Source organism: Cornus florida, unplaced genomic scaffold (genome assembly GCF_030987335.1).
Source record: "Cornus florida cultivar Cherokee Brave unplaced genomic scaffold, ASM3098733v1 CherokeeBrave_3.0.0_Hap2_Chr11, whole genome shotgun sequence".
Lineage (NCBI taxonomy): Eukaryota > Viridiplantae > Streptophyta > Magnoliopsida > Cornales > Cornaceae > Cornus > Cornus florida.
The window spans coordinates 109,819,423-109,960,092 of NW_026775581.1; the positions used below are offsets into that span (position 1 = coordinate 109,819,423).

The window sequence follows — 140,670 nt, forward strand, 5'->3', positions numbered from 1 at the left end:
GTGGCCCTCTTAGGGTTCTCTCATCTGCTTGGGGTGGGAAGACTTCGGTGGGGGAGAGTTTAGAACATGCATCCAACGATTTTCATGTAGTTGAGTGCATGTGGGACTCGTCCATCACAAGAGAGAATCCATATCCACTGAAAAGGGCTGGCAAAAAATTTCCATTTCAGAGATTCGAACCCTAGACTTTTCACTTTGAAGGAGAGAAAATATTACTAGATTATTATCCTTAATTAAGAGACGAGATATAAGTAGATTTTCTGTTTGAAAAGGATTTGTGGCATATTACTGCCATCTAATTCTTATCCGGACGAGAAAATTAGATGAATTCATTTGAAGAATGATGTTGGCATAGAAATTATTGGCTTTATGGTTGGATGGTCACTCTCTCCAAACTGATCTCTTTCACCTAACTCGATGAGGTTACATTATCCATGAGTGCGTGAGGGAGAGAGAGATTAAACTCTAAAGAGCTTATAATCAATTCAAAGTCTTCCTTTTTTCTTACACAACTTTCTTATTTATTTATTTATTTTTCTTTCTTTTCTTGGGCCACGCCTAAATGATAAGAAGCATGCTTCATATCAACCATTTTTTTTCCATCTCTCCTCCTCTAAACACCTGGTTAATCAAGATTGCTGGAAAGGTTAGAGTGAATATAAATTTTTATAATTAAAAAAATGAAAATTAAAGTACAATCATTTGACTATGAATCTTAGGTTTTTAGGAATGGCTACCGTTGCCCACCATGGGTGAATGATGCTCAATAAGATTAATTTAAAACAGGATTGGGTTGGTGCAGTTTCAGACTTCAGTACCAACAACAACATTAGTACTAAACATGTCAACATTCACAAAATGCCCTGTGTTTCTTCTCTAAAAATAATAAAACAGAAACTGTTACATTTCTCATTAAAGCCGACAGGAGCTTATAAACCAAGTTTGATACTTTTTTTCTTTCTATTCTTTTTATTTATTTTTTAACTGCACCAAAACAAAAATTTAACCTAACCAAACCAAAGAATGCAACATGGGACTGAAAAAACAGACACCATGACAACCAGAAAAGGCTCAAAGGTAAAAAATCATGTCAATTAGACGGCAAGGTAGAGAATAGATCTATAAACTCATTATAGGTACATGTATTAGAAACATTATTTTTTAAAATGCAAAGCGAAAAAAATACTCTTAATGTTTTAATTTTGGACAAATAACACATTCATGGTTTATTTTGGGTATATAACTCCTTAAGTTTGAAAAAATGAATAAAGAATGACTTATGTTGTGACACATCTATAGTTTATTTTGGGTATATAACTCCGTTAAATTTGAAAAAATGAGTAAAGAATGACTTATGTTGTGTATATACGTCCGTTAAATTTGAAAAATGAGCAAAAAAGGGGGTTTGAAGTCAATGTTATTATATAAAATTTCAAAAACACCCTTATCTTTTTCTATAATGCCCTTATAAGGGCAAAGTGAGAAAAACACCCATAATATTTACATTTTGGGCAAATAACTCCCATATCCTTTTTCTTTTCTTTATTAATTAACCCGAGGTATCCGGGATGGCACGAACCCCTATGCTATGTTCGGTAGGAAGGAAAGAAGAGGGGTGGAAGGAAAATAGGAAGGAAGGAACAAATTTATTTTGTTCGTGGAGATGATATAAGGAAAGAAATAATAATAAGAAGAATGAGTCATCCTTCTTCCTTCACAAATTTTCATCTACCCAAATATGGGAAACGCTTAATCTCTTCCCTAGAGATGTCTCGTCACATTCAATTTTTTCCCTTTCACTAAATAGAGCATTAGGGTCCCTCAACAACTTGACTAATCCCTAAGGACCAGAAAAGGTGCCTCCCCACCCAGGCCGGGTAAGTCACTACAGGGGTAACAGAGGCTAACTACAAAGAACACCTAGCGGGACTCGAACCCCAGACCTTGGGCTTGCTAAGCTCTAAAGTCTAGTGAGTAAACCGCTGAGCCATATCCGAAGTGGATCCATATTCTTTATTTTGAGTACATAAGTATGTTAAGTTTGAAACAATATGACAAAGAAGCGCTTGATGTCATTGTTTCATTAAAAATTTATTCATGTGTGTGTGTGTGTGTGTGTATATATGCATACACTTGTCACATTTAATTAATTTTTTTACTTATTTTTTATTCATTGAAGAATACTTTAGTCTTTCCAGCATTCAGGTTTTTATTTGCACCAAAATTGAATGTTAAAGAAGTTTATAACGTATAAGGGGTTATATACTCTATATATGTACTATAAAGGTATTTTTTACTCGCAACCCTATATTATATATATATATATATATATATAAAGAAGGACAATTTAGTTATTTCAAATTTAATAAATTTTTTTACTTATTTTTTTTTATTTAATTATAGAGAGATACTCTAATTTTTTCAGTATTCAGGTCATTGTTTGTTCCAAAATTAAATATTAAGAACTTTTTAAAAACGCTTAGGGGATTATGCACTCTATATACATACCACAAAGATGTTTTTGACTCGAAACACTTTTTTAAAACTCAAAACAACCCAACTTAGATTGGGAAAGTTTATACAAGTAAATATTTACATGAATTTTAGTAAAACTGAAGATAATAATAATATTATTAGGGTAAAGTACAGTCACACCCCCTGAGATTTGACAAAAGAGATACTTAGAGGAAACTTATCTGTTTTTTGGACGAAAACACCCCCTGAAGGTTCAAAAATTGACAAAAACACCCCTTTACATGAGAAATTGACCAAATTACCCTTTGACTGTTTATGAGACTTTTTTAACATTACAATTTAATAAATTGAACCAATCTACCCTCATAAACAATTTATGCATAAAAAAAAAAACTTTATATTGTTCACTTTTTTTTTTTTTTTTTTTTTTTTGTTATTTACTTTATAAATGTCCCAACTTCTAAAAAATGTAGACGTCTAAAATGATTTTTTGATCCAATACATATATTTCAAATAAATTATATTTTGTTATTACTTCTTTTCTTTTCTTTCTTTTTTTTTTTTTAAATTAAGATGCTTAATTCTTTCATCTAAAAAAATTAAACCAATCTCTTTTTCTTAAAAATAAAAAATATGATACCAGTATAACTTTATGCATCTTAAATTATATATCAAATATTATGCATTTCCTAAAAAAAAAAAAAAAAAAAAAAAAAAAAAAAAAATTCTGCATGCATAAAGTTGTACCGGTACCTATTTTCTTTTGTGCTGGGAAATGCATAATATTTGATATATAATTTAAAATGCATAAAGTTATACTGGTACCATATTTTTTATTTTTGAGGAAAAGAGATTGATTTAATTTTTTTAGATAAAAGAATTAAGTATCTTAATTTTAAAAAAAAAAAAAGTAATAACAAAATATAATTTATTTGAAATATATGTATTGAATCAAAAAATCATTTTAGACGTCTACATTTTTAAGAAGTTGGGACATTTATAAAATAAATTTAAAAAATTAAAAAAAATAAAGTGAACAATACAAAGTTTTTTTTTTTTTTACTTTTTTTGTATGCATAAATTATTCATGAGGGTAGATTGTTCCAATTTATTAAATTGTAAAGTTAAAAAAGTCTCGTAAACGGTTAAAGGGTAATTTGGACAATTTTTCATGTAAATTGGTGTCTTTGTCCAATTTTGAACTTTCAGGATGTGTTTTTATCCAAAAAAAATAGGTAAATTTCTTCTTAATGTCTTTTTGCCAAACCTCGTGGGTGTGGCTACTTTATCCTTATTATTATTATTATTATTATTATAAAATAGGATTTCCCTCCTTGTACAATCAAAAAGCTGACACTAACACTCTTCCTTCCAAGAATGGGGGTAAATCTTCTGACAAGGACCGTTTGTTTAGGCGGGACCTATTTCCCTCCATGCCCTCTCTCATTCTCTTCCTTCCTTTGCAATGAGGGTGTTAGTAGTTTTTCTTTCTCCTGTCATAATGACAGCAACAAGCGCGCATAGCCTCACACATTTTGCCCAAAAAAAGGCCATTGTTGCCCTCTACAATTCTTCGATTAAAACATTGGCGTCTCCAGCCGACAATCGTTTTGTTCTCTTCTGCTTAGCTTTTCCATCAACACTATGGCCAATCAAAAAAGGTATGATCTTCACCCAATTCCTCGTTTCAAAATCTGTCATGTTTAGATGAAATGAATTGCAAAATATTGTCGATTTTTCTCAGTTTATCTGTTTCTTCTCGGTATACCTTTTGGATTCAAGGTTTTGGTGAGATAAATTTGTAGTGGTTATTTTTTGCTTTGAAACTGAAAATTTGTGATCTTTGAAGTTTTGTGTTTATATTTATTAAATTCAATTAAGAAAATAAAATGATTTTATTGTTGTTCCTATGACTGTTTTTTGGTTCCTTTACATTGAGTTTTCATTTCTTTATTTATATCTTGCATTTTTTGTGATAAAGATGTTGTCATTATCTATGGATATATTATTTTCTGAGATTTTTGTTTTATCATCGCAATACATTTATTTTTGTTGAAATTACTGAATTAAATAAATTAAAAGATTGATTTTTTTTTTTTAATTCTTGTGTATTTTTCCTTCTCTCTCTCTTTTTAATTTTTTTTTAATGATGAAGTTGGTAGGTCAAAAACCAATTGAAGAAAACATGTTGCTGTGTCCTTTTGTTGTAGAACCGAAAGATTTTTTACACTAAAAGAGTAAAATTTCTCAAAATTCTTGAATTAAAGGTTCCAAGGGTTGTAGACTTCTTGGTCATTATAAGTTTATTTAATCTTTCCCCGAATTTTTTCTTTAATTTATTATCATTATCGCCGTAATCCTTTTTAAGGAAGACTTTGATTAATAAAGGGATCCTAGATGGAGTTATTTTGGATTTTCAGATGAAACTGTGTCATTTTTTTCATGTTTAGATGCATCGATAGTTGAAATCTTATTTCTGATGGGTCTATCTCTTCATTTTCAGGGGAAAAAAATAATATATAGTGTGATGGCAGTTTTTGGTTTTTTTGGTACTAAACCATTTTGATCTTATTTTCATAAAAAAAAAAAAAAAAATTGTTGGCCCTCGTATTGTTGGCTTGAAATCTGAATGGCGGTCATATCAAACAAGTCACACTGTAGATTTGTTCTTAAAGTTTGTGCGCTCTTCGAACCAATCATAGACTTTATTGAGATAGGTGGGATTCCCCCTCCGAGAACCGTATATGAGAATTTCGCCTCGTACAGCTCAAGCAGAAACACCAAAATAATAGTTGCACCGTATATGTAATAGAAAGTTTGAAATTTCTTAATCTCTGATTTCATCTTTTCTGAAGATACGAAAGAATAAAAAAATAAGAAAGCTCTTCTTTGTGGTGATAATGCCAAAATATCAAGTTGGCTCAGTCGTCGTTATCTTGATCCTTACGGGCCTCTTGAATCTTCTCTTTTCCTATTTTTTTTGTTTTTGTGTGTAATGTCGTTGATGGAAAAACAGGATTCTGATGGCTCATTCAAGTTTTGAATTTAAATTAGATAATTTTGGTTAATTTTTTAGATAATCTTCGAATATGTTAATTTGGATGAATTGTTTTCTGATTTATTTATGGAGATGCTTGTTAATGAAAAAACATGTTCCTTTTGTATTGTATCCTTTTTTTCTTTTTTCTTTTTTTAATTTATTATATATCCATTTTTAATCAACGTGTTGGTTGATGAAAAACATCTATGAAGTGATATGCTGTTCCTGTTCTCATTTCTTCTGATGTGAATGTTCTTCTATATCCATTTTTAATGCTGATTGGATTTGTAGAATCTTATACTTGGCCCTTTAATTTCCAATGATTAATTCAACCCAAATGATAGTACTTGTTCTAATCTAATGGTGTGACTTCTAGTATTAATAGGTTTGAATTTTTTTATAATTATTATTATTTTCCGTGGACTTATCTTCTCGCACCTCTTCCCTGGTTTTTTAAGGGCCAAGGTACATGTTAACAAGTTTATATTGTGGCACAAAGCAAAATGAGAGGTTGTTTTTTGTATTATTTTTAAGTTAGTAGTCCTGTTTTTGCTGCGTCTCCAATGGAATTTGAAGTTCCCTTGAGATATTATCCATAAACCTACTCCGTCTTTGATTTTCTTCATTACCATAAATGAAGAAAATATAAATCTTAGTTTGGTTTTTACCAAAGGGTTCACATGACGATGCACAATTTGCTCACAACGCATGTCACTTTCATAAACAGAGGGTTCCAACATACCAGTATGAGCTCCAAAACAGAATTCGTGTTTACCATCATGCTCCAATTCCTGAACAATAATTTGAACACTCTAATCAATAGAACTCACCTTAGTCTCAACAATGCCAATCAAAGCAATAGTATTTTTGGCAACAAAAGTCCTGACTTCCTGTTGTTTAAGGGAGACCCCTAATGTTCTAGGATGCAAAACTAATCATTTCAGATAGGGCATTGAAATAAGACCCTTCCCCTCTATGGCAACACTTGAGAAATTAGGACTTAACCTTTGTCCTTATCCGAGGTCTTCTGTTTGAAGGATGATTCTGCCTCAATATTCAAGTCTCTCAACATAGTTTCATCACCTTTTCATGGTCAAGTTTCTCTTTTCCCTTCCTAGACAGTACCTTCCAATATTCTTCCCTCAGTGTCCGGGCCTCATCAGCCGTTTTGTCCACTCACAACAGAAGTGCACATATGAGGCTTCCACTGGTATACGACCTTATCTTCCTGAGTTGTATCCTCCCTTAGTCATGTATAAAGTGAAGGACTCTATCAAATCCTGATTCACTTCAATTTCAGCATAAATATTTGCCTAACTGATCCTTTTTATATCCTTTGTCAGAACATCTGCATAAAGTGGTCTCACAGCAGCAGTTAGTAGTCACATTATAGTGCAGCCCTTTGGCATCCCAGTACTCAACAGGAACATTGAAGAATTTGATCGTGATAAAAAAAATTAAAAAATTCAATCTGAATCATTTGGTTATATTTAGTGACCTGCGCCATTTCTTCAATATAATGGGTCTCACTGCAAAGTGTCAAGGTCACAAGGAACAGATTTGACAGCAAATCTCTAGCATTGATGTTGCTAAACGGAATGAAGGAAAATCCATTTTTCATTTGAGAGCACTCTTCCAGTAACTCCTTGTCCCAATACGTAGTATTTACTGATTTCACTAGAGAGTAAGGAGATTTTTTTATAAATTGATAAAATACTCGACATGACATTTCTCCCAATCTTTCCCTCCTCCTAATGCAATCTCAGGAGGGGTTTTCATGTGCCATCTCTGTGGTGAACCAAGGATACCCCAACTCTCAATGAGCGGAATCTGAGGATTCACGCACCACTTCATCTATGCTATTTTCCATAATTGCACCTACCAAGTTGCCACTAAAGCTAAAAAAATTTCATGGATCTCATCTAGCATGGGATTCTCCTTCATAAATGCCTCCTAAACCTCTCATCAGTAGAATCTGGAGTAGAACTCCTGTCGGTATTGTGTATTTATGTTTATTTTTATGTGAGAGGTTGTTGGAAAGTTGTGTAATTTTGATACTCTAAAAGATGTTTCTCGATTTATTAATTTGATAATGATTTTTTTTGTTTTTTGAAGGAAGAGCTGGGATGGAGGAGGAATTGCAAAACTGAAGGAAAGTACGACAATTTCCTTATTCATGCTTTCCTTTTTGGATGAAATAACCTTAAATAAACTATTTAATTTTATTTTTCTTTCATTTGGGTTTCCTGGTCCTTCACATAGTGCTTGGAACTGCACTGATCTTATTTCGCGTATGAAATGGTCTGACATAGTTTGCGAGTTTGAGTTCTATCAAAGCTTAGAATCAGAAGTCTAAAAAGTCTTTTAATCCTTGAAGGATAATTTTAATGAGTCATGCAATGAAATTATGGAAGGATAATAGAACAAAGACTAAGAAAGGAATTTATAGTGTCTAATAATCAATTTGAATTTATGCACTTCCACGATGTTCGGACTATCATGGCCATTAAGTCAGTCCATTGTGTTTTTCATTCTTCCTTATCTTTTCGTGCAAGTGATTTGTAGCATTTGACTGGTAGTTTGTTCCATTCAAAAACATCATTATGGTCTTTGGTCAGGAAGTAAACAACAAATGAGATATCATAATAATAATAACCAAGGTGGTTTTCTGAATCCTGAGAGAGGTTCATTTGATTGCTGTCAGAACACATTGATTTTGTTTGTCTCTTGTATTACTTATTAGTTGGATTTGGTTTCACAAAACAGCCAAACACCCATCACATGCTTCTATTGATTTATTTTTCTCGATATTAGGGGCATGAGATTAATTAATTTTTATTATTATAATCAAAACTTCATTGTTTCTTGTTTTCCATTATTCAGGATGATAGGCTTGTGAATTGTCCAAGCTCAACTAGTATCCACCTCATAATTATATCAAAATTTGGTAACTGCTTTGATTCGAACTTATAACAAACTCTCAGAGAACTCTCTATATATCTCTTTCTGAGAAATCAGTTCTTCTCGCCTGCAAGTGTTCTTCACAAATTTTATCAGTATTTCCTCACCTTATAGTAATGGCTGAGGAAACAGTTGATACCCCAGTCACAGCGGAAACAGTTGATACCCCAGTCACCGCGGAAACAGTTGATATCCCAGTCACCGGGGAAACAGTTGATGCCCCAGTCACTGTGGAAACAATTGATATCCCAATCACTGTGGAAACAGTTGCTATCCCACCTCTCAAGAAAATTCAGCTTGAAGATGGTCATGGGAGAAGGAATTTGACTGGAGACGTAGGCATGCTTTTCAATGGAATAAGGATCTTACCTCGTTATCTCACTGGTTCTCCAGGTTCCTGCCATGATTTTTGTAAATATGGGACGAAACATGAGTCCGAAACAAAGCCAATGAGTCCCAAGCCAAAAAGGATCATAGCTAGACCAAGTGAAGGTGAATATTTGGCTAAGACTGTTAATTCAGTGCCGAGAAAGAAGAAATCAGTATCCAGTCCAAATAAGAAATCAACAATCAGTCCAAAGCCTTTACCTGATTCCAATAGCCAGATACCAGACAAAAAACAAGTCACGAAGAAAGAAGTTCCAGCATCAGCCAAGAAAGCTGCTGTTTCTTCAAAACATGTCTCATCACCTAGGAAGGGCATGGAGGTTTCTACAAAAGTTGCTAGTGATGTGAAGCCGAAGCGTTTGCTCATGAAGTCATCCTCTCTCCCAAACCCAAGACATTTAAGCAATAGAAGAGACGGTGAAATCATTATACCCAAGAGAACTGAATCTCTAAAAATGAGTCCACTGGGAGTTTCAAGCAATAGAAGAAAGAGCAATATTGGTGAAAATAACAAAGTGCAGTCCCCCAAAACGAGAAAGAAAAATAATTTGATGCAACAAACTGTTCCTTTATTTCCCAAATCAACTGTGAAGAGAGTAGTTTTGAGGCAAAATTCAGAAGACTACACAAATCTACGAAAGGTGGCTCTTCTGAAAAATCAACAGTGTGAAAGAAAAGCCGAACCTGAGGAACCCAACGATGAAACAGTTCTGGAGAAGACATTGTATGTTATTGAAACAAAGCCTGATAAGCTTACTATGGAACTTGCTCAAAGTGATAGTGAAGTAGCTCATTCCTCTCCATCCCTATCTCCATCCTCTGAGGACGAAAGCTTGGGATTTGATCAAAACGGAACACGCGCCTCTCTGTCACCCCCATCGTCCGAGGACAAAATTTCAGGACAAACTCAAACTGGTATTTGCACTACTCAACCCTCTTCACGCTCATCTCCGTCTTCTGAGAATAGAAGATTGAGACGTACTAGAAGTGCAATCCATAACACTCGGTCGTCTTCATTATCATTATTGTCATTGCCCTTGTCTGCATCAGAGTCCTTGAAAACTAAGGAAGTTGGCCTCATCTCTGAACACATTGAAAGTAAAAAAGTGGAGAAAAAGAGCAGGTCCAGAAGGGTTGGTAGAGTTGGCTCTGAAGATAGAGATCGCTCACCACGAAAGCTCAATTTCAGGAGAGCAAAGTTGGTTGATGTCAATCATGAGAACAATGATCCAAGGAAACTCAGATTTAGGCAAGGAAAAGCACTAGGTGAGAACCAAAATGGCAAGGCTGATACAAAAAGGAGAATCTTAAGGAGGTCAATTTCCGATGTTAAGCCAATCGCCACTAAAGCAGAAACTGTGGAAGTTGTTCTTCGACACCAGGATGTGGAAGACAAGAAAGATGTTCAAAATTTGTTTAATGAAGTAATTGAAGAGACTGCAAGCAAGCTCCTCCGGGACAGGAATAGTAAGGTCAAGTCTTTGGTGGGTGCTTTCGAAACTGTGATCTCCCTCCAGGATACCAAATCCGCAGCGACAGCTAAGACAAACTGAGTTGCTCCAAGGTTTGCCTCATTCCTTTTAACATATAGCAGTTGCTCATAATAATCCTTAAGTGATTGGAGTTTTCAAGGTGATATGTGAGTGAACTCACAACCTTTGTGACAGCATAAATTGCGTGATTAGATTCATTAGAGTTGAGATAGCTTGGATGAGACTGACTTGTCTTTGCTGTTAAGTGTATTGATTTGCTGAACCATTTACTCTTTTTTTATTTATGCTTTTCTTGTTTAAATATACAGACTATTGTCATTTATTTATTCGTCCTTCACAAAGAAGGAAAATTTAATCGTGTATGTATTTTGTACAAAAACAAGTCCATATGGCTGTTGACACTATTTGTATAATGATGCAAGTGTTTATTTGTATAATTGCTTATTCTTCACTTTCTGAATGTATTAGAAAACTATGTTGCCTATCCATTGTTCAGCATGAATTTCAAGGTATATTGTGATATTTATGTATTGTTCAAACACAAATCTGCCTCACTATTCCTACGTGCAATGTGACTGCGGAGGTTAGTAATCACATGTTATATATATATATATATATATATATATTGCTGTTGAACTTTCACCACAATGAAACCAGGGAAAGGTCTTGATTTTAGATACAACTCGAAAGACCTGCCTAGAAAGGCATTTATGGAACTGATAAAAATGCCTAAGAATTTTCAAAAAAAAAATTCTGTGCTATGACTTCGTTGCACGTTCATTCTAGGATTTTTCAGTTCCACAGCAAGTTCACTAGGATATCATTTGCAGCATTTGCTTACATTGTGAATTGGCAAGAATTTTGATATTATTTCCTAACCAAAAAATAAAAAAATAATACTATTTTGCACTTGGAATCAGTAATAAATATTGAAAGTTATGAAGTGCGGATATGGACATGGGACTAGCATTTCCAAATTTTGGATATGTTGAGAAAGTACCTAAACCTGTATACGTGGCATTGAGGATACGATACGAATACGTCTCCCTTATAAAACACTAGTGGATAGATATAAAGTATCGATTCATATAAGTCAAATATAAAAACATGTGATATCTAAAAACTATACTAATGAGATGTTTTTGTTGCTGTAACCAGAAACAGAGCCAAAGTTGACCGTTAGTAACCGTTAGTTTTTGAATCTGCATAGCAGAATTGGTTGCTCAGCCTTGGGCTTGGGCCTGGATTGTTACATGTTATACGTTTCGTATTCTCTTAACATTTGAAAAAAAAAAAATAAATAAATAAATAATAAAAAAGGCATAATTATATATACATTTGTCGTATTTTATCATCCTTGTCAAATACTCATGAACTCATATATCTTAACAAGAATATTCCCATAAAACTAAAATTTAAACTATGATTTTGGGAAAATACTCAAACAATTTGATTTTTGGCATTCATGATAAAGATGAAAAACATTTAATCTAAAGGCAAAAAAGTTATTAAATGAGTCAGATGACGTATATTTTTTTATTTTACAAACTGTAAAACGATAATAATGACCCTATAATTTTCAGTTCTCCATCTTCCTTCCTCTCAAAGAACCAAAATTCTTTATTTAATTCCTTCCACCATCCAATTCCTTTCAAGCTTGTAAACTCTTGGTTTAAGGTTCAGTCTATGAATGTCGTAGATTGTAACTAAGAACTTTAATCTTGTCTCCTACATGAAATTGTAACTTATTATCATTATATTGATTCCGCTTAAAAATAAATAAATAAAATAAAAATTCGCTTAAAAGTATTTGTTTACTTGTTTTTTTTGTTTGTTTGTTTTGCTTAATACTATAATCAACTTTAAATTATAAAGTCAAAATCTAAGTAATGGTGAGAGAGTCACCCTTTCCGATCAAATCACAAAGTTGATTGTCACACCAGAAATATTTACTTGGCTCTCGATGGTTTGACTATACCCCGCAACACACTTTGAACCAAATATTTAACTAAAATTGGATGCAATTAAGTTTCGTGATTGAATTAGGTTAGAGACTTAGATAGAAGTTAAAAGATGAGAAAATCACCCTTACAAAAGAGGTGTAATTTCCTCAAAGTGTACAAAATGCCCCAATATTTTATTGCATCCAGCCAGCTGTGACAAAGAGCCAATGATCCTTTGCTCTCCATTTATAGGGAACACATTGATTACATGTGGTCAGACTTAGCTCTAGTATTCAACTCTGATCAAAATCTTATTGGATTTTAATGTGAATAGTTTTAGCCATTTTATACTCAGAGCAATACAGTAGTAGTAGCTAGGCTGTACCCGATTAGGATCAAGTGGAACCCACAAATCTATATGGCATTATATATTGGTCCATATATATGTACATGTTATGACCATGGCATATATGTGGCTCACATTGAGATGCCTATATACATCACGATCCCACTGGGACACCTCATGAACTGTCATGTCAACCAAATTAGTAACATAATAAATGTTGTGGAATTGTGATGGGGATGTACATCAGTCTCATAGAACTTTACTACTTTGGTATTACTGTGACATATGGATAATAATACTCCTATTTTACATGAATTAGAATAATCATTTATGCAACTAATTGTTTTCTTTCTTTATCTAGCTATTTTTCCGGTGCTTCAATTAAATGTTGAATGCTTACTCCATTTAATTGACAAAGCAAGTAGTGTCCAAGAGAATTTTCTTTTAAGTAAGATGACAAAGTTTTCAACAACTTATTTTAGAATAAGTATATTTTGTATCATTTAAAATAAGTATGTCTTTGTCAACATGCGACAAGAAACCGTCCACACTCTTTCTCTCCATCGTGATAAACGCTTATTCATACTTTTCAACAGCCTATCGCAAGTTGTATGATAGTATCTCGTGAAATATTGTGATTGAGACGAGTTGATTCCTCAAACAACTCTTCAAATGTAACGTGATATATAATTATATAGATATATACACACACACACACACAGAGGTAAGGACCTAACATTGGACTAGTGGGCGTGGATGCCCCCACTGAATTTTTTATATTTTCATTTTAAATTTTAATTTTTTTAGAATTTATGAAGATATCCCACTAAAATTACAATTCGCCCCACTAAATTCTTTTTATACTTTAAATTTTTGAGAATTTATGAGCATGCCCCCACTAAAATTACAATTCGCCCCACTAAATTCTTTTTTTTTTTGCAATTTATACTTTAAATTTTTTAAATTTTATGAAAAAAAAACCTCATTGAAATTACAAAAATCAACTCAATATATAAGTTTGACTCACAAATTAAAAGGCCGCCCCATCACAAAAAATTTTAAATCCATAACTGTATATACATGTTATATTTGGCGACACTGTCAAGGGTGATTAATTTAGAGTTCCCCGATCAACAGCACAACGCATGGATCATGGATGATCGCTAATTCAAGCTCAGAGGTGACCCCATTGACAACTATATATGCAGAGAGTACTATATAATTAAGGCATTAGATATATACGATCACCTAATTGGTCCTTGTGCATGCTCTTAGGCTCCAATGTTTTTGAATGAGAATTGACTTCCAACAACTTTGTTGGTACCACAAGGAAATCTAGCATGTAGTCGCTATTTTAATTAACATGTTGGAAGAATGTCGGTACCGCTACAACGCTCTTATTTAAAAATTAAGGTCCCAAAACTTCCATTATTAGTGACATGTGTGTGTGTGTGTGTGTATATATATATATATATATATATCTTGCTGATTTTTCTTTCTTCCTCGCTAGCTAATGCTGCTTTGTAACTGTGGCAATGCAATTTATTATTATTAATTTTTTTTTTCTTTGGGTAAAGTAGACAATGCAACTTGCAGCCAATGAATTTGCAAATACATCTATCACTTTCTATATATATATATACATTCAGTCATCTTTTTCGGTAAAGTGACATGTCAATCATCTTCCAACCTTGTCTTGGGGTACATTTTGACCTTGTTTTTCCTTTATTTTCAGTGAGTACATGTTGTCCTCTGTTTTTCTTTTCAATTTATTTATTGTCTGGATGTTTCTAACATACTGAGCTATATTTTCCATAGATTTGTCACCGAGACCATCTACCAATTCTTTTGCAGCTTTGCTCAAACAGGTGAGATGAGAGCGCGCAAGAACATTTACTAGTTATGGATGATCTGTCTTAAAATAAAACAGCAATTATATATTTGAGGGAATGATAAACATTGTTAAATAAATAATTAAATAAAATACAGAGGAACTATATTTATATATACACACACATATGAATGTACTTGCTTCACAGACGAAACAAATAAGTAAAATCAAATAAAAACAAAAAAAAAAATGTAAGTTTTGGGTAAATCAACAGTAAATTTTAACATAAAACTAAAAGCCTGCACCATATTATTCCAAGACAAATATATGGATCAATTACACCAGAGGCTTGTATATATAATCTTAATTTATTAAATATATAATTGATTTTTCTTAGATTTTGCTAATTCCTTGGACAAGATAATGCTTGCAACTGCCTCAGTCCTCTTGGCCATGGTTTGACTGCAATGAGCTTCTTGTTGCCTGCGGCCTCTGATTGACTTGTTGCTGGTAAAGCGCTGCCATCTTGTTATAGAGGTCCATATTCATGGATTGCTGCAAAAACAATATATCAACTGATTAAAAACGTTTAAGCTATTGAAACATGTGTGTGTGTGTGTGTGTGTATATATCAGTAATTAACAGGAAGTAGATTAGAGCATTGTTTGTGATGTGTTAGAAGCAAATTCAGTATATTACTTCTATTGAAAAAGCCAATGGTACCTACTTTCTTCTAAAGAATAACTTCAAATGATCACAGACACACACACACTCTTAAATTATAGACCATTATCAATATCACTAGTGTGTGGTCACATACTTGTGCTAGAAACGCGCAATATGGATTGTTGAAAGGAGCTGAAGTGTTGGTGGCTGCATTAGCATTTGTTCGCGCTGGAGTTTGCGTTGGAAGCATAGGAGGCACCATAAAAGGGGGTGGAAGGAAGGTGGGAGTTGCAGCGGTGACAGGGGTTGGACGGATGAGAGGAGGGAGAGACTGAGGCGCGGAGCGTGCCATGGCACTCATTTCCAGCATTCCCATGGTGCCCCCAATCCCAACCCCGCCCATGCCCATCCGTGCTAGGAATTGAGACATCTGAATTTGCTGCTGAATTTGCTGCTGCATTTGATCCATAGGCATCATCATTTGGGGCATGCTTCTTACACTCATCATGTTAACTTGTGCTTGAAGTTGTTTCAAGTACTCAATCACCTCATCAAGCATTGAAGCTTTATCAGTCTGCAATTCACAACCAAATTAAAATTATAACACATGCTATATATAGACCCTTTGAATTAAATTTACTCGATAATAACAAAAAAAAAAAAATGTTACACAAAATTAAGTTGGAAGAGAAATTATGTTACTAATTCTCACCTTACTTGCATTTGGAACCAGCTTCTGCAGAGCTTTCATTTTCTGATTGATCCTGTCTCTACGTCTCTACATGATTGTCATAAGACACTTGAGTTTATCAGTGGCTTTTTGATAATTTTCCTGGCTTTACTACAATTAAATAATGGAATTAAAAAAATAAAAATAAAATCATGATTAGGCTTAAGTATTTATCGCAGCCAGATTGGAAGCTATGATTGTTACCCGCTCTGACTGATTATGTATAGCAGCAGCACGCCGTCTTGTTGGGTTGGAACGACCTGTTTCTGCTCTGGTCTCCGGTTCTCCCTCCCGGTTTTCCTATTGAAAATGAGAAAATTAAAATTGTCAAGTTATGCATGAAAATATAGTACTCTTAGAAGTTTAAGAGGGTTGGTAAAGCAAAAATTAAAGAATTAAGTAAAAAATTGAAAGACTTAACTATATCTGTTGAATTTAAGCTTAATATAACATGAATATGTTTTGTTTGCAGTACTTCTTAGTTTGGTTCAACATATTTAGCTAATTTCTAGTTTTATCAACTATTCATAAAAGTGGAAAATTAATTAACAATAACTTTGGCATAAGTTTCATAAATTACTTTTACTTTTAGTTATTTTCTATCTTTAGAAATTGTAGTAGTACTTTCTATGAACTTAAGTACTCAAATAGTAAGCTCTTCAACTTCTCAAAAACAACTGTCCACATAATTGGGCTAATATTTAAAGGTCTTATAATAAATCAAAACACAATTTGATGCTAAGAAGTTGTCATCAAAACATGCAAATGCTTACTTTCTATTCATGTTTGTCACATATAGTTTGTTTTGCTTCCTTAAAACACTCTCAATTATGTAAGACTATCTAAAACTGCACATGATCCAAATGTTCACTAGTCATTAAAAAAAAAAAAATTCCCAAAAATGAAACTATACATTTTCATCAAAATATAAATAGAATTAATAGTATTCTTACCGATCCACCATGACAACCTGAATCCTCATCGGTGTTCCTAGTCTTCAAGCTCTGGGGAGACTCGAACGAAGCCCATGTCATCGCGGTTGTATCGTTGTCTCTACAAAATGCTGTGCTAGCACTAGCACATGCACTGCGGTCCGTAATGTACTCATGATCTAGCATGCTGCTGCTAAAATTTAGTCTACTTTGGTCCGATTTCGAATGCATCCGCTTTTTCGCGAAACCTTGATCCATTTGCATCTTCCCTGAACTTTCCGACCATTTTCCGCCAGAGGATGCCACGACGGAGCTCATATTGGCCGGATTCCGGTGATCTTGCGCTAAGTTTATGTTGTGGCATGTTGCTTGGTGGACAATTGACTCTAGTGTATCACCTGACCTAACCCATGTGGGCTTTGTCAAGGGAGGAGTGGGAAGGAGCCCACCAAGCCCATGCATGGCTAGCTGGCCATTTTCCCATGTAAGTTCTGTAACTCCATAATCAGACCTGTGTTTCAAATGCACATTTGAGTGTGAATTAAAATAATTCTATGATGAAATGTAAATAAAAAAATACTAAAACAATAATTTCATTTGTTATATATAAATGTTTTAATTTTAATGAGAGTGGATTGATGCAAGAGTATAAGTAAGAAGAAAAGTATTGTTGGTTGTTCACTTCAGTTTTTTTTTTTTTTGGGTAGGTATTTGTTCACTTAAATTAGTAAGTCTTACTATTTAAAGAAAAGATGGTTGTTAATCTGAAAATAAGCACATAATATGGTTGTGGAAAAAGGTAAAGAAAAGATTCTTTTATAAAGTCAAAAAAAGAAACTACTTCAGATGAGAAGGGAATAAAAATATTGAACAAAATTAGAAAGTAAGAATTTCACAGTTTAAGGGTCTTTGAGAACAATATATAAAAAAGGAAGCTAGAAATCAACTAATTAGCATGAATTAATTTCTTAAAATGGATAAAGAATTGGAGGATGGAAAAGAAAAAATTGAAGTTTAGTGGTGTAAATGAATCAAGTCTTCTTTCTTGTAGTACTTACCAGAGAGAGAGAGAGAGGGGAGGAGGAGAGAGATGTAATATTGATGCAATGACTTGTAAGAATGCATTAACAGAGACTGAGGACATGGAAATATTTATAAAATGAATTGAAATGCCTTGGTAAAGCATAAAATTAATGGTATAAGATGAATAAAGAGGAAAATGGAATTGAGAAAGCAGAGAGTACTGAATAAAAAGAAGCTTGAGACTATTTAGAAAAAAATAAAAAATAAAAAAAAAAACAGAAAAATTTCAGATATATATAACACACACATGTTAGTACTTAAAGAGGAATTTCTCCAAGCTAAATAAGCCACCAAAGAAAAGAAAGCTGGAGAGGGTTTTAAGATAGCTGAAAGATGCACTCAGAGAACTCCATGTGCACTCAAAGAGAACTCCATATGCACTGTGTGTGTGTAAGAGAGAGAGAGAGAGAGAGAACCACATATATATGATCACATACAAAAGCTAGCGATAGAAAAGAATTTAGGAGCAGTTGTGCATACAAGGGGACAACATGGCTTGGGTTCTGCTGGCTCTGCACGTGAGAGGATTTGTTCCCCTCTTCTCCTCCTACTTGTTCTTGTCTTTGGTGCCTTAGATTCCAATTAGGCACTACACACTGACTACTACTCATCATGCAATAATCCTACTACCTCTTTCTCTCTCCAACTCTCTGATCAATAATATTGAGTTTGGAACACTTCTCTCTCTCTCTATTATTTCTTTATATACCCTTCATGGTCCCAATTTGGTTGTCACAAAAAATTGATAGAGATTATACATACAACGTGTGGTAGCAAGGAAAGGCCAGAGAGAGATTTGGATATGCTCTGGCTTTACCCTCACTATACACTTGGGTGTCTGTGTCAAGGATATTTATGTCTTTTGTCTTTTCTTCTGTCCCATTTGGATCACTCCTTCTTGGTGGGGACTTCAATAGCTCAGCTATGCTCCTTTAGGAATTTACCAAAAAGGATAAACAAATCAAAGATACAGTACCATTGAATTTTATGCATGTACTCTCTGATTTGATTCAGACCATTGAATATTAATTAATTAATTAAGGAGACTTTTTGTTGCTCAATAACGAGAATTGAAACTAAAGTCAATCATCTCCACATGTCTTTAATTTGCATCACCATTCTTTCAACACTGTGGCTAAGAAGTATAGAATGCTTAGACATGCAGTTGTTTAATCTTAGCAAATTTAATTGCCAAAGTGTTTCATTCCAAATATATAATTGTGGATTTTTAAAAGGTCAAGATGATTATTATCTTTTAAGAAATAGTTTGGAGTACATACATATGTTCATTACTTATATATTTTTTTTGTTTTTACATTAGAAACTCACACACTCAATTATCACTATAGAAACTTGAATATTTATATTTCACTTTATTAGTTTCAAATTTAATTGCCAAAGTGTTTCATTCCAAATATATAATTGTCGTTTTTTACAAGGTCCAGATGATTATTATCTTCTAAGAAATAGTTTGGAGTATATACGTTTGTTCATTACTTATATTTTTTTTGTTTTTACATTAGAAACTCACACACTCAATTATTACTATAGAAACTTGAATATTTATATTTCACTTTATTAGTTTGGTGTTGATGAGTAATGTGAAGCTTGATAAATCAAAATTCAATTATGCAAATCTAACTTGAGGGATATTTTAGTATTTTGGCCTGAATTTTTTGAGAAGTATTTTGATAATTTTGACACTTGTTATGTTACTGAAATTTAAGGATTTGTTATATTACTAAAATTTAAGGATTTTTATTCATTCTAATCATTTTTTATCCGTACCTTTTTATCATCATAGTAAAATTTTTACATATCCAATGAGGTAACTCTAATTTTAAGTCAATTAAATAAAAATTAGTATATTCTTCTTGTATGATTAATCTATATATCTTTATTTTTTACTTAAATGCGCAACTGGTGCAAAATTCTAGAAGCTTTTGGAAAAATAGAGATAAGACTCAAAAGTTCTGTCCCATAGTTTGGAGTTTGTTATGGTCAACCCTTAAAAAATTAAATTCATTTGTCTGCAAACCTTGCAACAAATCCTTGTATTAGTGGCCTACATTCTGACTTATGCGTAAAATGAAAGTTTCCCATTGACAATGGACGACGACTAGCAATGCTAGCTACTGCATTATACAAACATACATTACAAGTCTACTAGTATGGACTTGACTAGCAAATTAGCAACGCTATAATATTAGTATTTTATTTATGATACACATGAGCTTAATTTATCCAATAAATACTCATACGAAACAATTAATCAGCATAAGTTGCATAACCCCATCTCAGAAGCATAATGCCTTTGCTTGCTTCCTCTAAAGTGAATTACATCTTGCCGATAAGTAGGGATGGAAACGTGTGGGTTTAAAATATATCTCTTTTCTGTCTCTTCCGTAATTAAGTTTTTTTTACTTTGTCTTTATCCGATTTAAAATTTAATTTAATATATATATTTTTTCTATTTAGTGTTTTCACTCAAAATTTTAAAAACTCATATTTGGAAATATAAACCAAATGAATGGAAAAGTTTCTATATAACATAAGATACACGGAGTATAAGGATAAAATAGTATTTTTACATTATAAATTGACAATTTTGTATTATAAATAAGGCCTATATTCGTGCGAGTTTTCACTTAACTTATTTTCGATCACTAAGTCACACGATTCTTTTCAATAAGTGTCACTCTTACGTTTTAAGTGCGCTCTCGCTCAAATTTTCATGGTTTATGATTTAATTTTATCGTTTTAAAATTTACTCTCATTCTCACTTTATGTGATTTATTTCTATCAATCTTCAAAATGGTTTTAGAGACAAAACGGACTATTTTGTCATCTTACCGACAAGACGTATTTGATGTCCCGAAATGAGCAGGCGCACTCATAACCATCCTTGGAAAAACACGAGGAGGCTGTTTCATGTAGCCATCAAAGCAGGACCATGGTGAGATCGCTGTTAACTTGACTATGATGAAGAGTCTAGAAATTTGAAGATGACTCTAGTTACAGTGTTATTACCATATAAGTAGCATATGGTAATTTCTTTTACTACTACTAGCTTATTCATTTGACCATATATATAAGAGTTTCCAATCATTTAGATGTCACATCAGACTTAAAAAAAAAACGTCCATATTTTCGGCCCTTACTGCTCTCTATACCAGACATTGGAATATGAAGCAGTGAGCACGTAGAGTTGAGGCTGTAAATGGTCCTCCATGTGGGCATCAATAATTTTCTTCCATTATAGCTCATAATAAAGAATGTCAACGTCCCAATTTCATTTTCTCTTTAATGCTTAGAGGCAAAAACTTAATTTTCTTCATCTAACAAAAAAAATAAAAATAAAAATAAAAAGACCTTCAGAAAAAAAATAATAATAAATTCAGTTACATCTGATAATGATAATGTTTTTATTCACTTATTTCTGCCTATATTTGTATGTGAGTCATGAGTTCAAGAGGTAAAGCCACTCCAAGTTTACTATATATGGAAAATTTGCATGTTTTTAAGATTTTAATGAATTGAAAAAAATACATGCATATAATTTTGTTGTATTTAGAGCACTAAATCAGCACTTTAAAATTAGAATTGAAAAAAATTCTGTTTAAAATCTAAATTAAGTGTCAATTTAGTGCTTTCAAACATAACGTTATGTACTTTGTGTAAATTTAACACGTTAATTCTGTGAACAACTTAATATAATCATTAGAATTAATGATTTTTTATATATAATTATACATTACGATAATTTTTGTTGGTCCATCTAGGTAGAGAGGGACCTCATAGATTAAGATTCTACAATTTATTTATTTATTTAAAAAAAAAATCAATTTTATAGAGAAACAGAGTCGACCTCAGTTCTAATTGTTCTGTTTCTTTAGGCTATGTTCGGCCTAAGGGTGTCAATTTTTACCGCCCTGTTAATAAATGATATGGGAATACTTTTTATACCGTTGGGACGGATATGGATACAAATTTTGTACCCGTCGAGGATCACGGGGCGAGTAAGGGTTCAGTATACATATCCTAGGGGCCCCGCCCCGCATATAACTATATTTAATATATATATATATATATATATATATATATATATATATATATATAATATTAATAAGTTATTTTAGCGGCTTACCCAATTACCCATCTCTTACAATCCTAATTTGGGATGTAAACTTGGTATTAAATTTGCTTTGTTTTGGTTATGGTGGAAGTTGGAGTTTAGAACTTCTTGTGATTTGGTTGTATTAAACTTTTATTTTTGTTTATTATATTCTTTGAATTATTTTATGTGCATGTTATTTTTTTTATTTTTGTTGGGATACATAATTTTATTTATGTTGTGCCATTTCTAGGCTTTGCACATTTAAATAGCAGGAGTTTAAGTTCCAAAAAGTGGAAGAAAAAAATTTGTTAGCGGGGCGGGCACAGTATTTCCTAACGGGGCGGGGCTGGACATGAAAATTCAACCCGTCGCGGGTCTCAGGGCGGGCATGGACTTGACAAAAATTAAAAGGGGCGGAGCGGAATTTAGGGAAACCTGCTCCAAACTCGCCTTGTTGCCATTCCTAATTCGGCCCATGGAATTGAAGTATTAAAATTGGAGAAAAGTGATTAAACCTGGAAAAAAAAGTGATTAAACACTCTTAAAAAAATAAAAAAAATAAGAACGATACTAATATGTGATCTCAATTTATACGGTGTGGTGAAGTTGGCATATGTTAAAAAATTTAATATTAAGAATCATGAATATATATGAAGAGTGTCCTTTTCCTTTTTTAATCAATAAAATCAATTGAAGCATTTGGAGTTCTAAGTTTTCATGATTTCTTCTTTTTATAAATAAAATAATAATAATAACAAGAAAATTGAAGATTTTTGGAAAACTGCCATTTGTTTTGTCCAAGATGGGCTGCGTTATGTTGGGCTACCTTTAACCATTATTGGGCTCAAATGTCTGCAATTGTTTGCTTCATTACGGGCCTTTCTATGGACCAGTCCATTTATGGACTACTGTACAAATTACATACTGATTAACATTACAAAAAAAAAAAAAAAAAAGAAAAAAAAAGAAAAAGAAAAAAAGAAAAATCGTTTGCCCGCCTTTTGAAGCTTGTACCTCCGCTTCGAATGTCATCTTTCCCCTTCTCTCTCTAGATGAAACCCTAACATGGAGATCACCGAAGAGCAGAGAAAGAGAGCCGAAGCAAACCGTCTAGCGGCCCTAGCGAAGCGCAAGGCAGTCGCAGAGTCTGCTTCTGCTACTACAGTGCAAGACTCGTGGAAACTCTTCAAATGCCGAAAGGTCTCTCTCGAACACAACACCAGTTTCCCAAAACCTACAATGCCCTCATCGTTCGACCCGTTTCTTCAACCCCATTTGCCGGAAAAATTTCGGGTCAGGCTCGAAATCTGCTCTCCTGATTCCTTCTATGTCACGCCCGAGGCTATCCAGGGTTTTACCTACCCTGGTGAAGCCGCTTGCTTGGAAAAATTAAGAGATTGCCTTTCGAATGTAAGAATTTCTAATTATGATATATCAGACACACACATATAATTTTACATATTTATGTGTGTGATAGTGTATATATAGTGTTCTTGACCACATATTACATCTGGAAATGCTGGAAGTGTCTTGATTTCGTGTCAATTTCTTTTATGTTGCATTTGAGAAATGCAGTTCAAAAGGGGCCGACATGGTGCTCCCAAACATAGTTTTTCTTTTTTACGGTTTAGGGTTTTACTTACATTTTTGCGTCCATTGATTAATTTAGTTATAGAATAATATTGTTTAGGTTGAATAACTGCAAAATTAAGTTAACTATCTTCACTGTATAAACGATCCTATTTGGTCAAATACCTAGCGACAAACTCATATGTTCCTTTCATTACGGTATTTCTGAACAAGTTCTTGGATAACAATATTGATGATGTGAATAGAAAAGTGACTTCAAATCTCGAAGGGCAGGAATACAAAATAAGTGAATGAACTGAGATATTTTTCTAGTCCTAATAGGATTCACTTACGAGAATATAAGGGGAAGACAACTCGTGCTGTCCTTTCACTCATTTGGATTCGGATGTGGATGCAGACCTTTATTTGGGCAATCTTGAAATGGATAGCGAGATTTTTCTAACCAGCTTAGATTTGTGTCAAGGTTTCAGACAGAAAGGAAATAAGATAAGCATGCCATGTGGTTTCTTTTTGCTCAAATTATAATAAATGCCTCAAAGACTGTCTAACATGGGTTTTGAATTTTGATCCCAAATTATTTTCTCTGTGGCTTTAATGAAAGTTAAGTATCATGATGGTCATTGTTACAGAGTTTTGAATAGTTCAGAATTTGGTTGATCCTATTCATTTTCATAGCTGCTTTAATTGTACTCTTCTTTTGCTTGAACTGTGAAAATCACATGCATAATCAATTGTGTAGGGAATTTTTGTTAATAAGTTAATTGCGTTGGGAAACTGATCATTTGTTTATTTATAACTTTTTGTTAGGTTGTACCATCACACTATACACAAAACCATGGTGGAGGAAAGGCTTGTGTTTATCGACTTACTGACTATGATGCGGTTCTGAGATGTTTGAAGAACTCTAAGGGCTTTGAATATGAAGAAATACCTTGGGTAACGCTTAATGTTGTCGAAAGACTTTCACATTCCTTCGTTGCAGGGCGATGGATGCCCTGCAGGCCAGAACATTTATCTGAAGAGAAGGTTGATGAATTGATAAACAACCTTCCAAAAAAGTTGCTAGATGCACTGCTGCCTTTCCAACTAGAAGGTGTGCGATTTGGACTTCAAAGGGGTGGTCGGTGTCTCATAGCTGATGAAATGGGGCTTGGGAAAACACTTCAGGTAACAATAAAATTTTACAAGCATTTCCTGTTCCCAATTTGTGATAGTGGAACATTCTTCTATTTTTGAGTGATGTTTATTTGCGTGCAAGCATTTCATGTTCCTAATTTGTTAAATAATTTGCGGATAAGCTAGAAGCACAGATACGAACACGGGATACGGGTACGATACGACACGGACATTGTGATACCTCAAATTAAAAAAAAATTAGGATACGAACACGACAAGGATACGGCAATAAAACAATAATATATTTTTATTATATATAAAACATTATTTTTATCTCAATTTCCCCTCCATTCATAACCCATTTAAATTAGTATCACTAAATATTTCAAATTTATTAAAAAGAATATAAGGGTACAAAAGCTCAAAAATTAATTCAGATACAAATAAATAGACATATCTTTATATCCAAAAGGTACAAAACTTAGCTTTGTGACCAAACATTGATAAAAGGTGATAAGAATGTAATCTTATCTTCTCTTTCTTTAACGCACGTCTGGCCTCTCTCTTCCGGTTGTTCTTTTCTCTTGCTCCATCTCTTCAGATCTCTCGGGCTGGAAATCAAGTCTTATCCACCAAAAACTTCAGTCTCTATTTTGTACCATGATTTGAATCTTGAATATTCTATTGATATTAAATATATATAACCATCTATACAGATATCATTTTCTTCTATTGGTTAAGAATAAGCCGTGTCCTCTAGGTGTCTCCGGCGTGTCGTCCGTCAAATCCCTTTCCTATTTAAAAATAAATAAAAAATGGACACGGCTGCAAGGTGTCAGACATGTGTCCAAGCTTCGGACACGCGTGTCCGTGTTGGACACTTGTTAGACACTGGTACGCTTACCCCAAGTCGCGTGTCGGTGCTTCATTGCAGATAAGAAATCTAGAGGAGTGATCAAGTTTTATATCATTTGGTATGCGTCATACTAAATGTGAATAATTTTCAGAACGTATTGAGATCTTGAAATGAGTACAATCCTATTGCATAGATTTTATTGTAATGTTACAACATTTGTAGAAGCATATCTAAGGTAACTGTACGTCTTTAGGTTGATACTGGATGCATGAAATTTATGGAGTACTCAAAATTCTCATGGATTGTATTATTATTTGAATATTGCAAGAGATTGCATTGTTTAATGAAGGAGGAAATCACCTTCTGATATATTTGGCTCAGTGGCCCTTTTGAGTATTCACATGATTGTCAGCCTTTTATTTTGGCCTTTTTCATTGTAGATTAACATGTAAATTGGTGAATGTTTGTGCATTAGGTGCCCTTGGGAAATTTCTGTCAATTAGTTGTTGATTTTGGAATCATTTAATAAGTATCTGGTATCTATTTTACTTCTGATATTTACAGCCAATGCACTTATAACGGTTTCTCTATAACAGGGATCATAAACTGGTTCAAACTAGAATTATCGCCCATCTTATACACTCTGTATTATCTTTATCATTTACATGAACTTATCATATATTATTTAAGATTTTCCACACTAAATTTATATATTTACATGTCAAACAGAGAGTATCCAGTTTTCTCTCATGTACACCATGTGATACATATCCCTCCAATAAGAGGTCATGATATGTTGCTAAATTATAATCCCCATTTGTTTTCAGGCCATTGCAATAGCATGCTGTTTCATGAGTGAAGGTTCTGTTCTTGTTGTTTGCCCAGCTATTTTGCGGTTTTCATGGGCAGAAGAGTTGGAGCGTTGGGTTCCTTTTTGCTTGCCTTCTGATATACATCTAGGTACTACTTTGAAATTCAGGGTTTTCTATCTTATTTATATACTTACCTTTTTAATTTTCCTCTGATGTGGAAAAAGTGGTATAATTGATCGGCTCATTGAACTGTTACCATTCTGCCTTGGTGGTTATGATTTGTTGTGAGTAATGCAGCCAAAAAGGTACGGATTTGCTGTTTGTTTGCTGCAATATGTGATAATCTACTCTTTTGGTGAGGTTCTAGCTCTATAACAAAATAAATAAGCAAAAGGAAGCAGTAAGGTTGAACATATAATTCATCCTACAAACCTTTAATTTGCAACCTTAGAATTAATTGAAAAGCTAGTTGTGAAGTTAAATCAACACAAGAAGGCAAGAACAAAGTTAGATAGGAAACTGAAGGTTGACATCACACCTGATAATAACCCAAAGCCCAGTAGACTAGTTGTCCTACTTGACTTTTACGTGAGTCAAATCTGCTCCTGCATCGGTTAGTTATATTGAAAACTAATTCTGAGAAAACTATTAGGTCATAACCCTAGGTTCTGATTAGAGTTCCGCAAGATCCGTGATCTAGACCTAGATGGGGGGTGAATAGGTCTCTATATTTTATCAAAATTTACTCTTAACAACCTACCTTTAACTGAATTTTGAATTTTAATTAAATAAACAGAAATTTAACAGTCCACTCAATTAACAAGTAAATAGATTAAACCTATCATTGTGATAATCATGCATATAGCAATAATAAAGCAATTCAATCACACATAGGACACTAGATTTTACTTGGAAAACTGAAATGGGGAAAACCGAAATGGGGAAAACCAAGGGCATCCAGACAGATAAAAAGTCACAATGTAGAGAGAGGTTTTATACTAAGCTACCATACTCTAATACAAGGATCCCTTAGCCCCTTCCAACTCAGACATATGCAGGACCAACCCCAAATCCTTCAGCTGTTGGTACATTGATAAATTTCGCTCGTCACAAACTTTGCTTCTCCACGGATCTTCTATCTCCTTGTCAGTAACATTGAACTGTATACGTAAGTTTTTTTTTTTTTGTTAAAATCCTTTCAGTGTAGTGACAGATACTTCGACACTCACCGATCCACTCACCATGCTAGATTTTTTATGATTGATGCAAAAGCACAAACCCAAGTAGTCAAGGGATTACCAGAGAGCACAAGCAATATGGATGAAAAGCTTATATGCAAAAGTATGCCCTAGAACTTTCACTAGCTATTCTCTCATTTTTTCTAAACAATGCATGCCTTTAAATAGAGAATAGAGTCAGAGAAACATAGGGTCTTGGAGTGGCGTAGTTCAAAAATGAAACTCAGAACCATAGCTACTCGATCAATCAAGCCAAGTGTTGATCGATTGACACAAGGCCATTAGGAGTTGGTGACTTAAACAATATATATATATATATATATATATATATATATATATATATATATATATATATATATATATATATATTTGTTTTGCTTTAATTGGCTGCTTGATAACTCTTAAGTCTTTTATTTGCTAGATTAGTCTTTTTGTTGCTATTTTGATGCAATCTCGAATTATATCTCGTTAATTAGTTCTTTTTCTTATTGATTGAAAATAAGATATTTACTCTAAGGGAGCTTGGAGGAGGACCTCAGTAGGGACACATTGAGATCTTAATATGTAGTACATAACGTGATCATCTTTTTCTTAACAAGGGAAAACCTGGTATACCTGCTTTAGCTCATTTTCATGTATCTTTCTCAAGCGGCAAAATAAATATTTAACTAAACAATATATGTTATAATGGCCGCCCAAGCTGGTATTCAACACCTACTAAAAAAAGGAGATCCGAGAACATGTGCCGCCAAATCTTTGTTTTTGCTTTATGTTTCAATTGTGTCATTTCAGAAGTGAAAACTTTATGCTACATAATTTCTTCTATGGTCAATACTATTGCTAAACTGCAAAACGTCTACTGCAAGTGGACTTGTTTTGCTGATTTCTAATGGTGCACTTGGTATAAAAGTTTTTATTGTCTTTGAGATTTCACGATTTTCAGCTATACACGTATTTATATTTCCATTAATGTGAAATTTACTTTTGTCTTCCATTCAATGTTATGAATCTTTTGATATTTCTTATGAATTTAATTCTTTTCCAGTTTTTGGTCATCAAAACAATCCTGCACATTTGAAAAGATGTCCAAGAGTTGTTGTTATTTCTTACACGATGCTTCACCGTTTACGACGAAGCATTTTGGAGAGAGAATGGGCAATCTTGATAGTAGATGAGTCACATCATGTTCGTTGCACGAAGAAACCATCAGAATCAGAGGAGGTGCTTGATTCTCTCTTGCCTGTTGGCAAAACACACACACACACACATATATATTAATTTATGTTGCGTTGCTTGCTATTTTTAAATGTGAAAGGAAAATTGTTTACTTACAGAATTTTTATTTTTATTTTTTATCTGAGGCCCTTAGAAAGACCTTCACATACAAAGAGCTTTCATTAATCTTTTGGGTATCTTACTTTTGTCTGCTAACAATTTCATATATATCAGAAATTGGATAATGGACCTAGTTGGCAAAAGACGTAATTGACTCCAAAAGAAGAAGTTTTGGGTTTTGGCTTACTCAAACCGAGAACCAAGATCTATATTTATATACAAGAATAGGGTATCTACGTGATCTTATCTATGTGATCCCATAATTATAGGGATCTTACGTAAAACACTCAATAAAAGGCGAAAAACAGTTAATAAAAATAAAATAATAATAATAAAGATATTTCAACACTCCCCCTCAAACTGGAGTGAAGATATCAATCAAACCCAGCTTGGTAATCGAGGAATGAAGCAAAGGTGGACCAATAGATTTGGTGAACACATCGGCCAACTGATTAGAGGAACGAACAAAGCACGGCTTGATAATTCCCGAACAAACCTTCTCTCTGATAAAATGAATGTCTACCTCTATATGTTTAGTCCTCTCATGAAGAACAGAATTTGAAGCAAGCATGGTGGTTGACGTATTATCACAAACAAGTCTGAGGACTGTTTTTCACCTAGCCCTAGCTCCTCCAAGAAAGATCGAAGCTAGAGAATCTCACAAGTACCCTGAGCCATGGCACGATACTTAGCCTTTGCTGAAGATCTCGAAACTACAGGTTGTTTTATACTTCTCCAGGATATAAGATGGTCTCCATAGAGAGTACAGAAGCCAGATGTGGAACGTATGTCAGTCTTGGACCCAGCATAGTTTGCATCACTGAAACAGGATAGCCCAACCTGTTTGCTAGAAGAATGGAATAATCCAAGTCTAGGACAGGACTTAAGATATCGAAGAATATGATATACCGCATCCATATGAGTTGTACGAGGAGCATGCATAACTGCTCACAAAACTAACCACAAAAGCCAAATCAGGATGGGGGTAAGATAAATCAATCTTCCTACCAAGCGCTGTTACTGCGAGGGATTAGAAAGGAGATCTCTGGACTTAGCCAAGATCTTCAGATTAGGATCCATAGGAATGGAAGCAGGTTTACACCCAAGCATACCCGTGTGTCGAAGAAGATCCAAAACATACTTCCTTTGCGATAAATAGATACCCTGCTTAGATCTAGCAACCTCAATTCCTAAGAAATATTTGAGCTGCCTAAGGTTTTTCACATCAAAAGCTTTAGCCAATTGAACCTCCAGTAATGATATCATCAACATAGACAAGCAGAATGATACATCGACCTTTGGAGGAACGGTGGATAAAACATGTATCGTCAGAATGATATCTAACAAACTCCATGGATATAATTACATCACTGAAGCATCTGAACCAAGCTCTGGGAGATTGTTTTAATCCATACAAGGACTTCCGCAATTGCAGACCTTTCTAGCATACTCCCCCTCAGCCTGAAAACCGGGTGGAGGATCCATGTAAATAGTCTTAAGAAGATATAACTATTAAGGAAAACATTCTTCACATCAAGCTGATGAAGAGGCCAATTGTGAGAGGCTGCCAGGGAGACAAGCAAACGAACTGAGGTCAATTTAGCCACTGGAGCGAAGGTATCATTAAAGTCTTTACTAGGAATCTAAGTAAACCCTTTGGCCACCAAAGAGGCTTTATACCGATTAATAGACCCATAAGCCAGATATTTAACACTGAATACCCATTTGCAACCAACAGTCTTTTCAGCAGGAGGGAGAGATTCAAGCTCCCATGTTTCATTATGCTGCAAAGCATCCATTACTACCTTCATAGCAGACATCCAATTGAGATTCCGGAGAGCCTCATACAACTTTCTGGGAATGGAAATGGAATCAAGTTTGCCTAGAAAGGCTCAGTAAGACCGTAAAAGATCATCATAAGAGATATACTGCGAAATAGGATGCTCAGTACTATAAGTGAATCCAAATCGAGTAGGGGGTTTGCGGTCCCAAGTGGGGTATCGAGACTCAGGAACAGGAACAGGGTCAGGGCAATGTAAAGGAGAGAGAGATGTACCTAAACCTGAATCTGAGGAGGATGACGACAGTGGAGGCGGAGCACGAGGGCGGTGTGAATAGACCTACAAAGGGAGTGAGGAAACCACAAGAGAAAACTCTTCTTGAAAAATAGGAAGAGGACAAGCAAGAGGAGAAGCCTCTCGATCGAGAGTAGAAGTTTCCTTCAAGATAGTGTTAGAACCATAAAAAGAGCTATGCTCATGAAAGGTGACATTAAGAGAGTGATACATGTGTTTGTTTGCTGGATCATAACACCGGTAACCTTTTAACATGGAAGAGTATCCTAAAAAGATACATTTAATGGTCTTGTCATCAAGTTTAGTACAAGAAGGCTACGATTCTGAACAAAACATGTACATCCAAACACCTGAGGTATGATGGAAAAAAGAGTAATATCAGGCTGAAGCACTTGTAAGGGTGCCTTACCATTTAAGACTCTACTAGGGGTACAATTAATGAGAAAAGTAGTTGTAAGAACTGTCATGTGCCAGTATGACTTTGGCACATTCATACCACTTAAAAGACATCGAACAACTGACATTAGTTGACATTAGTTGGGAAAGTAAGTTGATGAAGAATACTCTGTTGGTTAAGTTGAGACCGAAACTCATTGGAAACATATTCACGACCATGTCAGACCTAATATTCCTAACAACAGTTTTATATTGAGTTTTGATCATTTGGAGGAATGAGTAAACAAGGGAAAAACTTCAGATTTCTTTTTAAGTAAATATACCCATGTGCAACGGGAATAATCATCAATGAACGTGACATAGTAACGATGCCCCAAAAAAGCAGTAACAGGAGAAGGAACCCACACATCAGAATGTATGAGATCAAACATACTAGGTGCACGATGCATATGAGAAATATAACTGGTTCTAGTATGTTTAGAAAGCTCACAAATCTCACATTGAAACTTATTATCCTTACAAGCCATTATTAATGAAGGGAAAAGTAGACCTAAATACTGAAAGTTTACATGCCCAAGGCGAGCATGCCATAAACTTAAAGTCTGAAAAGAAAAATCATAAGACCTGGAAACTGGAAGAACAGAGGCTTGAAGGCTTTAAGCAAGTGGAGGTGTTGGTGGAGGATCCCTAAAGTAGTAGAGGCCATCGTGCTCATATCCCCGGCCAAGAATCCTCCTCGAGCACAGGTCCTTTAAAACATAGTAATGAGGAAAGAAAATCACTGTACAGTTTAGTGCTTTGTTAAGTTTGCTAACAAATAGAAGAATGAATGCAAAGTTAGGAACATAAAGAACAGATGACAAAATAATATCCCGGGGTAGATGAACATCTCCTTTGCTTCGAATAATGGTGGTTGACACATTGGTAGACTAACAGCCTGATTAACAGGGGTAACGGGAGTAGAAAATAATGACAACTCACTAGTCATGTGATCATTGGCTTCGGAATCCAGAACCCAAGTAGGTTTTCCCGCTTTAACATGATAAGTAGAAGGAGTACCTGTAGCTATAGTAGTTGTGGGAGTAGAAGAGCCGGCCCTGGTAGATAAGGCTCCAAACTGCTCCTGAAGATGACCAATCTGGGATCGTAACTCTTTGAAGTCTTGAAAAGAAGATGGTCTGGGAGGAGTTGAAGCAGAAGGGACAACAATCAGCGGAGTAGTATACCCACCAATAGTATTGGCTACTGCGGCAGTGCGGCCACGACCTGAAGATAAAATGTCCTTTTGGCTAGAATCACTCATATTACCAAAATAAAATAAGGCTAGTCCACATGTCGAAGAGGGACGAAAGAGAAAAACAAGACCGGAAAAATCGGCACTTTCCTCCAAATATGTTGCCGAACAAACATCGGCAGTCCACAAAGGAAAAAAAAAACACCAGAAGGACCCATAAAAAAACCTAAGGGAATTCTCCTAAAAAAGGAGTCAAAAACAGAGGGTTACTCGAGGGGTCCGGCGCAATGGCTGGGAGGAGAGAGGGAAAATGGAGAGAGGGTGAGAGAAGGTGGCGGCGTTGGGGAGGAAGATGGGGAGGCGAAGATATTTGTTTCGCATACCAAAAAGAAGAAGTGTTGGGTTTTGGCTTACTCAAACCGAGAGCCAAGATCTATATTTATATACAAGAATAGGGTATCTAGGTGATCTTATCTACGTGATCCCATGATTATAGGGATCTTACATAAAACACTCAATAAAAGGCTAAAAACAGCTAATAAAAATAAAAATAATAATAATAAAGATATTTCAACAAGTCCCTCTCTCCTCCTGATTTCCTAGATTTATCTTTGCCTAGTAAGCAGATTATCTGGTGTAGTTTGGGTGCTAATTGCTAAACAAATGACTGACCGCTAATCTTTTGTTTGTTTTTTCTTGTACTGATTTTTGATCAATAGGTCAGAGTAAGACTCTATTGTTGCTTTCCAGTGGGATATATTGCATGCTTATGAGTATTGGGCCTATTGGCATGCTCCAAATACATTTTAGTCATAAGTTATAACTGATATGTTGTCTTTACAAACATTATGTACATGAATGGGTAAAAGTCAATGAAGGACACTGATGGAAGCAATGCAGTACATAAGGATACAGTTTATTTTATTTTATTTTATTCTTTCCTTTTTCCTGCGACGGGAGGTATGGGGGTATCCAAGTAATTTCCATGATTTAATACATGTAATATATAAAAGATGCATCTAGGATTTCTAGAATGGTTTGTCACACTACTACACGTAATTTTGATAGGCAAACATTAAACACTTTCTGATGAGAAGAAATAAATGTAATCTTCTCCTTTACCCTGAAACATTTTTTGTCATCACCCTTTATGTAGTTAATTTACTAGATATATCAAAATGAGAGAATCAAATCATTTAATCTCATTATTGATTGGAACCTTGCCATTATTGGATGTAAAGAATTTTGGGGAATAGTGTTATATTGTCATTTAATTTTGGCCCGTTATAGATAGTAGCCTGTATGTATTAATAATTTAATATTGGTGATACATCATAAAGCAACACGTATCACAATTTTTAATGGTACCATATGATGCTCGAGATGACTCCTCTGGATATTGTTTGTTACTTTGACTTGTGTGCAATTATTCATTCAGACTGAAACCTGCAAGAGCTAATTAATTTTGAGCCAGATGTGTTGGATTTTCTTGCCTGTTCTGTAGCATTGGGTGGAAGTAGGTTTGCCAATGGTTGGATCTTTACTTGAACTAGGTTTGATCCTTTAGATTTATTAATTAGGCTCCAATCTGTTAACTTGATAGTGGATAAAATTCCATATCAAATTGGTCTGTGAATTGATGGATTTACCTTAAATTTGGGTAATATAGTTGGATTATTATTTAATCAAATTGGGAAAGTTAATAATAAATAGAAACTACGATAGTATTTAGAAGATCTTTCTAACGCCAAAAGTCCTTTTTTCTGACACTAAAACTCCCTTGTTAGGATGATTGTGCTGAAACATTTTTTTTTTCTACAAGGAATTCAAAAGAGAAAAGGTGTGTGATGGATGCATTTTTTTTTATATTAATGGATGCATCCTATAAAAGTTCTTTAACCACTGGAATAACTTTAGATTGACATTGTTACCCTTTTCACTCATAATTACCCATATTGCATTAAATATAAAATAATTATGCTTAGTAATTTTGTTCCTCTCTCCTTTGACTCACTTGATTGGGGCTTCTGTAGGAGGAGAAAAAGATCATATTCCTTATGCTCCATTTGGTTGGAGGGATGGGAAAATGGATGGAAGGGAGAGGGAGAGGGATGGTTGAGGCATTCCAAAGGAAGGGGAGATGTCTCCCTCACCTTTTGTTTAGTTGGATGGAAGGGGTGACACCTTTTTTTTGTTTGGTTGGAAGGAAGCAAAGAAGAGTTTTTATATTTTTTTACCGGTATACCATCATTATACAAGCTCATAAAAAGTAAATATTCATTCCATATTTGTAAATAATTGAAGGTTAAATTTGGTATTACATATTTATAGGGTAGTTTTTCTCCCCTTCCCTCCTCTTTTCCGACCAATTTTGGATTGATGAAAAACCATGGGCTAGGAGGGATGCTTCATCCTTCATTCATTCCTCCATCTCTTCCCTTCCTTCTAACCAAACAAGGGAAGCTTTTTCTTTTTATTATTCCTCTCTTGTATCCTTCCTTCTAACCAAACATAGCATTAGTTCCTTACCAACCATGCAAGAACTTTGCCAACTCATTACCTGTTTCTCATCTCCCCAATCTTAGTTCACTTCTTTCTGCAAAATTCTCTCTTGATTGCTGAGAAAACAAAAGGGATCCAACAATACAATGGTGAGTGGATGGGATCAACTCAACCAACTCCCTTGCTATTTTGAGTGAATAACATCACCTAAAAGAATAATATGTTACTATAAGACTTCTCCTTAGGCATCTGCGGTGACGTTGAGGGAAAAATTACCAATTTGAGAAATTCATTTTTGTTCTTTCTTTTTTTGCACTAAAAAAGAAGCAATTTTTTTTTTTGGATTAGTAAAGATGTATTAGAAAGTGTTCAAAAGGGGAACGTGTCCCAAGAGCTATACAAGAGCTGAGAAAACAGAAAAAAGGGGGGAAGGGGAGGACCTATGGACCTAAAGACCCCAAAAAGTCCATGATCTCATCAACAGAAGCACAGTCTCTCCCCATACCCAACTAAAAAGAGAACAAATAATAGAAAACTTCAAAACCCAAATGGGGGTCTCCTACCCAACAAAGGATCTTCTATTCCGCTCTTTCCAGAGGCACCACCAAATACAAAGGGGGGTTACCCTCCAAAAATCGCGAACACGAGCTCCCACCCTTTGGCCCCTTCAAAATATCGATCAATCCCTGTGAGGTCCATGGCATAACCCACTGGACGCCAAAAAGACCCAAAAAAAGACTCCAACAATGATGAGCCACGGGGCAATGCAAGAGAAGGTGATCCACATACTCTCCATCCAACATACATAGACAGCACCGGTTGACAATGACTTGTCTTCTCTTCCTGAAATTATCCAGAGTCAAGATCTTACCCCAAGCAACAATCCAAGCAAAGAAGGACACTCTAAGAGGAGCCTTCGAATGCCAAACCGTTTTCCACGGGAAAGTGGTATCGTGAAAGCCAAAAAGGCAAAAAAAGAAGGACCGAACCTGAAAAGTCCCCTGCGAAAAAAGCACCCAAATCAAGGAATCCGAACCAGTGCCATCCACCTCTTGTCTATACAAAAGGTCCAGCAAGCCAGTGACGTCATCCAACTCTCAATCTTGAAAGGATCGCCGGAAATGTACATCCCAAGATGACCTACCGCTATCAATACGATAGCAGTCAGTAACCGAAGCATGTCTATCCATAACAATCCTGAACAACCTTGGGAACAGGCAAGACAAAGGACGGTTCTTGCACCAAGGGTCCTCCTAAAACCGGACATTCCTACCTTCTCGAACTCTGAATCTAATATGCTTAGAGAACTCATCCCAACCCTTCCCAATGGAATGCCACACCCCCACGCCAACAGCATATCTGACTGGCCTAGCAGACCATCCCCCTCTCTCCTCCCCAAACCGATATGAAACAACATTCCTCCGTAATCTATGTCTTTCACTGCCAAACCTCCAAAGCCTAGGAGTGCCTTGTTGAAAGGGGCCAATCTCCTAATCCCTAGATCTTCTAACTTAAAGGGCCTGCAAACCTACTCCCACTGATCAAGATGATATTTAAACTCCTCCTCCCGACTGCCCCAAAGAAAATTTTGTTGAAGCATCTCAAGTCTTCCGACAACAGAAGAGGGGATTTGGAACAGCGAAAGAAAATAAGTCAGAAGACTGGATAAAGTGCTCTTCACTAACGTGACTTCTCCACCCTTCGAAAGATATTTCTTTTTCCACCCAGCCAACCTTCTCTCAAAACGCTCAATCATCGGGTCCTAACTTCCTACCCTCCTTGACGAGACACCCAGAGGCAATTCCAAATAAGAAATAGGGAAGGAGCTCGTCCCACAACATAAAACAGCTGCAAGAGAATCCACTTCTTGAACCTCCCCTACAGGGACAAGCACACTCTTTCCCACGTTGACTTTCAACGCAGACACAGCCTGTAAACAAACTAGTACACATCTAAGTATCTCAATTGGGACACCTCTGCCTCACAAAAAACCAAAGTGTCATCCGCAAAAAGCAAGTGAGAGATCTCCAATTGATGAGCTGCCTTTGGACTAATCTTGAAGCCTCGTATAAGCCCTAAGGTCACAGCCCTCCTCATCAACCTACTAAGAGCCTCCATAACAATAATGAACAGGACAGGGGAGAGAGGGTCCCCTTGCCTCAAGCCACGAGAACTGCCAAAAAACCCAGAAGGAAATCCATTAGCCAACACCGAAAATTTGACAGACAAAACGCATGTTTCAATCCATCTCCTCCATCTCTCTCCAAAACCCATCCTCTCTAACAAATAGAACAAAAAGTTCCAGCAAACATGATCATAGGCTTTCTCGATATTCAGCTTACACAGAACTCCAGGAACCAGCTACTAAGCCTAAAATCCACACATTCACTGTCAATAAGAGAACCTCCCTCAATCTTAACGCGAGGACTTTAGCTACAAGCTTATACAAACACCCAGTTAGAATAATATAGGTGTGTCAGAAGCTCCACCCTTTTTACGAATAAGAGCAATAAAAGAAGTATTCAGCGACTTTTCGAACTTCCCATTAGAATGGAACTCATGAAAAGTACCCATAACCTCCTGTTTGACCACCTCCCAGCTCTCCAAAAGAAATCTTATAGTGAAACCTTCTGGGCCTGGGGCCTTATCACCATTACAACTCTTCAAGGCCCTCAAAACCTCCTCTTCCGTAAATGGGCTCTCTATCCCATCCCTATCCTCGACTGAAACAGAATAAAAGTGAAGGCCATCAAGCCTTGGCCTCCAGCAAAGAGGCTCAGTATATAACCTTTGATAGAAAGAATCGATCCCCGCACGCACCTCCTCTTCAGAAATCAACAACAATCTGTCCACACGTAATTGCCCAATGTGGTTGCCCCTCCTATGAGCATTAGCAGTTCGATGAAAGAACTTTGTATTACGGTCTCCCTCTTTGAGCCACAAGTCCTGAGATTTCTGTCACCACGAGTTCTCCTCCAAAACCACAATCTTAGCACATTCAGCTTGACAAGCTGCTTTCCTATTGCGTTGAGGCTCACCAAGACCACCCACTGCTTCCAATCTATCAAACTCTGCAATGTCAGCGAGGGCCTTATTCTTCCTCCACTCCAAATTAACACCTCCTTATTCCATCTTTTGAGTTTATTCTTCAGAAGGCGAAGCTTTCCTTCTAAGATAAAACTCGACGTTCCCACCACCATGTCCTCCTCCCACCAAGACTGCACCATACCCTGAAAATCCACCGCTCTAAGTCACTTGTTCTTAAATCTGAAAGGGGTACAACGTGGTCTCAAACCTCCACAGTCCAAGACCAAAGGAATGTGGTCCGACGTCACCCTAGCCAAAACAGCCTGAACAACGTTCGGGAACTTCTCCTCCCACTCTCCAGATATCAAGAATCTATCCAGGCGTGAAAGAGTAGGCGTCTCCCTACCACTGGACCAAGTAAAATCAACTCCCTCTAAGGGAAGATCGATAAGCTGATGTCCATCAATAAACACTGAAAAATGGATCATAGCTGGAGTCCATGGACCACTCGTAGATCTCTCCGATGGGGATTTAACCACATTAAAATCACCTGCCACACACCAAGGAAGAGACCACATCCCTTTCACCCCACTCAGCTCCTCCCACAGCGCAGGCTTCTCACAGTCATCCACCGGCCCATAAACACCAGAGAAGGCCCAAGAGAAGCCATCCTCAGCCATCACACAGGCACAAGGCAGAGAGAAACGCCCCCTACAAACATCCACCTTTGCCATCCATCTCCTATCCCACACGAGAAGAATGCCTCCAGAGGTCCCTACTGAATCCAGACCCTCCCACTCAACGAACCTACTACCCCAAAGACTCTTAACCACTCTATCAGTCATAGAATCAATCTTTGTTTCTTGAAGACACACCAGGTGAACCCCCCATTTCCTCACTGCCATCTTCACCTCCTTCCTTTTGCCCGGGTCATTGAGGCCACAGACATTCCAATATAAAAGTCGTAGCTTCATGAGGAAACAACACCACCCACTTCCCCCTTACCCCTCCCTCCCTCCTTACCGCTGCCCCTTTCCTTCTCCCCCACAAGTTTCCCATCATAGTTCACGTTAGAACAGAGATTTCTCAGCTCCCTTTCCCCTCTTGGAGGGATGAGACTTCTTCCTTTTGTTCCTCCTTCTAGAAAACTAAATCATCTCCCCTTCTCTCCCTTCCACCGTAGCGTGAAGAATTGTTGAGGCCTGATCCCGATTGCCCTTACAAGAGACACTCAACAGATCACTAGTGGCCCCAATGTTTGCCAAAACCCAGTCTTTGCCTAAGACTCCTGCCTATCAATATCACTGCCCATACCCTCCGGACGCACAACCGCCAGAGGATCAACTAAACCTAGATCAGAGTGACCCTCCTCCTCCCACAAGATCATATCAAGAAACCTACCCTGATTATGGGCAGTGACCTCCCCTCCCTCAGCCTCCTCAACCTCATCAAAACAAGACTTCTAGTCAATAACACTGTCCACCCCACCGTCTTGAGCACCAGTGAAAGGATCTTGATCACAAGGAGGCAAATCATCTGTCAGACACCTATGCTTCTGTAATTCCTTCACCAGCAAAGAGGTTGAATCCTCACTAAGAGTTATACGGATAGTCGGATATCATTGCCCACGTATACAGTCATCATATCTGGCAAACAAACTGTCTGAGATGAGGCCAGTGCAACACCCTTGGGTAAGCACAAACCAGCATGAGTCTTAGCCAACCCACCTAGCTCATCCCCATATGTACCACACTGAAACGAAGAGGAGGAAAATCAGAGCAAGAGTCATCCTGCCCATCACAGTTACGTTCAATACCTACATCCACAAACAAACTGATCGTCCCATCCCTTTTTGACGGTCCAAAAGTCCCACACCCGGTAGAATCAATGTCCAATATCTCATCATCATACTCCACCTTTACCACTGGCGATAATTTCCGAGACTTTCCACCAAGATCCTACCCCACCTCGTTCCTCTCCATCCCACAAGAAAGAGTAGAAAAAGAAGGAGCTCCGAGGAAGAGAAGAAGGGTACATACCAGTTTCGGGAACCACCTTGCGGGCGACCCATTTTTGTTTCTCATTTTTGGTCCATCTTCTACTGGACTGATGCGATCTACTCGAAGAATATCCATCTTCCTTGAAGGATGCACAACTGCCATTGTCGTCGTCACAAAGAGAGCCCGAATGAAGCAACCCAAATCTATTCCCATAAATCAAATTCTAACAACACTCACCATGTCGAAACTTCTTCGATCCCTACCCAACACCCTTCTTTTTCTTTATACTCACGTTTACCCAATTCTCCTTCTCCGTCTTTCACCAGACTCTCAAGTCCTCCTTCAGCTGTGCCGAGTCTTCAAGATGGCCGTGAGACTCAAAGTTGGGAACCATTGCAGAAAATTGGTTGGGTTGCAAGCTAGAGATCGAAACAGATAAGGACCTATTTGGGCCCCAATTCACCACCCTTTCATTAGAATGATTGGCTTTAACCAATGCAGGCTAAGGAACAAAATTTGGTCCAAGAGACTTGGGCCTATCATGCCCAACCCCACATAAATCCCTCGACCCACCCTTCACTGCCCAGAAAAACGAAGTTAACCCAAAAGACTTAGGCCTAACATTCCCCACCTAACCATCAACCCTCGAATCAACCTGCACTGGCCCACGCTGAATTGGCCCAATCCTACCATGCCCATCAGAAAAGGAATTCAAGCCTCCCTAACCACATGTGCCTCGTCATGTGCTAAATTAGCTGTCCTCCACCCACAACGGGAGGCAGCCTTTCACCATCCACGTGTCCCACTGACCTCCCTCCCTCTCCCACTCGCCTTTGGCGTATGTCTTGCCACACGTCCCTGTCCTTGAATCCGAAGACCTTGCCGATCCATTCTCTGAACCTCCGGCTCGCTCCCAGACTTGCGAGACAGGCGTACCCTTCTACCCGTTGCCTCCGGTGGCCTCAACTCATTGTTTCTGGCGCAGGACATGGAAACCAGCACAAGTGAAGGAGCAACTTCCTCTGTTAAAGAAATTCGGAAGGCCCACTGTCCGTCCTCCACAATAAAAAACTCTGAGATCTCACTGCCTTCAAGCATAGTAATGACAATCCTCTCCGTCTCGCTCAATTCATACGCCTCAACATCCCAAAAACCTCCCCATAAATCCCCAACAGCGACAAAGAGCTTCTGACACCATAGATGTAGAGGAAGGCCGTATACGATAATTCTCCGGTAGTTAGCCTTTTTTCTCAACCCGAAGCACCCAACCTTGTAGCACAAAAGGTCGATAAACAATTGTGCCTATCCCCAAAATTTCTTACCCTTAGCCAGAACCTTCTGTGCCTCCATAATCAACGGGAACCGGAACAACAGAAGACCATCGGCCAACGATGAAACCCTAACCCCACACGAGATCTGCCAAACCTTTCAAGCCCACTCTTCGATCTTCTCCAAAGTCCCCACCTCTCTGTCAAACCTCCCAACAAGGCAAGATCTAAGCATGGATTCGCTAGTAGAGGTGTTGTGATTGTCCACCCTAAACACATGACCACTGCACGAAGAGACACGCTCCACCTCTCCTTGCAAATCCAGCCGAGGAGGCTTGCGACCTGCAAAAAAGACAACTTCTGTCCATCAAAGGCTCTCATGAAAGCAGCCAAAACGACTTATCAACAAAAAAAATGTAAGCAGCCAAAACGGAACGCCCACTGAGACCAAAAACACGAGAGAAAAGAGAAAAACCAAGGAAAGTAGCAGAGGATTTCACTGGAATAGATGACTCCGGTGACTGGTTGGAGCAGTAGGCTCAGGCCGCGTCTCTGTTACGAGAACCATTCTCTCTCATCTTGAGAAGCATTCGCCAGAACCTTATGGGCAATTGAACACTCGACCTTTTACTTTGGAATGCGAGGCAAAAAAAGAAGCATTTTCTATGTAGCCACTGATTTTTTAGGATCTTTTATGCACTAAGACTCTTTTCGCAGCCATCGGTTTATTTATTTTGTTAAAAATTATAGTTTCTACTTAACAACTCCTTTCTTGAGAAATTTATTATTTGTAAAGAGAGGATCTCTTTTGGGTTTTACCAAGGACCTAAGAGGTTTTGAAATTTTGATTGTACATAGTTTTTAAAGCCATTTTTTGGAATGATGTTTTTGGTAGAATATCGAAGGAAGAATTCAAAAGGTATTAGAATTTTCTTAGTAATCCATATGACCTCACAAGAAGTCATTTCTAAAAGCTCTCTCGGACTTCAACTAGTACTTTTGAAGAATTGGATTTATCTTAAAATTTTGTTAGTAATCATTATTTTCTTGAAAAGGACTTTTGGGGCTTTAAAGTCCTCCTTTTTAAAGACTCTCAAAATCTCCTCTAATGCTATTTATAAAATTTATATTGACATATGCGTCGAAATAATGTTTATTGAGATGTACATGTCATAATAGTAGATATATTTCTATAAATGTAGTTATTTGATAGGAACCATCAAACTATTATGATTTTTTTTTTTTTTTGATAAATAAATAATTCATTAAAAAAAGCATTCAAAAGGGGAACGCATCCCTAACAAAACACAAAAAACCTGGATACCCTAAGGCCCCAAGGAAGCCAACAACTCTATAGTCTCCTCAGCAGAAGAACAGAGCCTACTCGAACCCCAAAAACAAAGAGAGCTAATAACAGAAGATTTCAGAACAGTGATGGAAGATTCCTCTCCTTTAAAGGATCTTCTATTTTGCTCCCTCCACAAACAGCACCAAAGACATAAAGGCGCTATCCTCCAGAACCCTCGAGCCTATGCTCCCACCTGGAGCCGGTCCTAAGATTGACAAAATCTTGAGAGGCCCTAGGCGAACTTAAATTTGAGGCCCTTTAATTACTGAAATACACACTAACATACACATAATGTAGTAAAGGGCAATATCGAATTTAATCACCAAGTTTTTAAGGGCCCTAATTTTGAATGGGCTGTGAATTCGTTTAATCGAATGGTCCTAAGTTTTTATTTTATTTTATTTGGGCCTATCACTCATGGAAAGGGGCCTGAGTTTTTTTCCTTTTATTTCGGTCTATCACTCATGATAAGGGGCCTAAGTTTTTTTTTTTTTTTTTGAACCTATCACTAATGGGCTCGAAAATTTTGAGGGCCTCTAAATGTTGAGGCCCTAGGCGACCGCCTTGGGCCGGGGCCGGCCCTGCTCCCACCCAACCCCCTCTCCAGGTGTCCATCAGGTCTTTCGTAGATCTAGGCATAACCCAACAAACTCCAAACAAACCTAGCAAAAGGTTCCAACAAACCACTGGACAATGAAAGAGAAGATGATCAACCGACTCGCCATTGCACTTACACTTGCAACACAAATTCACCGTGATACGCTTTCTCCTTCTCAAATTATCCAATGTCAAAATTTTACCCCACACAACTGTCCAAACAAAAAAGGCCACTTTCAATGGCGCCTTAGCAAACTATTATGATTTAAATTTCATAAAGTCTAATTTACCTCCCTTATATTTATTTACTCCCTCTGTTGTAAGATAACTGTCCCTCTTTCCTTGTAGGGCGTCCATACTAAGTGTCCCATGGGCCATAGTAGGTAGTCTATATTGGATTTATTTGCAGGCATAGTTATAACGATAGATGTAAATTTTTTCAGTGATGGCAGGTGGAATCGTCCCTTATGTCTTTCGAGACTTATGTTTACACAAACAATTTTTGGGTCTTGTTTGCAGAAAATTTGTGTTTTAATTAATGCTAAGTGGGGTAGTTGCAAGGTTCTTCTTATGTCTTCTGAGATCTGTTAAAACAATATACTTGATTGCGTTGAACCATAATGCCTATAGGTGCATGGCTGTTAATGCCAATACGGTACATTTTTATGCTTCAACTTTCTGGACACCTTCAACTTCATGTTTTTTTTGTTGTTGCCTTTTTTCTTTATTTGTTTTTTTGTCTTTCTTAACTATCGTTTCTTTCTCTCTTGTCATTCAACAGATAAAAGCTGTCCTTGATGTTGCAACAAAGGTCAACCATATAGTGCTATTGTCAGGGACACCTTCTTTGTCAAGGTTGTAACAGTAGGCCTCTGACAGAGTCTCACAGATTGGCAGAATAGTATTTTAAAATTGCATTTCATCTCTGGGCTTGTGATTTTCACTCATTCATCTTCCATTGATATTCTTTTTCTGCCTCAGTTTTCATTTGGTCATTTTTATGTTATTGTTATTTTCTCTGTTTTCTTATTATGTTTGATACATTTTAATATTGTACTTGGCATGCTCTCCTAGGTGATCATAGGCCATATGACATTTTTCATCAGATAAATATGCTATGGTAAGTTCCATTTTTCACATATCTTCCAAGCTGATTGGATTTGTTTTTTTTCACTTTATGGTTTTGTTTATTTGGTGCAACTTTCTGAAAAATGCTTCCTTCATTTAGGCCTGGTTTGCTTGGAAAGGATAAATATGAATTTGCAAAAACTTACTGTTCTGTCAAAGTTGTCCGTCGTCGTGAAGGAAAATCTTTCATGGTAAATTTTGTATTTCTATTTTTCAAGTTCATAAAAATTTGCCTATCATTCCCTAACCCCAAAACACTTCCCTTTCAGTGGGTTTGCATACTGTTTGCAGTTACCTGCAATGAATGGTTCTTGTTACTGCAACTCCTTGGAAAATAATTATACTGGTGTTGCATGTTATCATAAATATTCTGCTCTGGTTCCTCAGTGTTTCATTACCTCTTATGAATTTTAATGAGATTGTGTGTGGTGGGCAGTGGAGATGTTAATAATTACTTAAGTGAAAAATTATCAAATTACATGTTACTCTAACTTTTTTTTGATGGTTTTATGTGGCGATTGAAATATATAACATGTATTATGGTCTAATCCTTGCAGGATTTTTCGAAGGGCATTCGTTTGGAAGAGCTGAACGTTCTACTAAAGCAAACTGTTATGGTGTGCTCTTGTTCTCTTTTTGCATCTTGCATTGCTGACTTTATAATTTATAAGACCCTTTTGGTGCACATGGAATAAAATCGTGGAATAGAATCTCATTCTGCAAAATCCTGTCTATTGTTGCTACGTAAAGATGACCCAGGATGGAGTACAAATTTGATCGAATTCCAAAATTATATTCTCAACTGGATGGTGGAATTGAGATTCCATTTTCAAGGGAATGGTTAAGAGAACATATGTTACATAAACTGACCAAATTATCCCAAACATTATATGATGTAATATATGTACATGTTATGAATAATAAGAATTGTTACTATAGAAAATATAAAAAATTAAATTAAATACATACAATAATGTTCTTACTTATCAAAAAAAAAAAAAAAGGTTCTTATAATGTACATAAAAATTTATATATATTACTTATTATATAATAAGTAATATATTATCGCATAATACAATTTTGAAGATGGCATAATTTAATTAAGGGATAATTACACTAATCTCCCTTGAAAAAAAAAAAGCATAATTACAGCCATCTCCCCCGTGTTTTTTCAAAATAACACTGGCCTCCCTTGTCAGTAACAGTTTTGTAACACTGCCCCCCTCTATCATTACGGCCACTGATGGTGATGGCTGGAATCTGATGATGTTATGGTTAGTAAAAATTGAAAATTCAATTTTACTCTTATGATGTTTGAAAAGACATTACTGTCCTTATGTAGTAATGGTAAATGACCAAAATACCCATTTGCAGAAAATAAGTTGACAAAAGTGTCCTTTGCTCAATCTATACACAGTGTTATTTGTACCATCATCACTATTATTAAACATAGGAATAGACCATGAAAGAACATGTCTAATTCATATAGAACATTAACACTAAACCCACCACCAACACCGTTATTAAATATAAGACCATACTGACCCAAATTCCTAAACATTGAATACTTAATTTTAGAAAATAAATTAAAAAGGAAAAAGAGATTAAAAAAATTCCAAAACTACTAACCATTTTTTGACGTTCATCAATGGGCCTCACAGTAGCTGACATATTACAAACCATCACATTAACAAATGCATCAGATTTCCAAGTTGATTATGTGCTAAAGTTTGAGTTGAGAATGAATTCTAAGCAAGTTCAAGCAATAGTCATTTTGGGTTCAAATTCTACAGTTCACCAGAAACAGCCACTCGCCCACTCCCCAACTCTCTCTCCTCCTTTATCTTCTTCAATCTCTTCTTCTTTAGCTTCATCTTATAGCACTTCTTTGACCAAACAATTGACCCCACAGCCAACAGCTCCTACTAGCTTTTGATCAAACAAATCCTTTGATGAAAATGTATTTCTATGCTAATCAATCAAATTTCTCTCTCAGGTTCATCATATTCTCTAAGTTGGTCCATGTCTGTAATTGTATCTTAGTTGAAAATGAAGGAATTAGATTTCTCGCTCACAGGTTTTGATAGATTTTTCTGTAATAGGTTCTCTCTCTAAGTACTCTTTCTTTGATTTGATATTTTTGAAAAAGATGAATGAACACGATGAGAAGATGAAATGTGAATAGATGATGTAATGTGAAAAAGGTGAAAATCCGTTCTCAAGTGTGAAAGGGCAACTTAGTCTCTTTATCTTGCAAGATTTCTTCAATTAAATAATATATAAATATACATCAGTAATATGGTCATTTTGCACTTTTTGTTTGGTACGTTGCTCTGACATTACTGACAGGAGGTCAGTGTTATTTTTGAAAACTAAGTGTAGGTCTTTGTCATTTAGCCTATTTTCAGGGAAGGTCAGTGTAATTTACCCTTTTATTTAAGCAACACGTAGTACAGTACATGGGGAATATTAATGAAGAATAATATAGTAGTGCTATAATAAGCTTATAAAAAATTAGCAAAAATTTTTTTAAGGGCACTTTAGAAAATTAACTTGAATTCAATTTACATTCTAGCCTATCTTGGCCAAATCAAACGCTAGAATAGAATTCAAATTTCCTTCCAAGTCATTCTTCTCTCATGCAACCATATGAATGAGCAGAAATGTCATTATTCATTCTACGTATGTGAAACAGACATGGCAAATTATAGACCAATAGTAAATTCATAGTCATTTTCTGTTAATTCAGACATGTAGTACACCATAATTTTATTGCAGAACTTAAACAATATAGAAGCTATGGAAATTATCTGCACCAATTGTACTCATTTATAATTATTTTAGCAGTGTGAATGGTTGTTGTTTGTCATATTAGTATTTAATAATTAATACTACATTGATTTCAATCCTCTGTAGTTGTGGTTGGTTCTATTAAGTTTAACTCCATCATCTTCATTAATTAGACAGTCTCAATGACCTCAGAATATCATCTCGATTAGAACTTCTTGTAGGTATACGTATTACTCGCTGTGCGCTTACTACTATTATTATAGTTGCAAATCATCATATACAGTTTAATCTTGTGAGTGCAGCTAAGGATAGTTTGTAAGAAGTGCTCTTACTTATATTCTCTTGAGGAGCAAAGTAAAAAAAATTAATTTACCATACGACTTAGTTCAGTGTTTGTGTTTTTATCAATTCAAGAGTGTGTAATGTTTTGTTGTATGTTTTGGTATTCTAGATAAGACGGTTGAAGGCGCATGTGCTAACGCAGTTACCACCCAAACGACGGCAGATTATAAATTTGTTGTTGAAGAGAGCTGATATTGATAAAGCATTGGATGTTGGTGGGATTGTGGACAAGGATGCTTCTGAAAAAAATGTTGCTGAAGATGAGCCTTTAAATATTTCTGATAAACTCGATGGTGACTTTTCTCAGATATTTGATATCTTGTTATGTGGATATTTTTCCTTCTTGTGTGTATGTGTGTGTGTGTGTATATATATATATATTTGTTTATTAAAGAAATTCAAATTTGAATGTTCCCAATTATTTGCAATCTTTTGTGAGTTTTGAGATAGTTACTATGGTGATGCTCAGGATTCTAGATTTCTTATGTAGTATGTCTATATTGCAGATTGGTAACTTAGGATGTGTAGCTGAACCTCCTAGATAGTTGTAAGAAGAATTCACGGAGCTCAATTGTGCATTGTGAAACTTATCTTATAGTTTTATAGTTGTACAACTCTGATCTGTGATTTGTATTTTAGTCTAGTGATGTAGTAAAGTGGTAATATACTATAGAAGTGATGTATGAGCATTGTGTGTATCTGAGACTTTCTTTTTTACTTTTTTTTTACATGTTGATTAGATTGGAATTTGTTATGGCCCTAGAGAGACTAGAATGGTGAAAACACACTTTTTTAGTCAACTGTGCCTGATGGGCTATTGTTTTGTTGAGTTGTGTTGAAATCTAAAGAGATTGAAATCAGAGATTTAGACTTCGATTCTTTTTGCCGTTGAAATTTAATGGAAGTTTAATCTCTATTACGTACTTCTTGGAATACTTCTGCTATCAATCTGTTGGGTAACATGGGAAATACTTCAGAATAGCTTACCACTTGGAAACTATATGATTTAAGGACATTCTCTAGGATTCCTTAACAGATGTTGGATACTTTTTTTTATTATATCTTGAAGAATACTTTAGCCTATGGTCATCGGGATATAGACATTGTTCTCACCAGAAGAAAGGGATATAAATATAGTAATTATCTGGCATGCTGATTACATGTTTATATTTTAAGTTTCTAATTATCCCAAAATATGTCTAGAGGCTTCTGAATTGAAGTTTTTGATTTATGGGTAGAGAAGGCATGGTAACGTGCACAAATTTATAAGCAAGTATAGGTATTCTGAAGCGGTGTTTGTTGGATATCAACACTACTTAGGCACTCCTAGAAATGTGTCTGAAACTTCTTTCAACTGCTATAATTTGAAATCAATGTTCATAATTTTTGGAATTCTACAACAAAAAGGTGTCGCACATGGCTGGCACAAGTCAGGCATGCAAGGGACACATTTCAATATAGGAAGACAGCAAAGTTGTAAAAATAAAAATACATTATGGGAGTTGCAGTTGTTACATAACATTATTATGCATATATCATATGTTGAGGTCCTACTAAGGTGCTGTTTAATAACCTATTTCAGCACTTAATTCTGAATATGTTAAGTGCTTATCCAATTAAGTGCGTTTGATAAAGCATTTTGAATATCACTTAAAAAAAATAAGTGCTGCTTAAAATTTTAAGTGACAGTGATTTCATTTATCACTAAGTGCTGGACACTTAAAATCTAAAAAGAATTGGAAAAAAAAAAAAAAAATTGTATTTACAATTACCGCTTAAAACTTTTAACATTTAAAATTCAGCTCTTAAAATTTTCGCTCCTTAACTTTCTGTTTTATCAAGCAACACCTAATGCAATTTATACAATAATTTAGATAATTTATCAAATTTTTATATTTGTCATATTCTTATGTAATGTGTGTCTGTGTATAATAATGTCTATTAATATGCTATGTCCTGTTTATGCTTTATCCTGCCTTTTTGGATATCCAGTTGCTGATGTATCCATGTTGTATTATGTCCATGTCTCTTTTTGTGTCCATGCTTCCTGGTGCATATAACAGTATCTTATGCATTTCTACCATGTTCCCGTCTTGTTTTCAGATACTGGTGGATGTCGCAGATCTTCAAGGAAACTTTCTGAGCAAGAACTTGGTATTGCAAAGCTGTCAGGATTTTGCGAGTGGCTTTCCATGCATCCAATCATTAAAGAGTTGGATGGTGAGGAAAACAGGGAATTGAGCCTAAGCTCTAGTAAAATGATAATATTTGCTCATCACCATAAAGTTCTTAATGGAGTACAGGTGAGAAGTTCCTTCCCGTTGAAGAAGTTCCTCCATACTAAATGGAAACTAAAAGCATTTCCATTGTTGTATGATCTGAACCAACTTGTTTTTGAGCTAGTGGAATTGCTCCATAGAGACTTGGGAATATGTCATGAGATATATATATATATATATATATATATATATATATATATATATATTAAATCAAAGTCAAAATTCTCTTAGAATGTTGCCTTTTTCTCTTGTTGTCAACATGTCATTAAAAAAAGACAGTGCAAGCTATGAACTTCTTGTGGTGTGGATATATATTAAATCAAAGTCAAAATTCTCTTAGACTGTTGCTTTTTCTCTTGTTGTCAACTTGTCATTTAAAAAAATATAGTGCAAGTTATGAACTTCTTGTGCTACAGAATTTTGTTTGTTTGGGAACTTGAAAAAATAATTTTCTTTATCTAATCTTTACTTTGGAGCTTATTGCCATTTAATAGTCCTTTAAGTTTCATTTCTACAGATTTCATGATTCACTTATTAGGCTTGTCTTAGAGTCTGAATTTTCTCGGTGGTACAAAATTTTCTTTAGCATTTTGCTGTTGTTTTGACATTTGTAATTCTCATGTCATTTACTCAGGAGTTCATATGTGAGGAAGGGATTGGATTTGTACGCATAGATGGTAACACACTTGCCAGAGATAGATAGTTAGCTGTACAATCATTCCAATCATCAACAGAGGCCTGTACATTATATCTTTAATAGCTTCGTTGTAATTCTTTGGTTATAAACTTGTTATCTTTTGTGCGTCCTTGTATTTTTAACTAGTAATTTGTTGAAGTATTAAGGTGTATTCTTCTACATGCTTTTTGAATTCGAAAGGTTTTTGCATTGTGTACTGCAACATAATAAATGACTGTTTAAAGCTATTGCATGTTTCTGTGGGACCTTGTACTAATATCTATATCCTTTTCTATCAATCTTGAAATTTTACCGTTCAATTAAAAGCACAAATCAATATATTGGAAAGTAAACACAGGGATGTATAAAATCTTTGTTGGAGGTACAATTATTTTTTAATTCTTCCAGTGGCTTATATTAAAGTGTTGATGTCTTTTTTTTTTCAGGTTAAGATTGCCATTATTGGCATAACTGCTGGAGGGGTGGGCCTTGACTTTTCAGCAGCAAGATATGTTGTATTTTTGGAGCTGCCTCAATCCCCCTCCCTTATGCTTCAGGTATGTCATACTTAAATCCTATTCAACATCACTGAATCTGAACTCTTTTATATCTCAATAAGTGGTTGAAATTAATTTATTCTTCATCTGTTCTAATTTTTATGACATCTCTGTGAACTACAAAGCCAGTGGTTAAAAATAGTGGTAAAAAGCTGAAAGATTTGTCACAAACTTACGTTGAATTTAAAGAATAGTAGGTCCCCAAGTGTGTCTGCAATATTAGTTCACCAAATGTATCAGCATATCCATTATCCAAATTTGTTACTCATCTTACCATAGGCTATTTTTGTTAGGAGGGAAGGAAGGGCGGGGAAGGGAAGGAAGGAGTAATGGTGCAAGTCTGCATCTTTTGGTACAAAGGAAAGTTGGAGGGAAGGGAATGATGGTTGGATGAGGCATCCCTCCTAGCCCACCAGTTTTAATCTTTCCAAAATTGGATGGAACAGAAGGATAAGTATGATATATATCTTTCATCAATTTTTATAAATTTATATAATTAGGGTATACTGGTAAAAAATATAATACCCCTCCTCCCCTTTCCTCTTACCAAACAATGGAGGTGCCCTCCTCTTGCCTTCCGCTCAACCAAATAAAGAGGGGAAAGGCACCTTCCATTCTTAGGAATCTCATCTTTTCTTCCCACCCTCCCTTACATCCATTTTTCCATCCTTCGTACCAATCGAAACATTCTCGAAGTATGTTAGGTACATGGTTGATAATGCTCAAAAGAATTTATTTTTGATAGAGTCTGTGGTGATGTGATGGTCCTTTGTGTAGGATTGGCCTGAATCTTCTCTATGAGGCTCTGGTTGCAAATTATGTTAGAATGACTGTGAGGTTGGGGGCTGGGTTGGTTGTTGGGGTAAAGGAATGGTTTGGGGTGCTGAATTTCAATGGACTCTTCCGGAATAGAGATCTATTTGGCTTGTTGTATGATGTGTCGGTGGAATTGGGTAGGGTCGTCTTTGTTTTTCTGATGCAAATAACTAATAGTTTGAAAAGTGTTTAGTCAAAGTTTATTAAGTAGTATTATGGTATGAGAATCTGAAGATGTTATGGAAGAGTAAAAGTTGTTATTAATGCTTTGTGGTTAACTTAAAAGTTAGTCTAGAAAAGTCAAGTGTCATTAATAGTTGTCTTGAAAAGGGACAGCCCCTCTTATCTGCAGAAAAAGGAGAAGAGAGAATGTAAGAAAGGGTTGTAGTGTGCCTTTGACATCTCTAACTATGTATTTATATTAGTCAAAAATATAATTTAGAATAACACCCAGATGGTAAAATCCCACTAATTACGCCGCTGATTATGCTCACTAATTATGCTCATTACAAGAATATTTCCACATATCCAGTGAAGGCTTTTCCCAGATTTCTCCCTTTAGAAATCTAGGCTCCAACGGTGATTGGAGTAACCCTAGTCTTTCTTACTACTTTAAGAATTTTATTTTTTTCTGTGTGCTTCATTTTCCTAAGTTTGGGTTTTTATAGCTGGAGGGGAATAAGGGTGAGATAGAGAGTGAGGTATCTGGAGGTGTATGTGGAATGAAAGGACAAGGTGGTTGAAGTCGTAGAGTTAAACTACTTTGACATGTGGTAAAGCATCCTTTAGGTTCTTATTTCTGGATTACTCTTTTTTAAATGATTGTTTCACAGGCTCTATGTCTTTACAATGTTTATGCTCGGCCCTTCTTTTGTAATATTATTTGTATAGTTTGCTTCGTCTTACATAGGTTGTGCCCCCTTGACGCCTTTATAGTAATTCAATTTATCTATCAAAAAAGAAAAAATATATGAGGTTTAAATTTTATAAGGATTATTTACAAATTTGGGCTTTCTTGCAGATGATGTTTACCAACTGCCCACATGATCATATAATTGTAAGACGTTATTGTAAGCTGAAACCAATTTGGGGCGATACTAACAGCAGCCTAGCTTAAAAAAACTTATCAGGTGGTTTAAAAGTTACAAAATAAAATTAATTTCAAAGTTCTAAAGTTTTAAAAATCACGAGGGCAGGTTTGGGACAGAGCATCCCCTTTCCAGGTTGACTTTGAAAAAAGCATTAGCTCAGCATACCTGTTCTGGCCTAGAAAGTGGTGGAGCAAGGGCAAACATAATATAAAATAATGGGAACGGACAAATATTTCTATGACTATTAATGCATTGTTTTGTCTATATATGTAATTGATTAGGTAAATTTATATGGGAAACTTACTGTAGGGAGGTCCTTATTAATCAGCTGCCCCCATTTATTTTGCCATTAATTTGATACAGATCATGCAGGGCTGTTTGGGGAATCCTTGTAGGCTTGTACTTTGTTGAGTTATTGATCCTAATCCCAAACCCACCACTGCTTTAGTTAGAAATTCCCAAACCCATCCCGTAAGGGAGGGGTGGGCAAGTTTCCTATTTAACCAGGAAACTGCCATCCCTAGTCACGTGTCATGTTGGTCCAGTTTCAGTAATTTGTCACCATTTATGTGCATCCATAAAATTGGTCCATTGTGGATAGGCCTCCTAAGGTATGTGATGATAGGAGTGTTGGATGCGATCATGCGTCACAAAATTGGTATCGGGGATAAGCCTTATAGAATTCTTTCCCCGATGACATGTAATGATAGGAGTATTCTATATCATGGTGAGGCATTCAATTCCATCAATGTTCTTCACTACTCTTCACCTTTATTGGGTGCTTCATCCTCACGGATTTCAACTACAAAACAGTGAACAGTAAAATAATGTTATTATGTGATCGGAATTGGAGTAGCCATTGGCCTATTTTGTTGGCCAAGTGATTGGTCATTTTGTTCAACCATGGTGAGAATCCGACACATGTTCTTTATAATAATATTATTTAAATTTCATCTGATTGGTTAATCGAATCTAAGTACAAAGAAATCAAATATTAGAAGTTTGACAACTTACATAAGAAGATACACTAGCTCAAAGGTTACAGTTTTATTATGTATTTAAGAGGTCAAGGGTTCAGGTACATTCACCGCCAAACCAACCTAAGTCTTTATATTATAAAGATACCCAGTTTTGTTCTGTGACCCAGTCCAGTCTGTTTCTACTTTCTAACAGCACTTGCTTTTTGGATATGTAATGAATCTTAAGTTTATTGCTTTGCTTCATTATTTACCTTCGAACTTTCAAGGGGAACAGTTGCTCTCCTCAATTTAAAAGTAAAAATAAAAAGAAGAGAAATGGAAAATGCCTATTCATGCTTCTAGGATAAATGATATAACAAAAAAATTCCATTTTCTGAGTGGGAAATTAATATACAATTTTTCAGTAATCATATATATTCGAATATGTACATATTAATTCTTCCATAAGCATCTTATGCCTTTGCATGGTTTAATCATTTAAAGGCGGAAGATAGAGCTCACAGGCGGGGGCAAACCAATGCAGTCAACATATATATTTTCTGTGCAAAGGTATTCATTTCTTCTTCTTCTTCTTCTTCTTCTTCTTCTTTCTCTCTCTCTCTCTCTCTCTCTCTCTCTCTCTCTCTCTTAAATCCTTGAAATTCTTCTAACAAATATTTTTATTTCTTATGGTTATGTTGTTTCAGGATACTTTGGATGAGTCACGCTGGCAATGCTTGAACAAGAGTTTGCAACGTGTTTCTTCTACGACGAACGGAAAGTACGATGCAATACATGAGATAGAGGTACTCTTCTATAAGTTTTTTTAACCTATGTTGAATTTAAGATAGTGATTACTGCTTAGTATAATGCTAAAATGCTGGGTTCCAAGTGTGAGGATGGGGGCCGACCTAAGAGCAACCACTTTGTGCAAATCGATGTCAACGTTTTGGTCTGTCTCTGACTTGCTGGTCTTTCCCTTTGAGTATCCTGTGTATCGTGGATCAGTCTTTCTTTTTAAATAAGTGCTGCATGTAAAAAATTTGGGTAGCATTTGGCATAACTTGTTGGTCAGTTAAAATGAGATCTTTGCCCCATGATTCCTCATGAAAGAGATACAGGTGTTTGCTTGGGTGAAACACAGTGCTTTTTCAAGAAGTCATTCCTCTAAATGGCCATCTTTGAGTAGCCTCTAAGACTTGTTTTTTGGAACACTTCTCATGAAGCCATTAAGGAGTTGCGTGAAAAATGTTAGTTTCAAAATAAAACACCCAATTAACTACAGCAAACGAAAAATTCAGAGGGCCGATTCTGGGGCGACAAAACTCCAGGGTTTTTCTAGGGTTTAGGGTGTAGAAGATAGCGCCTCCATGGAGGAGGGACAACCCTCCTCCCCATCCAGGGTTGCGTTGACCCATCCATCTTCTTCTTGTCGACCTACTTGGAGCTCTCTGCTACTGGATTCTTCCACGTCAAGCTTTACTCCTTTGACATATTACAGTGAAAGCATAAATATGGAGTGTGTGGTCATTGAAGATGAGGATATCGCTGATGAGTTACGTTATTGGGCGAATTCTGTGGTGTGTTATGTGTTGGGGAGTAAACCCTACTTCCCACACTTCAAGGCGTACGTTCAAAAGAGGTGGGACAAGGATGTAGTTGTCGTATCATTGAAGGAGGGGTTCTTCCAAGTGCGGTTACCATCCGAGGAGGATGTTATGCAGATCATGTCGCGATTTCACATGTTCCAGGGCAGTGATAGTCAAGACATGGCACAGGAGTATTCAGTTAGAGCGTGACATCTTATCTTCGGTGCCAGTGTGGATGAGGTTTTTTGCTTTTGTAGATTGATTTAGGTTAGATTTGTCAACTCTAATCTAGATCTCTTGTTTGAAGTTTGATTAAAATTTGTGTTTGAATTTTTTAATCTAGATCTATGGATTCTACTCTGTTTTTTCATCTTGTATTTGTGTGACATTAGGATGATTTTGTTGACTAAACATGCTTTAGTTTGATAGTATCGGTTATTGTTCATGTTTAGGTGCATATATGGTCAATGTATTTTTTGGCAATGGCTTAGAAATAATACGAATTCATATTAAATTATGCTTATGAATTTAACAAAATTTGTAAAAAAATCATTAAAAGCTCAAATTGATGGTATTTTGGGATTAAAAATAGTTATTTGTCCACGATTTGGGAAGTTGTGCAATGAAAAACTCACAGTACTAAACCCTGAGGGGTTGGCCCAACTGGGTAAGTCCCTGGTGCCTCAGGAAGCATCAGGTCTAAGGTTTGACTCCACTTGGGTGCAAACAATTCCTTGGAGGGGGGTGCGTGAGTACCAACTAGGAAAAAAAAAAATGAACAGTACTATCATTATGTTATCATGGTTTCCATTATATTCGGGGATCACTACGCAATGACTATTACCTTCATTGCAGTCATTACTGGGTAACAAAATTAGGAATCATGATCTTACCAACAGTTCAGTGTTGGCAACTGAATTATCCATCGGATAAAAGTTAAAACTTGAAGCTTCCTTAAATGCATTCTTTAGTTAATGCTAATGTAATGTTTCTCCATCAGCTACATTTTTTGGAGAATTCTAATACATATTTTTGGTTTGGAACTTTAGTAGTTAAAATTTTGTACTTTGGGTTTTGAAAACTATCAGCACTACGAACTTCTTGTGTTTTTTTTTATAATGCTCAAGATTAATCATTCTTGCAACCTCCCTGTCTCGTAAGGAGCTTGTTATTCCTTCCAAACTTGGCCCTCTGCCTGGTAGACTGATTTGTTGTGCTATGTTTTTTGGAAAACAAAAAAAAAAATCTAATTTATCATCCAATATAGCACTTGTGATATTAAAATCTTCTTTATTAAAGTATTAATATCCTTGGAAGTTATTAGTGGTTATGGACTATGGTTTCCTTTTTGGTTCTAAAAGTATGGACTGCATGTTTCTGTTTTTACAGATTCAAAGTGTTTCTTATCTAGAAACAGCTGGAAAATCAGGTGGAAGTTGTGAAAAGTCATTTCTGGAGACAGCAACAAATGGTGAACTTTCTTCAGTGGAATTAAAAAAAATTCCTAATATTAGCTTAGATGAAGAATTAAGGCCTACTGAACCACATGATGAAATAGTTGAAAAGGCGAATAAGATATATGACCGAGAGAATGAAATGGGGAGTATTTCATCCAAAAACAACAACCGTTGTATTGAGGAGGTATTTTTATGTTAAACAGATAAAAAAGATCTTGTAGCTTCCCACTTGTGGCACAGTTTTGCTGAAAATATTCAAATTTGAATAGGCTGACATGGTTGGCAATCGAAACATGGAAAATTGTTCTGTCCTAGATGGTGGAGTGGGAGGAACAGCTTCTGAAGCTAGAACTGGAAATGCTGGAGGACTTTTTCTCCATGATTTGAAGGAAAGCAGTGAAGAGAATAATAATCTGGAAAAGGTATAACTTATATAATTTGTTTCCATTGAGTGCAAATTAATTATTTTTCTTAATGTGTTCTTCTCTCAGTTCACTTGAGGTTAATAAATATGACAATGCAGGCAGACAATATATTAATTGAAACAGCAGGGTTAAAGAATGGTGGATCTGTCGAACTGATAGAAGCTGATTCAGTAAGCTCTACCCGAGCAGAATTTCTTCGCTTTGAGGTAGACCACTGATCTCTAATTTTTATTTACATGTTTATGTGTATTTCTTTCTCATTTAGAAGCTTTGTTGGAATGAATTATAAAATTTGTAAATTTAGTGTGTCAAATTCAATAAGCATTAGTTCTATCTGTTCATTTATTATCGTCATATGATGATATATAATGTGGAAAATCTCATCTATGATAACTAATTAGGTAACTATTGTGTTTTTGGTTCCAAGTTCCAACTGTAGTATTCCCCGAGGTACCATGACGTGAACGTGATCCTATGAATCTATATCTTGTGGCAGCCTTTCTTGGTTTCACCCTAAGGTCACTTGACTTTTTTTTTTCCCCTAGTTATGGTCACTTGATTTCGCGTTTGGAAACTATTAAACCTGCTATAGCCATGAACCTTGCTTCGAGGAGTGAACAGCATGGTCGGGAGATCAGGTTGTATTTTGCACTTATGCCAGGCGTAGGCATAAGCATATGATGAAAGAAAGTATGATGACATGACAACATATGTCTGAAAAGGTGGATTATAGACCACTCTAACCTATGGGTAGGCGTGAGCTTTTCTCTAATTACCCCTTCTAACTAACGGGTATAACCTGAGTACTTAAGGCTATAAATAGGGGAGGTATTGGAGAATTGAAGGCAGAACTGAGAAGTTATCAACTTCATAAATTGGTCTTTTTTGTCCTTGTCTTTAGTAGAACTTTCCCCTACCATCACTCAACTTCTTCATGTTGGTTTACTTCCTCTCCTTTAATCTCTCTCTCTTCTGTATCCATCATATTTGTATAGTGATACTGTTGGCAAATATGATAGCCACAATTTATGGAATGACTTACCTTATTAGCATAGATCTAATTATGCTATAGAATATGCCATAGAATATTCTGTGATTTGATTTAGATTTTATTTTATTTCCTTTCTTTGATTTAGATTTGATTTTATTTCCTTTCTTGTAATATGAGCATGTGCTCTTTACTAGAGTTGTATAAGTGATTATCTCATTCAAGCCTTTACACAATTTTTTCATTTTTCTTCTTTTTATATTTCTACTTGGTATCAGAGCCAGGGTGGTCCGACTGCAATGAGGGCATTGCGAGTTCAGCACCACCCATTCGGGAATGGTCTAAGGTGACATCACCCATCCGGGAGGTGTCGGGTAGGCAGGGTCTTCTTTTATTATTATTATTATTATTATTATTTTATGGTCCGACGAGACATTGTTGATTCTTTCATCTATATGTGTTAAACATGTGTATGAAGGAAAATGGTCTGAGGAGACATGATTGGTTGTTTACGGTCTGAGAAGACATTTTTGATTTGTTGATCGGCACTTCATTTGAGAGAAAATCATCGCTAGTCAGATTTGCACTCTGCAACTTGTAGATTCTGAAGAAGGGTGCTAGCAAGACTGTGTTTAAAAAGACCGTATTTAAAGATTCATTGTTCAAGTTGGGCGTCTCAGATATCTACGTACCAACTTAAGGGGGAGTGTTAGCAAATATGATAACCACGATTTATGGAATGATTTACCGTATTAGCATAGATCTGATTATGCTATAGAATATGCTATAGAAAATTCTGTTATTTGATTTTATTTCCTTTCTTTGATTTAGATTTGATTTTATTTCCTTTCTTGTAATATGAGCATGTGCTCTTTTTTATCTATAAATACTAGAGTTGTGAATGAGTGATTATCTCATTCAAGCATTTACACAATTCTATCATTTTTCTTCTTTTTATATTTCTACTGATACCATAATATATCTACTTTTAGTCTTGTTCTGGACGTAGTACCTTCAAAATCTAATTGTGTAAGGAAATAATAATTTTACGGGCCTTGATAATACAAGAAAGTAAAAATTTTAGGAAGTCTAACAATACAAGGAAATATTAATTTTAGTGGCCTTACTATTGGCTACGGCCTTAGGCGACTGCCTAAGGCTCCAGCCTCCCCTAGGTTCGCTGAACGGCCGGTTCGGAGCGAACTGGCCGGTTCACAATGTGCTTGAAGGGAGCCAATATTGGTTCCTAGATTATCAGCACACATACTATCTTTTATTTATTATATTCCAAGTCTCTAACGTGTTTATTTATCCAATCTTTAAGAATGGCACTACTAACTTGTTTGTATATATATATTTTTTCCTTCTGACATGTTATATATGGTATGAATTTTGATTTTATTAACTGCTTACATATATTATTATTATTAAGTAATTCAGTAAAAGAAACAATAAACATGGCTTTTTAATAAGAATGACAACTTAAAATTAGTAAATAGGTTGTTATGTGTGTTTTTATTGTCTTAAATATTCAATAAAATTTACTAAAATTCGTTTTATTAAATAATGCAATAAAAAAATAGTGTGTTGAACTAGGAAAAAAAAAAAAATAGTGTGTTGGTAATTTTTTTGGGTTATGTGCGAAGTCGAAAAAAATTCACAATCGCGAAAACCAATTTTGGTACATTACGCACAATGTTATCAAAGGCTCAAGGTGCACTAAGGCGCTAGAGGTCGTATGGAGCCTAGGCGCAAGGCAAGGCACGTGCCTGAGTGAAGCAAGGCGCACAATTGAAAATTTTAATTACTATTAAAGCATATTTTATATTCCATATTAAAGGCCAAGTGTTGTCAAAGGCACACCTAGGCACACGATAGGCGCAAATGTTCCGGTTGTACGAGCTTGGAGCCTAGGCGCGCGTTTAACAACACTGGTTACACATATACAAACCAAAGTCTGTTACACCACGTCTGCGATTGCAAACCATAATTATTTGTGATTAGCTTTGCAGTATCAGCCCTGGTATTTCTCGGAGTATCAGTACAATAAGTCTCCAGAGGCGAGTAATCCTTAACCATGGAGAATTAACGGAGATCATAGTGTGATTTGCACTTATGTTAGGTTTTGGCATAAGCATATTTTATTAGAGTTCTTTTTGTATTTTTAATTTTAGAATTTATTTATTTAATATTTTATTTTCCTTAATTTTTAAGATTTTTTATTTAGTGTTTACCTATAAAAGTCCATATGCAAAGAAAATTGAAAGTACAAAGAATTTTCCCCAATTGTAGAGAGAGAAACTTTACACTCCCAATAATTTTTTCAACCCCTTTTCCCTCTCAATTCCTTCTATTTATAGACGGTTACAACCACTCCTGGCCTAGACCTAACTTCTTCTCTTTTGTTTGGGCTCAACTTCTTTCATCATAACATGGGCTCCCGTAATGACCTCTTGGATCTGTGCCCATTCAGCGTGGACTTGCTCCATCCTGGCTATCCATACCCGACCCATTCTTAGCAATACGAATCATACCAAGCCTGGATCATCTTTGGTGTCTTCATCTGCCCCCAATAATCTCTCCCTTCATTAATTAGGGTGAGATTATTGAAAAGACACAATTTTGGTCTGACGGCTTGGAGCGATGACACGAGGAATTGAACGGCTGGCACAAAGACCCAGACTTCGAGATCTGCTGCGCCACTTTTGCCTTGACCTTTTGAATTCTGTGTCGCCTCCATTTCTTCTCTTTAAAAACCCTGATCCTCTCAACCTTTATCTTCCTTTAACATATCCTACTTTTATTCTCCGTTGTCGTCTTCCTGAGTTTTGTCTGTCACCTTCCTGCACTTTCCGGCGATCTTTCTTCAGTTTCTCTGGCGAGTTTTTCCTTCGCGATTTTGGCTATTGTGTTGTTGCTGAGTACTTCACAAACTCTCAAGGTCAGTTTCTTTTTACTACCCTTTTTGAAAAAAGAAACCTTCACTATCATAGATTCCTCCCCTTCTCCATGGCTCCCTCAAATCTGAACGCCATTCGTTTCAAGAATAGCATTCCCAATGATGTCTCTCTCAGGATCTACCCTACAGACTTAGATGGGAGCTCTGGTGAGGGTCTCCTTCCTGGGGAGGTTTTATTTTCTGCCGTCCATTTAAACGTCATTAGGTTCCCTTTACACCCATTCTTTTGCTACGTTTTCAGTAAATTGGGGCTCTGCCTTTGCAGGTTAACCCTAACTTCCTTAGGGTAATTTCGGTCCTTTTGCTCTTGAACCGTGATAGGGGTCTCAATCTTGATATCATTGATCTCCTCCTCTGCTACCAAATTAACAAAATCAAACAAAGTATCTTTCCTATTGACAAACGGTCAATCTGTACGGATAAGAACTCGTTTGAAAAAGGTTGGAGACAAAACTTGATTGGGGTTAATGGAAATTGGCGGACTCCGTTCGGCCAATCTTTCTCTATCTCTTCCTCCTTTGGAGTATGCTCTGTCTCTGGTTACAAAAAACTGAAAACACATCCCACTGAATGCCACTGTGAAAGTTGCCTTCCCCGTTTTTGTACTTTTCTTTGTAGATGTCTTCAAATTCCTCATGATGAACTGGTTTATAGCGTTTGCAGGGCCAGGCTAGACATCTTACAAGAGAGTGCGCTGAACAACGTCCCTTCAGCTACAGACTTGCTTACTCCTGACAACCTCTCTGACATCTCTCTCCTAGGGTCTACAATGGAGAGCATTCAGATTCCATCTTTCAGCAGGAGGTGGCGTCCTGCTCCCATCCCTTCTGCTGCTCCTGTTACCATATCTTCCTCAACACCTGCTACCACATCATCCACCTCTGCTGTCTCTGCCCCTGAACAGGTTGTGACTGCTCCAGTTGTGACTCAAGTCATAGATCGTTCTGCTGTTGGGCTTTCTGAGTCCACCCATGCTGAGAACCTTGCTGTGGGTCATTCTGCTGAGGCCCATCTTGCTGCTCCCATCAATGTGCCTTCAAACATTCTATCTGACACTTCTTCAAAGAGCACTCTGGATGTTGGGGGTTCTCAGAACAATGGAGAGCCAGTTAGTGTTGGTATGTCAGAGAAAAGTTTGGGAAAGAGGCAAATGCTTAAGGACGAACATGACCAGAGTGACGTCCCACCACCCCGGAGGACCAGGACGGCCTCTTTCAGGATTACTGAACCCCTGCCCCCAGCTCGGTTTTTCATTCCAGAGGGCGAATCTGCCAGAACCTCTGGTCCAACATCATCCGTTCTTCCATGGCAACCTTTGCTCAGCCATGAAGATGGCTCGACCATTGGCCCTGAAGATTCTATGTACCAAGACTCCCTCACTTCCTTTGCTTTCTATAAGGGTTTCTGGACTCCCAAGGATCTTGAAATCTAGAACAAGTTGTCCTTTGGTGAGATGTTCCGGCGGTTCCCAGCAGCTGCCATGGAGGTAACTTTTCTTCTTATTGAGATATGTCTCTTCTCTACTTTAACTTTTTAGTGGCTGAACTGACCAGAGCCTCCCTTCCTCTGTGCAGACTCTATTCAGGATGTTTATCTTTCAGAAGACCATTGAGGTTCTGAACAAGAAGCTCAAATCTCTCTCTGCAGGCCTTAAAAGATCTGTTGAAGCGGAAAACCGTCTTGAGGCCAAAGTCGCTGAGCTTGAGTTTAAGCTGAACGAGTCAAAGAAAGAGGCTGCCGCCATAAAAACAAAGAAAGACGATCTGGCAAATGAGAGGGATGCTCTGAGAGCTGAACGGGACTCTCTTCAGGATGAAGTTGATGTTCTGAAGACTGAGAAGAACGTTGCACTGACTGAAAGAGACTTATTGAAGGCTGAGAAGGGAGACCTTCAGCGTTTACTTATTGCTGACCGGTTGTCTCATGCCAACTCAAAGGAAAAGCTCTTAAGTGAACGTTCTTCTTTGCTGAATATGATTGGCAAAGTTGAAGGGGGTATGAGAGCTCTCTTTGCCCGCTTCACCAGAACCAGTGCCCTCCAGTATGCTGAAGGGTATAGAGATGGCTTTATTGACCGTTCTCCCCCTGAAGGTGAATCTAGTTCTTGTGCTGGTCCGGATGAGTTGGACGCCTCTTTGGATATCCACTTACCAAGTAACTACCAGAATCCACCCTGCGACCCTGCTGAGAATATCTTTATTGAGTGCAGAGAGGTTACAGCCTCAAGAATTGTTCCACCCTTCCATCCTCTGAACATTCCTCCAATTACTATTATCATGCCCTCCACTTCAGTTGCCTCTGACAGACTCATGCTGGCTGAGGGGGTGATTCACCTTGACTCTCCCTCTAAGGATGATGGTGCAGATGATGGTGCAATTGAGAATGGAGAAGACCACAATGGGCCAGAGGGTAATGATGGGGAGGACAACGAGTCACAGCCTGGAGAAGACCATAAGAACTAGCATTCTGCAATCTTTTGCATCAGGTTTTTTTTTTTTTTTTTTTTAAGAATGTATCTTCATGTATCCTCAGAACATCAAGCCATGTACATCAGGATTATTTTGTAATGAAAGAATAGGGAATGACAATACTTATTTTCAGCAAAACTTCCATTCTTCAAGTTTTCAATTTTCAATCTTTTAAGCCATGTACTTCAAGTGCTTGGTATTCGGCTTGTAGCGCCAGCTGCTACTGACATTTGTTAAGTGTCTGGCGTTCGGTTTGAATGCCTCTAGCCACTCAGCATTGATTCATTTTTGAGCAAGTGTTTGGTGTTTTGCTTGTAATGCCAGCTGCCACTAGCTTTGTTAAGTGCCTGGCGCTCGGCTTGAATGCCACTTGCCACTTGGCTTTATTTTACGCAAGTGTTTGGCGTTCGACTCGTAATGCCAATTACCACTGACTTTGTTAAGTGCCTGGCGTTCGGCTTGAATGTCACTTGCCACTTGGCTTTATTTTGTGCAAGTGTTTGGCGTTCGGCTCGTAATGCCAGTTGCCACTGACTTTGCTAAGTGCCTGGCGCTCGGCTAGAATGCCACTTGCCACTCGGCATTAGTTTATTTTGAGCAAGTGTTTGGCGTTTGGCTCGTAGTGCCAGCTGCCACTGACTTTGCTGAATGCCTGGCACTCGGCTAGAACGCCACTTGCCACTTGGCATTAGTTTATTTTGAGCAAGTATTTGGTGTTCGGCTTGTAGTGCCAGTTGCCACTGACTTTGCTGAATGCCTGGCGCTTGGCTAGAACGCCACTTGCCACTCGGCATTAGTTTATTTTAAGCAAGTGTTTGGCGTTCGGCTCGTAGTGCCAGCTGCCACTGACTTTGCTAAGTGGGAAGGATGTCAATTAATTTTTTAGCAAAGTAAACATCTTTCATAAAACTTGAAAATTTGGTACACTTGCAAGTATGCAGTTCAAAACGAGCATATTGTTTGAAATTAAACTCTACTTTTATTGGTAGTACCTTTTCAGAGACGTGGCATTCCATGGCTTACTGACCAACCTTACTGCCATGGTCTCCAGGACGTATGCCCCCTTTCCTATAACTTTTGCAATTCTGTATGGACCTTACCATAGGGAAAACATCTTTTTGACTATCCCCACCTTCCTTTTCAGTACCAGATCGCCAAGGGCAAAGTCTCTGTGCTTCACCCTCTTGTTATGGCTATTTACGAGCGTCTGTTGATAAGAAGCAATCCTTATTGCAGCTGCATCCCTTTTCTCCTCCAGCAGATCAAGATTAAACCTTAGCATTCTATCATTCTGCTCTTGATTCCACGCCAAGCTTCTAACGGTTGGAACCAAGTGTTCGACTGGTATTACTGCCTCGATGCTGTACGCCATAGCGAATGAGCTCTCCTCGGTCGGCCGTCTTGGGGTTGTTCTGTAAGCTCACAAGACGTTCGGAAGCTCATCTAACCATTTTCCTTTTTCATTTTCCAGCTTCTTCTTGATGCAAGCAAATATTGTCCTGTTTGTGATCTCAGCTTGACCATTAGCCTGGGGATGACTGACTGCTGCCAACTTTTGATTAATTCTATATTCTTCCAGCAGCTCCTTCACTTGCTTGCTATCGAGATTGGTTCCATTGTCCCTAACGATTAACCTTGGTACGCCAAAACGACAAATAATATTATTCCAGATGAAACGTCTTACTTGAGTTTGGGTGACACTAGGGTACGGCTCTGCCTCCACTCATTTGGTGAAGTAATCAGTTGCTAGCAGAACGTACTTGTTCTGCAATCTTGCGGTCAGCAGAGGGCCAACCACATCCATCCCCCACTGCGCGAAAGGCCATGGCGTGGCCATTACATGCAAGTCTTCAGGTGGTTGGTGTATCAATAGTCCTAACCTTTGGCATTTATCGCATCTTCTAGAGAATTCTTCTGCATCCCGTGCCATGTTTGGTCAGAAGTACCCTTGTGTCATTGCTTTGTGTGCCAAAGATCTTCCTCCTGAATGATTTCTGCATACACCTTCATGAATGGTTCGTATGATCTGTCTAGCCTCTGTTGGGGTAACACACTTCAAGTATGGACTCGAAAAGGATCGTCTGTATAACTGATCACGCACAATAGCATACTTCGCGGCGTTGGACCTGATTTTTCTTGCTTCATCTTTCTGTTCGGGTAGCACACCATCACGTATGAAAGCCATGATCGGATCAATCTAGCTCGGCTCATATGGTATAACATTAACTTGATGAGCGCTCGGATCGAGTTGCTCGTCAAAGATGGATGGCTGGATCAACACGTCAACCGGGATGACCCTAGCCAGAGTTTCTCCAAAACTGGATGCACTACAGGCCAAACGATCGGCATCTTCATTATACTCCCTCGGCAATTGAATGAACCTGATCTGATCGAAGTCTTTCGCCTCATGCAGAACCGCGGTTCGGTATGCTTCCATGGTCTTATCTTTGGTTCCGTATTCTCCGGTGACTTGCCGAACGATTAGCTTTGAATCACTATAAGCAATTAGATTTTTGATCTTCAGCTCTTTAGCCAACTTCAGCCCAGCTGATAATGCCTCATATTTAGCCTCGTTGTTGGTTGCGTTGAACTCAAGTCTGATCGTTTGGCTCAGCGTAGTACCCTCTGGTGTTTGCAATTGGATTCCAATCCCTGCCCCCATTTGATTTGAAGAGCCATCTACAATGAGCTTCCATAAGGAATAACTATAATCTTCTACCAAGTCTTCAGCATCACATTCAAGTAAGAAATCAGCCACCGCTTGACCTTTGATTGCCGTTCTGGGTTCATATGTAATATCAAACGAACTCAACTCAATGGCCTATTTTGTCATTCTTCCTGATAGGTCTGGCTTGTGTAAGATCATCCTTATAGGAAAGGTTGTTAAGACGACAATCGAATGGGATTTGAAATAATGCCTAAGCTTCCTTTTCGCATTGACCAATGACAAAATCATCTGTTCGGCCTTTGAGTACCTTCTTTCTGGCTCGGCCATTGTTTTGCTGACATAAAACACTAGGAATTGCTTTCCGTCTTTGCAACGGATCAGAACGGCACTGGTCGAGATGTTGGATACCCCAAGGTACAGAAAGAGCTTCTCATTTGGCTCGGGAGCAGATAGATACGGAGGGTTGCGCATGTAATCTTTCAGGCTGGTTAGTGCCTGTCTTTGCTCATCCCCCCAGGCTTGCCTTCCATGGCCTCGAATTGTATCAAAGAATGGTTTACAACGGTCCAAGAGCTTAGAAATGAATCGGCTCAGTGCAGCTATTCGACTTGTGAGTGCCTGCACTTCCTTAATTGTCTTTGGTTCTACATTTTTTATCAGAGCTTCCGCCTGGGCTGGGCTATCCTCAATTCCTCTATGATTGACCACATGTCCCAAGAATTGACCAAAGCTCACGCCGAATGAGCATTTGGCCGGATTAAGCTTCATCCCGTACTTCCTCAACACATCTTGTAGGTGTGCTAAGTGATCATTCTTCTTCTTACTCTTGACCACCATATCATCAATGTAAGCCTCCACAATTCTCCCCATTTGGCTTTTGAAAATCTTGCTGATCAGCCTCTGATAAGTAGCTTCAGCATTCTTTAACCCGAACGGCATGACTTTGTAGCAATAGGTCCCTCGTTCAGTAACAAAAGAGGTTTTCTCTTCATCAATTGGGTCCATGGGGATTTGATTATAACCGGAATAAGCATCCAGGAAGGTTAGTCGCTCGTACCCAGTGGTGGCATCCACCATTTAATTAATCCGTGGCAATGGGAAACTATCCTTTGGGCAAGCTTTGTTCAGATTAGTGAAGTCAATACACACTCTCCATTTCCCATTCTTTTTCTGCACAACAACGACATTGGAGAGTCAGGCCGGGTACTGAACCTCTCTAATGAATCTTGCCTCGAGCAACCGATCAATCTCCTCAGCTATGATTCGATTGCGTTCTGGAGCAAATCTTCTCTGCTTCTGCTTCACAGGTTTTGCGCTTGGATCCACATTAAGGGAATGACAGGACACAAAAGGACTGATCCCTGGCATATCTGAATGGCTCCATGCGAATACATCTGCATTCCGAGTCAAGAAGCCAATTAATCCTAGTTTTTCCTCCTCAGTAAGTCTGGATCCCACCCTCGTTGTTCGATCCGGCTTCTTATGGTCGATCTGCACATCAAGAAGAGGTTCTGCGGTTAGAACTGGCAGCTCCTCCTCCCCACTTTTGCTGGGTGGAGGTTCCTGTAATTACTATCTTGGACTGGCAGAACGGATGGGATTTTTCCCCTTTCCAGCAGATTTCAAAGTCACTGAATAACATTCTTTAGCTGCTACCTGGTCCCCATGAATGTCAATCACCTTGGTCCCATTTGGACCCAAGCATCGCATCATATGATGTAGGGTTGATGGGACACCCTGAACTCTGTGAATCCACCCTCTTCCTATCAAGAGGTTATAGGATGGATGAATTTCCACGACCACAAAACTCTCAGTCAAAACTCTCTCAGCAGCTTGTACTGTTAATTCCACCATTCCAATAGGCTCCACCCGCTTCCCATCAAATCCTAGCAATAGATTTCCTGTGGGTTTTAGTTTCTCGGGTTCGATCTCAAGCCAGTCGAACATCACTCTAGGCATGACGTTTGCACTGCTTCCTGGATCAATTAGAACTTTTCGTACCAGGCATTCTGCAACAGTTAGACTGACGACCAGTGGATCTTCATGAGGAACCTGAACGCATAGCAGGTCTGTTCTGTCAAATTTTATCTGTGTGGATGCGTTCTGCTGGTGCAAAGCATGTACACTGCCAATTCTTCTCTTCAACTGGGCCTGGTGTAATCGCGTTCTGAGCAACTCCTCTGACTCCGTTGTCTGTTCAGGTCGGCCATGAATTGCATTTATAATCCAAACGGGCTGAGTGCTGTGGTGGTTCGGCCCCTGATTTCTCTTGATCTGTTCAGCCGGTCGGTTCTGCTCTTGCGCTGGACCTTGTACATATCCTGCAAATTCCCCCTTTGCGATCAGCATCTCCACTTGTCTCCTTAGGTTCCTGCATTCGTTAGTCTGATGTCCAAAATCACTATGGAAAGCACAATGTTTAGTTTGATCCCTCTGTTCAAGAGGTTGTCTAATTGGTAAGGGAGGGTGAAACTTATCTTTATTCTCTTGGTACAGCCTCGCTAAGGTGACTCTGAGTGGAGTAACTAACTCCTCCTCCCTGGACCTTTTCTCTGCCTTCCAAGAGGTCTGACGTTATGGCTGAGCTTGTTTTTGCCAGATCTTGGCTTTGGACTTCTCTTTTGTCGAAATAATTGACGTCTTCCTTGAATTAGCTGCCTCTTCTTCTTCAAGACGAACAAAACCGTCAGCTCTCTCGTTCAGCTCGTCTATGGTCTTCGGCGTATTGACCACCAAGCTTGTGTGGAATGGTGTCCCCCAGTTCATTGCAAGTTTAAATGCTTGGACCGCTATGAATGGATGACACTCCATTACCATGCTTTTAACAAGGTTGAACCGAGTGAGGAAAGCTTGGAGTCGCTCATCTTCGTGCTGCCTTATTGTGAAAAGGCTTGATACATCCTTAGCCGGACGTTTATTCCCATAGTACTGGCTTATGAACTTGTCACACAAGTCCTGGAAACTAGCGATTAAGCCCTGAGCCAAATTCTTGAACCAATTGAGGGCTGGTCGAGCCAAGCTTGTAGAGAAACACTTGCACATCAAATGATCATTGTTAGTATTTAGAGCCATTTTCAACTGAATGTGGTAGATGTGGTCAACCGGGTCGGTCGTTCCATCAAACAGAATGAAGATTGGCATGGAAAACTTCTTCGGATTTGGTGCGTTCAGAATTTCATCAGTGAACGGAGATGCAACCGTCCTTGCTGATGAGCGCAATGCTTCGTTCTCCCTTGAAAACCGTGACGGAACTCCCCGATCGGCAAATCTCCTTTCTGAACTGCGGTAGTCAAATGTTGCCATTGAAGGTCAATAGGGTGGATTAAACGATCTGTCTTCTGCAAACTCACTTTGCCACGGTGATGCAACCCTATGATCGCACGCCGGCGTTTCCTCTCTCATGATCCGTTCGCGATGTGGCTCCAAATGAACAGATCCTTCTCGATCCTCTACTTGACGGACATTTAGAGATAGATCGTCTACTATAACTTCATCACGACGTGGATCGACGCGATTAACACCTTCTGGATCACCTTGACGAACAGCATGGGATGGTAAGACTCGCTCTCCTTCTGGAGGTGGCCTCTAAATTGTAGGAGCCTCACGACGCTCCATTCCAGCGCGCAACTCTGCATTTTCTTTTCTCAAGGCTTCGATCATGTTCATCAACTCATTGAACTTCGTCTGCTAGCCATTCTCCAAAGGATTTGAGCTCTCCTCTCCGATCATCATTCTTGATCAGAGCTCTACTAACGCACACGCACCAGATCTGGACTCAAACTTGTTGAATTCTGTTCGCTACTAGCCGGATTCGAATTATTCCAGCTACAAGCTTGCCGAATTCAGTAATCTCAACAAATCACAACTGCGCAGCTCGCCGGATCAAGCACAGATCAAATCTGCGTAGATCGGACGCCAACCTATCGAAATCAACTGGAACCAAGATACGTCAAGATAGATCGCATTTCCATCAACCTTGATTTAGCTTCCAGGGATAAATTGTCTTCTTCGCAAAGTGCTTTGAATCGAATCGATTTGGATCAACACCAATCAATCCTCTCTGTTCTTTCCACAGACGGCGCCAATTGAAAGTACAAAGAATTTTCCCCAATTGTGTAGAGAGAAACTTTACACTCCCAATAATTTTTTCAACCCCTTTTCCCTCTCAATTCCCTCTATTTATAGATGGTTACAACCACTCTTGGGCTGGACCTAACTTCTTTTCTTTTGTTTGGGCTCAACTTCTTTCATCATAACATGGGATTCCGTAATGACCTCTTGGATCTGTGCCCATTCAGCGTGGACTTGCTCCATCCTGGCTATCCATACCCGACCCGTTCTTAGCAATATGAATCATACCAAGCCCGGATCATCTTTGGTGTCTTCAAAAACTAAAGATTTTTTTTTAATCTGAATAATATGGTGGCCTGAGATTCTTCTTCCCCCATTGTTTCTTACTTTCTTTTCATCTAGTTTATCATCCCCTTCATCTATATCTCCCCTGTTTTCTTCTAGACTCATCTTATCTTCTTTTTCTCATACCCTTTTTCCTCAATCAGACTTCCACAACTCGTCAATCAAAGGACCCGGAGCCTCAATCAGTCTCCCACAACTTGGTCATCAAGTGACCTAGAACCTCTAATGAAGCAAGACCAAAGAAGATTGAAGAACCCAGAGCCTCGATCACATTCTCGTAACTAGTTGATCGAAGGACCCAGTGCCTCGATCAGACTCCCACAACTTGGTCATCGAGTTATCCAGAGCCTCGAATGAACCAAGACCAACTAATCGATCGAAGGACCCAGAGCCTTGATCAAAACTCCAACGACCTGGTCACCAAGCGACAAAGAGCCTCGATCGGATTTCCACATACCGGGTCATCAAAGGAACCAGGATCTCGATCAGATTTAACAATAACAAACGAAGAGTAGTGGTAGGACTCTTCGACAACACTTGGGATGCTTAAAGATCTTGGATTGGAGGATAAGAAGTCAGAGCAAGTCTGGTAAAATGGGCCCGACTTAGGGAAGAGTGAAAGTTAAGTTCATTCCAAAGAGAGGTTCATGCCAAAGAGAGAGACCCTTACAATCACCATTAATGCCCAACTACCACATCTCTGATAAGCCGAATTTCGTTTAATGAGAGTCATGCCCATTTATCATGTTGCTGGCACTCTGATGAAAGAAAGTATGATGACTTGACAACATAAGTCTAACATTATAGACCACTATAACCTATGGGTAGGTGTGGGCTTTTATCTGATTCCCCTTCTAACTAACGGGTAATGACCTGAGTACTTAAGGCTATAAATAGAAGAGGTATTGGGGCATTGAAGGCAGAACTCAGAAGTTATCAACTTCATAAATTGCTCTTTTTTGTCCTTGTCTTTAGTAGAACTTTCCCCTACCATCACTCAACTTCTTCAAGTTGGTTTACTTCCTCTCCTTTAATTTCTCTCTCTTCTGTATCCATCATATTTTTATAGTGATATACCCATAATATATCTACTTTTAGTCTTGTTCTGAACCCTAGTACCTACAAAATCTTATAGTGCAAGGAAATAACAATTTTAGGGTCTTGATAGTACAAGGAAGTAAATTTTTTAATAATGGGTTTGAAGTGATATACCCATAGTATATTACTTTTAGTCTTGTTCTGAACCTAGTACCTACAAAATCTAGTAGTGTATGGAAATAACAATTTTAGGGTCTTGTCAAAGGTGCGCCTGGGCACACAACAGGCGCAAATGTTGCGGTTGTATGCGCCTGGAACCTAGGCGCCTTTAACAACATTGGTTACGCAGATACGCACCCAAGTCTGTTACACTGCGTCTGCGATTGCAAACCATAATTGTAGGTGATTAGCTCTGCAGTAACAGCCCTGGTATTTCTCGTAGTATTACCACAGTAACTCTCCAGAGGCGAGTGCTCCTCAACCATGGTGAATTAATGGAGATCATGGTGTGCTTTGCACTGTTAGGTTTTGGCATAAGCATATTTTATTAGAGTTCTTTTTGTATTTTTAATTTTAGAATTTATTTATTTAAAATTTTATTTTCCTTAATTTTTAAGATTTTTTATTTAGGGTTTACCTATAAAAGTCCATATGCAAAGAAAACTAAAGAGTTTTATTTAATCTGAATAATATGGTGGTCTGAGATTTTTCTTCTCTAGGTTCGTTGTTTGGTACTTTCTTTTCATCTAGTTTCTCATCCCCTTCACCTATATCTCCCCTGTTTTCTTCAAGACTCATCTTATCTTCTTTTTCTCATACCCTTCTTCCTCCCTGGTCCTCCATCATATGGCCCCAGTGATCTTTTAGAGCACGACTTGTGTTTGCTGTGCAACTTGGTTATCTCTGTCAACATTGTGGTAGCTGCAGAATTACTTCAATGACTGCCATAGTTCCTTTCCATCTACTGACATATTTGGTCTCAATGCATGACTGTCCTATAGTGGGCCGAATCCCCCAAAGGTTAGGTTTGTTCCAATTCAACCATTCCAGCACCCCCTTAGTTTGGATCATCTGTGGATAATGGATTTTGTAATCTTTTCTAAATCTGTGGAGGTGTAAGTGGATAGTTAGCAGTTAGCACATCATTGTATATATAGATATTGAGTAATCATCATTTCAGTTTTGAATTTTCAAGGTTGAAGAATTTACTCCTCTCTTTTAGATTTTCTACTGTTAAGCATGTCAAGTGTATTTTTGTTCTTCCTTCTTTGTTGTGTGGGATGACCCATTGGGCAATTTCACTTTTAACCATGGGCAGTATTGAATTGTTTGATATTGGAAGCTGGTTACTGGAACTATGCCTTCAAGGATGCAATTATTAACGGGTCTGAGATTGCCCAAGCCAGCAATAAGCACTGTGGTTATTATATCGCCTTGCTCTTTATAAATTTCTAATTCCTCCGTTTCTCTTTTCTAGTCTCTGTTAACATCTCTTATAACTTACTAAGCTATACTGAATTTTTAGTTTGGCATGCCTGAAGTGTAGCACCTGTAATTGGTTTTGTATATTCTTTTGTTATTTGCTGTCATATTTTAGGTGGTTCTTTTTTAAATCTGATACTTGATCTGATTCAATTGAGAAGTCTACTGCAGAAAACAATTCCCGTGAGTATTTTCTTTATTTGAAACTAATGTACCTTCTCTTATAATCAGTGACTTCCCTCTTTCTTTCTTCTTTTCTTCTTCTGAAATCTGAAATTCTGTGTGATTTCATCTCCTCTTGTTTTAAAAATTGTCTCTTAATTTACTAAATTAAGATCACATTGTTGACTGTAGTCATTTCATTTTGCGTCTTTGATTAAAATTGTACAAGTGCTTTGTTTTAGACATCAAGGAACAACAGACTTTGGTTGAGCTTTTGATTCAATTTGGGATGTTTTTATTTATTTAGGCAAACATGCTTGAATCTTATCCTCTAATAATGTACTAAAGATTAGTGCATTAAGCTTGGAGCAAAAAGAATTGCGCTCCGATCAGTTGGGGAATGGTAAGGTGAAATCAGGATGAATTCTCTGCTTGTAATTAATGGCGTGTTGCTTAGGTAAAATCTTTCTTTATCTGTGCCTTGAAACTGAACCTCTATATTTGATAGATTGTATATAGATTTTCAGGTAGTTAGAAAATATTATTATACATATTTACTTTTTCTTTTTTCTTCCTTGTAAGATATAGGTTGTCTAATGAATCTATAAATGCTGTTGATCACTTGTAGCTCTTGAACATATGACAGATGTATTTATCATTTATTGTTGTTATATCTGCTTCACAGGTGAGCCAATATACTGGAAGGATCCACTTGTATTCTTGCATTCCAGGAGTAGATGCAAGGCCAAGGCCACTTTTTGAGAATTTTCGACCAGAGGAACTGGAATCACAGAATCTGCCTGCTGACAATGACAAAAAAGTGCCATATAAATCTATCAAGGACAATCCAGCATATAGGCACGCTCTTGTGGCATTCTGCAGTGAGTGGAACAGTTTGAGGCCCATTGTACAGAAGAAATTGCTTGCTAAGCCTTTGCAGCTTCCTTTATCTATTGAATTGTGCTACTTGAATGAAAGCCTTAACCATGACAATGGGGTATGTCTGCATGACTCTACTCTTCTGGTGTTTTTTTCTTCGAACTGCACAATTAACTTGCTCACTTTTTCTTTTTCTTTTTATCTTTTCTTTTCATTTCCCTTTTTTTGAAAAGGTAAGCATTTTTTGAAGAAACAAAGACAAACAGCCTATTACATCCAGCTCAAAGGGCATACCCCTTGTAAACAAAACCAACTCATGGAATCCCCTATACCACCGTGTGGAAAGAAACCAAAATGGGGACCAACCTAAGAACAAGCACAAATACATGCTATAGTTACAAACAAGCATAACAAATAGCACGCTATTTCTTTTGAAATTTTGATTCGGCTATCCAACAAGAGCCTAAGCCACAACAGAAGAACCATCACAATTCAGAAAATCCCTATTTGGACTTTTAACACAGAGAGCTATCATTTATGCACCTGAGCACCTCTACAAGTAACAAATAAATGGGATCATCCAACTCAAGTACTTGCAATGGTAATCAGCTGCAAAACATTCCAGCAATCTGCTACAATTTAAACCAGTTCCTGTTGTTGAATAGAATAAAAGGACTATCAAAAGCCAACCACTACTACGATTTAATAAGATGCTTGCCATCGGAGGAAATATAAAACTAACCTTCATAGCGATCAAAGAGGATTCAAGAAGCCATTCTGTACATATATCAAAGCCAAGTACCATGTTAATCATTCAAAACATTCATAGGGAGATTCCACTCTCTGCTCACTTTTTATCTGTTTATACATTGTCTGTTCATTGAACTTTTCTCGCATACATTTGTCTATTTTTATGATTTATATGATTTCGGTAATATGAAAGATTTTACTAACAGGGGCTGCTGAAAGGTGGAAGCAAGAGACGTACTACACCTTTGCAGGAGATTAGCCATCCGTTACCACCAGATGCTGTGTGGAAGAAGGTCCATCTCCGTAATGGCCATAGAAAGAAAGAGAGAGAATACACTCAGGGTTGGACTGTCACGGATGAACCACTCTGCAAACTCTGTCAAACACCTTGCAAGTAAGTCCATTTTAGTGGTTTTTCCAAATAACTGCCTGTGGTAGACTCCAATTGATCCTTCTATTTCAGGAGCAACAACGCCAAGATGCCAGAATATTTTGAGGATCTTTTCTGTAATTTGGGTTGCTATGACGAATATCGCTTAAGAACTAGTAACAGATCTTTGCGTGAGGTAAGAACAGAACTTGAATCATATGCCACCTCATCCATTTGCTGAATTCTGTATTCGATTTGAAATTTTTAAAGGCGTGAGGAAGAGTATGCATGTACTTATTGCTAATAACACTGAGGTTTGCAGGAACTTTTTCAAATTGAACATGGCATTTGCACAAATTGCCGACTTAACTGCCATAAACTTGTGGAATACATAAGACCTTTATCTTTTACGAAGCGACAAGAGTATGTTGAGAATGCAGCACCAAAGTTGGCAATGCATAAGAAATTGTGAGTTTACAATTAGTTACTTTGAATCTCTTAATTGCAGGAGATACACTCGTTTTTTTTTTTTTTTCCCCGGTAAATAAGATACACTCATTTTTACGGTGCGTACAAAGTATAAATTTTGTGTCTTTGTTTATAACAAAGGTCAAAACTATATCAGCATTACTAAATATCTTTATTTGACAGTATCATGCTAAATATCCATCTTTATATAATAAGCATGCTAGACCTGTAGCAGTATCATGAAATTGACATTCTTGAAGCTGCAAAGTATAAGATTGTTCTTATAGCATATTTAGAATGGCAAATGTCCGTTTTGTACGATAGCAATGTGTGTTATGTGGTGATTTGCTATTTTTAGGAATACTTCATTTGTGTTCTGTCCGTGTTGCGCGTACAAACTCCTAATGTGTTCAATGGTCCTGCATTCTCTATAAATTTAACATATCTATGTAAATTTCACTTGTTGGTGATACGCAACCCAGTTGAGGGTAATCAAATAGCACATATAAAAGGATATATATATTTAATTTTGTATAGAATAATACATTTTTAAATTAAGGTTTATAAAAGTATCCACGAATTGAAAACCTGACAAATTTTCTATTTGACATTGTGCAGACTTGACAAGCTTGTCCATGACCCGACTGAGGGCAATGCTTGGCATGCTGACCATATCATACCCGTCTATCGAGGGGGAGGTGTGTTGCAGTTATATATATGATTTTTCTTGTTCAAGGAATTTTTGGCCGTATTAATGTTTCCATATGGTTGGACCTAGGAATTAAATTTCAGCTTCTTGCCATAGACTTTGCTGAGTTAATATCTGATCAGCATGCTCTTAACTTGGAGAATAACAGTTATTAGTCTTACTGGCGTTCCTTGTCAAAATTGTTTGGCTTAGGAGCAGAAGAAATGGTCCACAGCTTTCCCACCTAGTATAAACAAAAATTTCAAACTTTTCAATATGATATTTAATTACATTTTCTGATTTCCTGCAGGTGAGTGTAGGTTAGAGAACATGAGGACACTTTGTGTAGCTTGTCATGCTGATGTTACTGCTGCACAACGTGCAGAACGGCGTTCAACTAGGGTCAAGGCTAAGAGGCAACTTACAGTCTTAATTAGTGCCCAAATATTTCGTCAGAACACAGAACAAAGGGACTCTAATCCAGAGGTCTGGTATTCTTCTAGAAAGCATTGGTTTGTCCTCTATGTTTCAAATGAGGTGTTCCACTGTTTAGTTTGTTATGTCTCAATTGTTTTGGACTGTCATTCGGTTATCATTTGTGTTAGTTATATTTTAATGATAATAATAATAATAAAGTGTATGCATAATATGCATATTAAACAAATTCTCTTTTGTCAGAAGGCCGAAGCAAAATAATTTCCAATATAAACAAGAATCAATATCAAATAACATTATAGATTTGTATATATATGACAAGTTTGTAACATCACTGGGGCCATATGATGGAGGGCCAGAGAGGAAGAAGGGTATGGCCATATATTTAAATCTATATATGACACGTTTGTAACGTCAGTGTATATTTATGTACAATCAGAAGTTTTAAGTTTGTGATCCATCCTCTCTATTGACATTTTATCCCTTTAACATTATGCTATTAATCTCAGGACCAAGGTCATTTGGAGATTGAGGAGAACATAGTTGAAGATGAGCTTTTAATCGAAGTTCCTGGGAGTGCATACTCTATAGTAAAAGACCCTGTTACTAGCAATGAAGAACACAAAAGACCCTCCAATACTCGAGAATTTAATGACCCTAAAGGCGATGAAGCATCCTAGAGCAGTCTCTTCACCATCTTTGCTGCATAATTCATCCCTTTCTTGTTTTTGTTGTATACTAAGCATCCATTATTATCTATTACTTCTTGCCCTTGACAGCCAACTCATCTCTGTAACATTTCTGATATATCTTGTATTATTATTGGGTGTATTGCAAAATATGTGCCAGACAAAATTACGTGCACTAAAAAGGTGGTTCCATGTCACTGCACAATCAACCTTGAATAGGGGGCAATGTTGTTTTGAGAATGTATTTATAATTCAGAGGAAGTGGCCAGTAAGTCTTGCCAGTTGTGGTTTAAAAGGCATTGTTCACAGCTACAGATTCTATATACAAATACAAGATTTTACATTTTTTTGCTAATTGTTACAATTAGTTATAGTTTCGCAACCGTTTTCTAAGGTTTTTGCATGTATATATCTATGATGCCAAACTGTTCTATTGTGGGATGTGAATTGTTGAAATTCCAGACGCACTTTTGCAAAGTCAATTGGAGGCTTACAGAAAATGATAGGCACAATTAGTTCTACGAACCAAGTGCCAAATTATTATTGTTAAGGTCCAAAATTCAAATCAAAATCGATTCTGTAAATTCTATTATTCATCATCATTTTTGTCCTAATACTATATGAATGTGGTTGGAAATATGAATTCTCTTTTCTTTTTTTTTTACGCCATTTCACCTATTATATTTAAGTTTTAAAGTCATTTTCAATAATCTCATTTTTCTCATGTTTGCTACATGAAAGTTTTGTTCCTGTTTCCATCTTTTCATTCTTATATTTGTTGCACGAAAGCTTGTTTATTTTTTCTTTTGTAGTTCTTTTTTTGTTCTTCTGCTATAATGATGAAATTTTACCTGTTTGAATTCGCTACTATTTGCTGTAAATTCACCATTATAGTAAAAAAAAAAAAAAAAAAAAAAAAAAAAAGAAAAGAAAAAAATTCATCCTGATTCCAATTTAGTGGAGGACAGTCAAAAAAAAATATATAAGTGCACATGATAAAAAGCTTTTACCGTGTAATGAAGGACTGCTCTAATATCCGAGTTATTTTAAGTTTTCCTATAAACAAGCAGCAAGATGTAATACCAATATGAAATAATTAAACACCGTTCAGTTTGAAGAGTGAATCATTTTGCGCATTGCAATAGAAAGTCAAAGAGTCAGTCCTGCCTGTTTTGGTCAGAGAAATTAAATCAACACAGCTTAAAATACTGATCCTGCAACCTTATTTGTCACTCATGAAATTCAATGAATGATACATCGTTGTAGCAAGTTCATATGTAACTACGGATTTTTCAACCATAATTAAAAACTTCGTCATGACCGGCCTCAACATCTTTGAAATGCTGTTTTGGCACTTGACAGGAGACTACTTTGTTCAAGCTTTGGAACCATGTAGTTATTTGTTTCTTAAACATGTTTTCGAAGTCTGTAAAAAGTGAACTGCTTGCGCAATAAAGTGTCTGACTAATCTGCTAACCCATCAATTGTAGTTGAGTCAAATTGGAGAGTAGAACTACCCTACAGCACGTGCTCCAATGCCGATATCACCACAGAAAATCAAATGTTAAGCAAGTCTTACCTCATAAATGATCAGTCAAACTGTTCAACTCTTCCGAAAAGAAATTCTCTGCTCTATCAATGAAGCTTCCAGGAAACCTTGAGTGAAACATCAAGGTAGAGGAAGTTTCTGAAGCTGACAAATTTTTCTTCAGAGCCATTTCTTCATACGGTTTTATTGATTTGCTGTCTTTCTGGTTTCGCATCTTGCCGGTTCTGGTGCTGTTTCCTGAAGCACCAACCTTACCTGAAGAAATCCTGAGACTTCTCCTGGATCTAAGATGGATGTCACCTTGAATTTTTCTAGATTCGGGACCCAAGTTAAAAGATTCAATAGAATAGTTGGTTGTAGGACTATCTAGTATCAAACTGGATTGATGTGCAGGCAAACTCCTTTTACAAGATCTTAATAGGGAAAGAAGCATATCCGTACTGAGCTCTTGCTGAACAACACCTTTGTTCTGTTCACACCCAAAGCAGGCAGCAACTAGTGTGCCAGCCAAGACTGGCATCAACTCAGGGTCACTGAAGAATACAAAAGGCAGATCGCATACCTGTTCTTCCAGCTCAACATTCAGATTTTTCCAATAATCATTCGAAAAATAAATAAATAAATAAATAAACTACTACTTTTGTCAAATATCCACTGACCTTGTGAAGGATGGTAGGGCTCTTTCCCCATCGAAGGACAGCTTGATTCTCGGGGTGGAACAAGGAAAAGTAACCAAGAAGCAATAAAGACTCGAGCAGAAGCAAACCAATCTGAAATATGTTATACAGACAGCACATTAGCAATTAGCACACCTGCCCATAAAATTTCTCACACTGTTAAGCAACCTACATGCGACCATGAAATAATACAACTAAGAGTTATGAATTGTCTCATCTAAACTCAATGCCTAATCCGGCCCATTTGTTGAAGATCTAAAACCATATTTTAAATTAAGTTGGATTGTGTAATTGAAGCACAACCTCAGCGGAAGCTTTCTTAAAGGACCAAGACAAGGAAGGCGGACTCATTCATCCAAAAGAGTCGAGACTTTTATTTAGTTATATTCTATTTTTTGAAAATGATATATTGATGAAAGCATGTAGATGATGTTGGGATAGTTTGGAGTTACACTAATATTCTTTGCACTTCAGATGATTAAACTTCACTATTTCAAGTACCATTTATAGATTTGATGGTCAATAACAATTAATTCTCAGCAAGTTAAATTGTAGCACTCAGGAACTTTGTGGGAAGTTATTGAGTTAATGGATATTGTTCATCCTACCCTAGCAACTTAATGTTTGCACTACTTTGGCATTGAATCAGTAGAGATTTATTATCCAGCTTTTAGAAATGGGCATTCTTAGCGATGCTGCCCAGTTTTTAGTTTTCTTAGTTCTTGTACTCGGTTCCAGAGAGGGTTACCTCTCTTTGTTGTTGCTGTTGCTTTGTTGTTAATTAAATGATAGATACTTGGGAGATAAAAAGAAAAAAGAAAATAGTGGCAGGCAAAGAATCACCTGATCGGTAGCTACTTTCCACTTGCTTGTGCAATGTGAAAGAAGAAAACTCATCAAATGGAAGAATTCCATTTTCAGGTCTGGCCTAGCCTGTTACAAATATAAGAGAAAAAGAAAGACAAATTTGTAAAAAACATCACAGAGATTCAAGTGTCTAATGGACATTATAAAAGAAGATTCAAAATGAACCTACAAGAAGTTGAAACAAGAATAACTTACTAGCATTCTCTGCATGAAAGTAATATCTATCAGAGCCAAATTGTTCAACACCTTCAACACTCCAGTTGCTACTGCTTCAAAATTAGATGGAAGCACATATGAAACCTGAAACAGAATACAATTCATCTGTAATTTGCAAATGCCAAAGTGCGAGTCTCTGGTAATTTAATGCTCATCTAGAAAGATTTAACACTAATAATAATTATAAATACTTGTACTACATTACGATTTATATAGTCCAACTATTTAGTGACAACAACGTCCAGATGGCGCAAAACGTTTTACAAAAATCAGACACAAAGAGAGTATGAGATCATTTCATCATATTATGACAAGTGCAACAAAAATAACTGTCCTCAGAGTTATACCAACTAGTCCAAAAAAGCAACAAATCAGATTCCATCACTGTGGCCCATCATAACGAGTCCACAGCAAATTAAACTCAACTGGCAAAGCCTTTTCCCAGCTATTTGGGGTTTGTCTATATGAATTGTGTTTCACAATTCTACTCTATCTAAGACCACAATCTTGGTGAACCACACGATATCATAATATATTTCCTCACCATTTTAACCCATGTTAGTTTTGGTTTCCCCTTTCCCTAGCATTACAATGATGACGGACCATATCACTTTTCCTCATCGGTGCAGTTATGACCATTTTTCCACATGGCCAAACCATTAATTAATATTCTCCAATTTTATCTCCAATCAGTACTATTTGTGTGTGTGATTTCCTTAAGCTCCACTGTTCTAGTTAGTCTTCCTCGCCTCATAAAACTGTTGACTATGTCACCCACCTCATTCCTCCAAGATGCCCCACAAATATGTGATAGGGATAGTAACTTTAGGCCAGAAAGGACAAAACCAGTACCCAATAAATTCAGAAATAGTGCATCTTGGGTTGCAAGAGATGGACCAGCTTGAAGACACTGTAACCAACACTACAAAAAAAATTGAAAAGAATGGGGAGAAAAACAAGAGTTAGGAAAGTGCCAGTAGGCTTACAAGAGTTCTGGTGTGAAAGTCCACTCTCTCTCTCTCTCTCCCTCCCTCCCTCCCTCTGGAGAAGGGGCCTGTTATGGACATTGGGGTAGGTCAATCCATTTTGAGTACCCAGCTTGGCAAATTTCTAATTGATGACATACAATTTCAATGACACAAACTTGTCAGTGTAAAACAAGATGACTCAAGGAACAAACTGCAGAGGGGAGGGAGTGAGGATAATGCTGCATGCTAGCATACTTTTCCCTACCTTCTCGTATTCTTCCAGCATAGTAGACAAACATATGCATGTGCAGGTGTCCGTGCGTGAGAGAGAGTGAGAAGGGGAGAGAGAGGGACAGAGAGATAACACAGAATCCTGTAAGATCTATTTTGAAACCAATATAAAACTGCAAATATTGGTCTTCAGTGTTGAAGTTCTGTAAATGCACAAGGTTAAATGATAAGAACTGAACTTTCTATAGACTTGTATCTTGATCAAAAAATACATTTGTAATTAGTAATACTCTCAATCTCAGTTAACAGCATGCTGTTTGACAAAAGAAGACCTTACAAACTAAGATTCATAAGTTGACTAAAAATAATTGGAAATTGTACAAGATCCCAAGATACCAAATCTGCGAGAATCTGAGAGCAGTCAACAATTGAAGTTGTTATGAATCATGATGCAATAAGCTTATGACCACACATTCACATAGGTGTATTTGCAATTGACAGCAAAAATTACCTGTTCAGAAGACGATCTGTTGTTTGCTTGTAACAGAACAGCTGTCAACAGGGAAGGAAGACAGACTAAACCAGTTTCAGATATGGCAGAAAGAAGAAATGCTACTGGTTGCTTCAAGCACAACTTGTTTTCATTCTTTTGATCTGCACCATTATCGACAGAGCACTTCTCATCCTTCTGAGAAACAGAAGGTTTGGCAGTATCATCCATCCGCATACTCTGAGGCGCATTCGGAATATCTGCAGTGTCCATTTCAGTGCTATTTAACTCAACTTTATCAGAATTCTTGTCAACAGTTACCAAGTCATCATTTCTTTTTGTCATACATGATTCATCTAAGGGCCTATCTTCTGGTACATCTGGCAAAGGTACAGGCATGCCATTTAGTGTAGATAATGTAGTTCTATAATCTCCTTCAGAGTCATATACAGATGAACTTCCAAAATCTGCAGCCTCTGCCAGTTTGACTTCTTGAGTTTTATTTCCTGGAACAGTTTCAGTTGGAAAAGATTCCCAATCAATGGAAGAAATGGTTCTGGATCTGGATGTTAAAACTGCCAACAGATTTATGCCTAAGAGAATAGATGAAGGAAATGGTGACCCTTCCACCTGTGGCCTGTCATATAGTGCAAAAAGATCTCGCAGCCGATGAATAACTTGATATGCAATCACAAGCTCCTGTAAACCATCCTGCATTTGAAGTTGACCTTCATTGGAGCTTATATGACCAATGATTGTTATAACAGTCCATAAGAATCCATTCAATACTTCAGATATTGAGTCCAAATTATCAATTGATGTTTTACTTAATTGCAAGTTGGTGCCACCAGGAACATTTGATGATGCTGCAATCTTAATATAGTTCTCCAGAGCTGCCGCAAGCATGGGGATGATTGGGGGCAAGAGATTTTGTGCAATAAAATAACTCCTGTTCACAGGCACTGATAATACTACCCTCAGAAGTCTTAAAAGGTATACTGTCACCTGGCAGGCTTCAGGTTTTGATGTGTGGGAAGCTGGTAGGGCAGAAGCAATAAAGTCAAGCAGACCAGCTTGGCGCGAAGCTTGCAGCTCAGGGTCCTTTCCCTCCAAAAACTAATCCACAAATAAAAATTAGATGTGATGAACTAGAAATTCAACAAGTTCTCCAACAGATTAAATAAAGAAAAAAAATGGAAGTAGAAAATTGGCAACGTCCATTCATTCCAAGAATTTGGTTTCATAATCATCATCAACAAAATTACCACACCCATCATACATCAGATTGAATGTCATAAACTAGTATAAACATGAAACCTAATTTTTTCAAATTTTAACACAGTTGATATATTTAGAATAAGAAAAATATACAATAAGTACCTTAATCATTTCAGCAGTTATTAATCCAATACTTGCAGCCCCTTCTTTTCTTGCTTGTCGAAGTCTCTGAAGTTCCTGAAGCCATCTTCCTATTTTTGCTCTTGCAGTTCCCACAGCTGTTCTATATCCAATGCCAGCACTTTCAGGACCAACTGGAGGCTCGGGAAATTCATATTTTAGAGCCATAAGCCTTTGACGAATTCTTTTGATCCTTCTTTTCAACGAATGTTGCAATGCAACATTGCCAATTGGAAGAACAGAATTTCCTGGACCTGAGATGTTTGCCTGACAATCTTCACCACTGTTAGTCGGTGTAGATCTACCCTGACCATCCTTATTCAAAGAACGTCGCAGTAAAGGTGAAGATTGATCCCTAAAATCCATTGAAGCTCTCTCCCGTATTTGCTCCAAGTAAAATTTGCGACGCTGTTCACTTTCGCTAAGCCTTTCAGCTAATTTCTGGGCCAGGAGTTCAGCTTCCTCCTGTTGGGCTTTGGCTCTAATCTCCTTTCTCCGCATCTGTTCTATAGACTTTGCTTCACGGGCTGCACTTGATGCTTTGCGTTCCTCTTCCCTTCTTACTTGAGCCTCTTCCTTTTTTCGCTGTGTCTCCGCAAGGCGCTGCAACTTTTCAGCTTCAATGAGCTTCTTACGTTCCAAGACAGCTTCTTCTCTTGCCATATCCTCTTTCTGTTTACTCTTCATTACTTGAAGTTTCTCAGCTCTTCTCAACTCTGAGTCATGAAGTTTCTGGCGCAAAATTAACTTTTTGTTCTCTTCATTTAGCGAAGTAATGAAACGAACCTCATTAACTTTACTGCTCTCATCACCAGCTCTTCTAACAACCTGAGCCAAAAAAGCTTCATGCCGAGATTCACTACGTTGGTGACGGGCATACATTCCTTCTCGCAACTTCATGCTGCGAACAGCCTGCCATTCATTAACACGATTTAATTTCTCTGAGGTGCGCTGCAGCTTTTGAACTCTCTCATTCTCTAACTCATTTCTAATCCTCGTAGCCCTTGCATGTTTCTCTTCTGCTTCCTTTTTCAGATCTAAAGCAGTCTTTTTCTTCTTCTCAGGAGTCATTAGTTTATCATGCAAGATGCGTGCACGCTCAGCACTTTTCCTGCCCAAACCTGGGGAATGTGAAAAGCGGGAAGAAACACGATATGGAGATGCAAGTATGTCTTCCCAGTTCCTCTTCTCCTTCCAAGCATCCATGGCTTTCCAGGATGTTCCATTTCTCCTTTCCTTATCCCTTTCAGAAAGAGGAACTTGCTTCTTCAGGTGATCAACAGATTTTGGAACTTTCTCAACCATATTTTCTGACGTCTTATCTTTCTTGGGAAGCAGCTTTTCCGTTTCAGGAATATAACCATGCTGGTCCCTCTTGCTCTTTCCACTGACAGAAGCAGCAGAACTCTCTTTGAGAGGTAGTGTAGATGCACAAGTATAAGGAGTGAATGAATTCTGTGGAGGGAGACGACTATTTTGCGCTGTGCTTATTTTGCTGGACCTGCCTGACTCAACATTCCTCCTCTCTTCACTCAAGTTACGCCGACTAGGATCTAAGACTCCACTCTGCTTCCTCAACTTTAGCATTGATTCTTTAGCATTGGTTCTCGCATAACTTCTCCCAGCAGAATTCTCCAGAATATCAGCAGTTCTGCGATGTTGATTAGAACAATCAGGCCCGAGTCTTTCAGCATCATTAGCTGCGTGCATGCTAGCTCGCTCATGTTGAATTTTCCTAAAAGCCTCAAGAGATGAAGAAAGTATTTCTGCCCTGTGAGGTGAAGTTGTCATTCGCCGGACCTGCACTCAGCATAAGGTGGCTAACATATTTTATATCAGAGTACAAAAGCAATGAATAAAAAGTTTTGATAGTCAATGTAAGATTACGAAGTTTATTTCAGAAGATAAATAGCATGTGGACATATCATCCTGTCATCCTTAAGCCTTTAACACAAGCAAACAAATGGGCATATAGAAGAGTAGATGCTCACAAAAATCTCAATGAAAATGTAACAATCTCCTTATTTTAAGTCAAAGTAAGGGGAAACTAAACTCTTTTATCAAGGATTGTTCTTAGAGGATACACTAGTAAGGAGTTTCACCATTAAACATGCCTATTGTTTTTACCACTTCATTGTAAACTTCAGTACATATAGTTTCACATACAAGGAATTAATAGATGTTCTGTCAAACTAGAACTTTACATAAGTTTCAAAGGTGCAAAGATAAATTGCTTTCAAAAAATTAACAAAACGAATAATTGGATATTAATATATTATATTCAATTCCAGACAATGTCACTTTTGAAGATTGAATAAGACACTGAATTACAAACATTTGTTGTTGAATAAAATAAAATAAAATGAAGAAATATTGATAATTTATCACGTTAGGAAATTTGATTCATTATAATGAAAGGCCATTATAATTCCAAAAAATAAAATAATAAATAATAATAATAAAGATTAAAAGAATTTTCATTTGCTTTCATCTATGTAGTCTATTCCACCAGAGGGTAATGGTCCAAGGCTTCACCAATAAAAATCCTTAAAGAACAAAGAGAGTTCAAAGGATACATTATTCCTAAGTACCCAAAAATAAAAATTCTAATTGGTGTTCAATGCACAATCCCACATGTCTACAACCGTATATGCTTGATTGATGTTTAGCATTAATAATTTCAGAACAGTCTCAGCAGTAACCGATTCATTAATAAAAAATGAGGCAAGCATGCTCACCTCCCATGACAGTGCATGTGGCCTGCGATGATCCGACTTCATGGTCAACGGTGCCTCATCAATCATTTGAGGAGAGGACCTTTTTACTTTCTCAAATTCCTCCACTCTAGATTTTAGTTCTTTAAAATCAGATGCAGCTTCTTCAAGAACAAGAATGGCCTCTTTCATCTGCTCCAAATCGCATTCTAATTCACAAAGAAGATAAAGTTCATCTACAGCCCTATTAAGATTTTCGAAGAGAAAGCACCAAAGCCGTTGCCTAAACCTTTCTTTACTTTCACCAGTGTCACCAGCACCAATGGCATTTATAACTGGGCCTTTTGACAAATTCTCAAGAATTGTACCAGCCTGTTGACCCTCGCAATCTGTAGTGGAGGTCGGTACCATATATTTTCCTGGAGTTTCAGGACCATCCTTTTCAGGCGTAAGTAACTCAGAATCTTGGGATGTTACCTCTGTGATTGAACCAGCATTTTCAACTTGTAATTCGGAAATTTCTGAATCACCTTCTTCACATATAACTGCAGGTGCTGCAAGTTCCACCACCATCCCAGCCCCTTCACATATAGCACCTAAAGCATCATTATTTACCAAGTTGACATGTTCATAGGGTGCTTCCCTGCAATTTGAAATGTCACCACTTGATTTAACTATTTTTTCAGTTGTGATTAGTACTTTTACATCTTCTGCCGATACTTCATTAACCTCTTTACAGTTCTCTTCAAAACATTCATCTCTTGGAGACGATGGAAGTGTCTGGTGAAGAAGCTGATCTGCATTAATAGATATTGCCACCATTTTGTAATGTTTGGTGTCAGTGCCAGAAGAAATGCATGAATTCGAACAACTAGCATTCTCGGCCTCCTTTCTAATTAAATTATCATTCACAATATCACCGAATCTAATTTCCGCTCTAACAGTGTTTTCACGATGTGATACTGATGCGCCATCACTCAAATCACCCCATTTTATTTTTTGAATAACATCAGGCTTATCCTCTTGAGGAAGTTCTTTAGCTTCTCCAGGTTTATTATCAGAATTTATGGCATTTACGGCTCTTAACAGTGGTAACTTGGGGCATTCATTATCTTGACTAACCACACATTTATCAAGGTAATGCACATCCTTCACATTTTCATTTGAAACAAAAGTTGAATTTGCAACGCCGCCCTGGCCATGTACAGCATAATCTCTCCCTGCTTTTGAAGGCTGGCCACCAGGTCCACACTTGCCATGTGCATTTCCACCTTTAGGATTTGATGAAAGCTGACTGCGCAGAACATTAGAAGCCTGTTTTCCAGGGAGTCCCCCAACCCAACCTTGCAGGGAAAACTTTGAACTACTTCTATGTTTCTGAACAGAAACAAGGAAACAAAGGGTCAAAGCATGCCACTATTAACTGAGATGAATGAATAAATTCTTGAAATCTTATTAAGCTCCCAATACCAGGTCCTTTCACTTGGTATTTACAAGAAAAAGGTTATAGAAAAATCCTAATACACATAGCATACTGTGGAAGAATAAAACTTGCTCCACCAAAAAGAAAGTGAAGTGAGAAAAAAAGCAATGGAGAACAAGCACAGAACAAATAACATCAACAGGATGTTAAATAAAACATCAGATTAAAATTCAATACAAAAAAAGGAAGAAATTTTTTTCCCCCAGTGCATGTGGAATATGAGCCTATCTAGTATTTAAAAGGTATATTAACAAAGATACAAACAGAATTAAAGATGGTCATGTAAAAGGAAAACAAAAGCAACCTAAAGTGGCCATCAACAAAATGCATCTTTCTACAAGCCATTTGATATTTTTCCATAAAATCTCCAAATCCAACTTTGTATAGTGAACTTTGAGCAACTTCCAATAATTCTGAGCAATGTTAAAAAATAAATAAATAAACCTTAAAGCATGCCCCTGAACACTAAAATCAGTTTACCAATGTTAATATGGCACTAAAATATGGGACGATGTTGAGTTCAGGTTACAGTAACTTACGGTATCATATAGACAAAAAATAAAAGAAACATACAATATTCAGAGTATCATACATACAAAAATTAAAAGAAACCTACCAAACTTATTGCACCAGAAAATAGAAGAAAGAAAAACGAGTAAAAATAACAGAATACGTGTCAGATGAAGAAAACATCACATAAACTCAGCACCAAAAGAGCTTCTTTTTTCAGAACATGTGAAACATTAGCCAGCCAGAATACAAATTGTATGACTTACAAGGAAAGAGAGAGAAACAAAAATGATTTAATGTAGAAGGAGACAAAAGCAACTTATAGTGACTAAAAGCAAAGTAAATATTTCTCCAAGCCATAGTTGGATTCAATAATTTTCCTAATTAGCCCTATACAACTGACATTACTTATGCATGCCAATCTATCTCTAGTGATTTTCCTCACATGCAGCTTTAGACACAGCAAATTCATTTTAAAAAAGAAAATGCGAAATCTGAGGCCTGTCTATTACCCTAGATTTTGTTCAGGTTAGAAACCACTGAAAATTTCCAGCGTTAACCACTTTATTGGGTTGTCAGATGAGACCTTTGTCTGTCTATGATATTGAAACAAACATATTCAGATAAATAACTAGATAATAAGTTGAGGCAAACAAATACGAAATTATGAGAATTTAGAGGATTAATATAAAGGAATTAAATTACAAGACAAACAACCATCCTTATCTTATTATAACCAAGCTCATCTATCATCATCATCCCTGTATTTAAACCAAGCACACCCATATCCTCAATTTTCCAAGGCAGGAGGTAATACATGGTACATTTGTATTCACCCGTTTCCTAAATTCAGTTTTTGTTTTTCCCCCAAAACACAATAACTTAAACAATCAAATATAAATCAAATTATAGAAGTTCTGAAAATAAGTATGAAAAAAAAAAAAAAAGGACACCTTTTTCACTTGCAACCATCCAGAACCCTGATCATCCCCTGCTTCTCCACTGCTCTCCATCACAAACGGATGACAATCTCTCCCTCGCGGAGAAAAATAAAAGACAGTAATATACAACAAACGAAGGATCAAACCCTTCAAACAAAAACCCCTAATTTTCCACTGTCAAAATTCATTTAATTTACACAAGTTGATAACTTTCCCAATCGTATATGAAAAATTGAAATCAAATCGGGTCAATAAATAAAATCAAATGACTGAAAAGGGTGTGGTAGAACTCAAATTGTACACTTTAGGGGAATGGTAGCTCCGAGATTGAAATTAACAGCACGGGAAAAGAAATTCCAGGGAATTCGCTGAAAGAAACCATGTGGAAATTATTTAACCGATAATGTCAATTGACAATGACAACTGTGAATGGTATTTTCTAGGGTTTCCGAATTCTAAGAATTGTCTCGGAAAACCAGAAGAGGGTGTGACTTAGAAGAATGGTGAGAGCAATAATATACATACATAATATATATATATATACATGTATAAAATTAATTTTATAGAGCTGGGAGGAAGAAGACAGTGACGAAGAGGAATGTATTCTGACAGATTTCTCCTCACTTGGTTTAAATAATGACTTTTGTCTCCCAAGCGTGCAAAGACCTAGATAAAGGGTCGGTGGGGGTTAGTTCCGGTGCACGAGCTATCACTGTTGAGGGGCTGGAACCGTCAATTCTGCGAATTCTTACTTTCACATCTAAAGAGGTTGATTTTTTTTCCCCAATCCGTGACCTTTGTATTATTTGTATTACTGTGGGTCTGTGACGAATCAAAGAAAATATTTGTTTGTATATATCTCCACCATATTCAAAAAAAAAATTCATATATTTAAATTTTTATTAAATATACATTTTAATTTAATAATGAACAAGGGCTATTATAGAAGTTTTAAATAAAATACTATCCTAAATTATACCACTTTTAAATTACAGTATTATCCACTATTACAATATTATAAATTTTATTGATTATAATGATAAAAATAATTAAAACTATTAAAAAAAAAAATTATTTCCTTATCTCTTAAAGAATTATTCTCTTCTCTTAACAAATTATTCTCTTATATTCAATCCAATTGAAAAAAAGGAAGAGGAAATACACACTTCCATCCCTTTTTCTCACTTCCAAGCAATTTTTTTTTCTTTCCTATGGAACGAAGTATAAAATTCTACCATCTGAACAACTTTATGACCATACCGATACACATTCCACACTTTTACAAAGTGTAATGCCAAGTCAACAATTGTGTTGACATGACTCTATGTATTTTTTTAAGATTTCTTCGTGTCGTTGCATTCTTCTCATACTCTACACTTATTTATTTTATTATTTTTAAAATTTTTGCACACGATCACTTTATTTTTAAAATCAAAAGTACAAAACCATTTCGTCAAGTGTGAAATATGGTGTGAACCTCACAAATTGGAGAAGCTCGCACCAAGGGTCGAAGACATACCATTCTCCACACTAATAATATCCACTTTGGCTTGCACTGTGAATGTTCTTAGAGTTTTTATAATCTGTCCCTTTAGAAATTAATTAGTATAACATTTAATTATAAGACTTAAAACCCAACAAAAATTAAAGAGTTTGTATTGATCTTAAATTAGTAAATACAAAGAGTTCAAATCTGACACTCCAAAATTCACCAAAGATACTAATTCATTAAACTATCAAGACATCTACTATTTACAAGAGCATATTAAATAAGTTACACGAGTTATAAAATGCTATCGATTTGATAAACACATCAAATATTTGATCCCATTTAATAAATATGTTTAAATGAGTCATAAAACATCATTATTTCTTACATTATTCATCCCATTACTCATGTAACATAATACACTTTATTTAGACACAACAACGACTTGACTTGTTAACACAAATTGATTATTCATCCCATTACTCATATAACATAATACACTTTATTTAGACACAACAACAACATAACTTGTTAACACAAATTGTCACCTGCTAACAGTCTCTTAATTCAGATTATTTTTTTAACTATATTTTCAAAAAAAAAAAAAAAAAAACAATTAAAAAAAAATCTGTGAAGTTATAGTGAGACCCAACTCATCAAGGATTCAAGTGCCATTTTGAGGAAAGTAACGAAGGCAAGCCTGCAACGAGACCAGTCCAAGATAGAGATAGGCTAATGCTTTGAACCCCACATATGTGATATATGTACCCTGGCCCAAGACGTTTTATATTCTGACCAAGAATGTGAAATAGTGCAAGACCCTGTTTGCCCCTATAAGACTAACAAGTGGGAATATATATATTTTTTTCTTCATTATTATAAAAACATTGGGGCATGATGTGACACGATGAGGCAATGATACACGAAAGAAAAACCAAAAAAAAAAAAGAAACCACGGATATCTGTTGTGCACTAAAAGGGAAATTGAAAAGGATTTGAATTGTGATTCATTTTACATTGCCATACAATATGATTCCTGGTTCTCATTTTCAATTCCCATAATGGGATCATATCCCAATTTAAATATAATGGCACTGCTACTAATATATACTTGCATGAAAATTTTGACCTCGTAACAACTCAATCTTTAAGGCATGAAATAGGAATTTAAATTCTCTCCATTGGAATAATAGAATCCCTATTTGGTTTTGTTCAAGATGCACTTCACAAAAAAATTGGAATGTTTAATAAATAACTCAAATTTTTTTTAAAGTCCATCCGGAACTGGACAAAACAAGAAGTACTATTCACATGAGTGGTTTTGTCATTTGTGTGGACTCAAGTGACTAGCCCAGCACATGTGTGTCGATACGAGTCCACCCTCCCCTGTTTGCAAAGATGATAATAAAAAAAATTAAATTAAATAAAAAATTTAAATCCAAGTTCATGTCCATCCATGCTGTAATTAGTGTTAACAACATTATTAAAATAAGGAAAATGCTAAACATCACAAATTATTGTATCACAGAAGTAGCTCGAACTATATGGTGATGATATGACAACTTTGTGGCGGTTGATATGGCAACTTAACTTTGTGTATTTTGAAAGAGATTTTGTCAAGAGAATACATGGTAGGATGAGAGAGAAAAATAGAAAAAAAAAATTTATTTATAGTAAAATCTGAACCCCAAAATAATTCTTTCAAAACGTTTTAAGGGTTAACTATTTCTCTTCAATAAGAACCCTAATTTTCTCAATTATTTTTGTACGTGTAAATAATTTGATAAATACATAATTCACTTAAAACTTCTTACAACTATATTTCAAGTCTTCTTTTTCTTGAATAAGAACCCTAATTATTTCAACAATCTACACATACATGTAAATAATTTGATAAATCGATAATCAACTTCATATTTATCATAATTATAAAGTCGAGAATGCATAAGAGAATATATTAATAATAATAATAATAATAAATAGAGAAAAGAAAATTTGAGAGTTCGTCTTCACTTCTCGTTCAATGGGTAATTCACACAAATATATGTACACACACATGAGTAGAATCATCTATTAATCTTTGAATTTGTCTACTTTCTTAATTTAAGTATAACTTGAATATGTTAATACTTCAACAAAAAAAAATAAAGAAAGTGAAATATCTATTAAAATTGAGGATATATTTGTCATTTTATTAGCACCACATCATATTCGAGATACATACCCAAAGCTTATTTGAGACGTGTAGCTCTTAAAATAATTCATAACCAAATATAGTGTCTCTTAAACAATATCTGCATGGTGCGTATTCACAGGGCGGAGCCAATATTTTAATTCAGGGCACAATGTAAAAAATAAAAAATAAAATAATCCCGTATAGATTTTTCAAATTAAAAGAAAAAAAATTATTATAAAATAATACGCTAATAAACGAGTAATATAAGAAAGATAAATACTTGACATGATTCTTATACGGAATAGTTATAGACTTATAGTGAATTACTAGACCTACTCTTTTAATTGGCCAATTATGTAACAAATAAGGAAATAGAGTCCTCCATTTAATTGTATTTGATATAAATAGTCAATTAAAATTATTCGATTAGGCAATTAACTGTAATTGTTCGGTGCGAGTATCACTACTCTAACTAAAATATTGGTTGATAAATATTTTCGCAAGTTTTTGTATTTTGAATGCAATTACACTCATTACTCATTGAGTTTATAAAATTACAATAATAAATTTAAATAAGAAGAAGAAAAATATAAAGAATAAGAATAGAAAAGGAAAAAATATAAAAAATATGAAGAGAAAAAAAAAATTATTTAACAATATAAATCTTTGAGACCAATATTAAGATTTTGTTTGAGGAGGAAAGAGAGGGAGAGATAGGATATAAATATTTGAAGCCCAATATTTCTGTATTGGTTAGTGTTTAAATAAAAAACGTGAATGGGGATAGAAAATAAAAAGTTATTTTGAGATATAAATTTTTGTGGTCCAGTATTAAATTTCTATATTGATTAGTATAATTATAATATAACAGAATTTTAAAATTTTAAGACGAGGCCTAGGTGACGCCTTATGCCCAGAGCCAAAGTGGTATTTTTTTATACTTTTAAGTGAATGGGGAGGTTCAAATATCAAGTAGCCGGGTGCAGGGTCAAATTGAGTTTGATCCATTTCATTGCCTACACAAACCAACCAAAGATTTGATTGAGCCACGCATGTAATAAAGGTCTAACAAGCACGACTTTGTCTCGAAGTGGTTGAACCTTTTGCTAATTGAAGCTGCATTTGTCACTGTGTAAAAAGCATCTTGCTTTTCATGTCCAGCTTCAATGTCAAGCACGACTTTGTCTCAAGGTGGTTGAACCTTTTGCTAATTGAAGCTGCATTTGTCATTGTGTAAAAAACATCTTGCTTTTCATGTCCAGCTTCAATGTCAAGCAATCAACCAAATGCTACAATTTGAGAGTTGATCAATTAACCAAATCGACTTGTATGACATTCGTGTCTTAGAATTGAAGCGAATTAAGTATTCTTAAATTTTAATTTCAAAAAATTTCATACAAGGGAGAATAACAAAAATTAAATTGCAACTAAGATTCAACAAAATTTGTAGTCATTACCCAATTGGTTGTAACTATTTGTCATATGCTTGAAAAGTCCAATAGAAATATTGGGCCTAGAACTCAAGCCCAAAAAGAGGGCTTCACTGAAATGCTTCAATGGTAATTATGAAATTTATATGATTTGTGTTTGTAGTAGTTGATCAACACAATGAAGTCTTAGATTTTGAAACCTACAACTCTAACAACTCAGAAAGTTTTTAATCAAAAAATGCTCTTGAAAATATCAAGAACAACCCCTCCTGCTAGGCTGCTAATATATATAGTATATTGCCTTACTTTAACATGGCATGCCATGCTCTACTGAAAATTAATAATAATAATAATAATAATAATAAGGGTAAAGTACAGAAAACCCACCTCAACTTGTAATCTTTTCTAATAAACCCTCCTCATCTATTTTTTACCAAAGAACCCCCTGTAGACACTAAAATTTTAGTGGGCTTTGGTTTTGACAAATGGACCCATTAAATATGGGTCTAATGTTTAATTAAGTTATTTAATTGGCCCAAGTTTGGTCCACTTAAATTATTTAATTAGCCCAGCCCAGATGGTTAAATAAACAGATAATTATTCCTGATAAAATATATTTGGAATAATTATTTTTAAGGATAATTATCATAATATAACTGATCCGGCCAGTTATAATTTTATCCTTATAAGGAGATGACACGTGTCATCATCTTATCAACCAAAGAAACTTATAAATAGAGGCCTGGAGGAAGAAGGAAGGGACATAAATTCAGAATTCAGAAGTCCAGAAATCTAGAGACTCAGAAGTCAGACAAAAATTCAGAATTCAAAAATCCAGAAATTCGGATACTCAGAAATCCAGAGAGTTCAGAAATTCAAAGTCGAAATCCAAAGACTCAGAAATCCAGAAGACACAAATTCAGAAATCAGAAGTCCAGAAATTCAGACACAAATTCAGAAGTTCAGAAATTCAGAGACACAAATTCAGAATTCAGAAGTTCAGAATTCCAGAGAGAAATATAGAAACTCTACCCAAAAGCGAAGAACACCACGCACATCAAATCGTGCCGTTCTTCATCCAAATTCCACGGTGATCAACAACAAGTACATCAAATCGTGTTGTTCTTCATCAAATTCCACTGTGATTCAAGATCAAGTTCGTGTAGCCTTTAGATCCAACCAACTAACCAACAAAGGAAATCGAATCAGAGGACCTTATTCTATGTAAAGAAAATTATTACAGAGGATTGTACTCCATCTTTATAAATTAATAAAAATCAATTTGCTCCCAATTTTGTTATCTTATTTGCAGACTACAAAATTTGTGTGTACAAATTTCTGGCACGCCTGGTTGGACATCTTCTGCCTCTCATCTCTTTCTCCTACATCAAATCTTCAACAAATTCATCGTCAGATTCTATGACTTCCAATAAGATTCAGACGAAGAATAAGAATACCACCAAAGACATCGCGGTCATGACGGACAACATCGATACCATCACAAAAGGTGGCAAGAAGGTTGCAACTTCGTCAAGTGGTACAAACACCTCTACAAGTTCAATGATGTGAAGCATGGTCAAATCATCCGTTCTTGCCAAAAGACAGTACGATGCGATGAGAGTCAATTCTGCCAAATCTGTCAAAGTAATAACTCAAACTTATACCGCCTTCACCTTACTGGGGGTAAGGAGGAAGGTTCCTACAACCTCAAAGGTTGCTCCAGTCACAAGTTTAAGTTCCACCTCGCTGGGGGCAAGGAGGAAGGTTCTTATAACCTCAAAGATTGCTCCAGTCAAAAGTTCAAGGCTAGTCTACCCAAGGCCAAAGATTTTTCTGACTCCATCATTATGCCAGTCATGATGACGAGTACTACCTCGTATGAAGAACAATTGACAATTATGGCTTGTGTAATTGAAAGATTACAACACTCTTTCAAAGAGCAAGATCTGAAAATTGCCTCGCTAACAGAAAAGTTAAAATTGCGTGACGACAATGCTGAGTCAAGCAAAGGCCGAACTCCTCATTCTAATTCCATGCCAGAGAACACTCCAATTGATGATCAAAATGAAATGTACGCCAATCCAATAATTGATGCTGCCTCTGTCACCTTATTTTCTGTCCAACAACTTCAAGACATGATAATGAATTGCATAAGAGAACAATACAATGGCGTCCCTCAAAGTGCTTACATGTATTCAAAGCCTTACACAGAAAGAATTGATATCTTAAAAATGTCGGTTGGGTATCAACCTCCAAAGCTTCAACAGTTTGATGGAAAAGGCAATCCCGAGCAACATGTCACACACTTTGTAGAGACTTGTGGCAATGCTGGTACAGATGGAGATCTCCTTGTCAAACAATTCATTCGTTCCCTCAAAGGGAATGCATTTGATTGGTACACAGACTTCACAGCTGGAGGTATTGACAGTTGGGAGCAGATGGAACGAGAATTTCTCAACCGTTTCTACAGCACTCGTTGTACTGTTAGTATGCTGGAGCTTACAAATACAAAACAAATGAAGAGTGAACCCGTGGTTAACTATATCAACCGTTAGCGAGCTCTAAGTTTTGACTGCAAGGATCGTTTGTCTGAAATTTCTACAGTTGAAGCATGTATGCAAGGCATTTACTGGGAGCTTCTTTACATCCTACAAGGGATTAAGCCTTGCACATTTAAAGAGCTTGTTACTCGAGCCCACGATATGGAGCTTAGCATGGAAAATCATGGTACTAAAGAAAATGTTCCTAATATATCCGATAACCTTCAAGAAGATGAGAGAAGTGAGTCCGAAGAAGAAGACAATATACTTCCTAACTCGGATGACGAAATAACTTCATCTTTCATTATAAGCATCATCTTGAAAGACTTGCATCAAGAAATGCACTATGCTACAACAATGACTTCAACCGAAATTGCAAAATCACAGGGGGCATTAAGTCAAGGAAATCAAGAAGAAAATCCTCAAAGTGACGACGAGATAGTCTGTACCCTCCAGTATAAGTTTGGATTGTCATCTTATTCTTGCAAAGTTGAAAAATAATTAAAATTGAAGTGTTCCCCGGTACGAGCATACACTGTCGATGACACTCCTTGATATGAGTATAAAATATTTGTCTGAAAAGAAAAAAACAAATTAAGAACTCCTTGATACGAGTTTAAACTGTCTCCCTAAAAAAAAAAAAAAAAAAAAAAATGACACTCCTTGATATGAGTTTAAATTGTCTCTAAAAAAAAAAAAATGGCATTCCTTGACACGAGTTTAAACTGTCTACCTGGAAAAAATATCAAGAACTCCTTGACACGAGTATAAATTGTTTGCCCAAAAACAAAATTTCGATGATACTCCTTGACACGAGTTTAAACTGTCTACCTGAAAAAAAAAAAAAAAAAAAAAAATTGACATGAGTATAAATTGTCTACAAAAAAAAAAAAAAAATTTGTGAACTACATGATGACTTGAGGTGTCGAAGAAAAAAAATTTCGCTCGCCAATAGAACCGTGACGAATATTAGTGGCTGGGAACCAACATTCAAGGAATGCTTTGAATACATCTCCATGGTGATCATATGAAGACAACTCGCCGATAGAACCATGAAGAATATTAGTGGCTGGGCACCAACATTTAAGGAATGCTTTGAATACATCTTCATGTCGATCATATGAAAATAGAGAGGTGAATAGAGCACCATATAGTTGTTGTTTTAATAGAAAGTCGTGGAAACGCACCAATATATCTTCTAACCACCCCAATATAGTTCTATATATGCCAAAGCAGCAAAAAGTATACAGGGAATACTCCATGATATTTCCTTCGCCTAAACATTGAGACCTAAGAGTGAAAACTGGCTTTCCTCAATTATTCTCTCATGAAGTGGATAATTTAATATCAAGGTTTCCGAGACAATGGATTCTTCATTAATCTAAACAAGACCAAAGTTAGTGAGGTCGCCTGTAGCCTTGCGTGTCCAATGAAAAGAACAATGTTCATTGTCGAGATCAGGCATTTGAATGCGTGTCCAATGAGAAGAATAATGTTCATTGTAAGGATTAGACATATGAATGGCATTGCGACCGAGAAGTGAGTCGGATACGCTTAACGTGGTTCCTTGGCTTCTTCGACTATGTTCGCTCTCTAAGACAGTCATTTTTTGTTTCATAAAACACTTGAATATCCCCGTTATGCAACAACAAACAAATTTTGAAACTCGATCGGTGTTGTCTAGAAGGAGGATTTCAATTTCTGCTACGGCTGGTAAAATCAAGTTGCTACCAAATCAAGCCTTTAACAAAAAAAAAAAAAAAAAAAAGGAAAAAAGGAAAGCAAAAAAAAGGAAAAAATTGCGTGAAAAAAAAAAAAGAGAAAAAGGAAAGAAAAAAAAAAAAGATAAAAAGGAAAAAAAAAAAAAATGGAGAAGAAAAAAAAAAAAAAGAGAAAAAATTGCGTGAAAAAAAAAAAGAGAAAAAGGAAAGAGAAAAAAAGGAAGGAGAGAAAAAAAAAAAAAAAAAAAAAGAAAGAGGAAGGAAAAGAGAGAGAGAGAGAGAAATCATACCGATTATTCAAGCAGAGATCGCAATCTAACAAGTTTTCAGAGACTTTAGAATTGATGGCAAAACCTATAACATTGGTGGTATATATAGGCAACAAAATATTTCCTATTTGTACTGGGATTTGTATAATTCAGTTCAAATAGGAAAGTAAAATTTCAATCCAAAGTTGGATAGGAAAGGGAACAAAAAAAAAAGAAAAAGAAAGTTAAATACTTCAAGTCCCATTTGAAAAATGAAACAAGTCAGGTAAAACTTGGGACTCGAAGTGGGGGTAATTTGTAGACACTAAAATTTTAGTGGGCTTTGGTTTTGACAAATGGACCCATTAAATATAGGCCAAATGTTTAATTAAGTTATTTAATTGGCTTAAGCTTGGTCCACTTAAATTATTTAATTAGCCCAGCCTAGATGGTTAAATAAACAGATAATTATTCCTAATAAAATATATTTGGAATAATTATTTTTAAGGATAATTATCATAATATAACCGGCCCGGCCCAGTTATAATTTTATCCTTACCAGGAGATGTCACGTGTCATCATCCTATCAACCCAAAAAGCCTATAAATAGAGGCTTGGAGGAAGAAGGAAGGAACACAAATTCAGAATTCAAAAGTCTAGAAATCTAGAGACTCAGAAGTCAGATACAAATTCAGAATTCAGAAGTCTAGAAATCCATAGACTCAGAAGTCAGACACAAATTCAGAATTCAAAAGTCCAGAAATTCAGAAACTCAAAAATCCAGAGGGTTTAGAAATTGAGAGAATCAGAAATTCAGAGTCCAGAAATCTAGAGACTCAGAAATCCAGAAAACACAAATTCAGAATTCAGAAGTCCAAAAATTCAGACACAAATTCAGAATTCAGAAGTTCAGAAATTCAGATACAAATTCAGAAATCCAGAAATTTAAAGACACAAATTCAGAATTCAGAAGTCCAGGGTTCTGGAGAGAAATACAAAAACTCTGTCCAAAAGCGAAGAACACCAAGCACATCAAATCGTGTTGTTCTTTATCCAAATTCCATGATGATCAACAACAAGCACATCAAATCATGCCATTCTTCATCAAATTTTACGATGATTCAAGATCAAGCTCGTGCAGCCTTTGGATCCAACCAACCAACAAAGGAGATCGAATCAGAGGACCTTAAAAGGAGATCGAATCGTGTGTAAAGAATATTATTACAGAGGATTGTATTTAATATTTATAAATTAATAAAAATCTATTTGCTCCCAATTTTGTTATCTTATTTGCAGATTACAAAATTTGTGCGTACAACCCCCTCGACTTGTAACTTTTTTTTCCAATAAATCCCTTTTATCTATTTTTTTTTACCAAATAACCCCTCAACTATCTGAAGGGGGTAATATAGTTGATATTTGGACCAAAATGCTCTTTTATTTAAATTTTAATTCTCCCGAACTTCAAAAATTTATATCTCACAAACTGTATATTTAAAAATTATAAATAATATATGCACGGAAAGTTTATAAAATAAGGATTTAAAATATAAAATTTGTATAATAAACCTTTACAACCAGAGAAAATAGGCAATCTAAAAATCTACTCCAACAATCTTAATTTATTTTAAAAAAATAAAATACCCGAGATATTTGCAAGAAAATTTTCATAATCATTCATTTACATATGGAGCCGAATATATAAAAAATTTAGTACCAACAGAGATCGATTTCATGAGATATCATATTTTGCGTCAAAGCATTTTCATTCTTTTACAGACTCACTATTTAAAAATAAAATAAAAATGAATATTCGGTCTTTATTGGGGCTAATTTTTTTATATGTTGTGCTCCATATGAAAATAAATAATTTTGAAAATTTTCTTGCAAATAACCCAAGTATTTTATAAAAAATAAAATAAAATAAGATTGTTGCAATAGATTTTTAGATTGTCTAATTTTCTCTGGTTATAAAATTTTGTTAAACAAATCTTATATTTCTGGAACCCTTGTTTTATAAGTTTTCCATTCATATATTATTTGAAATATTTGGATGTATGGTTTGTTATATATTAATTTTTGAAATTCGAAAAAATTTAAATTTAAATAAAATGACATTTTGGTCCAAATATCAACTCTTTTACCACCCTTAGATAGTTTAGGGGGATTCTTTGGTAAAAAAATTAGATAAGGGGGATTTATTGGAAATGGTTACAAGTCGAGAGGGGTTCTTTGGTAAAAAATTAGATGAGGGGAGTTTACTGAAAAAGCTACAATTTGATGGGGGTTTTCTGTATTTTGCCCTAATAATAATAATACTAATAAAACCTCAATATTACCTTGCTAGATGAGAATTTATGACAAAATGTTGAGTCCAACATGTTAGGAGAAACTTTCAAGGTTGAAATGGATGAACATAATAATGTGAAAGCATTGCTTTTTTTTTTTTTTTTTTTTTTAATTTATTTATTTAATTTTTATATCTATTTAAGGGTCCATTTGACAGTTGTTTTTGATTTGTGTTTACTAGTATATTGTAACGAAACTAGAAGCATGTCTGGTAACGTTTGTTATAATTTGAATCGTATTGAAGCACTTCCAAAATCAGAAATATAAAAATGATGTTTTCGCCTTTTAGTTGTTTCTACACAGCAACAAAGCACTCTAAAATAATAAATAAATTAATTTAAAAATAATAAATTAATTTTTTTTTTTAATTACCCATTTAAATTTTCAAACTTGCAAAAGTTTTAGTGTTAAACACACTCTAAAATAGAAGCACCACTTTCGATTCGGGTCAAAGTAAAAGTAAAAACGATTGCCAAGCAAAGCTAAAACTATATCCTGTATTGATCTTAATATGGCATTCAAATCTGATGTATAGAATTCATATCTTGGAGTCCCGTGACAGCTATAAGAGAAGAAAGATGAAAATGAAGTATATTAATATACTTGTAAGATTGGTGATCAATACTTTCAAGACTGGTAACGACATATTATTTGCCTAATAAAGGGATTGTACTAGCAATTGAAACACCCAACCCCCCCCCCCCCCCCCCAAAAAAAAAAAAAAAAAAGTGTTGAATTCCAAATTGTGTAACACTTTGCAATCAAAGAGAATGGAGAATAAGTAAAAAGAATAAATCAATTGAGAAAATAAGAAATTTATTAGGTTCACGCTGATCAAAACATATTCATATATGAAAAGAAAAAAGGAAAATATAAATAACTTATTCATAGATTCAATCATCCATAAATTAATTAACCCTGTAAAAACCTATTATTCTTAAGTTATTTATTTATTTATTTTTTTTGAATGATATATTATTCTTAAGAATAATGTTGATGTTGGTTCTAAATCACTCAATTTTTGTATCGCTCCCAAATTCTGAGCGCGTTCCTCCTCTCACGTCCTCACAAATTCTCACTATTTATAACATACTTTTATCACTCTCCCGCTCCAACTCTGGAACTCTTTTTGCTCTCACTTATATATGTCTTAGTGTCGGTCATGAATTTTTTTTTGTTATTTCTTTTGATTTTCTTTAAAGTCAAGCATGGGATAAATTTGAATGGAAAAAGACAGGGTTTAAAAAGGTGTACGTAGGACTTTTGGGGTTACATAATTAATGCGCACGTCATGAATGGAAAGTTGGGCAACCCGTCACAGCATCAAGCTTTGAAAAATCAGTAATTATACTAAAATTAATTACCAACTGAAAACCCTAGATCTATAACTCTCCGCTTTTTCTTTTTCTTTTTCTTTATTGAAGGGTTTTGTTTGTCACTAGCTGATGTGGACATGGAACTCTTCGCATTCTTTTTTCTTTGGTTCTCTCAATTCTTAATTTTCATTATTATTCTTGCTTCTACTTCAAATACAGTAATAAATATCGAGCTTAACTGGTTAACTAAAGACAAAAAACACCTTGAAAAAAAAAAAAAAAAAAAAAATTTGGCACGGATCATGGTATAAACGATGGTTGATATCTATACCATGATCAACCATATATTTATAAATATATATATATATTCAAGACATGAGATAATTTGTACATCTCATATCCGAAAAGAGATGTGCTGTTGAGTATGCAATAATTGGCATGGTGATATTAGAAACAGTCTGTATATATGGTACTAGGTGTGTGGGTGTATATTTGAAGTGTTGCTATTGGCGCGCTGTCAGTAGATTTTTACGCATCACCTTCAATTATCTTATACATCTAAAATACTAAATGACATGCTTACCCCTCAATAGCCCATATAAATTCCTAGACTTCAATTTTTCTAGCTTTTTTGATCCCATCTACCCTCTGCCTTTCCCTTCCCCTCTCTCTCTCTATCTGAATTCCGTGCACTAGGATTGCTCTGTGGAGGGAGAGAAAATTACAGAGAAGACAAATCAGGGTTTATATATATATATATATAAATTGAAGGGCTTTGGGGTTTTGAATTTGAGAGAGAGAGTGTGTTTATGTGTCTTTATTCTTTTAGGTGCATGGGAAGGGAATCGAGGTAGCCTTGGACAGGATATGAAGTTGATAACAAGACAACCTTAACATTGGCATTACAAAAAAAAAAAAAAACCCATTTGAGGAAAATAAGAACCAAAAGGAAAATGAAAGCTCACATATGCAAAATTCTAGCAGGATCAGCAATTTGATGATGTTTGGTTGGTATTCTGATTGGATGAGGCACAAATTTTGGTTTCGGTAAGTACATTGAAGTTTTTTGAGATTCTCTCTGCTTTTGCATGTGATTTGTGGGTATGAATTTTGAAGGTTCCTCTTATTTTGATTATGGTGGGATTTGATATTAATTTGTTGTTTAACCACAATGAGTTTATAGGATATTATGATTTCAAATTAAGAACATTGTTATTATTATTATTATTTTTTTTCCTCTTTTTGTGGGTAGAGAGGTTAAGGGGTGTGTCTCTATCCTTCAAGGTTGTTAATATGCTCCAAAACCATGTCACACTTGGTCATGTGCACCTAATTTTGATCAAGAATAATTTTATATTGTTGGTTTGAGAAGAATTAAATCCAAGTTTTCATCTTTATAAGCTTAAGGTCGACAAGATTTTAGCTTTTAAGTTTTAACCAACTTGATCTTAAGCTATTCTATGGGTTTCAAATTTTATTGTTTGATGTTCATCACAACTATGTGTTGGAGATGTTGGACACTACAAAAATTTACATTGGGTTTAGAATTTAGATTGAAGGAATTGTAAGGAGCAAAAAAGAATTAAGAAAAAGAGCAGAAAGAATGATAGAAGGGTTTTGTCCCTGCAATGTTTTCTACTCTCTCTTTATTTATTTATTTTATTTCCTCTACTTCTCCAAATGCATTGTTAAATATAAAGTCTATGGCCTTAGGGCATTTTCGTCATATCATTACGGGGGATATCATACATTAAATAATTACAAGGTTAATCTTGTAATTTAATTGTATACCAAAGGTAAAATTGATACTTCACTCTAAAAGAGAATATGTGACTTTCGCCGAAATCACATTTGTATATATATTTTAAGGGAGTTAATTATGTTTTTTGCCAAAGTTTTCATCTTTGCATGACAGCATGAGAAGTACAAACTTGTCATTTCATTCTATGAGACTGAAGGATGGAGTGCATGAAGTCATTCTTGGAGGGCCAATAGTGATATTCTCTATTTTTTCTGCTAATAAAGTTGGATGGGTTCAGTGTTTAGACGAATCTGACGGCTAACATTGACTCAGATTAAAGAATTTGTCAGAACAAACCGGAGCCCAATGACTAATCATTCCTTCACAAAGACAAAGGTCTAGTGAAGGTATAACTTCCAGTTTAAGATAAAAAATTACCTCTCACCTCACACAGCCTGGAATCTAAGCAATTACAGGAAAAAAAATAAAAAATCTCAGCAATTGCATGTCTGTGAATAAGCCACTCATTGCTTTAACCTCTGTTTTTTTTGAATTTTTTTCCTAAATGAGATTAGTTGTTAACTGTAAAACAAATTAGGAAAGTTTTGCCGAATCTGAGGTTAAGCCATTTCGTCCCACAATGTTCTTAATCATTGGACAATACAGCTTAAACAGAAACGCCAAAATAGAGACTGTGTGTGGCCCGTGGGGTAGAGAGAGAAAGAGCTAAGCTTTTTGCATTTAGCTGTACACGTTTATGATGTAATGCGTGTGTGAGGGATTGAGCTTCAGGCATGGTTTATTTCTGTCATGTGAGGTTAGTTTTCATCTGGGTTGTCCTTAAACTTTCTTGGATTGTATCTCTGTAGCTTTGGATTTTGTTCTTCTTTTGTGCTATGCACTTTTAATGGCTAAAAATCAGTTGGTTTTTCTTCTGATTTGGGGTTGGTTGTTTTGAAGACTATATTTGTAGTTAACACTCTTTCTTTTCTTCTGGATCTGATAGCTTTGCTTGTACTTCTGGTCTATATTTTAGATGGGACTGTGTCTATATCTATTTGTTCATTTGTCTATACATATTTATATATGTTCTTCTAATTCGTCTTCAGAACCCATTTCTTTAAAATGCAGGTCTGCAATCATTTTGTCTTTTCAAATCATTAACTTGGATTTCTCTTCTGTACTAAAAGTTGAGCTGATTTTTATTTACTGTTTATGGGTCTTCTTTGAAGAACTGTTGCTTTCATTGAACAAATTCAAAAGAATTTATGTCTATTGCGTTAGTTTGAATCTACACCTGAAACCCAGTGATTCTTCTTCGTGGTTCTTCTTGTTAGATATAAATATTTCTGTTTAATGGGTTAATTGAGTTGTTGGTAGATGCTAAAAGTATAAACAAATAGTCAGCTTTGTTTTCATCTTTTTCATATAAGAAGAAAACAATGAAAATACATCATGCAGGAAACTTGTTCTTTATAATTCTGAATTATTCTTTTACTGTTGTGTTGAGAAGGACCAATCTCATTTTCTTCTTCCTTTGTAGAAATAGTGAATTGCAGCCATGTCTTTAATTAATCTGCTTCTCTCTAATCTCTACATCGAATTTCTGTCTGTTGCAGTTGTTTGACGGAGTTTAGTTTGTGTTGAAGCCTATTGTAATTGCTCCGTCAATGGGTTTCTACTTCTCGTTGTTTCTCTTTCTGGCACATGTTTCTGCAATTTTGGCTCAAACCATTGAAGAGGCAATAATTGTTGTCAATGGGACTAAAGCTATTGCCAACACAGATCCTGATTATGTCTGTGCTACTATGGATTGGTGGCCTCGTGAAAAGTGTAACTACAACCATTGCCCTTGGGGAAATTCATCAGTGATAAATCTGGTAAGGATTCAAAAAATAATATTTATTAAATAAGAATTGAATCAGCTTTACCAGAATGTATAGTTCTTTTTGATGAATTGGAAACAAACAGAAATATGACTACTGTGTTCACTTCAATCTTACCAGGACTTAAATCATCCTTTTCTTGCCAAGGCTATTCAAGGTTTGTATGGCTGGACTGTTATGTTTTTACATTCTGGCTGGACTAGCTGTTCTTAAAATGTACAAGAATAATTGAAACCTGATGAAGAGAACAGGCCATTTAATTTTCGGATTTGTCAAGAACTCCTTTTCATTTATTTTCCATTTTTATATTGGTGGCTTAACAGCTTTCAAGCCCTTGAGAATAAGAATAGGAGGTTCTTTGCAAGACCAAGTACTATATGACATAGGAAATTTGAGATCTCCTTGCCATCCATTTCAAAGAAAAAAAGGTGGGTTGTTTGGATTTTCAAGGGGATGTCTACACATGGATAGGTGGGATGAACTGAACCGCTTACTCAGTAAGACAGGGTAAGATTTAAACTTTCCATTTTTTTCCTTTCAATCGTTTATTTTGGGTTTATAGTTAAAAATAAATGCTTAAATTCACTTATTAGGGTGGCCGATTTTGATCTGCTTCCTAAGATTTACTTTCAGTTGTTTCTTCTTTCAACATGTTGTTTAAAGAAAAGCCATACTATTTTTATAAACTCTAGGTTCTCTAATGCATAAAAAAACTTAAATTTCTCAAGCTTCTCTGCGAAACATTCCATCATTTAGATTGTATTCTCTCTCACAAATTTCCTTGTTTTATTCAAAGGAATATGCTGGTTATTCTTACTTATAACCTATTCATTTCCATGCTAAAGTAGGGTGTAGTTGTGCTTAACTGTGGTCTATTAATTTTTTGTCTGTTTTTTGTAGAGCACGTGTGACATTTGGCTTGAATGCATTACACGGGAGGCACCTCACTAAAAAGGAGCTTTGGGAAGGAATTTGGGATTCCAGTAATGCCTGTGATTTCATCAATTACACTATTTCCAAGGGTTACCAGATAGATTCATGGGAATTTGGTATGTCTATTATGCAAATCACTTTGTTTCTTGAACTCAGTCATGTGGTTTGCCTCATCTTTGCTTTTGCTGCTGCAGGTAATGAGTTAAGTGGCAAAGGTATTGGTGCCCATGTTTTTGCTGAACAGTATGGAAAAGACTTGATTCACCTTAAAGCTGTCATCTCTGAGTTGTATAAGAACTCTCAATCCAAACCACTACTTGTGGCACCCGGAGGATTCTATGATAAGGGGTGGTTTGATAAGCTCCTTCAGGTTTCAGGCCCTGATGTGGTTAATGTAATGACTCTTCATCTATACAATTTAGGTGCAGGTGGGTGAGTCTAGCTGATTTCTTAATATCCAATTATTTTCTGTATAACAAGTACGTGAACAGTTTTTTTGGATAGGTTAGCATACACACACCCAAATTGCCCCAATGGGAACTTAGATCCTAACCTTCCATATGGGAGGAGGAGGAGAAACCACTTTAGGTAAAGACTTGTTGATATATATGAACGTATGTTCATCATCATCATCATCTTGCCTTAAATGGCATGTCCGTTCCTGGCGAGAGAATAGAAAAAAGAATTGGGTCACAGTTTTTATGGCAGCAGAAAAAGGCCAACAACCAACAATCCACTGGATCCGTTTCATTATTGTCTTTAGGACAGAGAAAAAGATAATGAGTGAAATAAATTGCTATATGGTTATTGTTAACTGTCAATTGAATTAAAAAAATGTCACTGTTGAATCAGATATACATTGTCCAAAGTCATAATAAATGCAACATTTGTCTATACTAGTATGTATTACCAATTTGCCATGGGTGTCCATATATATCTGAACCATATATGTTTAAGTTGGAGCTTGAATTTTCATGTTTGGGTAACAACAAGGGCTAGATTTTATATATTAAATAATAGTCTCGTGCCATTCATTTGAACAAATCCGGGATCCACTGAAAAACACACTTCCAGTATTTATTGGACATATAAAGATCCATGAGCCAGTAACTTCTATTATTACTCTGTTTCAGGTGTTGACCCTCATCTTGTGCAAAAAATTCTGGATCCCCATCACTTGAGTGAAGTTTCAGTAACCTTCCGCAATCTTAGTGAAACAATTCAAACGAAAGGTCCTTGGTCTTCTGCTTGGGTTGGTGAATCTGGGGGGGCCTTTAACAGTGGTGGTCGTCATGTGTCTGACACTTTTGTCAACAGTTTTTGGTAATTTTTTCTTCTTGTTGCAATCATTAAATTCTGTCATCTTAAGCTTTTTCATCACATGAAAAGAGAAAATTTCATTGAGCAATTATGTCTTCTGTGATGGATATTTTTCTGAACTCATACTCATATATAAAAATTAGGTACTTAGATCAGCTTGGGATGGCCGCCATGTATAGCACTAAAGTGTACTGCAGACAAACTCTAATAGGTGGAAACTATGGTCTCCTCAACAGAACCACATTTGTTCCCAACCCCGATTATTACAGGCAAGGGCAATAAATTTAAAACTTTCTAATCAACTTCATATTTACTAACCATTAATTGAAATATATTATGTATTGAGCTTTTGTGCTTTTACTTTGTAAGATTCGTCTAATATGCAACTCTTGCATCTGTTGATTATCCGACTCTATACAGTGCACTTTTGTGGCATCGGCTGATGGGAAAAGAAGTTCTTGCTGTTAATACCAGTTCTTCGCCATATTTACGGTCATACGCCCATTGTTCAAAAGGAAGAGTAAGGGCTCTATTATATTTATTAATTATGTGATAAATTTATATAAAGGCCAAAAAGAAAAAGAAAAAAAAAAAAATTGCAGCAAGGTAAGAGGCGTTTGAGGCAACACTAATCTGAATGACTTGAATCTGGGGATCGTTGTGTCTCTAAGCACGATGAGATGGTCATAACATCATGTCAGTGATTATTTTAACAAAACTATTTTGTCCATCCAATATGATTTGTGCATGCAGCCAATCAGGCAAAGTTTTGAGATGAATGTGAACTTGCCTGATTGGTGTGCAACAAGTTTTTCATCATTTATTCATGGAAGACTATCTCATATACATGCAGAATCTTCTTATCTCTTGAGGGAATACCTAAGACATTTGGCTCAGAATATTTTTTTTCCCTAAACGAAAGACATTTCAGTTCACACAAGGCACACTTGTTGCACCTCAAAGCATGCATTCTAACACAAGCTCTCATACATTTGTATAGTAAATGGAATTGTGGTCACTGAAGCTCCATAAAGCCTCGTTTTTTTTATTTTTTTGGAGTGTTTATGAAGTCATATCACATTTATATAATCTCCGTACTAATGCTAGTTATGTCATCTTATGAATGTAGTCCTTTCTAATGTTATCCTTTGTTGTCTTATTACACAGTTTCCCTAAAATTGAGTGTAAACAAAAAATGGATGTTGATATAGATGTGGGAACAGTGGAATAAGAAAAATACTTGAGATGGTAGAAGTTCCACCACTCACAAATAATTTGAGTGAAAATGAACTACGATGGGTTGGTCATTTACAACATAGACCAATATTTGCATTTGGGAAAGAGTGAGGCTTTTTGCATTGAGGGTGTAAAGGAAGGAGGGCTCCAAAATTGATGTGACTGAGGCAAAAAGAGAAGACAGACGTAATAATATATGCAGTTTTAGTTAAATTTATGGTCCGATAGAGAAAAATGGCTGAAGAGGTTGAAATTTTAATATAGCTTATCTGAAATAATTAGGGCAAGATCATTCTTTTAGTTGAGTTGAATTGAATTGAGGAGCCTTTTTAAGTTGTTTCCAGTGTTCCTTAGAACACGCAAAGGAGAACTGGAAATCTACAATATAGTTCTTCATTACTTCTTGGGGAGTCATGGAACTGAAATCTGCTTTAGGGGCTGGTCACAGGGACCTTAGTTTTCAAGTTCTAACATTTGGGGAAAAGGGTTAAGGCCATAAATCTGTCTCTGTCTCTCCTATATTTCTTTTCACTTTTAGTGGCTTAATTCATATGCATCTGTTCCACATACGTACACAGTATATGAAGGTATATATCATAACTATGTAGATAATTTTTTAGGACATCCAACTTATGCGGATTAAGTCATGTTATTTCATTTTATATTTAGAAGGAACTTTAGGGAGCAAGTCCTCATACCTCTAAACTAACGAGTAATGTTGCCTCTTTGCGTCTAAAAAAGTAGTCTAAGTTCTAGCAACATTCCCTATTCTTGGAGCTCATTTTACCCCATATTAACTACTGTTGTCTTGTTACAGGCCGGTGTGACTTTGCTTCTGATCAATTTAAGCAACCAGACCAAATTTCATATTACTGTTGAAAATAGTATGGGCATTAACTTGGCCATTAAAGAGGATACGAGGCACATGGATAGGTCTTTCTGGCATGGTATTAAGAAAAGAGTTGCATGGGTTGGAAGCAAAGCATTGGATGGACCAATATTCAGAGAAGAGTATCATTTGACTCCAAACAATGGCAATCTCCGAAGCAAAACCGTGCTTCTAAATGGAACACCATTAGAGATTTCAGGTGGCGGGGATATCCCAAGTTTGAACCCAGTCTTGGTTGATATAAGTTCTTTACTATATATTCCTCCCTTGTCCATTAAGTTCATAGCATTGTCCCACTTTGAAGCTAAAGGTTGTCCACGATGATTCTCTACATTACGTTAGACATTATTTTCGCAGAATAATAGTGTTGTAAGGTAAGTGTAAAGCTCTTGTTGCAAAATATTGTCGAATGTTTGGTCCATCTTCAGTCTTCCCCTCCTAACACCCTGTGTAATTAGGACCACTATTGTATAATGGCGTTTTGATAATTGTAAGCTCTTAGTGCGAGTGTAGATATATTGAGGATACATGTTGTGGCAATAAAAAAGATTGCAACTTAATACTTATTTATTCTATATATATAATATTATTTATTTACAGTAATTTATTTTGTTCATCATTTACCTTAGGAATCTCTCAGCAAATCCATTTTAACATGGAAAAGCACATTGTTGGTTAGCATATTTCAGAACACAACATTGTATGCCTATGATGGACACAGAAAAAAAGGGAATAGAAAGATAACAACAAAGTTATATGTTCTATGCCATGTTACTTCAATTGTGAGTTACTAAAGCTAAAAGTATATTTTGGAGGAATAGACAATTTCTGTAGAAAATGGGTACAAAAGTGAATCAAGGCTTGTAATTCTAACCATAACTGGATAGTTCAGCATCATCAAATCATAAAAAATTTGTTGCGGCCTAGGATCCAAATACAAATCCTTCGTCACAGTATACATAGCATGTGTGTCTACAGTCCGGGCAACAAAACAAGGCATGCCCAATAAAGTGGGTTTTTGTATATGTATTTGTAAGGGTGTCTGAGAGCAGGTCCAATGGACAAAATTCCCGCGATATTGGGCCAGATTTGAAGATTGGACTGTTCCAATGGGGTAGCTAAAAATTGGGCCTCACCCATTGGATAACGGAATGGGTCGCGGTATTCCGCGACCCAGTTGGTGAGCCGTGGGCCTACCATGCGGGCCCGCATCCATTTTCTTTTAATTTTTTTTTTATTCTGGCCCAAAACTGATATTTAGCCCAAAATACTTTTCCTAAGGGCATGTTTGCTTGAAAAAAAAGGAAAAAAAAAATCAGTTTTTTGACTGATTTTGGGCTTTTTTTTTTTTTTTTTTTTTTTTCAAAATAATTGAACCAAAGAGCCGTGACACAACAAGTGCCTTTGCTTTTTTGGGCAAAAAAAGTTTAAAAAAAATAGATAAAAGTGTTTTTTTTTTTTTTTTTTAAATTTGCTTTTTAAAACGTTTTAGGCACTGTTTGGCTTACCCAAACAGTGCCTTAAAGGCTATATTGGCACAAAAACCTATTTTTTGAAATTTTTTTCGAAAAAATTCATTATATATATATATATATATATATATAACCTTTCATTTTTCCTGTATAAATACATCAACCCCTACTATTATTCACCTCATATATCTTCTCTAGTTTTCAACCTACAACTACAACCACTAAGTCATTTTCTCAATTTTTTAGTTATATTTTTTACTCAAGTTTAATTTCATGGATCCTTCACCACTATATTGCAACTACAACTCTCAATTCAACCAATCAAATGATAATTTTGATCCTTTCTTATTTGTTGGAGAAAAATCTTAATTTGTTGGAGATGAATATCAATTTCCGTCTCATCAACCTTCTCAAGTTTCTAACATTTCTACTGTAGTGCCATAATCCAGTAACTCCCAACCTCCCAGAAAGCAAAGGGCTATTCGGCCTCCTAATTGGTTTAAGGTTGAAGATGAGGCTTTATGTTATGCGCGGATGGCCATTAGCAATGATGCGGATGGCCATTAGCACTGACGCGGTCATCTGTTCAGACCAACAAAAGACAGCGTTATGGATCCGAATTCAAGAAAGTTTTGAGCAACACGTTAGTGGTGCTGGTACACCTAAAAGAAATCATATCGCTTGTTTAAATCGTTGGTCTATCATGCAACAAATGATTACCAAATTTTCTGGATGCATGGCCCAGATCGAAAGGAATTACCCCAGTGGGCAAGACAATGAGTACAAGGTAAGCTATTTATTATATTAAATTTAATTGGTAGATATTTTAAAGATTTGTCTTCTAATAATTATTATTATTTTTTTATTTTTTTAGATGATAGCAGCCAAAGAGTTGTTTGCTCTTCAAAATAACACCGAATTTAAGTTTGACAGTTGTTGGAACATTTTGAAGAGCAACAATAAGTGACATTTACATTGTCAAAAAGAATTGACATCAAAAAAAAAAAAAAAAAAGTAGAAGAAGAGGAGTGGAATCCACATTGATGATAGTGTGCCTATTGGTCACTCAGACCCATCTATTCCATCAAGTAATGCAACAACGACACCAAGTTTGGTTGAAGGATTAGCACACATAGGCGAAAATGATCCGACGGATGTTGAAGAATGTCAGCGACCAGAAGGATGAAAAGCACCAAAGCAGAGGCAAAATAAGGATAAAAAACAATTTGAAAGTCAGAATGATTTCATTAGCAAATTCGATCATGCAACAGCCCTTTATCAAAGACAATCTGAAACTCTTGAGGCCACCCAAATAGCATGAGAGGCATGCAAAGCAGATAAAGAGAAAACTAGACAACTCGAGCTTCAAAGCCAACTAAGAGAGATTGAAAACAAACAAAGAGTTAAAGAAATATTAATCATGCAAAAAAATCCAAAATTGATGCCAACATAAGCCAGGAAAGTATAGCTAATTGAACGCCAAAATGAAATATTAGCATCTATACGCGCACGCGGTAACTCAAGTTTTCCATAAGATTATCTCAAGCATTCCATATGATTGTTCTATTTTTCCTAGTTGTTATGTTTTTAATTCATGTCGTATTGTATTGTTTTTTATTTGTATTGTATTGTTTAAATTTATATCGTATCGTATTGTTTTTAATAATAAATATTATATTGTTTAATTTTTTTTATTTATGATATAGCCGTTTTAAAAATATAGCTCTTAGGAAAAAGTTAAAAAAATAAAATTTATTAAAAATTTAAAAAATATTAATATTTTTGGAGAGCGAAAATGTATCATTAGAGTATATCCGATAGCTAAAATTTGGAGATTCTAAAACGCTGACGCAGCTATGAGAAATGCTGACGTGGCTATTGAAAAATGCTGATGCGCCAAATTCGGAGAGCCTAAATTCGGAGAGTCTATTGGAGATGCCCTAAGGCCGAATCAGGCAACCTTATGTTTTTGCAGGGATTGTGTGACTGCGATTGTGGGCCCCGCCACGTGGCGTCACCATATATGTGGTGGGGCCACACTCACATATATATATATATATATTCTCTAAAAGTAGGAGGATGTATTGTTGTTCAATAAAAAATAATAATAATAATAATTTTCTATTTGATAATCTTCCATGTATATTTCTTAGTCATTAAAGGCACAATTTTCATTTCAATGAAGGCTCTGGATTTATTTATTGTTCGGGCAAATCTGTTAGGAGAGTTGGGCGCTCTACTAGCTAGATCACTGGGCGCTCGACCGGCTAGACCACTTAATAATGTCAATTCTGAATTGATGTCAACTCTGTATTATATTAAGGGAAAAATCACATATCCCCCACGACTATCATTTTCGTCCAAAAAACCACCACTAAAATTAAACACCCTGGACTATAAAACGTCGTCAAGTTACCTCAATTTACAAAAATACCCGTCTTCTTCCTTCAACACCTACAATCACAGACAGCACTAAAGAGAGCCTTTTTTTATTAAACCAGTGAGTTTGTGTGTGTGTATATATATATATATATATATATATATATATATATATTTCTACACATATAGACAGACATTTCTGTAATCTGGGCAATCTAAAACCAACTACTCCATACAGGGGCTTCACATGTCACTTTCCACCACAGCAAGGTATATTCATGTCCAATTCATTGAAACTAGTCAAGGCCGTACACGTGGATAACAAACATGTTTTAGAGATAATCAGAACCGATTGCCGGTGGATGCACAGATTCAGAGAGAGAGAGAGAGAGGTTGAGTACAAACAAAAGAGTTTTTTCCGGAAAGAAAACAAACAAGATGAATAAACAAGAACATTAGAGTTGAAGGATATAGCCCATGCAGTGCACATAAATTTAATAAATTACAAGACACCCATCAAAGTTCACAATCAAAACAAAATCTGAATACAAACAAAATCTGGCCACTTCTTTATTGGTACTCTCTCTACATATATTATATCTGATGTTCTATATATATATATATATATATATATTATATACATACACATGTAATTTTGGGTTTTGGAATGAGTATAAAAATGGCATGTAATTTTGGGTTTCATGGAATGAGTATAAAAATGGTTGAAGGTACGTCAATGGAACAAGCTTGAGAGAGAAGAAAAAGGGAAAGACCAGAAAGCTTCACCATTGTCAAAACCAATAGCTTCAACATCGTCAAACTCCATGGACACCGGCCAAAGCTCAACTACCAATTTCTGTTCATTTCAGATAGCTTATCCATTGGTGGACTTAGATTCTCGGCATAAGATCTTGGCTTTCTTAATCAGCAGGCGCCCCTTTTATTTAACTGACTTGTTAATCAGAAGGTGCAGGTCTGGATCATGCTTGCTCTGTTTCTTTGATGGGTCTGGTTTTAGAAAGAGAATGGTAGAGAGAGAGAGGGACGAAGAGGAAGAAGATTACTGTTTTAAATTTAATACCTTGTTTAACCCTCCACGGTGACCTTGTGGTCGCTGAGCAGAACCAACGAGTCGAGAGTGGGTCGCCATGATAGCCACCCAAATGCAGCAACTTAGCTACCCAAGCTGCTGCCGTGAGAAAAACCGCGACTTTGTGGTCGCTATTCTGGCAAAAGCTCCAGCAACCACAGCAGGTGCAGGCCGTCAGTCCGGGTTGTCCGGCTATCTGAACAATGATTGTGAAACTGTCAAGTAATTCGTCAAGATTCTGGGTTTTGATTTTAGGAAGAAGACTCGGGGGTATTTTTGTAGTCCAACGAAGACGAACTGTTTTCATTAGAATCCACCATAATCAAAATTTGCTCAGTTGCTTCAAAATTTGCTGATTATCCAATAACTGATATTATAGAAGAACCAAAACCAACTATTTTCATCGAACTAGGTGAATAAGACTCGGGTATTTTCATAATTTTATAATAATATTATAAGTTTTAAATTTAACAATTAAATTATAAGGGCAGTTTTGTTATTTTATACCAATTTGGGGGTAATGTGATGACGTTTTATAGTTTAGGAGGATGTTTAATTTTAGTGGGGACTTTTTGGATGAAAATATAGTATAGGTGAGTTATGTGATTTTTCCCCCTTATATTATATGTTAAACCTTGTTCAATTAAAATTATTTATCTTTGTTTCAAATGGTCAAACCAATTTAGCTAAATTATCTCATTGTATTTTCAATGGATAATAATTTATTGCAGAACCATCCTAATTTCTACATTTCAACCAAAATGTGTGTTTCTTACACAAGCAATATAACACTGAAAGTTGGTTCAATAACCATTCTGTAGAAATTATCTTCAAAAACTTAGAAGTAATCAGCTATATCACAATATTCGCATAAATGCTCCATTAACTCATTCTGCTTTAATTTTTATAACCAACATCATCTAATCTCTCATTCTTTAGGTCAAGAAATACCTTAAAAACTGCATTATAAAATTGCCACAGAAGCGATTTTATCATATTTAAAAAGTAATACAAGGTAGTCAAATTTTTGAGGCAAATCATCTTTGGGATTTAATTTATAAGTGAATCTTCTGTACAATGCAAGCACCAATTGGCCAATTAAGAACTGACAATGAACCACTAACAACTACTTAAAACCCTGGAACCCTAAAATCAATGAAGAGTAGCTCAACATTTTTTCTCCTAAAATATAGATACATACCCTAAATATACTATGACAATGAATTACATGATGACTAAAACAGGAATTCAGTGTCAGAAACTTCAAGGACCTTGTGTACACCTATAGGCTTTACGCCTGGCCGGAATCTGCTTCCTTCGATGTACCTGCAGTAGAATATAAGAGTTAAAAATGCAAGTGTTTAAGAATTTCTATTAGAAGCTAACTTTTTTACTTCAAAATAATGGAGTCAACTCACATTTCTTTCAGAAAAGGGTGCTTATAAAATGCATCTAGAATCCTCCCTGTAAATTGGTTATGATCCAAGTACCTAATATTGTTGAAGTAAAGGAGCACATGTCAAGCAAAAACGAAAATGGCAAGCATGTAGCATTTTATTGGCAACCTTCCATTAAAATGACTCTACGAAAGCTTTTCCCATCATCACACTTGAATAATTATAATACTTTTCAAAACACACACACGAGGTGGGTAATCAAATTACATCGGGTTAACCAAAGAACACTAATATGTTTGCCACCAAATAAAACAGAGTCTCCATGATCAATTACAATCCATGTTCCAGGCAGAAACTCACAGGTATGTTAGTCTAGGAATATGGGCAAGCGCTGATGGTATGGCTCCAGACATCTTGTTGTAAGACAGGTACCTAAAGCAAAAGCACCAATCAAATTTCATTATCTGAAAACAAATATACATCTAACTAGGGGAAAGCAAGCCTGACCACTCATACAGATTAATAGTACTTACAGAATTTCCAAATTTGTCAAGTTTGCAAGCTGTGCCGGAACTCCTCCAGTGAAGAAGTTATTATTCAAATAGCTTAAGTATCAGAATTACAAAAGATTCTTCAGCGTGTCAGATTCAGTTATACAAATGTATCAACGTAATAACAACAAACTGGACAACAATTAACTTACAGGTTGCGTAGAACTGGAAAACTTCCTTCAAAACGAATAAGTTCCCTAAGGGTACCCACCAAATGGTTGTTACCAACATCCCTGAAAAAGGATGTATATTAAATTGTTAAACAAAAAATGTGGATGGTAGCTAAGGACAGTTCTCCTTACAAAAATAAGAAGAGGATAATATGAGACATAAAATATTTACTCTTCTAAAATGTGGCAAGGAGAAGGTGGAATATTACAAGTGTCTAAGGTTTTCCAGGGTCCCCAGTTCCGGTGGAATTCGCCCCATGAATCGATTCTCATGAAGATATAGATAGCGAAGCTCTGGTAGACTTGCAAGCTCCTTGGGAATTTCCCCTTTAAAATTATTGAAGCTCAGATACCTACATAATTTCATTTAAATATCATTAACTGACAAAACAGAGAGAGAGAGAGAGAGCACAAATTCTAGAAATATCTCCATGAGAAAGAAATGTACTCACAAATGTGTTAGTTTCTTCAGCTCACCAATTTCAGGAGGAATGACATCTTGCAGCTTATTCCACCTCAAATTTCTAACATGGAAAGACAAAATATAAGAAACCAATGAAAAGATCAATGCCATATATCAAATGCAAAGAATAGTTTCTTCATAGATGATGATCATCATCACCATCAAATGTAACATAGAATGGTTCCAGAAATTAGAGAGAGATTGTCTGCCAAATGATGTGCTAGGTAGAAAGCAAAACAATAAATAGCTGGATGAATGAGCTTGAATTAAAATAAAAAATTGGCTATTGGATGGAAAGACTCCTTGAGATGCTATGTTAGTCTTAAAACTATAGAAGATACATTTTATTAATACCCTTGCGCAATTAGATCTTATCGACATCAATTTCAAATAAATCATTTTACCTTATTTCATCTTGTTTGTTGAAATCCACACATATAAGGTTCTCAAATCAACCTACTCACCTTGTTGAAACCTAAATCTAAATTACTAAATATAAATTTAAGCCATAGTAATTATATAACTGAACTTGAATCCGCTCATGTCAAATCCTTCAATCCAAATTAAACATAAAATCCAAAGTGGATGTTAGAACACATGTTTACAGTGTTGGAAAATTTAGGAACAAATGCAGTTAGTGGTTTGAACAAAATGAGTGTCCGAGTCATCACTTAGTCTAATTTTGGTCAACTCAATTGGAAGCTACAAGAACGAGTGGACACTGGTAGCCAGAGATGGGAGAGCATGGATGATACAGTTGGAAGTGCTTAGAGATTTTGATCACACTTAAGGTGAGGTAAGTGAGACCTTAGCCAACTTACATTTTCGGTGACTAAATTGTTAGTTAGACCTGGACCTACCCTGAACCTAGGTGTTTTAGTTTTAAGGTGATGAACAGATTGTGTTTAGACTTGTTAGGAATCAAAAGGTACTAGAGGATTTGAACAGAAGTTGGAATGTCCGTGGTATGTCAAGACAAATTAACCAGTACATTTAATTATACATATGATCACGTTTCGCCACTCACCAATGAAGATGATTTACCGCTTCCCAACCCTTACATATGCAACTATATATTGATCTCTTCTCATACAATAGGGCTCCAGTCTTAAAATTCCATTCTGCAAGAAAAAAGAGTACATTGTAACCTCCATCTCAAGATATAGTTTAGTAAATTTCATTTTTTGCAGGCCATCGTGGCTAAAATCATCAGAACCTACAGGTACATAGGTGATTCAATTTCGATGCTAGGAATCCAGAAATGGAATGCCCTATTCATTGGAACTTTTGAGAGAGAGAGAGAGAGAGAGAGAGAGAGAGAGAGAGAGAGAGAGAGAGAGAGAGAGGGAGGGAGAGGGGGAGGGGGGGAAGTGCCACTGATGTTGGTCGATCCATGCCATCATCTGACTTGAATCCTCTGATCTTGTATTTCAAAGAATGCATCTCAGATTTTCTGCTATTAGCAATCTCCATAGGGGATTTCTAAAAGACAATTTTATCCTTATGCGTGCTCACTTGAAAGGAGATCTTACTTGTGTATAATCTTGTTATTAATTAGCTGTTATCTTACTTCTTTTTTTGTTACGCATGATGAAGTTCAGAGTCTGATGAGACATTCTTCTGAGGCTAGTATAGTCTCAAGTGATCCGAGACACAGAGCAAAAAATCTGCTTCCATGAAAAACAAGTCCAGGAATGTTGAATTTGGCTGCAACATCAGTTGCTCACGGGAAGAAAATGTCTGCGACAAGGCAATCAGGATGGCCTTCTTGTAGGACATGCTCGAGTGGTTCTTGGAGCATTGTGAAGGCCTTGAAAAAGTTGGGAAGCATATCTTCGGAGTCAACTTGATCAACATTTTTGCATCCTTCAGGTAAGCCTGCTCCACTGCAGGGAATTTGATGACACTGACAGAAATTTGGGTACCCAAATTTTTGGTTGTTTGGATTGCTTTGGTGAAGATAGGGCATTGAGAGGAGTGTTCTTCTTTCCATTCATGGCATATGGCCACATGATACCCACTCTGGACATGGCCAAACTATTCGCTTCATGCGGTGTCAAAATTTGGAACATACATACAAAATTTGGAACGTATAATGGGAAATGTTCCACTTCAGTACACTTGCACTATGCTTTTTTTTTTTCAAAAACAAAACAGAAGAAGAAGAAGAAGAAGAAGAAGAAGAAGAAGAAGAAGAAGAAGAGAAGGAAATGACACAATTGTGCTTCAAAAGCACTCTCACATTCCACAATTGTCCCAAAAAGTACACTTACACTCCACTTTTGAGAGGTAATTCCATAATTGTTCCATTTTTTTTCTTAAGAAAATCATTTGCAGTGCAATAGTCAAAAGTGATGTGTGAATATCACATCCCTATATAACATATCACACCACTTTATAGCAATTAATTATAATCACGTATATCTGATGCTTAGGCATCATTATTGGTCTATCTTTAATTATATATAATGAAGCATTTAAGAACTCCAAATATGAAGGAAGGTGGGAGAAGAGGGATGCTAGAGCTCAACAACACAAATAGGAATGAGGAAAATATTTTAAAATGAATTAAACAAGAAATTTTCCATATATTTAATACTAATAACCACTAGAGAGAAGAGAAAGGTACAGTATTCTAAGCCATTTCAACCGTCCAATTTGAGGAGGGATTGGCCCTGTAAGTTTGTTGTTATGGAGATCCCTGCAACATTGAGACAGATTTAAACAATTATATTTCCTTTCAAATGAAGTAAAATAAATTTTGTAAACAGAAAAGAGAACCTTTCTTTGCAGTACTAAATTACAAGAGAGTTTCTCCAAGAACATAAGAAACTATTTCTAGCTTGATGAAAACAAGCAACAACGAGATGCATACATAACAGCTTCTGCATTTTTGCACAATATAGTGTCATTTTGAAAATATAATAGCACACAACACCAATGGGTAGCTCATGATTAAGGCATGCCAACTGCACATAGAACCATTTACTCCCTTCGACATCCACTGGTGCAATATAAAACATGGCAGGTTTCATTAATATTATTGTAGTGCAATACCCTTATAAACAGCATATGCAATAGATTTAGTCCTTTAAAGACACGAACAGCAGTAAATGTAATGAAGTTAAATTCCACTTAAAAGTTATACAAGATAAACTGCACAGAATGCAACATGTAGATTATACACCCATTTTAACATGAGTAGAATTATAGTAAAACCTTTTTGAGTTCAAAGTTCATTCTAATTACATTAATACTAACAGGGCAACGAGGGGGGAGAGATCTTACAGCCTTGTCAAATCTAACAAATTGGTCACGGCGGTAGGAAAAGGCCCGACAATTGATACTGCATAAACTTCCCTGCATATCGAAAATACTCATAGATAAGGATCAAGGGGCAATATCAATCCCCTGGAACATAACATCAACTGTACTGCAAGAAGAAATTCAACATAAGGCCCAGATGATCCGTATATTTTGATTTAATGAATATTTTCAAAAATATTCAGAGTATCTTAAATAACAAGTTTAACACAATTAAATCCATAACATCTTTATCCATATCGTCAGACAGAGTCTCTACCGAGACAGCAGTGATTTTTTGTTCTGGACGAGATCTCAGCTGACTCGGACCCGACTCTGGGCTCTGGCCAAGTCAAAGTCGACTTGATCAAGTTGGCTGAGTCTTACAATGATGCTTACAATGGTTAATTGCTCACAATCAAAACCATTGTGCTCATTATATATTTTCTTGATCATATTGCAACTATGCAATCAAAACCATAACATCCTTAGACTCCTTACTGCAAAGGCATGAGCTACAATACGTGACCAAGAAGAGGTGGTTGCAGATAGTGTGCTAGAGGGTGAAATGGACAAGCTGCAGAGTGGAGTAAGTGAACTGTCCAGTGAAGAATGGGGAGCTGAGGATTGTGAGCAAGATGAGGTGGTTGCAGATTGTGTGCAAGAGGGTGATGTGGACAAAGTGCATAGTGTAGTAACTGAAGTGTCCAGAGAACAACATGAAGATCATTGCTGTTTGTAAATATCAAATGGTAACAAAAACGACTTCATTTTAATTTGTCGGGCTGTTTTGTAGCTTTGCATCATATATTTTAATCTTTTTTTCATTGTACAAGGACGAAAGTATAATTTTGCATGTCCTTTAACAGCCAGCTATGAATTGGCCTTGCTAATTTTTGAAAGTTAAGGAGGACTTTTTTGCTTCAATAGGAGAGTGCTTGCAAAATATGACTAGTTCAAGGGGTTTCCTTGAACTAAAATTATGAAAAAGAATTCCTTGTAGGAGTACAACTAAAATTATGAATGAAATAATATTGAGAAAAGAACGTATCACTGGACATCAGCGTATAAATGAATACTACTTACAATTCTGTCACAACCCGAAAATCTCCCAGTGTTGAACATGTGACGCCAGACCAAGGTGGTAGATTACCATCTCCACAGGGATCATCTCCAACCCATGAATATACCACCCTCCATCCTAGTGATGCTTTAATTTCATTCAAAGCTTTCACTGTAACAAACAACACCATTATTATAGTCCCTCGAGTGCACAAAAAAAGATTATTAATTCAGACTCTCAATTCCTTCCAAATCAACTCCACAATCTAACATATCACTACTAGGGAAAAGGGTCTGGACCAAACACCTAATGGGTCCATTTAGTAGAACAGCCAGATAAAAAGCAACCAGATTAAACTGAACTTATAACCTGTTCAATTCGTTAATTCTATGGAACATACTTGAAAAAAATATCCTAGTGAATTTTTTGAAAAATTTGAGTCAAATCAAATGGTCAAAAACTTCAAACCATAAACAGGGTTAACTCAAGTACAGTCCATCAACTAAGTGAAACCTATCATATAATTGGTAATATTAGTAATTGAAATGAAATAACTAGGTAGAGGACAATGTAAAAACTCAGATCTTTTGCAAGAGAAACGAGTCTCAATGAACTGCTGGTTTTACATAATGAATATGAATAAATTGATCGGTACACAAGCACACTTTAATCTGATATTATGTGTTAGTAACAGAAAACAAAGAAAACTCAGAGCGTTAATACTGATAATCCACAATCAAAATATTGGAAAACTTAATTTCAAAACCTAATAAAAAACAGAGTAATGATCCAATGACACCTAAAATAAGAGTTTTATTTATACTTGTTACTGATAATCAGGAAACAAACAACAAAACGAAATTACAAGCATTTCAATGCAGAAAAATCTAAAATATCGAATTAAGAGTGAGACTTCTCAGTTAAAAAATCTACAAGAATTGTAATCAGAGAGAGATCTGTGAGTTACCATCTCTTTTGAGTGTTTTGCTGTGAGCGATCCCGAAAAGGAGAGAGAAAATGAAAAAAACATTTGATGCCCATCGAGGAACCATTTTAGAGAGAAAAATTGAAGTCACAGACTCAAACTGAGGAGAGAGATGGAGTTACAAGACTCTCAACTCAGTTTAGACTCTGCAAATGGTTGGGTCCCACAATATGGAGTGTATCGTCTTGCTATAGAGAAATGATTGGATCGCGGCGAAGAAATTTATGAATCAAGCTTTGGAAAAGTTTATTCGGTACGGAATAATTAAAGATATTTTTAATTTTATTTTTGATCAAAGCTTCTTTGTTTTCAAATATTATTTTTTAAGATAAAATATTCTTTTATTTTTATTTTATAAGTGTTTAGTAAAGTTGAAATCGAATTTATAGAACATGTAAAATAATAAATAAGTTATTTTTGTTAAATTTTAATTTTTTTTTTTAGTAAATATTTTATAACAACTTAACAACAGAATATAAAAAAAAATATTTTTTGAAAAATATTTTACTTCCAAACAAAACGAGCCCCAAAAGCATAAAAGTCCTCGCTTTTCAAAATAATTGGTGAGAGAGTTCAACTCTTCACAAGACAAATAAATGCGTGAAATTTTTGTCAAAATTAAAAAAATATGTTTATATGTTTTTGGCACAATTAAATATTAATCAAAGTATAAAATGATTTTTTGAGTGTTCAATTTAATGTTGAGTTTTGGTATTTATGCAATCAATACACCTTGTATGCTAGCATAGTTCACTTTTATGATGATAATCATATATTTATTTTGTGTTCGAACAAAGTGATACCAAATAATAGGAATTGATATTCAACAAATTTTATTTTATTTCTTTATATGCTTTTCGACATAAAATAAAAGGGTGCCATTACTTTTATTTTATTTCTTTATATGTTTTTTCAACATAAAAAAAAAGGGTGTCATGACTTAAAAGTGAAATATAACCATACTTTCTTTTGAATAAATGAAATCATTGTGGGAAACTTAATAAAAGGAAATAATATTTTTCCCTTGTACAATTGTTCGTAATCCCCATGCACGTCTAATCTAATTCACAATTGGAAAATGTCTGAACTTCTGGCAAATAAATGCTTTTGAGAATTACGGAGAGCACCGCGAGCGCAAGCGTGCGTGTAGAGAGAGAAAACAAGAAACAAAGTGAATCACACCAAAATGAAAACTTGACACAAGGTTAATGGTTCAGAACCTGGCTTTAGAGTATGCGATTAAGTATTAGACAAGCTAAAATAGTAGCAGCGATGGTCTTGCAATTTTCAAGGTCTACAAACTCAAGCCATGACATAAACAAATTCAATGGAAAATTCGACAAAAAGAAAGAATTGTATTGGTGCAATGCTCTTCAAAGGATGTAGTTATTTCCCTGTAATAGTCCTTCAAAGCTTTTGAGAGTCTAGTTATTTCCCTGTAATTGTCCTTCAAAACTTCGGAGTCAATATCACATGTATACTACTTCAAATGGCAAACCAGCTTCTATGCTCTTCATCATAAAGTCCATGACAAAACCACCTTTTTTTTTTTTTTACACACATGCCTCACTGAACCTCAAATCCCTGACCTCCCCTTTGGAAAGTAGAGGTCTGGTTGGTAAACCACCCATTTTTTTGTCTTGTATTTGTTGCTTAATAACAGGATCCCCAGGGTCTTCGTTTCTCACCCTCACACAATTCTTCACAACTTGAACACAATCTTCAATTCTCTCTCTTATCTCTTCCAACTCTTCCGTATATCCACCGCGAACGCTGAAGCTATGCAAGCCAATGACAGACTCATATAAAAGGATACAGTCACTATCGTCATGTCCAATGAAGTAGCTAATATAATGATTCAAATGTGTACGCATGGACTGCATCGGCACAAGAACAGCCTCACGATCAGAGTGACATAAGCTTGGGTGTGAAGCTTCACTAGTTGATGCTTGGCCAGACATAAAATGGGTCATAAAAGAAGCTGCAGTTGTATCTTCCATTGGGATCCAAACAAGCTCCCTCTGTTGGGCTACCACCACCAGATGAAAAATCCAACCAATATTATTAAAACTAAGCTAAAGATGCTTTAGTGAGGTAGGTAAAAAAAAAACACGATCTCTTAATAAATGAATGCATGATAAATGAAAAGTGAATCCAGGGTTTGTTTACCAAGCAGTTTCGTGTTACCGATCAATGATAATCACCTTAGGGACATGACAGACTACAGTTTTGTGTTTACCAAGGCTAGCTGTCATAACGTCAGACTACATATGAAATCAGCGATGCACAGAATGGTTACCTTTGCTAGCAGGCACTAAGCAGCTACATTCCCAGTTTGTGCACATCTGTGTTAACAAGACACTACTGTGCTAGAAGCCTGGAATAAATCGTATTGACCTTATTTCCTCACATTATCAAAAACTGCAGCTTTTAAGACATCTCAATCTTTAGCAGCCTTCAAAAAAACCCTACAGCTGCAACTATAGGGTACAAGAAAAAGAAAAAAACTTACATTTTAGTAAAACATCATGGAAACAGTAAAAAGCATTTAAATAGAAAGAGTTTGAGTTGCCGCAGTACAAGTGGCGAGGATAAAACTCATTCCAAGTTGGATACGCGTCAAACATTGTCCAAGCTAAACGCATAGACTCTGAAGGCAAATTAACCAAGCTGGAGCTTAGATCCGACACAACAAAATCAGCTGAATCTAGGAGACAGACTTGGACCCGAGATTGAAACTTGTTTCATGCTGGGTTGACATCAAACATTTGCCAAGCCGAAGTCTAAGCTGTGAAAGCAAATATTACAATTGGAGACTAGACCCAAGACAATGAACAGGTTCCATTCAGGGCAACTATAAATATAAGTGTTGGCTACTGTAAAAGTGCCATCATCATCATTGCCTTTTTCCCAAATGAATGGAGTCGGCCACAAGAATTCTCATTTTCCATTCTATTTTCATCTACAACATGTCTACTCTAATATATAATCTTTTGAAATTATTTTCAATTACTTCACTACATTTTACTTTTTTCAGCCTCACGGTCCTTTTTATGCAAAGGTTTATGTTCTACATGACCAATAGAACATATCACCTAAACCTATCTTCTCTTACTTCATTACAAATAAGCATTATTCCTAATATCTTCCTCACAAGTACGTTAGTAAATCATCTTTTCTAGTCAACTCCTCTCATTTACCTCCACATCCTCATTAGTTACATCACAACTCACAAGTATGTTGATCATATGGATCAATTATCCAGTTGGGTTGTTTCACGAAAGGTATCAATACTCACCCAAGCCGACAGAAGGTTGGATATCAGATTATAGACTGATAGAGGGCTCAATCGAAAGGCAAAGAAACAAGAACAACAGCCAAAAAAACATGGGGTCAGGTCCAGGCAAAAATTCACTAGTAAACTACTTCAAAACAGAGACCTGACTTCTAAACCAGTGCTTCCACATATACAGCTCTTGCAACATCTGCTGTCCCATCTGATGATTGTACGACTAGAATCATGATGTACTTCAACTATGGCAATCACAAGATGATAAACACAATCAGTAAAAAAATAAATTTATAAATTGCAAATTAGGATATTCAGGATGCAGGTAATATATGTTTCGTCAAAGGTTTAGAAGGAGAGTCTTTAATCTCTCAACAATCAGAAATAATTATTTGAAGTACACCAAACAGATTAGCAATCATAGAGCAAAGACAACCGATATTTACACATTCCACACATTCCAAGAGCCGAAAGAGAAGAATTGTATTCGGCTTATTCTGCAAACAAGTTGTGCAGAGTGGGACCCAATTTTAACGGTTAGTTTCAAGACACATTATTGCTTCCCCTCTGACCCTGCACAACCCACTAATGTCATGATTTTTAGGTTTACAGAATTAAGTCTGCCAACGAGGAAAATGATGACATTTATAATTTTATATAATTCAGAATTAAGTGAGAAATATAATTAATAGCCGAAAATTTTTCATCTTATTTCTCTTTCTCAAAATCCAACTTTTCCAATTTGATATCAGATCAACTTTTCAGGGGCCTTTGCTTGGTACAGTGGTAAACAACTTGGGCTGTCAACCGTGAGAACATGTTTGAAACTTTGAATCCTAATAGCAGCCTCTTCGTGCAGTCAAAGCCAAAGGCCAGTCTACGGGCGACACATTGGGTAATGACCCTTATCAGAGCAACTTTTTGTGGTAAAAAATCAGATTGAAGGCATAATCAGAGTGATTGTACTCAAGCAAGACTATTTGTAAGCCATACAAACTTACAGGTGCTGATGACAGCACGGGGGGCAAAACCTCCACAGCTGCATCCCTCACACCTGCAAAATCTTTGTGCTATCCCAGATTTTTCCTGATGCGGGTTGACTTTGATCTGTTCTATACATTTCTGACATAATGATCAAGTCGATGCACCAAACAAGTTATCATATCTGAAATCCTCCACAGCTGCAGCCCTCGCACCAGCAAAATCTGTGTTATCCCAGAAATTTCCTGGTGAGGGGTAACTTTGGTCTGTTCTATACTCTTCTGACATAATGATCAAGTGGATGCACCAAACAAGTTACCATATCTGAAATCATCCCTTGATATGCAGAAATTCCCCCCTATATAAGACCATAGATCCTAAATTCCTCTTCTTTTTCTTGAAAATCAAGTAACAGCCTCTAAAACACTTTCAAAAAGAAAAATAAAATAAAATAAAATTTCTTAAGAATTATGGGTCATGTTAGCAAATTCCTACTCAAAATTCGGGCTGCAATGTGCTAAAATATTGAGTCATTTGGTTACAACCATAGAAGATATTGGAGATAAAAGATTCATGAAGAACTAGGCACAGAATCTACATGGCTGAATCATATATCCAGGGCAAAGGTAATTAAATTGCCCATACAAGACCTGAAACTAAGAGTCTAAGACATCTAGAAAAGTTTTGAAAATTAAGTTTTGGTGGAAATGCTTGATCAATGGGTCGATTGATCAAAGGTTGTCCAGTAAGCATCAGTGGATAGATGGATCGATTGAATAATTTTTGTGAAAATTTGTTTTGAATTGTGGTGAAGCGTCAGCCAATTGAGAGAATTCCAGAAGGTGTAAATCTAATGCTCGATCGATCAAACCCTTCGAAAGTCCAGTTTTGGAAACTCCCTTTCATCAGAATTTTATAAGAACTATACATAGGTCAAGTCACTGTATTTATATACATGTGGTTATAATCAGGCTAGGGTGTGACTAAAGTTCCTCTATGTGAGCCAAAAGAGAATATATTTTATTAGAGAGACAAACCCTTGTTTTCTCAATTGAGGATGTTCATAGTTCAATTGATATATGTGACTGAGAAAGATCAACATCAAGGAGAATGAGAAGTCAACCGATTATGAGCAGACCGGATTGAAGAAGTTGTGGAGAAGCAGAGTTTGCGAGAAACAAAGTCTGCTGAAAGATGAGAAGCAAGAGGAACAAGGGTGGCCTAGTGTTACGGGGTTACCCCTGTGACACCTAGCTTAAGAGTCTGAGTTGGGGACTAAAGTGATTCTTGGTACTAGAGCCGGGTAACTTAGTCTGTAACCTCTTATCTAATAGTAGATTGTTCATAGCTGGACTAAGTCATTGTTTTACCATTTAGGGTTTTCCACGTAAAAATTCTTGTGTCTCTGTGCTCTATTTATATTTTGTTGTTGTGTGATTGTGGAGATGAAAATCAGTTGCAAAGAAAAAAGATTAAATGAAAATTTAATCCCTATCAAAAACAAATTACATGTAATATTTGAATTATATCCACAAGACCTGTTCACCCCTCCCCTCTAGGTCTGGTTCAACTGTACACTGCCTTGGATATCAATCACTACACTTATTAAAAACATATAATAAAATGACTTGAGGCAATCCGAATCATCTGAAATAAATCATAGATTAAATGGAACATGAAAAATAAGATGCTGTCAGATAACTTTATTAAGTGAAAAAAAAAAAAAAAAAAAAAAAAAAGAGTTCATCCTTCATCAATGTTGGGCTGTGCATAATTAGCTAGCACATTTCAGTGCCAAATGTCGAGTTTTTCAAATTGCTAGGGCTCTTTAAGGAGGAACACGTAACAAAGTGCAAGATTTAAATCTCAAGATGCAATTTATACAAAATTAATAACAAATTAACAGAAGCAACAAAGGTACAGTTGAGAAAAGACAAGTGTCAGGAATAAGAAATTTGAACCAAAAATGTGACTAGACCAAAGTGGTTAAGAAAGATCATTACTGACTTAAATCAACTGGGAATAATAATATCACTAAAAAAATGATTTTCTAACACATCTCATGACATAAAGTTGATAGAAGATCTTTCAAAAAATAAGAAGATATTGTTCTTATTGACCAAGGAAAAAATTTTCAAAAACGTGTGAGAAAACCAAAAGATGTAAAAGGGCAAAAAATAAAATTTGAATTTACTTTATTGTTAGCCACTAAGTTTAAAGGTAAATCATCTATAGATGGATGCATGACAAATCCAATAGAATTAACAAAAACCTGTGTAAATCACAATTAAAATTGCCAACTCAAAACAAAGTATGGACGTTGTAAATTTAAAAGAAAGTTAAAGGAAAACAGTAATTAAGATAATTCCAAAAGTTGTAAAGTTCACAAACCTATAGTCAGACCAACTGAATTGCAATTTGACCCATTTCCTCATGCAACAGCAAACAAGGATTTGAACCGACACACAGAACAGTTAACCAACGATGAGAGAAAAAGTCCCCGTAACAGAGACGCGGCCCGAGCCTACTGCTCCGACCAATCACTGGAATCATCTATTTCGGTGAAATCCTCTGCTACTTTCCTTGGTTTTTCTTTTTTCTCTCTTGTTATGCGGTCTTTCTTGGAGGTGGCTCGTCTTCTATGTCTGTTTCAAGGTGGGTCCGCAAGATTTGCTTCTACATACAGAGGGTTTTCAATTTTCTTGGATGATGACTCGGTTGGTAAGAGAAGAAATGATCTGAAATCATGTTTGGTGGGAAAATTCAACAAAGATGTAGGAGCTTGTGATCAGATTGTAGCTTGGGTTTCACGTGTTTGGAAGGTCTCGCCGGCGGTGGTTATTGCGCCCCTGCCGGATTCATTGCTCCTTTTTCGCTTTCCCTCTAAGGCGGAGGCAGAGAGAGTGCTAAAGGAGGGATATCGTGACTGGGGAAAGGCTTCTCTTCACGTGAATTCATGGAACCTTAGGGTGAGATGCTCTGAGGTTTTGAAAGAGAAATGACTGAAGAAGGTAACACTATACGACCTACCTCTTTACCTTTGGAACCATGCTCTCTTCGTGATGGTTGGGGATTTGTGTGGAGGTTTCATTTGGGTTGACGCTGATGAATCTATTGATGCTGAGAAGGTTCGCATCACTGTGTCAGATGACCGTGCTTGCCTTCCGTTCATTTTTGCTCATAATGATCGTTTTTGTTATAAGGTGGCTACAGTTTGGGAGAAGTGTGACGACCCTGGATTTTTCAACCCAGTGTGTCCTGTGATGAACCATAGTTTGACCAGATAACGGATCCGAAATGCGAAAGCGAAAATAGAAAACAAGACTCTGAGAAGTCAAAGTGACATTCCATGAGGTCGTGGAACTTAATGAGAACTGATGCGGAAGCAAAGATCGAAAATATGACAAATAAGCCCCCAGGGGCAAAATAGTCATTTCTAAAAACTGTGAACTCGGGTGCCACCGAGCACACCGTTGGGAGGACAATGAAAAACTAATTAAGATGGACTCAAGAATTGCATAATTCGGAGTCCGGACGAAGGAGAAACGGCATGACGAAGAAAAACTAGCATTTAAGGCAAAAAGGGTAAACTGGTAATTATCCAGGAAGATCCGAGTACAACCAAGCACAAAAAGTGAGGTTATGCAAGGAAAAATGGAAACCGAGAAAAGACAAAAGTGAATAGTGACGAAAAATGAAAAATGTGAAAATGACTCGGTCCTTAAAGGAAGTTGTCAATCTCAAAAAAAAAGTCTCAGAAACCATTTCCAAGCACTCGAGATGACACTAAGTGACAAGAAATCGAACCTAGAAAGAAATTTCAACGAAAAAAAATTCATCCGTAAAATTTGAGGAAGAAGGAAAGGAATGAGAATGACCGGGTCATTACAAGAAGACATATCCTCAGCTCGTTCCGACGACAGATATGTAACGACCCGAACCCGAGGGTCCGAATCGTTAACCGGGTCCTTACCCGAACCCGAGGTCAACTAAAGACGTTACCATCCTTTCCTATGGCAATACATAATATATATGTCATCCTAGGGTTTATAAATAATAATAATAATAATAATAAAATGAGATCATAGTTACAAAATAGGTCAAACAGTCCACTAACCCATCAAAACCTGTGGAGGAGCGTCATCCACCACTTCCTTTCTGTATCCTGAAAAATATTAAAATAATGGGGTGAGTTAAACGCTCAGTAGGAAGTGTCTAAGACACACTTCTTACGACCCCGTGAATCCACATAAGGAATAGAGTACAAGTAAATGGGATCATGCCTCGGGGAAAACAAATAAAACAACGATAATATTAACAAATATATACACAAGTCGTCTAACCACCAAATGTACAATGTATGCCAATGAAATGCCTTGCCATGCCATGTAGCTTCCCATTTTCGAAACAATACTGTTTCAACTTCCAAACCGTTAGTGCAATCCGACCCAAGGCACCTCCAATGCGTCACGAATAGAGGGTTGACTAACTATCCACGACCACAAGGCACCTCCAAGGCGTCGCATCCGGCCTAGTTAGCTCAACCATACTCCCTTCTAGACTACACTATCAACACGGACAGCTAGGCGCCTCCTAGGCGTCCGATTTTCACAAACACTTTTCAAAAAAAACTTTTCCCAAAAATAATTTCATTTGTTTTTAAAACAAACTTTTCCCTTTACTTTCCCAATGGTAATGCATGAATTATGCAAATCCTTCAACACCATGACAATATAGAGATCTCATTCACATCATTCAAGAATGTTTAAAACATGAATTTTCACATAATATCACATTCTCATATTTCTAAATCATGGCATGTTACATACTTTCAATTCGCAAATCCAACAACTTAAATACATAAGACATAAAATAAAGTCATTTATTTTCATAACTACAACATCACTTTTCATAGCAATTTAAAATCATAGGACATATAATACATCAATACTAATCATGTTTCTTCACTACAAGAATTTAATCATATTCATAAGCTCACTTAACACATAGCATGCCTTTATCACCTTAAATACTAACAACCACAACAAACATAATCAAGATAATTACAATTAAGCATGCTCAGAGTCAAATTAAAGGAAAAATTCACAAGAAATCTAAGAAATTGTGGATTAGAGCACCCTTACCTCAAGAAATGAAGAAAACCCCATTTTCAGACCAAAAATTGAAATCCAAAGGGTGACCAAATTGAACTTTGCTCCGATCAAAATAACGGCCTCAACGAGCTCTCCAATATTGTCTTAAGAGGTACTATCAAATTCACAAAGGGTAAGGCTAGATCAAGCCTTGAATTTGTGGCAAAAGAAAAAGAAAAGGAAAAAAAATGCAAGAAATGAGGGAGAGAGATAATCTGCCGAGAAAGAGAAAATGGGTTTCATTTGTAATGGCTTAAAAGAATGAGGTAGGTCCCACTCACTTTTTTAAAAAAAATATCACCTTTAACTTTATTATATATATATACATTATTCACTTACCACCACACATACATATATCTATATATATATAAATCACAAATATTACAATCTACCATTCTTAAAAGATTTCATCCTCGAAATCTACCCTCCTTAAAGAAGGAGGCGCACAACCACGCCCCTTCCCGAGAACACTTCACAAAACTCCAAAACCAAGAACTCACCAACATTATTGTCTTTGACACCGGATGTCACCAGGCAATCACACACCACTGCCACAAAAATATAATGTTCACCACCCTATGAGGGTACTCATTACTCACGACATCAGAACACGAGACCAACTAGGCCCTACATCTGACTCTCAATGGACATTAGTCCACTTTACACTACTACGCAAGACTCCGAAGCCCGAAAGAAGAATGGTCTCTAGACCACCGAACATGACAATATCCAATCTCAACTCCTCCTTAAAAGGACACACAAAACTCCAGATATAGACTGTCCATCTCACAATCAAGCTCAACTCTAATCTACACATCTCTGTCAGACCAAATACTCACTACCTAACATTTAACTACACCATTACATACCCATACAAAGACTACTAACCACATCGAACGACAATCACTAAACTTATCATCCTCAAGATGACTAAATAATGAATCTCCCAACGACTACATAATCATGAATCACCATAACAATAAAACAAATTATCCTGTACCCAGGTCACAAATCCTCAAAACAAAATCTTCAATAATTAATGATCGAACCGTAAACCCTATACCAGACACTTGGTACCACCTAACACACTCCGTCACCCAAAACAAATCGTCCGAATCCACACTGTCACACCGACATAACTCGCGATACTATGCCCTCAGTATCCTTGACAAATTGAAACAATCATTGACTTTTGACCCGACATCGTGCTACAGAGGGACTGATTCAGGAGAAATGGTTGGCCAGGCCATTCTCGTCATCAATCCGGTCGCAACACAGACATCGTTCTTGTCCTCAGGTCCAACCTCAAACACACTCTTACACAGTCCACAAGACAACCATGAGATCCACTCACTATCAATTCATCGTCCTACGTAACCTCAACAACTATACAGTCATATACTTGCTCTAAAAATCCCAATCATACTTTAATCAAACAACCATAAAAAGCTAAAAGCAATACGGCACCAAATACCACAGTCGTCAACTAGCATAAAAGATCTCTAATCTCCTCTTAACACCCATACCAGGTAACCGACTCCATAGCATTACTTGATTCAATTCTTACCTCATCAAAACACACAATATAACTATTTCATGCCTGAGATCTCAAAACCAAAGTCAATCATTCCTATTATTCTTCAACAAGATCTCATAATCACTTTCTAGCTGCCTAACACTCAAACAATACCAACACCTGTCCTCAAGACACTGCTCAAATCAGACATCAATAAAAACACCCGAGTACATGACCCACATCACATCACCTAATCATCTTCAAGCTTACAATTCACGACACACCCCTAGCCATCACTGACAGTACTGGACACCGGAAACATAATCCCTATTCAGCAACTAGTGCTGTCAAAACCACTCTTAAAAGAAGCACTACGAAAAACCAATGACTTTATCTCCCTCCATGGGGTGAGTCGACCAAATCAGCCAAATCTTTACTGATTTACCCAACAACATAACAAATCACACATACAAGTCCGTCCACCTACAGACATGCACAACTCCTCAATGAAGAACAAGACTACGACAAACGATGTCGTTGCCAGGACTAGAATGAACGGAAAAGGTAACAAACCGCGTTTTCATAAGAGACTAACGACTCGCACCTGAATGCACCCGACACCTTGTCATATGCTACACGCCAACTGTCCAACCTGGACACCCAATCTCACCTGAGATAAACTAAACTCCTTACACACAAAGAGAAGAACCAAATGAATACCCGTATAGAACTACAAACTCAATTCTAGGCGACCTCGCCACTAATGGACCATCATACACTATCAACAAAGAAACCTCGCATACGATACCCCGCAGCGCCCATGCTAACCAAAACCAATCAGATCCCTACCACCCATTCGTTGAGTACTAAGATACAACTCACAACACAACCATCAAACAAGAGCATTAATGCTCACAATATACCAACACTAGAAACGATCACAACCCATCGGACACCACATCCCATCACTCCCAAATGACAAACCATATGCCATAAAATGACACTTTACCACTCATTCCATTACTACCTTCCTAGACGATACTGTTTCAATCACTATGCACACCCGACTCGTGACCTCAGTCACAACAATCCATTGACTCGTCAAAAGAAGAAGGTGCCTATCTAGCAACATCGTCCCCACTGGCTCAAAAAGGCTAAACAGTCCACAATCGCCTCGACTAGCGTACAACCCCATCACCAACCTGACAACACATAACAAACAACTCACAATCTCTAATCCATCCTCGGATCATACCTGAAACCATTATGCTCATCAGTACTAAACATCATGCTATAACGCTTCTACTACTATCATCCTCGAATGACAACTCACTGATTTAACAGGCTACCGCCAAGCGATCTCTCCTCAAGCATCCCTAGGATAACACCATCATAACAAGAGAGTATGCCTCACCCTCGATACTCCCCACAGTAACCACTACATACCACTAGGATAGAACCCTTGTACGGCAATGCCATGCCGACAGATCCCAAAGAACAGGAATGAGCACAAAAACCAGAATGCTCAACACCCAACTATTTCCTTAAAACCATCTACAATGTAATCAATCACCAACGCTTAATCGGATACTCCGACCATTCTTCCCAAGACACCCTACACACTCAGTCAAAGAAGCCTTACGCCCTAGCGCCAACACCATCACTCTCATTCTTTACCGTTCCTCAAAACACCCTTGGCCCCGATAAAAGTCAAATGGGGATACCAGCTAGACCTACAAGGTCACCCTCGTCCCAAACATTCCAATCATCAGTCTACCTCTTTGAATTCCTTAAACAACAAGCACTACCTCCTCTTACCCCAAACACAACATGAAATTCAACTCCAGTCCACAGCTTTCAAATTCTAAAACACAATTCATTTAGTAACACAATTCATTTAGTAACACAATGCCTACCATCAATCACTTCATCCACAACAACCCCAATGACTACATACTACCTACCTTATTGTGCAATCTTATACTACACAACTAAAATTGACCACTATACCTCACCTCGAGACTCTCTCGACAACCGTGACAACCTACAACCCAGCTCATCAACCGAGTAATGCAATCAACTCACCGAGAGTCGATTACCCGTAACACACTCCTGTAGCTATCAAAAACTGGAATCACTCCTAGAAAAACCAGTCTTTAAAATAGATTCTCACAACCCACGAACTGAATCACATCAAACGGTCGGTCACCTGATGCTGGCATGACTCCAGTAAATGCTTACATCACCCTAAACTCATAGAGTCCAACAAGTCCCCTTAACCACCATAACTAACACAATTCCTTAAACCATACCAGAATACTTGAAATACACATCTACAACCTATAGACTACACTCAAGACCCTAGTAACCTCTATTACACCCACCACAAACCGGTTCGAAGAGAACCCCTGTACCAAACCATGACCTAAGTCATAAACACTAACTTCTAAAAGTCATACATACCTCACAAAAACCTCACATCGTAGACTTGACCTCCACGATCACAGGAACCCACGCACTAACACATAAAACTTATACGTCTCCCTCTGGACATGGCACTGTGCAACCATGCACTGAATAGCTTGATCCATGAGCTAAAGACCTACGTCATTCGTTTGATAAGAACCAGCACTCAAACAACCCTAGAGTAACAGAGCTCCTCCCCTACTCAGGTCAAAACCTACACAACCATTAATGCTGCAACAAGTACTCTACCGTACTAGCAACCACCCCATGCTCGACCGTATAAACACACATAAGTATATAAATATATACATATACCAAATAATTGAAACTCACAATACCATACGAAACATGCTTGCATACCCATACTCATTACTTGTCACATTAGCATAAAAGAAAATTACACCAACTGCGCCTACTGCTTGCCACCGTCATGCATCTCATGCTTTCCATCTTATCATATATAGCATGCTTCCAAATAACATAAACACTCCATTTACATATACCGACAATTTAAACACGTAAGCACTTAACAAAAAGGTATGCTTTCAAAACTGTAATCATATAAGCAAGTAACAAGTAGGCATGCTTCTCAAAACAACAAACACTTTAACATGCAACACCTTTAAATCACTAAAGTCCCACTTAGGTTAACCCTACTCGTCGTCCTTAGGTTTTCGAACCTAACGCTCTGATACCAAATTTGTAACGACCCGAACCCGAGGGTCCGAATCGCTAACCGGGTCCTTATCCGAACCCGATGTCAACTAAAGACGTTACCGTCCTTTCCTATGGCAATACATAATATACGTGTCATCCTAGGGTTTATAAATAATAATTATAATAATAATAATAATAATAAAATGAGATCATAGCTACAAAATAGGTCAAACAGTTCACTAACCCATCAAAACCTGTGGAGAAGCGTCATCCACCACTTCCTTTCCGTATCCTGAAAAATGTTAAAATAATGGGGTGAGCTAAACGCTCAGTATAAAGTGTCTAAGACACATTTCTTACGACCCCGTGAATCCACATAAGGAATAGAGTACAAGTAAATGGGATCATGCCTTGGGGAAAATAAGTAAAACAACGATAATATTAACAAATATATACGCAAGTCGTCTAACCACCAAATATACAATGTATGCCAATGAAATGCCTTGCCATGCCATGTAGCTTCCCATTTCTGAAACAATACCGTTTCAACTTCCAAACCGTTAATGCAATCCGACCCAAGGCACCTCTAAGGCGTCACGAATGAAGGGTTGACTAACTATCCACGACCACAAAGCACCTCCAAGGCGTCGCATCCGGCCTAGTTAGCTCAACCATACTCCCTTCTAGACTACACTAACAACACGGACCGCTAGGTGCCTCCTAGGCGTCCGATTTTCACAAACACTTTTCAAAAAAAACTTTTCTCAAAAACAATTTCATTTGTTTTTATAACAAACTTTTCCCTTTACTTTCCCAATGGTAATGCATGAATTATGCAAATCCTTCAATGCCATAACAATATTGAAATCTCATTCACATCATTCAAGCATGTTTAAAACATAAATTTTTACACAATATCACATTCTCAAATTTCTAAATCATGGCATTTTACAAACTTTCAATTCGCAAATCCAACAACTTAAATACATAAGGCATAAAACAAAGTCATTTATTTTCATAACTACAACATCACTTTTCATAGCAATTTAAAATCATAGGACATATAATACATCAATACTAAGCATGTTTCTTCACCACAAGAATTTAATCATATTCATAAGCTTACTTAACACATAGCATGCCTTTATCACCTTAAATACTAACAACCATAACAAACATAATCAAGATAATTACAATTAAGCATGCTTAGAGTCAAATTAAAGGAAAAATTCACAAGAAATCTAAGAAATTGTGGATTAGAGCACCTTTACCTCAAGAAATGAAGAAAACCCCATTTTCAGCCCAAAAATTGAAATCTAAAGGGTGACCAAATTGAACTTTGCTCCGATCAAAATAACGGCCTCAACGAGCTCTCCAATATTGCCTTAAGAGGTACTATCAAATTCACAAAGGGTAAGGCTAGATCAAGCCTTGAATTTGTGGCAAAAGAAAAAGAAAAAGAAAAAAATGCAAGAAATGAGGGAGAGAGATAATCTGCCGAGAAAGAGAAAATGGGTTTCATTTGTAATGGCTTAAACGAATGAGGTAGGTCCCACTCACTTTTTTTAAAAAAATATCACCTTTAACTTTATTTTATATATATATATATATATATATATATATATATATATATATATAAATCACAAATATTACAAGATAGTTTGGAAGGGGGAGATGGGTCCAAGATAGTTTGGAAGGGGGAGATGGGTCTTACCTGCTTAAGGAAGAGGAGTGGTTGAGATGGGAATCCATGGGTAAGAAAGGGATGGAGAAATTTTTGAGGTGGAAGGAGTGGAGGGATAAGCTTTGGATTCGGCACACAGCTTGCTTCAGGAGGATCTTTACTCAGCAAAGGAGGGAGAGTATTGTGGCTTCGACAGTTGGTGGCCAGAACTTTGGTCCGCGAGATTTGCAGAGGGGTGAAGGGTTAGGGTTTGGCCGTTAAGCGTTTTTGCAAGGATGGGAACGATGATCCCATCAGAGTGTGGTTCATGCGCATCTAGCGCGTGGGTGGGGAAGCAAAAGTGATCATCCACATGGTTGGTGCAGGGGAGAGAGTCGTTCAAAGTGGATTCCAGCTATCTCCAATTTGAATCATTTCAAATGGGCGAGGAAGGCAAAGATGGATTCTGTCAGTGATGGGCTTGATATTGGCCAACAAATGGGGCCATGGTAGAGCGGAGTCATGACACTTTTCTTTGTGGGCCAGTGTTTGAGCTTATTTTCAATAAAGTGCATGACCAAGTGTTAAGTGGGTTGGATAAAGGTAAGGTGGCCCAATCTAAGGTGTCTGTGTGCACGGAAGCTTCTTCTGCTGAGTTGGGCTGCGGATTTTTGACTGGGCCTGGCTCCGAGCCTGTTGTTTCTGGGCCGTCTTATTCTGATCTTGGGGTGGATAACCGGTTTGCCCCGCTTTCTTCTTTGGTTGATCCATCTCAGTTGCCTGGTGC

The 140,670-nt window shown here is 36.4% G+C and overlaps 6 protein-coding genes across 12 annotated transcripts; 3 read left to right on the forward strand and 3 right to left on the reverse strand.

Moving 5' to 3' along the window:
- The first annotated feature begins 8,592 nt into the window (after window positions 1-8,592).
- Window positions 8,593-10,416, forward strand: LOC132281835 (uncharacterized). Its single transcript, XM_059783499.1, has one exon. The coding sequence runs from the start codon at window positions 8,593-8,595 to the stop codon at window positions 10,414-10,416; it is 1,824 nt and encodes a 607-aa protein (XP_059639482.1).
- Window positions 10,417-14,683: 4,267 nt separating this feature from the next.
- LOC132283279 (transcription factor PIF7) lies at window positions 14,684-18,570 on the reverse strand. 5 transcript variants are annotated; one of them, XM_059785211.1, is made up of 6 exons: window positions 18,368-18,570; window positions 16,826-17,315; window positions 16,077-16,172; window positions 15,855-15,920; window positions 15,297-15,716; window positions 14,684-15,031 (listed from the first exon to the last, which is right to left on the reverse strand). In XM_059785211.1, the coding sequence occupies exons 1-6, from the start codon at window positions 18,499-18,501 to the stop codon at window positions 14,915-14,917; spliced, it is 1,323 nt and encodes a 440-aa protein (XP_059641194.1). In that variant the 5' UTR covers window positions 18,502-18,570; the 3' UTR covers window positions 14,684-14,914. The 5 variants fall into 5 exon arrangements, with proteins under 5 accessions (XP_059641194.1, XP_059641198.1, XP_059641196.1 ...); XM_059785215.1 differs by lacking the exon at window positions 18,368-18,570 and adding an exon at window positions 18,325-18,347; XM_059785213.1 differs by lacking the exon at window positions 18,368-18,570 and adding an exon at window positions 18,304-18,323.
- A 4,183-nt stretch (window positions 18,571-22,753) lies between these two features.
- On the forward strand, window positions 22,754-78,322 carry LOC132283544 (uncharacterized). Its single transcript, XM_059785508.1, has 23 exons — window positions 22,754-23,414; window positions 24,402-24,761; window positions 26,394-26,526; window positions 28,662-28,837; window positions 44,180-44,253; window positions 44,483-44,518; window positions 44,627-44,717; window positions 45,084-45,143; window positions 47,768-47,951; window positions 49,762-49,961; window positions 51,060-51,170; window positions 54,541-54,606; window positions 54,744-54,842; window positions 57,015-57,266; window positions 57,352-57,504; window positions 57,606-57,713; window positions 74,374-74,685; window positions 75,524-75,711; window positions 75,781-75,883; window positions 76,010-76,155; window positions 76,774-76,853; window positions 77,154-77,329; window positions 77,788-78,322. Exons 1-23 carry the CDS (start codon window positions 23,070-23,072, stop codon window positions 77,956-77,958), a joined length of 3,624 nt encoding a protein of 1,207 aa, XP_059641491.1. The 5' UTR covers window positions 22,754-23,069; the 3' UTR covers window positions 77,959-78,322.
- Window positions 78,323-79,137: 815 nt separating this feature from the next.
- On the reverse strand, window positions 79,138-90,588 carry LOC132283543 (uncharacterized). The gene is made up of 8 exons (XM_059785507.1): window positions 90,024-90,588; window positions 87,102-88,454; window positions 84,346-86,163; window positions 82,987-84,081; window positions 81,256-81,360; window positions 81,037-81,126; window positions 80,176-80,286; window positions 79,138-80,078 (listed from the first exon to the last, which is right to left on the reverse strand). The coding sequence occupies exons 1-8, from the start codon at window positions 90,081-90,083 to the stop codon at window positions 79,548-79,550; spliced, it is 5,163 nt and encodes a 1,720-aa protein (XP_059641490.1). The 5' UTR covers window positions 90,084-90,588; the 3' UTR covers window positions 79,138-79,547.
- A 15,097-nt stretch (window positions 90,589-105,685) lies between these two features.
- Window positions 105,686-111,888, forward strand: LOC132286504 (heparanase-like protein 1). 3 transcript variants are annotated; one of them, XM_059788854.1, is made up of 10 exons: window positions 105,686-105,838; window positions 106,641-106,901; window positions 107,028-107,064; window positions 107,231-107,414; window positions 107,808-107,956; window positions 108,035-108,268; window positions 108,974-109,163; window positions 109,304-109,429; window positions 109,581-109,680; window positions 111,214-111,888. In XM_059788854.1, exons 2-10 carry the CDS (start codon window positions 106,692-106,694, stop codon window positions 111,607-111,609), a joined length of 1,626 nt encoding a protein of 541 aa, XP_059644837.1. In that variant the 5' UTR covers window positions 105,686-105,838; window positions 106,641-106,691; the 3' UTR covers window positions 111,610-111,888. The 3 variants fall into 3 exon arrangements, with proteins under 3 accessions (XP_059644837.1, XP_059644838.1, XP_059644839.1); XM_059788855.1 differs by lacking the exon at window positions 105,686-105,838 and adding an exon at window positions 105,858-105,965; XM_059788856.1 differs by lacking the exon at window positions 105,686-105,838 and adding an exon at window positions 106,022-106,152.
- A 5,362-nt stretch (window positions 111,889-117,250) lies between these two features.
- Window positions 117,251-124,382, reverse strand: LOC132286505 (probable leucine-rich repeat receptor-like protein kinase At1g35710). Its single transcript, XM_059788857.1, has 11 exons — window positions 124,141-124,382; window positions 123,197-123,344; window positions 122,096-122,167; window positions 121,437-121,508; window positions 118,797-118,868; window positions 118,554-118,697; window positions 118,327-118,407; window positions 118,157-118,228; window positions 117,984-118,055; window positions 117,645-117,716; window positions 117,251-117,552 (listed from the first exon to the last, which is right to left on the reverse strand). The coding sequence occupies exons 1-11, from the start codon at window positions 124,223-124,225 to the stop codon at window positions 117,462-117,464; spliced, it is 981 nt and encodes a 326-aa protein (XP_059644840.1). The 5' UTR covers window positions 124,226-124,382; the 3' UTR covers window positions 117,251-117,461.
- Between the last annotated feature and the right edge of the window lie 16,288 nt (window positions 124,383-140,670).

Bases quoted from the DNA above. Each gene is read 5' to 3' on its own strand.
- LOC132286505 (XM_059788857.1), bottom strand. From the start codon at position 124,225: ATGGTTCCTCGATGGGCATCAAATGTTTTTTTCATTTTCTCTCTCCTT. The intron at 123,345-124,140 runs GTAACTCACAGA...TGTTTGTTACAG, and splicing joins CAAAACACTCAAAAGAGATG to TGAAAGCTTTGAATGAAATT. The intron at 118,869-121,436 runs GTACCTTTCTCT...TTTCCATGTTAG, and splicing joins TTGAAATGGCTTAGAATACT to AAATTTGAGGTGGAATAAGC.
- LOC132283544 (XM_059785508.1), top strand. From the start codon at position 23,070: ATGGAGATCACCGAAGAGCAGAGAAAGAGAGCCGAAGCAAACCGTCTA. The intron at 24,762-26,393 runs GTAACAATAAAA...ATTTGTTTTCAG, and splicing joins GGCTTGGGAAAACACTTCAG to GCCATTGCAATAGCATGCTG. The intron at 44,519-44,626 runs GTAAGTTCCATT...TCCTTCATTTAG, and splicing joins CATCAGATAAATATGCTATG to GCCTGGTTTGCTTGGAAAGG.
- LOC132283279 (XM_059785211.1), bottom strand. From the start codon at position 18,501: ATGATGAGTAGTAGTCAGTGTGTAGTGCCTAATTGGAATCTAAGGCAC. The intron at 16,173-16,825 runs GTAAGAATACTA...CATTTTCAATAG, and splicing joins CAGGTTGTCATGGTGGATCG to GAAAACCGGGAGGGAGAACC. The intron at 15,032-15,296 runs GTATGTGACCAC...TTGTTTTTGCAG, and splicing joins ATTGCGCGTTTCTAGCACAA to CAATCCATGAATATGGACCT.
- LOC132281835 (XM_059783499.1), top strand. From the start codon at position 8,593: ATGGCTGAGGAAACAGTTGATACCCCAGTCACAGCGGAAACAGTTGAT.
- LOC132286504 (XM_059788854.1), top strand. From the start codon at position 106,692: ATGGGTTTCTACTTCTCGTTGTTTCTCTTTCTGGCACATGTTTCTGCA. The intron at 106,902-107,027 runs GTAAGGATTCAA...CAATCTTACCAG, and splicing joins ATTCATCAGTGATAAATCTG to GACTTAAATCATCCTTTTCT. The intron at 108,269-108,973 runs GTGGGTGAGTCT...ACTCTGTTTCAG, and splicing joins TCTATACAATTTAGGTGCAG to GTGTTGACCCTCATCTTGTG.
- LOC132283543 (XM_059785507.1), bottom strand. From the start codon at position 90,083: ATGGAGAGCAGTGGAGAAGCAGGGGATGATCAGGGTTCTGGATGGTTG. The intron at 86,164-87,101 runs GTGAGCATGCTT...TGCTGAGTGCAG, and splicing joins CACATGCACTGTCATGGGAG to GTCCGGCGAATGACAACTTC. The intron at 84,082-84,345 runs GTACTTATTGTA...TTTGTGGATTAG, and splicing joins TAACTGCTGAAATGATTAAG to TTTTTGGAGGGAAAGGACCC.